This window comes from Cetorhinus maximus, chromosome 7 (genome assembly GCF_964194155.1).
Source record: "Cetorhinus maximus chromosome 7, sCetMax3.hap1.1, whole genome shotgun sequence".
In the NCBI taxonomy this organism is placed as follows: domain Eukaryota; kingdom Metazoa; phylum Chordata; class Chondrichthyes; order Lamniformes; family Cetorhinidae; genus Cetorhinus; species Cetorhinus maximus.
Window position 1 is genome coordinate 24,431,355 of NC_135885.1, and position 123,774 is coordinate 24,555,128.

The 123,774-nt window shown below is 44.7% G+C and overlaps 2 protein-coding genes across 6 annotated transcripts in view; one reads left to right on the forward strand and one right to left on the reverse strand.

The window, feature by feature from the left end:
• Positions 1 to 34,751, forward strand: part of LOC144682655 (dicarboxylate carrier UCP2-like) — a 65,778-nt gene extending 31,027 nt beyond the window's left edge. Inside the window, exons 1-8 of one of the 2 annotated variants that reach the window (XM_078545213.1) lie at positions 7,176 to 7,303; positions 7,686 to 7,849; positions 19,187 to 19,411; positions 20,200 to 20,407; positions 22,138 to 22,335; positions 28,280 to 28,381; positions 33,326 to 33,506; positions 34,064 to 34,751. In XM_078545213.1, coding sequence (XP_078401339.1) covers positions 19,286 to 19,411; positions 20,200 to 20,407; positions 22,138 to 22,335; positions 28,280 to 28,381; positions 33,326 to 33,506; positions 34,064 to 34,163 — 915 coding nt within the window. In that variant the 5' untranslated portion in view covers positions 7,176 to 7,303; positions 7,686 to 7,849; positions 19,187 to 19,285 and the 3' untranslated portion in view covers positions 34,164 to 34,751. Of the gene's footprint in view, positions 1 to 7,175; positions 7,304 to 7,685; positions 7,850 to 19,186; positions 19,412 to 20,199; positions 20,408 to 22,137; positions 22,336 to 28,279; positions 28,382 to 33,325; positions 33,507 to 34,063 lie in introns of those variants that run through there. The other variant, XM_078545212.1, reaches the window with a different exon arrangement.
• A 9,931-nt stretch (positions 34,752 to 44,682) lies between these two features.
• dnajb13 (DnaJ heat shock protein family (Hsp40) member B13) lies at positions 44,683 to 108,144 on the reverse strand. 4 transcript variants are annotated; one of them, XR_013577082.1, is made up of 9 exons: positions 107,977 to 108,136; positions 97,200 to 97,303; positions 91,587 to 91,748; positions 77,324 to 77,478; positions 74,985 to 75,098; positions 68,903 to 69,016; positions 53,684 to 53,760; positions 52,398 to 52,535; positions 45,065 to 45,148 (listed from the first exon to the last, which is right to left on the reverse strand). XR_013577082.1 is itself a non-coding variant. In XM_078545226.1 (8 exons), exons 1-8 carry the CDS (start codon positions 108,042 to 108,044, stop codon positions 44,995 to 44,997), a joined length of 948 nt encoding a protein of 315 aa, XP_078401352.1. In that variant the 5' UTR covers positions 108,045 to 108,144; the 3' UTR covers positions 44,683 to 44,994. The 4 variants fall into 4 exon arrangements, 3 of the variants coding, with proteins under 3 accessions (XP_078401352.1, XP_078401354.1, XP_078401353.1); XM_078545226.1 differs by lacking the exon at positions 52,398 to 52,535 and having other exon boundaries at positions 44,683 to 45,148; positions 107,977 to 108,144; XM_078545228.1 differs by lacking the exons at positions 52,398 to 52,535; positions 91,587 to 91,748 and having other exon boundaries at positions 44,683 to 45,148.
• Positions 108,145 to 123,774: the final 15,630 nt, after the last annotated feature.

Consider the following 123,774-nt stretch of genomic DNA (forward strand, 5'->3'; position numbering starts at 1 on the left):
GGGATGTTGTCAGGGCCCCATAGCCTTTGCTGTATCCAGTGCCTTGAGTCATTTTTGACATCATGTGGAGTGAAACGAATTGGCATCTGTAATGCTGGGGACCCCAGGAGGAGGCTGCGATAGACCATCCAGTTTGCACTTCTGGCTGAAGATGGTTGCAAATGTTTCAGCCTTGCCTTTTACACTGACACGCTGAGGATTATAAAAGATAGAGGTGTATGTGGAGCCTCTTCTGGTTAGTTGTTTATGTATCCACCACCATTCATGACTGGATGTGGCAGGACTTCAGAGCTTTGATCTGATCTGTTGGCTGAGAGATCACTTAACTCTGCAACATGTTACTTCTGTTGCTTGGTAGAGTGAGGAATATGCTGGGCCATGAGGTTACAGATTGTGGGTGCATACAGTTCTGCTGCTACTGATGGCCCATAGTGCCTCATGGATGTCCAGTTTTGAGCTGCTGGATCTGTTCTGAGTCTATCCCATTTACCACAGTTGTAGTAGCACACATCATGATGGAAGATGTTCTCAATGTGAAGCTGGGACTTTGTCTTCACAAGGACTGTGTGGTAGTCACATCTTCCAATACTGTTCTAGACAGATGCACCTGTGACAGATAAATTGGTGAGGGCAAGATTGAATATGTTTTTCTCTCTTGTTGGTTCTTTCACCATCTGCTGCAGGTCCAATCTGAATGATATGTTCTTCAGGATTTGGCCAGCTTGGTCAATAGTTGTGCTACCAATACTCTTGGAGATAGCTGTTGAAGTCCTCTACCCAGAGGACATTGTATGCCCTTGCCATCCTCCAAGTGGTATTCAACATGGAGAAGAATTGAGGAAGGGTGTAAGGTTGTATCAGTGGTGAAAATGGATAAGGGGTGACTTGAACCACACATAAGGGAAAGGGGAATAGAAAGAGATGGGGAGCAGGTTGGGAAGAGGTAATTACAGTGAGAAGAGGCTTGCCTTAAACACCGGCGTAGACCTGTTGAGCTGAATGGCCTGTTTCTGTGCTATGGCCTGCATTGGCTTAAGTGCTGACAGTACCTCAATTTTAAAATGCTCATACTGGTTTTCAAATCTTTCCAAAGTCTTAACCCTCCCTATCTCAGTAATCTCATCCAACCCTATAACCCCACAAGATCTCTGTGCTTCTCCAATTCTGGCTTCTTGTAGATCCCCAATTTTAATCATTCCACCATTGGTTGCCATTTCTTCAGCAGCCTTGTGCCCAAGCTTTGTAATTCCCTCCCTAACCCTCTTTGCCTCTCTACCCGTCTTCCCTGCTCCATGACACTCCTTAAAACTGACCTTTTTGGTCACGTGATCCATATCACCTCTCATGGCTCAATGTCAAACTTTGTTTGATAACGCTTTTGTGAAGTGCCTCAAGACTTTTTGCTCTGTTAAAGACACCTTATAAATGCAAGTTGTTTACTCTTTATAATGTAGTATTTGTTGTAGATTTCAATTTAATAGGTGATGGTTACATTGCAACAATTTCATATTGCCCATCTATTAAATCTCCTCAACCCCCTCCCACGGCACCTTCCCATGCAATCGCAGAAGTTGCAACACCTGCCCCTTTACTTCCCCCCTCCTCACCGTCCAAGGGCCCAAACACTCCTTTCAAGTGAAGCAGCATTTCACTTGCACTTCCCTCAATTTAGTCTACTGCGTTCGCTGCTCCCAATGGGTTTCCTCTACATTGGAGAGACGAAATGCAGACTGGGTGACCGCTTTGCAGAACACCTTTGGTCTGTCCACAAGCATTACCCAGACCTCCCTGTCGCTTGCCATTTCAACACTCCACCCTGCTCTCATGCTCACATATCTGTCCTTGGCCTGCTGCAATGTTCCAGTGAAGCTCAATGCAAACTGGAGGAACAGCACCTCATCTTCCGACTAGGCACTTTACAGCCTTCCAGACTGAATATTGAGTTCAACAACTTTAAATCTTAAACTCTTTCTTTCATCCCCATCCCGTTTCCAATCCCCCCTTTTTCCAATAATTTATATAGATTTTTCGTTTCCCACCTATTTTCATTATTTTTAAATGTATTTCCATCCATTGTTTTATCTCTACCTTTTAACCTATTTCCATCCATCCCCCCACCCCACCCCCACTAGGGCTATCTGTACCTTGCTCGTCCTGCTTTCTACCCTTAAAGTCACCATTAGCACATTCCTTAGCTAATATCACGACCGTCAGCACCTCTTTGTTCTTTTGTCTATGACATCTTTTGGTTATCTCCACCTATCACTGGCCCTCTATCCAGCTCTACCTGTCCCCCCCACCTTAAACCAGTTTATATTTTGCCTCTTTTCTATTTTTCCTTAGTTCTGTTGAAGAGTCATACAGACTCGAAACGTTAACTGTGCTCCTCTCCGCAGATGCTGTCAGACCTGCTGAGTTTTTCCAGGTATTTTTGTTTTTGTTACGGATTTCCAGCATCCGCAGTTTTTTTGCTTCCACCTCTCCCCCTCCCTTCTTCCGCCCCTTCCCCCTCCCTTCTTCCGCCCGCTCCCCCTCCCTTCTTCTGCCCCCTCCCCCTTCCCCTCCCCCCCTCCCCCTCCCCTCCCCTCCCCCTCCCTTCTTCTGCCCCCTCCCCCTCCCTTCTTCCGCCCCTCCCTTATTCCACCCCTCCCGCCTTCTTCCACCCCTCCCCCCTTCTTCTGCCTGCCCCCTCCCTTCTTCCGCCCCCTCCCCCTCCCCTCTTCCACCCCCTCCCCTCCCCTTCCACCCCCTCCCCTCCCCTCTTCCACCCCCTCCCCTCCCCTCTTCCACCCCCTCCCCACCCCTCTTCCACCCCCTCCCCTCCCCTCTTCCACCCCCTCCACTCCCCTCCCTCTTCCACGCCCTCCCCTCCCCTCCCTCTTCCACCCCAACCCCCCCTGCCTCACCCTCCCTCCCCTCCTCACCCCCTCCCCTCCCTCACCCCCCTCCCCTCCCTCCCCCCCACCCCCTTCCCCTCCCCCTCCCCTCCCCCCTCTTCCCTCCCCTCCCCCTCTTCCACCCCCTCCACCCCCTCCCCTCCCCTCTTCCCTCCCCTCCCACTCCCCCCTCCCCTTCCACCCCCACTCCCCCCTCCCCCACCCCCTCCCCCTCCCTTCTTCCGCCCCCTCCCGTCTTCCACCCCCTCCCCTCTTCCCTCCCCTCCCACTCCTCCCCTCCCCTTCCACCCCCACTCCCCCCTCCCCCACCCGCTCCCCATCCCTTCTTCCCCCCCTCCTGTCTTCCACCCCCTCCCCTCTTCCATCCCCGCCCCTCTTCCATCCCCGCCCCTCTTCCATCCCCGCCCCTCTTCCACCCCCGCCCCTCTTCCACCCCCGCCCCTCTTCCACCCCCGCCCCTCTTCCACCCCCGCCCCTCTTCCACCCCCGCCCCTCTTCCACCCCCGCCCCTCTTCCACCCCCCGCCCCTCTTCCACCCCCGCCCCTCTTCCACCCACTCCCCTCCCTCTTCCACCCCCTCCCCTCCCCTCCCCTCCCTCTTCCACCCACTACCCCACCCCCGTTCCCCCACCCCCCTCCCCCCCTCTTCCACCCCTCTTCCACCCCTCCCCCCCTCTTCTTCCCCTCCCCCTCTTCTTCCCCTCCCCCCCTCTTCTTCCCCTCCCCCCCTCTTCTTCCCCTCCCCCCCTCTTCTTCCCCTCCCCCTCCCCCCCTCTTCTTCCCCTCCCCCCCTCTCTTCCCCTCCCCCCCTCTTCTTCCCCTCCCCCCTCTTCTTCCCCTCCCCCCCTCTTCTTCCCCTCCCCCCTCTTCTTCCCCTCCCCCTCCCCCCCTCTTCTTCCCCTCCCCCTCCCCCCCTCTTCTTCCCCTCCCCCTCCCCCCCTCTTCTTCCCCTCCCCCTCCCCCCCTCCCCTCCCCCTCCCCCCCTCTTCTTCCCCTCCCCCTCCCCCCCTCTTCTCCCTCCCCCTCCCCCCCTCTTCCCCTCCCCCTCCCCCCCTCTTCTTCCCTCCCCCCTCTTCTTCCCCTCCCCCCCTCTTCTTCCCCTCCCCCCTCTTCTTCCCCTCCCCCCCTCTTCTTCCCCTCCCCCCCTCTTCTTCCCCTCCCCCCCTCTCTTCCCCTCCCCCTCCCCCCCTCTTCTCCCCTCCCCCTCCCCCCCTCTTCTTCCCCTCCCCCTCCCCCCCTCTTCTTCCCCTCCCCCTCCCCCCTCTTCTTCCCCTCCCCCTCCCCCCTCTTCTTCCCCTCCCCCCCTCTTCTTCCCCTCCCCCCCTCTTCTTCCCCTCCCCCCCTCTTCTTCCCCTCCCCCTCCCCCCCTCTTCTTCCCCTCCCCCTCCCCCCCTCTTCTCCCCTCCCCCTCCCCCCCTCTTCTTCCCCTCCCCCCCTCTTCTTCCCCTCCCCCCCTCTTCTTCCCCTCCCCCCCTCTTCTTCCCCTCCCCCTCCCCCCCTCTCCTTCCCCTCCCCCCTCTCCTTCCCCTCCCCCCCTCTCCTTCCCCTCCCCCCCTCTCCTTCCCCTCCCCCCCTCTTCTTCCCCTCCCCCCCCTCTTCTTCCCCTCCCCCCCTCTTCTTCCCCTCCCCCCCTCTTCTTCCCCTCCCCCCCTCTTCTTCCCCTCCCCCCCTCTTCTTCCCCTCCCCCCCTCTTCTTCCCCTCCCCCCTCTTCTTCCCCTCCCCCCTCTTCTTCCCCTCCCCCCTCTTCTTCCCCTCCCCCTCCCCCCCTCTTCTTCCCCTCCCCCTCCCCCCTCTTCTTCCCCTCCCCCTCCCCCCCTCTTCTTCCCCTCCCCCCCTCTTCTTCCCCTCCCCCCCTCTTCTTCCCCTCCCCCCCTCTTCTTCCCCTCCCCCTCCCCCCTCTTCTTCTTCCCCTCCCCCTCCCCCCTCTTCTTCCCCTCCCCCCTCTTCTTCCCCTCCCCCCTCTTCTTCCCCTCCCCCCCTCTTCTTCCCCTCCCCCTCCCCCCTCTTCTTCCCCTCCCCCTCCCCCCCTCTTCTTCCCCCCTCCCCCTCCCCCCTCTTCTTCCCCTCCCCCTCCCCCCCTCTTCTTCCCCTCCCCCCCTCTTCTTCCCCTCCCCCCTCTTCTTCCCCTCCCCCCCTCTTCTTCCCCTCCCCCTCCCCCTTCTTCCCCTCCCCCTCCCCCCTTCTTCCCCTCCCCCTCCCCCCTTCTTCCCCTCCCCCTCCCCCCTTCTTCCCCTCCCCCTCCCCCCCTCTTCTTCCCCTCCCCTCCCCCCTCTTCTTCCCCTCCCCCTCCCCCCTCTTCTTCCCCTCCCCCTCCCCCCTCTTCTTCCCCTCCCCCTCCCCCCTCTTCTTCCCCTCCCCCTCCCCCCCTCTTCTTCCCCTCCCCCTCCCCCCTCTCCTTCCCCTCCCCCCTCTCCTTCCCCTCCCCCCTCTCCTTCCCCTCCCCCCTCTCCTTCCCCTCCCCCCCTCTTCTTCCCCTCCCCCTCCCCCCCTCTTCTTCCCCTCCCCCTCCCCCCTCTTCTTCCCCTCCCCCTCCCCCCCTCTTCTTCCCCTCCCCCTCCCCCCCCGCTTCTTCCCCTCCCCCCCCGCTTCTTCCCCTCCCCCTCCCCCCCCGCTTCTTCCCCTCCCCCTCCCCCCCCGCTTCTTCCCCTCCCCCTCCCCCCCCGCTTCTTCCCCTCCCCCTCCCCCCCCGCTTTCTTCCCCTCCCCCTCCCCCCCTCTTCTTCCCTCCCCCTCCCCCCCTCTTCTTCCCCTCCCCCTCCCCCCTCTTCTTCCCCTCCCCCTCTCCCCCTCCCCCCTCTTCTTCCCCTCCCCCTCCCCCTCCCCCCTCTTCTCTCCCTCCCCCTCTCCCCCTCCCCCCCTCTTCTCTCCCTCCCCCTCCCCCCCTCTTCTCTCCCTCCCCCTCCCCCCCTCTTCTCTCCCTCCCCCTCCCCCCCTCTTCTCTCCCTCCCCCTCCCCCCCTCTTCTCTCCCTCCCCCTCCCCCCCTCTTCTCTCCCTCCCCCTCCCCCCCCCCCCCCCCTCCCCCCCTCTTCTCTCCCTCCCCCTCCCCCCCCCCCTCTTCTCTCCCTCCCCCTCCCCCCCTCTTCTCTCCCTCCCCCTCCCCCCTCTTCTCTCCCTCCCCCTCCCCCCCTCTTCTCTCCCTCCCCCTCCCCCCCTCTTCTCTCCCTCCCCCTCCCCCCCTCTTCTCTCCCTCCCCCTCCCCCCCTCTTCTCTCCCTCCCCCTCCCCCCCTCTTCTCTCCCTCCCCCTCCCCCCTCTTCTCTCCCTCCCCCTCCCCCCCTCTTCTCTCCCTCCCCCTCCCCCCCTCTTCTCTCCCTCCCCCTCCCCCCCTCTTCTCTCCCTCCCCCTCCCCCCCTCTTCTCTCCCTCCCCCTCCCCCCCTCTTCTCTCCCTCCCCCTCCCCCCTCTTCTCTCCCTCCCCCTCCCCCCCTCTTCTCCCCCTCCCCCCCTCTTCTCCCCCTCCCCCCCTCTTCTCTCCCTCCCCCCCTCTTCTCCCCCTCCCCCCCTCTTCTCTCCCTCCCCCTCCCCCCCTCTTCTCTCCCTCCCCTCCCCCCTCTTCTCTCCCTCCCCCTCCCCCCCTCTTCTCTCCCTCCCCCTCCCCCCCTCTTCTCTCCCTCCCCCTCCCCCCCCTCTTCTCTCCCTCCCCCTCCCCCCTCTTCTCTCCCTCCCCCTCCCCCCCTCTTCTCTCCCTCCCCCCCTCTTCTCTCCCTCCCCCCCTCTTCTCTCCCTCCCCCCTCTTCTCTCCCTCCCCCTCCCCCCCTCTTCTCTCCCTCCCCCTCCCCCCCTCTTCTCTCCCTCCCCCTCCCCCCCTCTTCTCTCCCTCCCCCTCCCCCCCTCTTCTCTCCCTCCCCCTCCCCCCCTCTTCTCTCCCTCCCCCTCCCCCCTCTTCTCTCCCTCCCCCTTCCCTTCTTCCAGCCCCTCCCTCCCCTCCCCGATTTCTGATGTTACCCTGAAGTCAAACATTTGCATCGACACAATAGACAGATGTTTGTTTTGTAATAGGGTTTATGATGATGATGATGATGATGATGACAAACTGGCAAAACAAAAAATGAAAAGGCGCCACTCAAAAAATACAACCTTTGCTACCGAGATAAGGGAGTGGGGGGGAATAAAAAATTGTCCTTTTTTTGTTAATTTGTTAGGTGCGCCTTGCCCAGTGCGCGCTAATGCTCCTGGTGGGAGAGAGATGCGGGGAGGCCAGCCCCACCTCTGTCCCCGCACGTCAGTGAGGGCGGCCCTGACGCTGTCTATTTAAAGGTCTTGGAGCCGGCAGCCCAGTGTCGGGAACCGGGCTAGGGGGCCAGAGTTACCGCCGGAGAGAACATCCCTGACTCTGCACAGTCTGCACACAGCGGCCAGCAAATACATTGTTACCTCCTAGGAAAAGGATTCACTTAAAGTTATCAGGTAATGTTTCGCTGGTATAAATTCAGGCAGCTGCGAATCTCAAACATTTTTTTCAACTTGCTTAAAGACTTTGTTAATTTTTTTTTAAATTAAAGAATGGCTGGCAAGGCGACTCCTGTCTGGTGTAGTGATATTCGCCTTTTTTATGTTTTACAAGCTCTAGTTAAATTGAAACCAAAATATATGGGATTATATTTTGCAGTAATTTCTTTTTAAAAGGTGTATTTGCTGCTTCCATTAGCGCTTTCGAAACCAGTAGAATTTTGACAGATTGGGTATTTATTTAACTGGGCATTGAGTTTAGTTCATCCATGTTCAGCCTGTCCTGGGTTGCACCGAGTAACGGCTGTGGGCTTAACTGTTTTATCCTCTCTCGTTTCAGAACCTGTATTATGATCATTCGGCGTTTCATTTCTGGACTTTCTATGGAACAGCGGCAGAGCCAAAGCTTAGTTAAAAAGAACTTCAACGAGCGGGATACTTTTAGAGAATCCTGATCGTCCCCTCCCCTTGTTAACTGCCCTGGCACACTGGATCTGACAACAGGTACCTCCAGGCCATTTACTGTCTCCACAAAGGGGCTTCCAGCCTTTGTTTAATTGCTGTTTAGCGTTTAGAACATTTCGTGTGTGAAATTGTAGGGACATCAATCCCTCGTCACTCCTGGTTGAGTTTCATTGAGTTCCTCCTCTGACTCCTTTTAACCCGTTACCCTCCTACAGGTCTTGAGGGGCCGCAGGGTATTGCCTAACCTCTTTTGGCAGTTGGAACAAAATGTGCGGATAGATAGGTTTTTGTTTTTTAGCAGAATGTATTCCAAGATTTAAGATTATTAGAAACGCACCAAGGGGGTACTGTGGCCAGAGATGGAAACTGTTGCTGTGTAATCCAACCAAGAGTCTCAGCATCATTGTATTCAACTGTCATTTGAATGACCCTGAATGTTAGGCCTTCACTAACCTCCCATTCCATGCAGCTATCAAATATTCTTCATTGCTCCCTGACACCAGGCCTGAATGACTTTTTTAAAAAACTGAGTTGCACATAAGTCCTATTTGCTTATGGTTGTGTTTAGTTTGAAATTGTGCTCTAGATCCTTGGGGGAAGCTATTTTAGTGGTCATGATACAGGACCCGTCCTCAGTTGGAATAACATTCTAACAATGGCAAATGTGAGTGTCTGCTGTGTCTTCAGTTGGCAACACTCTCTTCCCATGTACTCAGATTCCAGGTTCAAGTCCTACTCCAGGACCTGAGGGCGACACTCTTGTGCAGTTCTGAGGGAGTGCTGCATTGCTGGGGTGCCGTGTTTTGGAGGAGACGTTTGCCTGCTCATGTGGATGTAAAAGATTCCATAGCACACTTTTGAAGAAGGGCTGAGGGGTTATCTCTGGTTTTGTGGCTAATATTTATCCCTCCAGCCATATCACAAATAAAACAAGATTGTCTAGCCATCACCACTGCAGTTTGTGGTACCTTGCTGTGCACAAATGGGTTGTTGCGTTTCCTAATTTGCAATAGTAACACCACTTCAAAAGTACTTCATTGGCTGTAAAGTGCTTTGGGATGTCATAAGAACAAAAGAAATAGAAACAGAAATAGACCATTCGGCCCCTCGAGCCTGCTCCACTGTTCAATAAGATCCTGGCTGATCCACTTGTTTTGATTTCCACATTACCATCTACCCCCGATAACCTTTGATTCCCTTGCCTAACAAGAATCTATCTACCTCTGCTGTAAAAATATTCAATGACCCCACTTCCACCACTTTCTGAGGCAGAGAGTTCCAAAGTTGCACAGCCCTCAGAGAAAAAATTTCTCCTCATCTCTGTTCTAAAAGGGTGACACTTAATCTTAAAACAGTGCCCCCTAGGTCTGGACTCATCAAGGAGAAACATCCTTTCCATGTCCACCTTGTCAAGGCTGTTCAGGATCTTGTATACTTCAATCAAATCACCCTTCACTCTTCTAAACTCCAGTGGAAACAAGCCCAGTCTGTCCATCCTTTCCTCATAAGACATCCCACCCATTCCAGGTATCAGTCTAGTCAACCTCCTTTGAACCGCCTCCAATGCATTCACATCCTTCCTTAAATAAGGAGACCAAAACTGCACATAGTATTTCAGGTGCAGTCTCACCAATGTCGTGGCAGATGCTATATAAATGAGTCTTTTTTTCCCCCCCAAATTTATCATTGTCTAGTGCCATGCCGAGCAGCATAAGAGGCTATGGCCTTCCAAACTTTCCAATCATAGCAACAGACGATAGAAACGGGAGTAGGCCATTCCACTTGTCGAGCCAGCTCTGCCATTCAATTAGATCATGGCTGATCATCTACCTCAGTGCCACTTCCCTGCATCAACCTTGCTGGAGTTCCGGTTAAGCCAGTCTTTAATGTTGTACAGTCCGGATCCACCTGCAGTTCATAGTCATCTGTACCAAGTGAGGTGTTGACACACGTGCCAATGCCATTCACGCTTTGTGTTTTAGTGACATCTTGCTGGGGGCAGAGAAAGCTGAGGATGAGATGTTGCATGCAGAAGGTGAGAATATGGAGAACACAACGTGATTCAGGAAGGAATTGGTGAAGAAGTTCAGGAAATGGGAGAGACGTGGTCCAGGGTCAAACACAGTGGAGTGGAATCCTCAGTTGAAGACCTATCAGCCTGCTCTGCCTCCTATATTTGAACCTCCATAAACTTGAGGCTGTCCAAAACCTTGCTACCCATGTCCTAACTTATACAAAACCTGTTCACTCATCGCCCCTGCTAACTAACATTGGCTCCTGGTTAAGCAATGCCTTGATTTTTTTTTAAAAACATTTTCACCCCTGTTTTGAAATCTCTCCATGGTTGCTTCCACCCCTATCTCTGTAATTTCCTCCAGCCCCACAAAATCTAAATTTCTAAAATCTAATTATGGTCTTTTAAGCACCTCTGATTTTAATCACTCCACCATTGGTAGCCATGAATTCAGCTGCCAAGGCTTTAAGATCTAGAATTCCCTCTCTACCCCTCTTTCCTCCTTTTTAAGATGCTTATTAAAACCTATCCCGTTGACCAAGCTTTTGGTCATTTTAAAATCTTTTTTGACTTGGTGTCAAATGTTGTGTAATGCTCCTGTGGAATGTTTTGGGACATTTTGTTGTGTCAAATGTGCTATATAAAGTTGTTGTTTGCAGCTTTGTTGTGGAAAGTGAAATCATTAGAACAGGTGCAATGGGGAAACTGGGAATGGAGTAGCTGTCTTTCAGGAACCTGGGTAGGAAGAAGTGTAATCAAGGTAGCTGAGGGAATCATTTGACTTGTAGCTACTAAATTTGATAACTCGTAGGCCCACAGGGAAACATTAGGGAGAAAAAAATGGCCACATAATGACTTGCATTGTTGTTTAAAACTTGGCCACAACAGGAACGGTATTGTTGTAAACAACAAACTGCTTCTTCATGGAAGTGAACTTGACACCCCTATCTGCCCTGTGATTGACAGACTGCTAATACCATCTGAAGTGGTCCAGCTAGCTACTTGGTTGCAAATACAATAAATTAAGAAATGGGCAATATTGCCCACATATTGAGGAAAATAAATTAAAATGACTATGGAAGCCAGAGCTGTGTGGAAAAATAAATAAATAAATAGATTTAAAAGCAGCTGAATTTTGGAAAATTTGAAGTTCCTGTCAAGACGAACGCTAAAGCTGAATTTGCAGTGGTCAGTTAATGTCACTGCTGTCAGTACTCGTAGTTTTGCCCTTAAGTTTGTTTCAGCTGGGCTTGCCATGTAGCCTTACTTGAATTACGACGAAGGAAACCAAAATGCTGTTGAATTTTGTTGAAACATAAAGGTTTGGGGTGGGGGTGGGGTGGGGGGGGTGGATTTCCTGTATTGCTGCTTTTTATTTTTCCTGCTGTTGAAATGGCTTCTCCGTGCTCTTTCTCTAGTTTCTCTCCTATCTCCCTTCATGTCCTTTCTAGGCTCAGTGTGTGTCTGTGTGCATCATTGTAATGTATCAATGGAGCAAAGGGATAGTGGCCGCTTGATCATATTTCTACCTTGATTTAACATAGCATTATCTTCCTGGTGTTTTTTGTGCATGCAACAATCATGCAATTTACAGAATATTTTTCTGTAACCCAGCCCTGGCTATAGTTACAAGATCGGCTGTTTTATTAACAGGAAATTGCTACCTTGAAGTGCCCATGGCTTTTTTACCACACTGGATTTTAGCATACAAACAAAGTATTGAATGTCCTGTTTTGCAAGAGATTTTATCGTGGCCTCAAGTTGTTTTGTTTCTTTTATCTACTGCTATAAATGTTCTATGACAAAGTGGAGGCAGTTATTTGTCTTGCTGTATGGGTTTCACAGTGAAGCAGATGTTACTTGTGTTTCAGTCCAGCCCTAGCAACAGAATCAACCAATTATATTCCAGCCCTTCCATTATTCATCATCCTTTTCTGTCCCTGAGGCAATCAGATCCTGTTTATTGCAGTATCTGGTGGTGGTAGATTACCTTTTTATCTTCTTCACGCCTGCAATTTCGAGGCCTTGAATGTGGTTTAGAACTAACGAGAACAAACATGTTTTTCTTGTTGAGAAACACAAGTGGGAACCGGAAACAAAGACATTTTGGCAATATACAGCAGGTCAATCAATGGCTGCAGTGTTAACACTGCCGCTAGAACCCTCTTCAGGTCTGGGAACTGAGGCATCAGCGTTTTTATAGGAAAGTACATTTTCAAATAAATCAAAAGAACAGGCAAACAGCCAAGATGCTGGCAAACTCGTCTTATTTTGGGGCTAGGTAGTGTAGGGGGGAATGGGACAGTGCTTGTTTGGGGAATCAAAAACCTAGGATTCTGCAGACTCTGGTCTCAATTGAAACGCTTGAAAACCAGATAAGTGGATGAGCCCACTAGGGCTATCTGTACCTTTTATTATCACATTCCTTAGATAATATCACCAGCTTCAACATCTCTTTGTCCTTTTGGTTATCTCCTCCTATCACTAGCCCTCTATCCATCTCTACTTGTCCCACCCCCACCCCCCCTTAAACCAGCTTATATTTCACCTCTTTTCTATTTTTCCTTAGTTCTGTTGAAGAGTCATACGGACTCGAAACATTAACTGTGTTCCTCTCCGCAGATGCTGTCAGACCTGCTGAGTTATTCCAGGTGTTTTTGTTTTTGAAGTGGATGGGCTAGTCTTGCAGAAGAACAACAGGTTCAATATCCTTTCTTTTCTCCCCCAGTAGAACTTTGTCTAGATGAAAGGTCTGGATCAAAACAACAAACCATTGCATATCTTCCTGTAAAGCTTAAGATATAGATTAAGGCCTGAAGTTACAAAATTCTATATTCAAATTGAAGACTGCAAAACACCCTGGAGAAAGATGAGTTCATGTTCTTGAACAAAAACAAAAATAGCTGGAAAACTCAGCAGGTCTGACAGCATCTGTGGTGAGGAAGACAGAGTTAACGTTTCGAGTCCGAATGACTCTTCAGCAGAACTAACTCATCAGAAATTGGCTCATGTTCTTGAAGGTTGGTTGCAGTGCTGTGTTGGAGGCCAAAAATGGAGAACCCCGAGTGACAATGGGAGGTGGAGTTTGAATGGCAAGTCACAGCAGGGTCATGGTTATGGCTTGTACTTGCTTTCCTTCTTTTCCCACCGGTTTCTGCATTTGATCAGTTATCTTCTGCCATATCTGTCCCTACCCATTCTGCCATCACTCTTCTGTCTGCATTGATGAACCCATGCTCCCTGCAGCATGCAACTTTGTAAATCCCCCTTGCCAAGAGTGTTTCCGATCTGGTTTCCATATTTTTGGTCTCCCAAATTGTGCCACCAAGTGCAATACATGTTTCACGAACTGTATCTCTTTTACTTTGCCTTTGTCTGATTGTTACTTACTTGTCCTTTTTGTCTATAATACCCTTCTATTCCTTCACTAACAATTGATATAAAAAGATAGTTTCAATTTCCCGCTTCCCTTTTAAGCAGGAAACTGGTCACTTGACTATCTTTTTGTGATTGGAGTATCTGTTAATTTCTACCTTCCCAATTTTCCAATTCTAGTTACTGAAGAAACTGGCTTATTTAGAGGAACAGATCCACAGACATTAGTCATCTCCAATAATTCACCCGTAACCCGTTGTTCTTGCATGCTTCTTCATTGAGAGTGTTGGCAAACTATTCAACTGTGGAGGCAGTTGTAGTGGGTGTTGCCTTTTTAACCAAGGTCCACATTCCACTTCTTGACCAGGGTCTCAGTAGTGTACTGGAGGACTGTGGCACAACCTGACCGATTGGTTTTTAACTGCCATACCCCTCTGGCCAATTATTGCAGGCCAACTATTCCTCAGGTTAATTTTGCACAGAGGAGAAGTTAACTGGGTTCTCTGTCTGGTACTGATGTAGATCAAATACTGGAACAATATAAAAGTGGATACTATAGCTCTTAATAATAGATCCATATCATGTGTTCTAATCAGAAATTTTGCATTTCAGTATACAGTATCCTATAGCTTGTTATCACACTGAGAACAATGCCTGTGTTTTGTGTTTTGACAGGCCATCTATTGCTCACTCACAAGGACTTGCCTGGCTTTGCATGTAAACATTTTTGCTACAAAACAGATTCCTTGTGAAATGCAGATTAATGAGCCCCAGGGAAAGCTTTGTTAATGATGTGCTTACACCAGGTCTTGTGCAGCTGGTAGCAAATCCAAAGTCAATTTTCTGCATTTGTTAGGGCTGGTAGCTGGGAAACTTCTTTAAACCGAATGGTCCTAGTTACTGACATTAGCAAATGTCACCAGCAGCGCGGGGCCTGTGTGCTGGAAGCAGTGGGGGGAATTAGCCCAGTTCTCATGCAATATTTGAAAATGGCTATAAAGGAATATTTTTACTTCACCTTTTTAACTGGAAACTCGAAATGAAATGGCCATCTGTTGGAGGTTAGTTAATGAAATCTAACATCCTGCACTGAACTAAATACTGTATAACAGTCCTCTGAACCATACTGGAAATGCATCTCTGATAAGTCAGCATCCATGGAGGGAGCAGATAAGTTTTTAACTTGGAGTGAAAACCCTTCTTTTAAACTGAAATATGAAGGAGACCAACATATTTGATGCAATTTTTAAAAAAGGGAAATAAACAAAGAGCACTCAAACCCAGAAAGCTATTTGTTGACAAGGTCTAACAGATTGCCTCAGCCAAATAATGAACAAAATTATGGAAAAGAAATGGCTAAGGAACTGGGTGGTCTGAGGAAATGAAGAAAATAGGGAGGAAAGAAGAAGAGAAGTGCAGAATTAAGATCAGTTTGAGACTGGTAGTTGTAAGAGGAGATGTGGGGTTGATTAGGGACCCAAAAAAATCCAAGGTGTGGAGGAAGAGGGTATGGTTGACGTGCTAAATGAATATTTTACATCTGTCTTTAACGAGGAAGCTGATGCTGCCAAAGTCATGGTGAAAGAGGAGGTAGTTAAGGCACTGGTTAGGCTAAAATTGTTAAGGAGGATGTATTAGGCCAGGACCAGATGGGATGCCTCCCAAGAATGCTGAAGGAACAAAAGGGTGGCCATTTGAGAAGGTTCTGGCCATAATCTTCCAATACAGAGGACTGGAGCATAGCAAATGTTGCACCTTTCATCAAAAGATCTAAAGATAAACCCAGCACCTAAAGACCCTTGGTGGTGGGAAAAATTTTAGTGGAATATTTAAGACAAAAATCAATAGTCACTCGAACAAATGTGGATTAGTTAAAGAAGGCCAGCATGGATTTGTTAAAGGCAAATGTTTAACTAACTTGATTTGAGTTTTTTGAGGCAACAGTGTTGATGAGGGAAATGTGGTTGATGCGGTGTACATAAGCTTCCAAAAGGCATTTGATAAAACGCCACACAACAGGCTTGTCAGCAGAGTTGAAGCCTCTGGAATAAAAGGGTCAGTGGCAGCATGGTTCCAAATCGACTGAGTGACACAAAAGAGTAGTGGTGAACAATCGTTTATCAGAGGACCGTATACAGTCAGGTTCCCCAAGGGTCCGTACTACAACCCCTGCCTTTCTTGATCCATGTTAATGACCTTGACCTGAACGTACAGAACAATTTCAAAATTTGCAGATTATTAAATTAACTAAATTCAAAAAATGCAAATGGTTTCCTGCCCTCCTCCTGAAGCTAATGTGAGGGTTGGCCCTCCTATATTGATTCAAGTACTCCCTTTCCCCCCCCCCCCTCCCATAAACAATATGCAAACCTCACTACTTGGAAAAACATTTAGGTCCTCACATGCACAAACTATGTAAAATTTGCTCTCTTTAATTTTGTCTGTTCTTTGCCCCTTTCCTTCACTTCCTGTTTGGGTGTTGGTGAGCAGTCTCGTTACACTACGCTATATGGACACATCTCCCCAATTATGCTGGACTTCAGAAGTGCATCAAAGGAACTTAGACACCCCGTGATATACTGTGTCAGCGGAGGAGTTGGTTCCTTTTCTGCAGTTATGTTTTGTGTGTGTTTGACCAATAACCAAAGTTTCCGGCTTGTCACCCATTACATCAACTTGACTAACCCATTACTTCAGCTGAATTACAGTCAGCAGTCTGTGGCAGATCTGAAAATGAGCCTAGTAACCATGTAAATCGCTTGTTTTAAAGGGAAGTGCCTCATACCTCTTGGGCCTTATGACCACAAAGGAAACTGACAAAAAGAGTCAGCAGATGCTAAATTAAATTTGGTTATTGTTTCAAAAATTATAATGTGAGAGAAATGTAACTATAAATTAATGGTATTTAATGTTTAAAATTCCCGCATACCCTTTTGAAAATGAAAATCAGAAATCCTCGGTGTCAACCTGGCACTCCCCAGTTATTATAGTCCTTGTACTTGTTTTTCTCTCTCCTCTTCCTCCCTGATGATGAGGATGACGTGATTTCAGTATTGGTAAACCAGATTATCCTACTTTCTTCACATCAGCTAAATCCGAGCCCAAGTTTAGTACCTGCACAAACCAGTTGTACAAAATTTTATGTCACTGCATAACCCTTGTTAGTCAAGGTATACTACTTGTTTTTGTGCACTTCTTGGTGGGGGAGGGAGATTTAACACTCTCTTGTAGCGAAGAGACCCTTTGACCTTCTATACGGAAGTCAAATACAGGATATCTACCTCATCGTTATTCCAATTCAGTACAGAAGAAACATTTCCACAACTTGTTTTCTAATTTACTTTCCCCACCACCATTAACTGAAATATCTTCAAGTTGTTGAAAAGATGTTTTTTTTTTTTATTCAGTCATGGGATGTGGATGTCACTGGCTAGACCAGCATTTATTGCCCATCCCTAATTGCCCTTGTTCTGAGGACATTTAAGAGTCAATCACATTGCTTTGGGTCTGGAATCACACATAGGCCAGACCAGGTAAGGACAGCAGATTTCCTTCCCTAAAGGACATTTTTTACGACAATCAGCAATGGATTCGTGGTCATCATCAGACTTTTAATTCCAGATTTTCATTGAATTCAGATTTGGCCATCTGCCATGGCAGGATTCAAACCCTGGCCCCCAGAGCATTACCCTGGTCTCTGGATTACTAGCTCAGTGACAATACCACTATGCCACTTCTTGATGTGAATGGTTGCTGGTTTTTCAGACTGAAGTGAGGTATTCAATGGTGTTGCCCAGGGTTCAATAACAGGACCATTTCTGTTTTCAATTATGCATTAATGACTTGGGCTTGGGAGTGGACGGCATGGGTTTTGAAATTTGTGGATGATATGAAACTTGGAAGTGTAGTAAACAATGAGAAAGATGGGAATAGCCTTCTAGAGGGAATAGACAGGCTGGTGGGATGGATGTGCATCTGACAGATGACGTACACAGAAAAGTGTGAGGCGATGCATTTTAATAGACAATACAAGTTAAATGATACAATTTCAAGGGGTTGCAAGAACAGAGAGACCTGGGATTGTTTGTGTACAAATCTTTGAAAGTGGTAGGACAGCTTAAAAAAGCAGTTAAAGCCTACGAGATTCTGGGCTTTATAAACAGTCAAAGACAAAAGCCAGCAAGTATGATTAAACCTAATGTCAAAGTAGCCGTTTGACCCTAGCAGGAACATTGTCTAATTCTAGGTATGGTACTTCAGAAAGGATGTGAAGGCTTTGGAGGAGAGATTTACTAGAATATTTTCAGGGGTGAGGGTTACACGGATAGACTGGAGAAGCTGGAGGAGTTCTGCATGGAGCAGAGAGAATTTATGATCCTCCTTCTTAAGATACCATACCCTAAGAGAGCATTGGCAACCATGGATTTCCATTGGATTGGTCCATGGTTGTGTTTGGCAAAGTACTTCAGTGGTTTGCTGTTGCCTTCTGCAGCATAGCTAACCAGGAAACTTTCCCGCTGTTAGTGCCTGCCATCAGGCCTGTTGGAAAGATTTACAGGCTGATGATCAACCTGTTTAGTGACATTATGAATGCACCTTCCCTGGTCATCAAATCCTGAAGTGGGACTTGAACCCAGAGCTTCTGAAGTAGGGACACTACCACTGCACCACAAGACGTTCATGACTTGCGTGAAGTCATAAACCAGTAAATAAAGAGAAACCAGTTTCCAAAGGATGAAGGTTTCATAACTAAGGGATACACATTTGAAGTGATTTGCAAAAGAACTGGAGGCAACATGAGGAAAAATTTTATACAGCAATGAGTGGTTAGCATTTGGCCAACACTACCTGCTGGCTGTGCTGGAAATGGATTCAATAGTACTTTTCAAAAGGGATTTGGATAAATGCAAAAAGTTACAGGAATATGGGGAAATAGCCAGGGAGTACAACCTGCTGGATTGCTCTTTGAAAGAGCTGGTGTGTAGATTGGGCTAATTGGCTTCCTTCTATGCTGCACTATTCTACAATGATGAATGTTTGTTGCAACGACCAACACTAAACATAACTAACTTAAGTTAATTGACAGTAATTCTGATCTAAAATGCTGATGGCGTCCTAGCAGCTCAATGGTTTTAACTTTACAGCCTATTTTTGCAAAGTTGCTTTGCTCAAAATTTTGCTAATTCATTTAAAATTGTTTTATTTTAAAATTTCTCAATTTTAAACATCTGGATCGTTAGAATTCTTTGAGCAGAAATGACCTTTTGAACAAAAATGACTTGACGGAACCAGAGTAGTGTGTTTACTTGCCAACTGAGATCAATATGTCAAAGGCAAAAATGAATTTTCAAAAAAGTTTCCTAATGAAGAAACTTCTAAAAATTGCAATCTTATTTTCTAAAAAATAATCTTGAAGGAAAATCATACACACGCGCATACACACACACTGTTGTTAACTTGGAATTCAGAGTTGGAGCTTCAGTTGCTGGGACTGTCAAGAGCAGGGTTCAAAACTTGCACTTTTTGGCTCAGAGACTTACTCTTAATGCAACTACAATGTAGATGTAGGATACCAGCATGATTGGAAAAAGTATTTCTTTACTGTTTCAGCTTGGCTGCCACTCTTCATCTTGTGTATCTCTGTATATGCCAGAAATGGATGAGTTAGATCATAAGACTCTAAGAGGTTACAAATCTTTCCCAGCATCTCCAACAGAAGAGAATAAATTTGTCTAGAGTTGACTTGCACGCTGCAACAATTTGTATTTCTATTTATACCAGAAGTGGTGCAATACAGACATTTAATCGCAATTCTTTCTAATATTGAGCTTAAACCAAAGTCACTCTGTATTGTAACCAAGCAGCAATTCCTTTGACTCGAGCTGAGGAATTAATTTTAGCCTTACCTCTCCTATCATTGCTTAGCTATCTGATAGGTAATTACAAACTGTAGAAACTAAATTATTGCTTGTTTTTTTTCCCCACAGGCTCGGGCAGAGTCCATTTGTCTTGTTGATCACTAGATTGCAATCCTGCAAGACACAGCAGGACTTTTCAAATCTTTGCTAATCGTAACTTCGCTGAAAATGGTTGGATTCAAACCCACAGACGTTCCTCCAACGGCCACTGTGAAATTTATTGGTGCTGGAACAGCTGCTTGCATAGCTGACCTGTTCACCTTCCCTTTGGACACTGCTAAAGTCAGATTACAGGTAAGATTCCCAGCAATGTCGTAGTACATATGAGCATATCGCTTGGGCCAGCATAGACATTGGCATACCAACTGATTTGGTCTGATACATTGTTGTGAATTCTTCGCTTTCAACCTTCACAGTAACATTTACAGTAAGTTTTACTAACTTGGTTTTCAAGTGTGCCAAAAGTACCGAACACTTCTTGGCAACATTTGCTAGATTGACAAGTTCTCATTGTCTTTAAACACACGTGGGGTTTATTTTGTCCAGATTAAGGAAGAGCAGTTTTATCACTAGTTCTTTGCATTTACATTGCTAAAACCATTATCTCAGCCTCAAATTCTGCCGTCACAAGGGACCCAGTATTAGCAGTATAAATGTGGAGAGCTAACACAGGGGATGCCAGACACCTGTTCTCCCACAAGCTGAACTAAACAAATGCTGTGTAAAAGTGCCTTCTAACTTGCCCACATGTTAACTAATAGCTGGAAATTGTCATTCTAGTAACTGCCAATCTTGTCCTGGCTTGGTGGTTAGTGCTTGTGCTACATTGCCCACTTTGGCCTCTTATCAACATTAAGAAATAGCAAATGATGAAACTTTCTGCTCCTCAAATCTCCTACTTATAATATTTCTATATATGTAATTTTTTTTACAAATAGCAGTTTACAAGTCCCGAGCTGGAATTACCCTGTGATGACCAAGTGCTGGATCTGGGATGCCTAAGTATTAGACTAGTCTACATGTGAGTTGGGCTGAGCCCAAATCACATAAGTGCCTGTTCATCCGATTTTTGTCCTGCACAGATTCAAGGAGAATTCAAGTCTGCTGCAGAAGTGGCCACCGTAAAGTATAAAGGTGTCTTTGGCACCATGGCTACAATGGTCAAGACTGAGGGACCGAGAAGTCTCTACAGTGGTCTGGTAGCTGGTCTCCAACGTCAGATGAGCTTTGCTTCGGTGCGCATTGGACTTTATGATTCTGTGAAACAGTTCTATACCAAAGGGTCTGAACGTAAGTACAGCTTGTAATTAACTAACTAGCAAAATGTCATGTCTTGGTCTGTTTATGCCATTAATGATGGTTAGAATGAAGGATGCTTGACCCCCCAGATAGGGCTGTTTTGTGGATGCTTTTCAATCCAACTTAATTTCTTGGCTATGCCGCTAGATGCAGGATGAGGCTATTAATTTGATTTCAGGGTGAAGAAAAATCACAATCACAAATGCGTCTGCATTCTAAGGTTCTATTAGTCTGGGGAAAGACTAGTTACTGAGCAGTGTAGAATTTATTTTTTACCAATTTAGATTGCACAAAGCTGATCATTTTTGTTTTTATATTAATGCCAGGTACTTGTGCTGTGCCAATTTTCTTGAAGCATTGTACATTGTACAGGCACCACCCAGTGGAAACCTCACCCGATTTTCAATATCTGGTCACTCAGAAGACCTTGTTTTAAACATAAAAACAGGCCTGAGAAGCTAAGCTTCGTGAATCTGTTTGATTTATCTTGTTTGATGACACTAAAGGGCTAGTTGGAATGTAAGCTGTGGGGAGGACACTGAGGGGCTGCAAAGAGAGATAGACAGATTAAGTGAGTGGGCAACATAATGCTAGTTGGAAGATAATATTGGGAGATGAGGTTATTCACTTTGGTTGTGCGAATAGAAAATCGGAACATTTTTTAAAAGGCATGAAACTTGTTGATGTTCAGAGAGACTTGGATGTGCTTGTGGATCTAAGTTAGCATGCAGGTACAGCAAGCAATTAGAAAGGCAAATGGTATGTTGGCCTTTATTGCAAGGGGATTGGCGTACAATAATAAAGAAGTCTTGCTACAGTTGTTCAGGGCTTTGGTGAGACCACACCTGGAATACTATGCAACATTGTTCTCCATATGTAAGGAAGGATCTACTGGCATTGGAGGCAGTTCAGCGAAGGTTCACTTGATTGGTTCCTGGGATGAGGGGATAATGATGAGAGGCTGAGTAAAAGGGCCTATACTCTCTGTAGTTTAGAAGAAAGAGGGGTGGTCTCATTGAAAAATACAAGATTCTGAAGATGCTTGACAGCGTTGACAAGAGATTCCACCCCCCTCCCCCCCAAAACCCCTGGCTGGCAAATCTAAAACATGGGGGCATAGCCTCAGGATAAGGGGTTGATCATTTAGGACTAAGATGAGAAATTACTTCATTCAGAGGGTTTTGAATCTTTGGAATTCTCTACCCCAGAGGGTTTTGGACATTCTATCATTGAAAATATTTTAAGGCTGGGATAGACAGATTTTTGATTTCTTGAAATTGAGGGACATGGGGAATGTGTGGGAAAATGGAGTTGAAGTCCAAAATCAGCCATGAGCATATTGAATGGTGGAACAGGAGCAACTGGCCACATGGTTTACTTCTTGCTCCTATCTGTCGTGTTCTTGTGGGTCAGCAGAGACCAGCGGTGGCAACACCCCACTGACACCAACATGAAGCAGCTTTTTGTCAGTCAGTAATTGGAAATACTAATCAAATAACAGTTAACTGTGGGTACTTGAAGTTAGATATGAGAATTTAAAAAGACGAAGAAACTTTTTGGTATCTCCAATTGGTCTACGTGTGTTTAGCATGACAGATTTGTCGTACGCCTCTGTTTTGACTAATTTTTTATTTCAAGGAAATTCCTAAACTATTCGTTTTTTTTGGTTTAAAAAAATAATTTGTATCACCAATTTTTCATAAGTGGTTGAATTCTTTTAGATGTTGGTGTTGGCAGCCGCCTACTTGCTGGTTGCACTACAGGAGCCATGGCTGTGGCCTTTGCCCAACCAACTGATGTGGTGAAAGTAAGGTTTCAAGCACAAGCAAATATATCTAGTCCAAACAGAAGATATAATGGCACCATTGAAGCCTACAAAACCATCGCCAAGGAAGAAGGTATTCGAGGGTTATGGAAAGGTATGTATTTTGCAGGTTCTCATTATATTTGGAGCGGTATATTGTAATAGCTGATACTTTTAACTTTCTGTTAACTGACAGGCTGTCGATGACTTCTTCCAGCTGTCTTCAAGGATGTCATGAAAATATAATTTTCATAATATTATTGTGATTTATTGTAAAAGTAGGCTAATAGTGGGATTTGGATACTTTCTGCGTATGGAGGGGATTTAGTTGAATTGGAGACAGTTGGTCTGGAGATTTTGACTCTTCAAAAGAAGCTAGGTTTGAAATGTCAAATACATAAACATGGCTGAGGTCTTAGAATGTAAGGTGGTGAGAATTTGCATTTTTAGATAAATCAGGGCAGTTTGAATGTCAGAGATGGTAGGATGTTTACTCCTAGCCAGAGAAGCTAGGCCAAGCAGTGTGTTTATTTTTCCCAAAGGTTACTGACAATATTAGCACCATGGAAAGATTTACATGATGAGAAAGGTAAAGTTCCAAAGGCATATGGGAATAATGGAATTTACATATTAAAAAGGGAGAAACGTATAAAGGAAAATGAGGCTGTGTGTCAGGGAAGGCATTGTAAGATATCTCAAGTGTGAGAAGCCTCCAATATTTGTGCATTAAGCCTGCTGTCTACAGAAACTGAAGCTGGGAAAAGCCACTTTGAATTCTACTGTCCAGGGTATTGTGTTGACTTGCCTGGACCTGTTTAAAATCTTTCTTTTTAATTGTTGCCTTAATGGGGGTGTAATTGGAAGCCCAATTTAATTAGGGGTTTTAGGAGTTATTATAGTAATTTGTAGACCTGTGTGCATTAAATCTTTTTTTTTGCTAATAAATATTTAATTTCATTTTTTTAAAAAAACAATCTCAAGTCTATCTTGGTAGACTTATCACTCCTGAATTCAGGACACAAATCTCAAAATAATAAATACAAATTGCAAAACGGCTGTGATAACATGATCAAGTTTCCCTCATGGATTTAATCTGCCTGGCACACATCACCTGCCATGCCATAACAAGGAAAATTCGTTTAATGATTCAGAAACTAGGGACTAGAATGTTGTTCCTGAGTACGGAACCTGCTGCTGGGGTGGGAACCTGGAAACAATGGCAGCGGGACCCTGAGGGAGATTTTGGAGGAGGGTGAAGATTTCACAGACTGTCCCCAGGAGCCCCGTCCACGTAAGGGTGGCAGACGAGTTCCATTATGTTAGAGGGGGGACACAGGGTGAGGAATTAAATGTGGCATTGCTGGTCCTTTGGTCTGTTGCTGGGAGGCTGCCTTCATCCATCAGCCAGGCTCTAGCCTTGGGGGGTAACCCACCTGCCTTAAAAAAATTCCTGACAGCTTCTGAATGTCCTTTTTTAATAGGCACTTTTTTTTTAATTGGCTACTCGCCTATGGAGCATAGGTAGCTGTCAGCACCCTCCCCTCCCACTCTCCTCCAAGCAGTTTACATGAAAATACACTGGAGGGAGGGACAAGCTGGCAGACTGTCCCAGTGTCCTGCCTGACTCTGGCCCTGCCGCCTCAGCCCAATGAAAATTCTGCCCTAGGCGGCACAAATTAAAAATCAGCAGTTTCATTTTTCAGACTTGGAATTTGATTTGATGATTTGCTCAATTAGCTTGGAAGGTTCATAGAACCATAAAGTTGCGGTGCAGAAAGAGGCCATTCAGCCCGTCATGTCTGCGCTGGCCAAAGGGAGAGAAAAAAAGGAACCAGCCGCTCATTTTAATCCCACTTTCCAGCATCTGGCCCATAGCCTTGCAGGTTACAGCACTTCAGATGCTGATCCAGGTACCTTTTTTAAATGAGTTGAGTGGTTCAGCCTCAACCACCAACTTAGGCAGTGAATTCCAGACTCCTCCACCCTCTGGGTGAAAACACTTTTCCTCATGTGTCCTCTAATCCTGCAATCTATGAGCCCTGGACCACCCTCATCAATCCTCCTTGTTACTTCCTCTCAAAATTCTATTAAGATAGTTTCTTATTATCTTCCCCCAACAAAACCACGCTGACCATCCCTGAACAACCCATGCCTTTCCAAGTGACCATTTATCCTGTGTCTCAGAATTGTTTCCATACCAATAATTTGCATACCTCTGAAGTCAGACTGACTGGTGTATAATTTTCTGGCCTATCCCTCGCATCCTATTCAAATAATGGTATAATGTTCACAGACCTCCAATCCTCTGGGATCTTGCCTGTATCTAGTGAGGATTGGAAAATGATCCTCAAAGCATCTGCTATTTCTTCCCTGGCTTCTTTCAACAGCCTGGGATACAATCCACCTGGCCCTGATGATTTGTCCACCTTCAAGGATGCCAGTCCCTTCAGTACTTCCTCTCTCACTGCTATTGTATCTAATGTTTCACACTCCCCTTTAACTTGAATGTCTGCATCATCCCTCTCCTTAGTGAAGACAGACAAAGTACTCATTGAGTATCCTGCCCACATCTTCTGCATCCACCCACAAGTTACCATGTACATCTCTGATAGGCCCTATGTTTTCCGTAGTTATCCTCTTGCTCTTAATGTACTGGTAAAACATCTTAGGATTTTCTTTGATTTTACTTGCCAATATTTTTTTCATATCCTCTTTGCTTTTCTATTTTCCATTTTTACTTCACCCCTGTACTTTCTATACTCCTCTAGGCTTTCTATAGTATTAAGTCTTTTGTGACTGTCATAAGCTTTCTTTTTCTGCTTTATCTTGGTGTGTATGCTTCTGGATAACCAGGGGACTCTAGATTTGGCAGTACCACCCTCTTTCTTTGTGGGGACATGTTTACACTGTGCCCATTAGAATCTCACCTTTGAATGCCTCCCACTGATTTGACAGTTTTTCCTTCTAAATAGCTGTATTCAGCCCTCTCGCCAGCTCACCTCTCAGCTTTGTAAAACTTGTCTTCCCCCAATTTAGAATTTTTACTCCTGTTCTGTCTTTGTCCTTTTCCATAATAATGCTAAATCTAACTATGGTCATCCACAAACATTCACTCCCTCCATCACTGACACAAGATGCACTGCAGGAATTCACCAAGGCTCCTCTGACAGCACCTTCCAAATCCTCGATCATACCATCTAGAAGGACAAGGGCAGCAGATAGATGGGAACACCACCACCTGGAAGTTCCCCTCCAAGTCACTCACCATCCTGACTTGGAAATATATCGCCTTTCCTTCACTGTCGCTGGGTCAAAATCCTGGAACTCCCTTCCCAACAGCACAGTGGGTGTACCTACATACACCACATGGACTGCAGTGCTTCAAGAAGGCAGCTCATCACCACCTTCTCAAGGGAAACTAGGGATGGGCAATAAATGCTGGCCCAGCCAGTGAAGCCTACATCTCGTGAATGAATCCAAAATGGTCCCCCACTGCTACTTCGTCCACTTGCCCAGCTTCATTTCCTGAGACTAAATCTAGAATTGCACCCCCTCTTGTTGGGCTTACGTGCTGGTTAAAAAAGTTCTCTTGAATGCAGTTCAAGAATTTTGCGCCCTCTATGCCCTTCACACTGTTCATATCCCAATTGATATTTGGGTAGTTGAAGTCCCCAACTATTACTGCCCTATTGTTTCTGCACTCCGAAATCTGTCTACATATTTGCTCTTCTAACTCCCTTCCACTATTTGGGGGTCTATAGCACACTCCTAGTAATGTCGCTGCACCTTTTTTTAAATTCTGAGCTCAACCCATATGGCATCTCTTGATGCTTCATTTAGTATATCATCCCTCCTCATGGCTGTAATTGATTTCTTTAACCAATAAAGCTATATCCCCCTCCCTATCCTGTATGAAAACTTTATGCAGGGATATTGAGCTGCCATTTTTGCCCCTCCTTAAGTCACGTTCCTGTTCTAGCAATGATATCATGCTGTAATGTGTCTGTGCCCTCAGCTCATTGGCTTTATTTACTATGCTCCTTGCACTTATATACCTTATTAACACTGCCAAAGTTCTGTGCTGTACACTTTTTTAACCTATGCTGCTTCTATCTTTCAGAGTCACTCACTAACTCTCCATCTCCTGTTCCCTGCTCTGAATTTTCCTTTTGGTTCCCATTCCCCCTGCCAACCTAGTTTAAACTCACTCCCCCGCCACCACAACAGCACTAGCAAATCTCCCTGTGAGGATATTCGTCCTAGTCCTGTTCAGGTGTAGACTGTGCAGGTCCCACCTTCCCCAGAACCAGTCCCAATGCCCCATAAATCTGATGCCCTCCCTCCTACACCAGCTTTCCAGCCACGTGTTTAATCACTTCATTCTCCTATTTCTATACTTGCTTGCAAGTGGGACTGGGAGTAATCATGGGATTACTGCTTTAGAGGTCCTGCTTTTCCATCTCTTTCCTAGCTCCCTAAAGTCTGCTTTCAGGACCACCTCCCCTTTCCTACCTAAGTCATTGGTGCCAACGTGGACCACGGTCTCTGGCTGATCACCCTCCCCCAGAAGAATGACCTGCAGCTGCTCCATGACACCCTTGACCCTGGCACCAGGAAGGCAACATACTACCCTGGAGTCACTTCTACGGCCACAGAAACGTCTGTCTGTTCCCCTAGCTAATGAGTGCCCTATCACTACTGCTCTTCCCCTCTTCTTTCTCCCCTCCTGTACAGCAGAGCTGCCTGTGGTGCCACAAACCTGGGTCTGACTGCACTCCTCCAAGGAACTAACAGGTATCCCTCACAGGTATCCAAAATGGAAAACTGATTGGTGAGCGGGACCCCAGGGGACTCCTGCACAACCTGCCTAATTTTCTTGGACTGTCTGGTCCCTTTCTGCCTCCAGGCTCCTAAGCTGCAGTGTGACCACCTCTCTGGACATGCCATCCATGTAGTGCTCAGCCTCACAGATGCGCCACAGTGACTCCAGCCGCTGCTCGAGCCCTGAAGCCTGGAGCTCAAGGTTCTGCAGCTGGTGACACTTCCTGCACATGTGGTCATCTAGGACACTGGTAGTGTCCACAACTTCCCACATATTACAAGACACGCATTCTGCATGAATGAGCTGTCCTGCCATGGCTTCAATTTACTTCCCTTGCACAAGTTAACTTTATTTTACTTATGCAACTTTATTCTACCTGGCCTCGACTCAACTTTATTTCCCTATTGCTGTTTGTGTTTCTTACTTGAATGTAAGTAGCCCTTTCTTTTTAAAAAGAATATGCTTTTCTAATTCTCAGCTACTTGATGACACTCTGTAACAGCAGTTTCTCACCAACTAATGAACTTGTGTTGCTCCAGTGATGTTGAGTGCTAGGTGCTGCTGACTGCCTGTCCCAGGATCCTCCTCTCGCATATTAGGCTTTTTCAGACTATGCTTAGTTGTCTTACTGTGGCCTCTCCTGTCAGCTGTTTTGAATCTTTGGAACTCTTGTAGCAATTGGAGACTTTTTTTTAATATTCATTTGTGAGATGTGGGTGTCGCTGGACCCTTGTTTAGAGGGCATTTTTCTTAAGAATCAACCACATTGCTGTGGGTCTGGAGTCACATGTAGGCCAGACCAGGTGAGGACAGCAGATTTCCCTCCCTAAAGGGTATTGAACCAGATGGGTTTTTATGACAATCAACAATGGTTTCATGGTCATCATTAGGTTTTAATTGCAGATATTTATTGAATTGGATTTGAACCCAGGTCCCCAGAGCATTACCCTGGGTCTCTGGATTTACTGATCTAGTGACAATACCACTACACCACTGTCTCCCCCTGAAGCATGTGAACAATGTTCAGCTAAACATTCATGGACATTCTACTTTTTTCCCCCTAATTACTTTCTGTGCAAATCTGTTAAAATAAGGTAGCTTTTTTTTGTGTTTTGAGGTGGGGGGAGGCTGTGGAGGGAGGGGTAAGAGGCAGGATCTGAATATCTAACATTGTAAATTCTAACTTCTAGATTGATTATGAATATTGTTAAAATCAAGATTATAATTGTTTCTGCAGGGACCATGCCAAATATTGCTCGCAATGCTATTGTGAACTGCACAGAACTCGTTACCTATGATCTGATCAAGGATCTGTTGATGAAGAATGGTCTCTTGAGTGGTAAGTGTTAGAGATTCTCTGATGCTTATGCATTGGAATGTTAGCTACTCTGAGCTTATTGTAGTTTAATAGTGTGGGATTTTCAAATTTGGATTGATGAAGATTAAGCTAGTGTAAAGAATCTACTCAGTTTATCTATTCTGGAAGAAATGAAACTGGAAAACCATGTTCTAAAGTGTGTAACTTGCATTGAAATTGCCTTCTGAAATCTAATGTGATTTTTGCTTGTGAAAAAAACCCAGTGCTATTTCAAATGTATTTCTGCTGCCAAGAATAAGCAGTTGGTTCGATAGCAGTCTCGAGTTGTGCCAGTTGCAATGTGACTGCCAGGTGGGCACATCTATATTTGTGCGAAGTTTTGACAGTGGCTCCTATATCTTAGATCTAGTTCGTACTTTATAATGTGTGAACAAACCAGCCGATCCATCACTCACTCTCACTCCTAATGGGTATTTTATGCATAATATAATCATTAGCATAACTGGCATTGTTACTAGTGGAAATATGGTTATAAAGAAATCAATTTATGCAGGAATCTTTTTTTTCTCTTTGACAATTTATACGGGAACTAATAACAAATGGCTAGCTAAGGAAGTTAAGGATGGTGAAAGAAAAGACTGAAAAGATTAGTGGTAGGTCAGATGATTGGGAAAATTTTAGAAACCAGCAAAGGATGACTTAGAATTAGAATGAGAATAAACTAGCAAATATAAAAATAGACTAAGAACTTCTACAGGTATGTAAAAGGATAAAGTAGCTAAAGTAAATGTTCATCCCTTAGAGGAGACGACTGGGGAATTAATATTGGGAAACAAGGAAATGACTGAGACTCTGAACAAGTATTTTGTATCTATCCTCATAGCAGAAGGCGCTGAAAGCATCCCAAGAATAATAGAAAGGAAGGGAGAGGACTTATAACTATCACTAGAGGGAAAAAATTCTAGGAAAACTAATGGGACTAAAGGCTGACAAGAGCCTTAGACCTAATGGCCTGCATCCTAGGGTCTGAACGGAAGTAGCTGTAGAGTTGGTGGGCGAGTAGGCTGTAGTCTTCCAAAATTCCCTGGATTCTGGAAAGGTCCCACGGATTGGAAAGATAATTGGCAAGGTGTGCTGCACTGAGGAGTGCTGCACAGGAGAATGTTGGGCAAGTTAAATGTGGGGTTTGGCATTCGAAAGTGTCTTGCCACTCACCTGTTATGCCCTCTTGAGATCCTGGATCCTCTTGGTGCACAGTTTCCAGGTTGGAGGGAGCACACTCCTCCTGCTGACTTCCTTGACCACTTCCATCCACACCTGCCTGGATCTCCAAATAAGAGTGAGAGCCAGGGAGCAGCCTTTCCAGGCCTCATCTCCGATCCTGTAGTTGATTCAGTCTCAAAGTCTAAGTCCAGTTGACCTATTCTAACCCATGCAGGTGTTTTTGATTAGAAATCCTTCCTTTAATAGATCCAGTGCATCAACCCATCCACCTCACCCTCGCTTTTGAATCAGAGGGTTGTGGGTTCATGTCCCACTCCCGGAAACCAAGAACTGTGATTGTACTTGAAAAGAGTTGCAATCTGTGACTGTTGATAACTCGAAACAGTATCCCATCCACCTTCCCTGATTAGTTGGGATGTCACGGCTCAGAATCCGCTGCAGGTGTCAACAGTCCCTGCTGAAACAGCAGGACCATGGTGGTAAAATCCTGCTCCTTTCTGTTTATGCCTCACCCTGAAGTCTCATTGTCTGTCAAATTTGAGGTGAATTCTGTGTGGGTGGAGAGGGGGGTGCTGATGGTAAGGAAACGAGGACAGTTTTTGCTCTTGTGTGTCAAGAATTGGTACACCATGCAGTCAAAGTTACTAGCCTGACTGAAATGCTTTCCCCTAGATGTGGAAACTCTCAACACCTATATTGGACAGAATTTAAAGTCTAACCCCGAGGCGAGTTCAGAGGTGTGGGCCATATGATCGGATGGTAGAGTGGGGGTGGAGATCCAACCTCCCTCCAATGAAGTCCGGGAAGAAAAGGTTTGCGGGTGGCCTTCCCACCTGGAGGCCAATTAAGGCTGTTGAGTATTCAACCAGCGGTGGGCGGGGTACCCTACATCTGAGGAGGCTGCTCAGCCCTGTCGGCTTTGCCACCAGCCTACTGGGGGAATCCTTCATTCATGGGCACTCTGCCAGATTGAGGGACCTGACATTGAGAAGGTGGGAGCTGCAGGAAGCTATCCGCTTCTCGGTCCTTGCTTCCAATCCCCTCCTGTGACTCCTATCCTGCCCACGCTTGCCTCTATTTGGGGATCCATCAGTGGTTCTCATTGTAGGCCCCACTGTAGTACTAGCAGAAATGTCTCCAGATTTCCAGGCAAAATTACAGTTTACATCCTTCCTGTCCTCACGAAACTTCAGTGGGTTTTAGCCAAGAGACTTCGTATGATTCCCATCCTCCTTTCAATTCCATCCATTCTCTGTCTCTGCCTCTTTCTCCCATTTACACCCTCTGGTCTTGCTGATGGTAGCATTCAACTTATTCAGTGCTTCACTATCAGTTGTCACTGCCATCAAACTCAGTGGGAAAGATTTTCAGGGCCCGTCAAAATCTGGAGCGGTGGACAGGACACATACCAGATTCCCAATCCTGTTCCCAGCATTGGCTGAGGACCCAGTTGGACTACCAGCCTCAACTTAAGGGAGGCCAGTTGGCCTCCAGTTTCCCAATGCAAGGGGAGCAGTTCAGCTGCCAAGAGGCAGGCACTCAGTGGCTGGCCAGGGGGGCCAGTGCTCCAGGAAGGCCGACAATACAGACCTTCCCAGCCTACATGGATGTGGGTGCAGCTAAAGGCCACCCAGTTGGGGTTTCCCCCAACCATATTGATGGCCTGACTGCCTTTTCTGTTTTTAAATATATATTTTTTAAGAAGTTGAGGGATTTTTCCATGTGGAATTTTGTGCCCTCCCCTGTGGTAAATTTGGTGGGGAGGCATTTAATCAGGTGGGGACCCTGCTGCTTTGCTGCCTCCTCCACAATTTAAGTCCTTGGCAGAAAGGCCTGTGGACAGCCTTCCTGCACTGCTGCCAACTGAGACCCTTAAGTGGGAAATAATACCCAGTTAAGGGCCCCATCCTGCCACCGCTGGTATTAACCCAGCTGTGGGTAGGGGGCTTGCAGGCTCTAGGAGTTGGGTCCCTCCATTCAAAGCTACTCTGCTTGATGGGGGGGACCTGGCATCAGGAAAGGGGGCCCATTTGAGAGCTGCCCCCTTGCTCCTGCTGTTGACCACTCTTCTCTCCCCCCCCCCCCCCCCCCCCTCTCAATGACTCACATCTGGCTTGGAATACAGTGACAATCTTGTGCCTCAGGTGGGTGTTGTACTAGCAGCAACCACTGTCTACCCAGTGGCACTGCTGTTCAGTAGATTGGCTGGCAGCTCTCAGTGGCCGGGACGTCTGCCCTGGGGTTGTTGATACTGGGGTGGGTGGCCTGCCCCTGGCAGCTAAAGTGCCTAAATGGAACAAGATGCAGTGGGCCTCCCTGTGAAGAGGAGACATAGGGCTCTCACTGGTTCTCCAGTTGGTGGCTGAGATCCCCATAGCCTCCACAAGATTCTGCCCATCCTGGCTCCTGTTTCCTGCCCCCAAAGCAAAAAATGCAGCCCAGTGTCTCAGTACGTCCACCATTTCTACCGTAAGAAATCTCTCTTGGAGCCTTCTCTACACGTAACACAAATTTATTTACTGTACACACGTATAACATCCGTATGTGGAAAGATGCTGTTAACGTACACATCCCCTTTCCCTTCCTGTTTGATTGCTGAGATTTACCAGAATTAAATCTTCCCAAAAATAAACATTCTGGCTTCTTGCTCTTATGTTTCAAGCAATCAGTGTCATTGTTTCCTACCAGAATACAGTTACTGCTCATCCAGTGCTGGCGAAATTAGATGCAACCATTTGAAACTTAATTTTGATATTGCCTGTTTCATTTCGTTGTTGCTTAGAAAATTTATAAAATATTTTGTGTGACATTCTATTTCTATCAAATTTGAGATATTGAAAGTTGAGATTGTCATGCAGAATCTAACCATTCAAATAGTTCTGAAGGCTGAGCAATTTGTAATATAGTTCACAGAATCTCACAGTGCAGAAGAGGCCCTTCGGCCTATCGAGTCTGCACCGACAGGTGAGAAACACCTGACCTACCTACCTAATCCCATTTACCAGCACTTGGCCCATAGCCTTGAATGTTATGACGTGCCAAGTGCTCATCCAGGTACTTTTTTAAAGGATGTGAGGAAACCCGCCTACACCACCCTCCCAGGCAGTGCATTCCAGACCATCACCACCGTCTGGGTAGTTGAATTTTTTAAACTAATATACTTTTCCATATGTGACCATTATGGTTTCTGGTTTAAGATATTTGCATCCAGTCTAATTAAATGTTGAGGGAGGTTAATGATATGAAGTTGCTTTATTTGATACTTCCTTGCAGAATAGGCGCATGGGTGCGAAGTACTCCTCCTCTCCCAGTGGCCTGTCTGGCTGTGATACCAAGGGGAGAGCTAATGGGAATGAACTACCTTCCTATAGCTGAAGATGGTGGCTCATTTGGAATAGGGAATGGCCAATGGTGCTGTTTCATTTGGAGTGCTGTGTGATGTGCTAGGGCAACACCAACATTTCTTATTAATAATTAATTAATCTGTCTAATAGGAAATTCTAAAATGTGTTTTTATGGGGCCAGCAAAGCTCTGCCTCTGTAAATTGAGCACCAGATGCCAATTCTCTTCTCAGTTGCTTAGAATAGCTTCTGTTTCTGTTGAATTTTTTTTTAAAAGGTTCCAAAACAAACTTTGAGAGGAATGTTCACATAAAAGGCACTTGACTTTAACAATACATTTTAACTCTGAATTGCTGCAAAAATGTCTTTCAAACCAATGTTTTAATGTCCTCCCTACAGATAACCTTCCATGCCATTTCTCTTCTGCTATTGGTGCTGGATTCTGCACAACCATTATTGCTTCGCCTGTCGATGTAGTGAAGACAAGATACATGAACTCTGCCCCTGGCCAATACAGCAGTGCCTTAAACTGTGCAGTAACCATGTTTACAAAGGAGGGTCTTACAGCCTTCTATAAAGGGTGAGTGCTTATCACTAACGTTTCTAAGGTATTAGAAACACAAATGTTGGCTCATGGTTGCACTTGTTATTGGAGATACCTACATTTTTTTAATTTGGGGAGGTGTATGTTAGCAAGATGAGGATTGAATTGGATGCAAATAGGACACTAGAACTTGTGGGTATGAAAGGCAAAAACAGGGAAGCTATTTGGAAGATCATCAACTATTGGCCCCAGTGGAGGGTGAAAGGAGAGGAGAGTTTGAGAGGATGTTGAAAGAAGTTTGGGCGTCTTTTTGATGTCATTGATTAATTCCACCATATTAAATTTTTTAAAATACAAACTAGTTTAGTATTTAAAGTAAGCAACATTGCATGACTTCAAGATTTCAGCTTAAAATGGATTGGAGTTATTGACATCTAAAATAACCTTCTTAAAATCTTAAGTGTTGTCTGTCTGTATATAGTACAGCTTTTGAATCTAATTTGCTGTGTGCAATTAGTGTAGCAAATATGCTTTGAATGTATACCCATGCATGTTTGTACTATCATCTAAGTGCAATTATTATTTCATTCCAGGTTTATGCCATCGTTTCTACGTCTGGGGTCATGGAACATAGTGATGTTTATTACATATGAACAGCTGAAACGAGCTATGATGGTAGCCAGGCTTTCTTGAGAATCTTCTCTGTAAACAAAAATAATGCTTAGTTTTAGCTGCTGAGTTTGCACAACTTGTATACCAATATAAACTCTTTTTAGTTCCTCCTACCTCTTTCATTAGAATTTTGCATAATTACTCCTAGGTCTTGTAAGACCTTGGGAATGGTTTCAGGTTTTAAATCTTAATGTTCTATTGTTCTGTATAACAGATAGTTTCTTTACTGATATTTCATATCTATCTTTGGCACAATGTAGCCATTGGCGTAAATGGTTGCAGATTTGTTTTACCACGGGCCATACACACACTGATGCAATTGTCTCGACAACATTTTATTTTTCTTCCCCAATAAATTTTATATGCCAGCAGGAAACAGCCACTCTAAATTTCGTAAATTTATGTTGGAAAATCTATTAGCAGTTGGAAAAATTCACTCTGGAATTAAAGTACCACACAGGAAGAACCATGGCTCCACTTTGAAGTAATGTGCTTGACTTTATAACTTTTTTTTTTAATAGTACTTTGCTGTTCTATCTAAAAATAAAACTTTTTTTTTATTATGTCTCATTGCAGTCTCAAATAATAAAAACTTATTCTCATGGTAAAGTATATGTACTTTTTTTCCCCAGGTTTGTGCTTGTAGCTTATGCATTTGATAACAGCCCATTTTTCAAAGATAATTTTGAAGCTGGTTTCATAATTGAACTGTTTTAAGTTTTTTAGTTATGACCTCATAGCATTGTTGAAAATTGCAGCACAGGAGGCCACTTGGCCCATCTTATCCACGCCAGCAGACAAGAAGCCATTCAGCTAAATGCCACTTTCCAATTCTTGATCTGCAGTTGTGTAGGTTATGGCATTTCGAGTGCATATCCAAGTACATTTTTAAATGTTAGGAGTTTTTCTGCTGCTACCACCCTTTTTGGGCAGTGAGTTTCAGACTCCCAGCATCCTCTGGGTGAAAGAATTATCCTTCAAATACTCTCTAAACCTCTTGTAACAAGATAGGATTAATTGATAATCTCCTAGTGAAGGCACCCCAAGATAGCAGCGATCATAATATGATTGAATTTTACATCCATTTTAAGGGAGAAACGAGTGTGTCCAAGACCAGTATTTTAAACTTAAATAAGGGTAATTATGAAGGCATGAAAGCAGAACTAGCTAAAGTAAACTGGCAAATAAGGTTAAGGGTTATGTCGATAGAAGTTCAGTGACAGACACTTAAAGGGATATTTCAGAAGACACAGCATATATAAATTCCAATGAGAAATAAAAATCCCAAGGAGAGGGCCCACCATCCATGGTTAACTAAGAAAGTTAAAGACAGTATCACACTTAAAGAAAAAGCATATAACTACACAAAAACAAATGGCAGGTCAGAAGATTTGGAAAGAATATATAAAGAACAGCAAAGAATGACAAAAAGATTAATAAGGAGGGAAAAACTAGAGTATGAGAGAAAGCTAGGCAGTAACATAAATACGGATAGTAAGAGTTTCTCTAGATATTTAAATAAGAGTTAACGAAGTGAGCGTTGGTCCTATAGTGTGTGTGTGTGTGTCTGGTAAATCAGGAAATGGAAGGGAGGGAGGGACTCTGGGAAAATTACAATCACCAGGGAAGTGGTATTGAGCAAATCATTAGGGCTGACAAAGCTCCAGGTCCAGATGGACTTCACTGCAAGATCTTGAAAGAAGTGGCTAGTGAAATAGTTGATGCACTGGTTTCAATTTTCCAAAATTCCCTAGATTCGGGGAAGCTTCCATTAGATTGGAAAATAGCAAATATAACTCCTTTATTCAAAAAGGGAGACCGAAAACAGGAAACTATAGGCCAGTTAGCCTAACATCTGTCATAGGGGTAAATGGTTATATTATAACAGGGCACTTAAGAAAACTCAAGGCAATCAGACAAAGTCAACATGGTTTTGTAAAACGGAAATCCTGTTCAATCTATTTATTGGAGTTCTTTGAAGGAGTCATTGACAGGGTGGATGTGGAGAGGATGTTTCCTCTTGTGGGAGAATCAAGAACTAGGAGTCTGTTTAAAAATAAGGGGTTGCTGTGGCTGAAAGGGGAACTGGTGGATGTACCATACTTAAGATTTCCAGAAGACATTTGCTAAAATGTCACATCAAAGGTTATTACAGAAAATAAAAGCTCATGATGTAGGGGTAACAGATTGGCTAGCTAACAGGAATCAGAGAGTTGACATAAATGGGTCATTTTCTGGTTGGCAGGATGTAACAAGTGGTGTGCTACAGGGATTAGTGCTGGGGCCTCAACTTTTTACGATTTCTATAAATGACTAGAAGGGACCGAAGGAATGGTTGCTAAATTTGCTGACAACGCAAAGATGGGTAGGAAAGTAAATTGTGAAGAGGATGTAAGGAGGCTACAAAGTGACATAGGTAGGTTAAATGAGTGGGCAAAGATCTGGCAAATGGAGTATAATATGGGCAAATGTGAAATTGTTCATTTTAGCAGGAAGAATAAAAAAGCTTATTACCTAAATAGTGAGAGATTGAGGAGTTCTGATTCAGAGGGATCTGGGAGTCCTAATGCATGAATCTCAAAAGGTTAGTATGTAGGTATAGTAGGTAATTAGGAAAGCTAATAGAATGTTATCATTTATTGTGAGGGGAACTGAATACCAAAGTAGGGAGGTTATGCTTCAGTTGTACAGGGCATTGTTCAGACCACCTCTGGAGTATTATGTACAATACTGGTCTCCTTATTTAAAGAAAGATGTAAGGAGAAAGTTTACTAGACTAATACCAGGAATGGGTGGGTTGTCTTATGAGGAAAGGCTGGACAAGTTAGGCTTGTATCCACTGGAGTTTAGAAAAGTAAGAGGTGACTTGATTGAAACCTTATAAGATCCTGAAGGGTCTTGACAAGGTGGATTTGGAGAGGATGTTTCCTCTTGTGGGAGAATCGAGAACTAGGAGTCTGTTTAAAAATAAGGGGTTGCTCATTTAAGACAGATGAGAATTTTTTTCTGAGGATTGAGAGTCTTTGGAACTCTTCCTCAAAAGGCAGAAGCAGAGTCTTTGAATACCTTTAAGGCAGAGCTAGAAAGATTCTTGATTAACAAGGGGGTGAAAAGTTATCAGGGGTAGGCAGGAGTGGGGTTGAGGTCACATTCAGATCATCCATGATCTTATTGAATGGCAGAACAGGCTCGAGGGGCCAAGTGGCCTACTCATTCTCCTAATTCATATGAAAATCTAATGTCCTGATTATGCATCTCTCAACCAAGGGAATAGAGTAGGGCTTTCATATATTCTCCATCTGGACTCCTCCATAATTTTATATGCTTCAATTAGGTCTCTCCAAGTCTCTTCTGTTCCAGAGTAAACAACCATAGCCTATCCAATCTTTCTTCACAACTAAAATTCTCCAGTCCAGGCAACATCCTTGTAAATCTGTGGAGAGAGACACAGAGTTAAAGTTTCAAGTCAAATATGACTCTTGATGTTGCCAGACCTGCTGAGTATGTTCAGTATTTTTTCTTTCGGATGTCCAACATCCACAGTATTTTGCTTTTATCCTTGTAAATTTCCTCTGTGCCCTCGCTTGTGCAATCACATCTTTCCTATAGTGCAGCTGACTAGAACTGCATGCAGTAGGCCGGCTATGGCCTAACTAGTATTTTATACAGTTCCAGCATAACCTCACTACTCCTATATAAGGAGGAGGTATTAGGTAGGCTGTCTACACTTAAAAGTCAGTAAAGCATTGGACTGGATGAAATCTAAGGATAATGAGGGAAGTGAGAGTGGAAATTGCAGCGACTTGAGGTGGTGCTTGAGGACTGAAGAATTGCAAATATTACACCCTTGTTCAAAAAAAAGGTGTAAAGATAAGCCCAGTAACTATAGGCCAGTCAGTTTAACTTTAGTGGCAGAGAAACTTCTAGAAACAATTTAAGACAATTATTGGTCATGTGGACAAATGTGGGTTAATTATGAAAAGTTAGCACAGATTTATTGAGGGGGGAAATAGTGTTGAACTAGCTTGGAGTTTTTTGAAAAGATAACACAGAGGTTTGTTGAGGACAATGATGTTACTGTGGTGTATGTGGACTTCAAAGGCATTTGATACAGTACCACACAACAGACTTGAGAGCAAAGTCATAAAGAAGTTGGTGGAATGGGCAGAGAGGTGGCAGATGAACTTCAATGCGGAGAAATGTGAAGTGATTCATTCTGGTAGGAAGACTATGTAGAGACAATATAAAATAAAGCATAATTCTAAAGGGGGTGCAGGAATTTCACCCCTCTCCTAATATTACCCAGTTCTGTTGAAGGGTCATGAGGACTCGAAACGTCAACTCTTTTCTTCTCCGCCGATGCTGCCAGACCTGCTGAGTTTTTCCAGGTAATTCTGTTTTTGTTTTGGCCCTGAGTGTATGTGTTTGTAAGTTATTGAAGGTAGCAGGACAGGTTGAGAACACGGCTAATAGAGCGCAAAGTATCCTAGGCTTTATTAATAGGGGCATAAAGTACAAGAGCAAGGAGGTTATGTTGAACTTGTATAATACATTAGTTCGCCCTCAGCTGGAGTATTGCGCCAGTTCTGGGTGCCATACTTTAGGAAAGATGCGAAAGCATTGGAGACAGTATAGAAAAGATTCATGAAAATGGTTCCAGGGATGAGGGAGTTAAGTTATGAAGACAGGGAAAAAATGTTCCCACTTGTGAAAGGATTGAGAATGGGAAGGCACAGATTTAAAGTAATTGGCAAAAGAAGCAAAAGCAACATGAGGAAAACCTTTTTTCATGCAATGAATGGTTAAGATCTGGAATACACTGCCTTAGAGTGTGGTGGAGGCAGGTTCACTCAAGGCATTCAAAAGGGAAATAGGCAATCACTGAAAAGGAAGAACATACACGGTACGGGGAACAGGGCAGTAGGTGAATTAATCACTCAATGAGCTGGTGCAGACTTGATGGGCCGAATGGTGGCCTCCTGCACAGTAACAATTCTGTGATAATCTATGCCTCGGCTATTAAAGGCAAGTATTCTGTACGCGGCTTTGATTATACCTGTCCTGCCACCTCAGGAATCTGTGGACATGCACTCCAAGGTCTTTTTGTTCCTCTACACTTCTCAGCATCCTACAATTTATTGTGTTTTCCCTTGCATTGTTTGCCTTTGCCGAACACATTACCTCACATTTGTCTGGATTGAACTCCATTGATATCCCTCATGCTGGCAGTTGTATTTTGGCTATGGCCTGTCATGTGTTTTCCTTCAGATTTCAGCAACCTTTTTTTGTCTATGTGGTCTTATTTCTAATTAGCACTGAGACCTTTGACAATAAATTGGCATATGGAGTAGCAAATCCCTATGAATATTTTGGCTGAGTTTGCTGAGAACATAACAGTCGCTTTGTAATACAGAACTTGAGCATTGCTGAAAAAGAGACATACTGTCCCAAGTTTTTCGACTTGCACACAAGACAGAGTTGCAAGAATACCAAATCTCAAAGGGAACAACAATTTATACTGTATGAGAAAAGGGTGCTGCTGTGCAGCTAACCGACAGGCTTTTATTTAAATTCAAAGCAGGCAGGTTGACTCTGGTCAAGGCATTGCCATGGGGAATGAACCAAGAAATGGTTGTCCCTCAAGCTATTGTTTAGTTGAAAAAGGTACTATTTAGATTATACTCATGTTTTTTCTTTCAAAGTGCATCACTTTTACACTTATCTGCATTAAATTATATCTGACAAGTCTCTTTCCATTTCACTAGTCTGTCTATGTCCTGAAGTCTGCTGCTATCATGCTAACCCTTTACTAGGTCACCAAGTATTTATATGGTTCACAAACCTAGAGCTATACACAAGTCCAGGTCATTAATATATAATAAAAAAAGCAATGATTCTAATACCGTGGGAAGAGACTCCACTGCGTACTTCACTCCAGTCAAAAATAAAATCCACTCACCAATGCTATCAGTGATATGCATTTATGGAGCATCTTTAATACAGAGAAAAATGTCTCCAGGTGTTTCACAGAGCCATTCTCAAACAAAAATTGATGCTGTACAAAAGAAAGATATATTCTTAGGCTGAGTTCCTAGTAGCTCGGTCAAAGAGGGGCAACTTAGAGGAGAGGTTGAGAGGAAATTCCAGAGTGTCAGGATTGGTGAAGGAAGGGTGGGATGCACAAGAGGCCAGAGGAGTAGTGAGTTTTGGGGAACAGAGAGATCCATTGTAAGGCTGGAGGAGATGGGGAGGGATGATGCCATGAAAGAATCTATACACGAGATTGAAAATTTTAACTTGGAGGTAGTGGTGGCATGGGAGCCAATGTAGGTCAACAAAGACTGAGGTGTCCAGAAGTGACAAAGACAAGGAGTGTTTCAGTCGTGGATAAGATGAAGTAGGCAATGTTATTGCAGTCAAAGTAGGAGAAGGAGGAACGCCTTTTGATGGAGGGGATATGGAGTTGAAGTTCAAATTAGATCAAATAGGGCTTCAAGATTTCAAACCATCTGATTCAGCAAGAAGCAAGTGTCAAGGAAGGGTATGGAATTGGGAGCAATTGGTATTGAATTTTTGGAGGGACTTCCTGCAGCAGAATGTCCAAAGCTTGGCTGCTGAATTGAGCTGTTCTGCCTCCCAAACATTTTTCAGCCTAAAGAGATTTACATCATTAAGGGTCACTGGGGATCATCAGCAGCTGACTAAAGCAGCAATAAACTAGTGAGGCAAGATCTGCCTTTTGGGGTGCAGGCATAGCCCTTATTAAATAATGAAATCAATGGGTTAAGATGACTTGATGCAGGTTCCATTTAAAAGTCTGGCAATAACATGATAGAACAAACCAATCATTCAGCACAAAAACAGAATTACCTGGAAAAACTCAGCAGGTCTGGCAGCATTGGCAGAGAAGAAAAAGAGTTGACGTTTTGAGTCCTCATGACCCTTCAACAGAACTGAGTAATATTAGGAGAGGGGTGAAATATAAGCTGGTTTAAGGGGGGGGGGAGGGGGGGGGGGGGAGGTGGTTGTAGGGACAAGCAAGCAGTGATAGGAGCAGATAATCAAAAGATGTCACAGACAAAGGAACAAAGAGGTGTTGAAGGTGGTGATATTATCTAAACGAATGTGCTACATTCTTAATTAGTGGGGGTGGGGTGGAAAGACTAACAGGGCATTAAAGGTATAGATTTAAAAATAATGGAAATAGGGGGGAAAAGAAAAATCTATATAAATTGTTGGAAAAAACAAAAGGTGGGGGGGAAGAAACGGAAAGGGGGTGGGGATGGGGGAGGGAATTCAAGGTCTAAAGTTGTTGAATTCAATATTCAGTCCAGAAGGCTGTAAAGTGCCTAGTCAGAAGATGAGGTGCTGTTCCTCCAGTTTGCATTGGGCTTCACTAGAACAATGCAGCAAGCCAAGGACCGACATGTGGGCATGAGAGCAGGGTGGAGTGTTAAAATGGCAAGCGACAGGGAGGTTTGGGTCTTTCTTGCGGACAGACCGCAGATGTTCTGCAAAGCGGTCGCCCAGTTTACGTTTGGTCTCTCCAATGTAGAGGAGACCACATTGGGAACAACGAATGCAGTAGACTAAGTTAGGGGAAATGCAAGTGAAATGCTGCTTCATTTGAAAGGAGTGTTTGGCTCCTTGGACGGTGAGGAGAGAGGAAGTGAAGGGGCAGGTGTTGCATCTTTTGCGTGGGCATGGGGAGGTGCCATAGGTGGGGGTTGAGGAGTAGGGGGTGATAGAGGAGTGGACCAGGGTGTCCCAGAGGGAGCGATCCCTACGGAATGCCGCCGGGGGGGTGAAGGGAAGATGTGTTTGGTGGTGGCATCATGTTGGAGTTGGCGGAAATGGCGGAGGATGATCCTTTGAATGCGGAGGCTGGTGGGGTGATAAGTGAGGACAAGGGGGACCCTATCATGTTTCTGGGAGGGAGGAGAAGGCGTGAGGGCGGATGCGCGGGAGATGGGCCGGACACGGTTGAGGGCCCTGTCAACTACCGTGGGTGGAAAACCTCGGTTAAGGAAGAAGGAAGACATGTCAGAGGAACTGTTTTTGAAGGTAGCATCATCAGAACAGATGCGACGGAGGTGAAGGAACTGAGAGAATGGGATGGAGTCCTTACAGGAAACGGGGTGTGAGGAGCTGTAGTCGAGGTAGCTGTGGGAGTCGGTAGGCTTGTAATGGATATTGGTGGACAGTCTATCACCAGAAATTGAGACAGAGAGGTCAAGGAACGGAAGGGAAGTGTCAGAGATGGACCATGTGAAAATGATGGAGGGGTGGAGATTGGAAGCAAAATTAATAAATTTTTCCAGGTCCCGACGAGAGCATGAAGCAGCACCAAAGTAATCATCGATGTACCGGAGAAAGAGTTGTGGGATGGGGCCGGAGTAGGACTGGAACAAGGAATGTTCCACATACCCCATAAAGAGACAGGCATAGCTGGGGCCCATGCAGGTACCCATAGCCACACCTTTTATTTGGAGGAAGTGAGACAAGTTTAAGGAGAAATTGTTCAGTGTTAGAACAAGTTCAGCCAGACGGAGGAGAGTAGTGGTGGATGGGGATTGTTCGGGCCTCTGTTCAAGGAAGAAGCTGAGGGCCCTCAGACCATCCTGGTGGGGGATGGAGGTGTAGAGGGATTGGACGTCCATGGTGAAGAGGAAGCGATTGGGGCCAGGGAACTGGAAATTGTTGATGTGACATAAGGTGTCAGAGGAATCACGGATGTAGGTGGGAAGGGACTGGACAAGGGGAGAGAGAAGGGAGTCAAGATAACGAGAAATGAGTTCCGTGGGGCAGGAACAGGCTGACACGATCGGTCTGCCGGGACAGTTCTGTTTGTGGATTTTGGATAGGAGGTAGAAGCGGGCCGTCCGAGGTTGGGCGACTATCAGGCTGGAAGCTGTGGGAGGAAGATCTCCAGAGGAGATAAAGTCAGTGACAGTCCTGGATACAATGGCTTGATGTTCAGTGGTGGGGTCATGGTCCAGGGAGAGGTAGGAGGAAGTGTCTGCGAGTTGACGCTCAGCCTCCGCGACGTAGAGGTCAGTCATTCAATCATTCAGCACCTGTTTTGCATGGACACTGAGTTCCACTATTTTCAAGGTTATCTGCAATCTATGCAAATGGTGCTGAGTAATTTCATTATTAGTCCCAAATCAAATAAAACACAATGTTAAACAGGAGATAACATTTCTCATAATATTTTTAAAAATAGAACATTTACGTATGTTTATTGTTCGATACTGTCACAGTGCATGGAATGAATTGGAATGAACTTATGGCGGAGGAGATAGTGGGTATATATTTGCATCTATTATTCTGTCCATAGCAATGGAAAATATCAAAAGTGCCATTTCTAAACCCATGAATAACAAATACCTCGCTGGTGAGAACATCCTTACTGAAGAAAAAAAGATAAATAAGTTAAAGTCAAAAAATTTGTTCCTACAAATCCTCTGAAAAGGATAATTCTGTATCTGTTAGAGTCTCTTTGCCCTTTTTCTCTTTTTGTGATACTGCGAGCAATCAACTAAAAATTCCACTCCCAAAAGAGTGCTCAAAGGACCCATGAATGAAGAAGTCAGGAAATGATGGTTCATTTTGAATCTACTCCCATTTGATCTTTTGGGATTCCCACTGAAATACAGAGGAAGTTAATGCAAAAAAATAAAGTTTGCTAAATTTATTTGTGCTCCCTCATAATTAACTGGTATTTTAGTCAGCATATGCCACGCCATAATAGCTGTGGCTATTATGGACTGGACATAGAAACTGTGCACTTGGAGCATTAACACCATAATTAGGAAAGCTGTCAAAATAGCCAGGGTTACACTTATGTCATGAAAATCTAGACCAGTTTGCCTATTCAAGTCTTTTTTAAAAAAAATAATTCTCACGATACAGACTTGCTCAAGTAAAAAGTCAAAACAGATGAATACCCGGAATTTTGCTGAGGATTGGCAGGTGATTGGCAAAATCCCAGTAGGAAGGACATAAAAATAGCCTATTTCCAGAATTTCCCTGATCTTACACAGAAATTACAGTGGGAGATTGGGAGAGTCAATGGAAATTCTTATTAAATTCCTTTTATTTCAAATGACCTGTGGCGTATGTTCAGCATTTTCTGCTTTAATATAGATTTTCAGTATTCACAACAACAACAACTTATATAGTGCCTTTAACATAATGGAACCTCCCAAGGCGCTTCACAGGAACATTATGAAACAAAGTATGACACCGACCCATGTAAGCAGCTATTAGGTCAGATGATCAAAAGCCTGGTCAAAGAGGTAGGCTTTAAGGAGTGTCTTAAAGGAGGAAAGTGAGGTAGAGAGGCAGAGAAGTGTAGGGAGGGTTTTGTGGAGATTGAGACCTAAGCAGCTGAAAGGGCAGAGCAACTAAAATCAAGGATGAACAAGAGGCCAGAATTAGAGGAGTGCAGATATTTTAGAGGATTGTGGGGTTGGAGATTACAGAGATAGGAAGGGGCCAGGCCATGGTGCGATTTGAAAACAAGGATGAGAATTTTAAATTCACAATTTTTATTTTCAGTTCGAAAATAAATGTCTGTTTATTTGTGTAAAAGTTATTTTGCTCCTCCCAGTCAAAGGCTATAATTAGTCTGATTTAGTTACAATAAGGCTGACCATAATTCATGAACTCTTATAGGAAATGTAACACACAATAATCAAGTACAAGAAGTTTGCTTCAGCAATCTCTATTTATAAACACACACTTTAATTTATGTTGCAAATAGATTAATGCATTATAAATCAATACAGATGGGTACATTCAAAGTCCTGATTTTTAATAACTGTCTTTCTTATTGCCATTGTTGACTTCATACTTGTAATGCTCGAATAATCAGCTTCTTCTTTGATGTTGTGAGCTTTTCTGGAAATTGAATGTTAAACTGGATCACAAGGTTTCCTTTTTGTAATGGATTCTTGGATAAGGGCATTCCTTCTCCGGGGACTACTTTAGTGTATTTAGGGCTAGGGAAAAAAAATAGTAGGAATTACGAGGAATCAGGGCACTCCGCCTAGATAGAAGAAAGAGGAAAGAAAAACTTGCATTTATGTAGCACCTTCTACAATCTCAAGATGCTCCAAAGCACTTTACATCTAATGAAGTACTTCTGAAGTATAGTCACTATTGTAATATATCTGGTAGCCAATTAGTGCACAGCAAGGTCCCACAAAAACAATGCAATAATAACTACATAATGGGTAGAATTTTCCCCCCATTGGGGGGGTTGTGCGGGGGCGGGCGCAGACCTGATCGGCGCCCCCGATCGGGTCCAGGCTGCCATTTTAAGTGGGCAGGCCAATTAAGGCCCGTCTGGCGTGACGCGCACCCATAAGCGCCGTGCGCTCCCTGTGTGGGTGTGTGCGGGGGAGTGGGGGTTCCCTGAGTCGGGAGTGCACTCTTCTGCGCATGCGTGCGAAAGAGCGTAGAAATCTCCCTGAGGCACAGAAGTACCTCAGGGAGATTAGTGTAAAATTTTAACAGTTCAACAAAGTGTTGAAAAAATTTTTATGACATGTCCCCTCATGTGATACTGCCACATGAGCTGGGACATGTGCATTCATTTCAATAAAGATTTTTGAGAAAATTTAAAATCATTTATGAAACCTCATCCTGCCCGTGGATGAGGTTCCATGAAAAATGCGAAGGCCGCCTGGGCTCTTCGCCTGCCCGCCAACATTGAGGTTGGATGGGCAGCTCTGTTAATTATTTTAATGGTTAGTTAAATGGCCTTAATAGACCTTTGACAGTTCGGCAGGCACGCAGCTGACTCGGCTGCGTGCCCACCGAACTGAAAATTTAAATGAAGCGCAGTGATGCCGAGATGTACACCCGATGTCACCCCGCGTCATTTTACGCCTCAGCAAGCGGGCCCCGCCCCTGCTCGCCGAGCCGAAGATTCTCCCCAATGTGTTCTTTTTGTGATGTTGGTTGAGGGAAAAATATTGGCCGAGGCATGAAAGGGCAGGAAAAAGATAATTTCTCTCTGCTTTCAAAAAGAAGCTCTCAAGTTTCTAGTTTGACTGAGTATAGCAAGTGGACCAATATTAATCTAAATCAAAGAATCAGTAACACAAACCTAGGACTAAATGTCTCATACTTGAATGTATTTTCGACATGCAATGGAAAATGCTGAAATTGAGTAACAGCCTTTATGATTTATGGTAAAAATTAACATTTTAAAAAATTATTTACTCATTGAACTCCGAACTACCTTTCCCTGCATTCCCAGTATTTTTACCCAAATAAGGATCATGGATAATTATTTAATATTTTAAATATTAGACATCTTAGTTTGGATTTTTTGCTCCCGAGGTGGGTGTGCAGAGTTGGGAAATCACTCAGCTCACCGCACCAGGCTCAAGAAAAAGTCCCCCGAATGGTGGGATCTTCGTTCTGGGACCGGAGGGGGGCACGGTGGTTACAGGATAGATTCAGGTCTGCCACCTCCAGACGTAGATGAGAGGCAGCCACCAGGGCTGCCAGGTGCCAAGGCGGGCTGGTTAAAAGGCCTCAGTTCTCTGGGACTTCATCCCAGTTGTTTTGTTAAATATTAGGCCCTCTGGGCCTCACCCCCTCAAGCCTCCCCCCCCCGCCCACCTCCCATGTCTAAACTGCCAACTCATGCCCTCCATTCACCCCATTGCCCCTTATAGCTCCATGCAAACTTATGAACCCTCACCCACCCGATGACCTTTATAGCCCCTATGCCAACAGTACCAACTCATGCCAACTTATGAACCCCCACTGACCCCTCCATGGCTCCTCATAGCCCTGTGTTAACTCAGGACATCCCAGGCTCCACCCTCTGCCCTTACACTTTCCATGCCAGCTCATCCTGCATCAACATAGGCAAACCTCAGGAGCCATGCTGAGATGAAATAAAGTTCTAAATATCTATTACAGGCTTCACTATATTAAAAGAAACACTTTCATTCATGAAAGCCCATTTAATACATTTAAATCCCCTCAAGTACTTAATCCCTAATAAAAGCAAATATTTGTACTCAACCCTGCATCAAAGACCGTTCATCCTCTAATAACCTCTTGGAGCTGTCAATCAAACAGTGAATTTACAGTCCCTACTGTGATAATGCCAGGTTGTGGAAGCAGTCAAGCAGTAATAATATTATAATGATAGCACCTAGAGTTATGTCAACAAACAGTTATTGAAACTGGAAGCACAGTTTTGTTTCAACTCAAAGACACAGGCAGACTGACAAAATCTCAGCTGTAGTACTTAAGACTTGGAGTGCCACATCCATATCCAAGCTGTTCCAGTAGAGCTACAATACTAGCGTCTACCTCAAGATGTAGAAAATTGTCTAGGTATATCCTGTCCACAAATATGGCCAATTATCCCCCCAGTTTACTCTCAATCAAGAGCAAATTGATGAATGTTGTAGACAGTGGTATCAAATGCCACTAATTCAGCAACCTTTTCACTTATGCTTAGTTTGGGCTCTGCCAGCACCACTCAGCTCCTGACCGGAAAACTCTCCACTTGGTGTGAGTCATACCTAGCACAGAGGAAGATGTTTGTGTTTTTTGTAGGCCAATTATTTCAAACCCAGGACTTCACTGCAGGATTTCTTAAAGGTAGTGTCCTAGGCCCAACCACCTTCAGCTGCTTCAATGACCTTCTCTTCATCATAAGGTCGGAAGTGGGGATGTTTGCAGATAATTACACAGTGTTCTTTACCATTTGCAATTCCTCACATACTGAAGAAGTCCGTGCCCTTATGCAGCAAGTCCTGGACAACATTCAGGCTGGGCTCATAAGTGGCAAGTAACATACATGCCTCACAAGTGCTAGGCAATAACCATTTCTAACAAGGGAGAATCTAACCATCTTCCTTTGATATTCAACGGCACTACTATCATGGAATCTCCCACAGTCGACATCATGCGGGTTACCATAAACCAGAAACTTAACTGGACCAACCTTACAAATGTTGTCGCTACAACAGCAGCTCAGAAGCTGAGGATTCTGTGGAGAGTAATTCACCTCCTAACTTTTCAAAGCCTGTTCACCATCTACAAGGCTCAAGTCAAAAGTGTAATGGAATACTCTCCACTTGCCTGGATGACTGAAGCTCCAACTAGATTCAAGAAGCTCAACACCAACTAGGACAAAGCAGCCCGCTTGATCGGCCCTCCTGTCCATTACACTAAACATTCACTCCCTCCACCACCGATGCACCATGACAGCAGTTTGTACCACCTATAAGATGCACTGCAGCAACTTGCCAAGTCTCCTCCAACAGCACCTTCCAAACCCCTGACCTCTACCATCTAGAAAAACAAGGGCAACAGATGCATGTGAACACCACCATCTGCAAGTTCCCCTCCAAATCACACAGATCCACCTGACTTGGTACTATATTGCCATTCCTTCACTGTCGCTGGGTCAAAATCCTGGAACTCTCTCCCTAACAGCACATGGGCTGCAGTTGTTAAAGAGAGCAGCTAACCACCACCTCTTCAAGGGCAATTAGGCACAGGCAATAATTGCTGGTTTTGCCAGCGATGCTCAGATCCTATGAACGAAAAGAAACTCTTGCCTATGAGACAGAGGATCATAAACTTAAGCTCCACTCCTGCCTCTGATGGTTATACAATTTCAAAATCAACACTCTGTGAAAACTGAGGCACCATTCCATAAGTCTCCACTGCAAACTTGCCACTTTTATCTCTTAGCAGCTGTCCCTACCTTCACAATCTTATTCATACATTGTACTTATAAAGATCCTTATATGTTTTTTATATTGTTTGCTAATATTTTCTCACGCTCTTTCTTAGCCTTTCTACCCATCCTATTTGCGTAGTTTCTATATTCTTTACATCTTTCCTAGTTTTCTTTTTATTATCAACTCTGTAAGCAGTAATTGTTTCCCTTTCTAAATTTCAAATTTGATGGTGTCTTTCTTCAGCATTAGAGTCCCAGCCTTTGAAATACTTAATTCCTTTCTTTAATGAAATATATTTGATTTGATTTGAACCCTTTACATTTCCTGTTTCAATACGTCTCATTGCTGACTTACAATTCTGTTTGTCAGTATTTTCTTCCATTTAAGTTGAGTCAAATCCCTTTTAATTTAAGGAAGTAGACACAGATAGGGATATGGTATTGGACAATCAAGAAATGCAAATATTCTAAACAATTTCTGTATGCTGGTATTCATGGAAGAAGCAGTTGACTCTCTCCCAGCGAGAAAATGGGGAGGAAATCTTAAGGACAATTAAAATTACTCAGACAGTGGCATACAAAATTGGTTATTTGCTTGCTGTGATTCTGACAGAATTGGGAAAAAATTGGAGAGAAGGGAATTTAACACCTATCTTTTAAAAAAAAGCAAGAAGACTGTGCTGAAATTTACAGCCTGGTGAGTCTGACAACTATGGGTTAATATGTTAGAGATTTTCCTGACGAAAGGTATGCTGAGGGGCGAGATGAAGGCTGCTAATATAAACAACTTTATAGAGTCATAGAGGTCTACAGCACAGAAAAAGGTCCTTCAGCCCATCGAGTCTGTGCCAGTCAAACAAGTATCTAACTATTCTAATCCTATTTTCCAGCACTAGGCCCATAGCCTTGTATGCCATGGCATCGCAAGTGCACATCCAAATACTTCTTAAATGTTAAGAGGGTTTCTGCTTCTACCACCATTTCAGGCAGTGAGTTCCAGATTCCCACCACCCTCTGGGTGAAAAAATTATTCCTCACATCCCCTCTAAACCTCCTGCCCCTTACCTTAAATCTATGCCCCCTGGTTATTGATCCCTCCACCAAGGGGAAAAGTTCCTTCCTGTCTAACCTATCTATGACCCTCATAATTTTATACGCCTCAATCATGCCCCCCCCTTAATCTCCTCTGCTTCAGGGGAAATAACCCCAGTCTATCCGATCTCTCCTCATAACTAAGACTCTCCAGCCCAGGCAACATTCTGGTAAATCTCCTCTGCACTCTCTCTAGTGCAATCACATGCTTCCTAAAATGCGGAGTCCAGAACTGCACGCAATACTCTAGCTGTGGCCTAACCTGCGTTTTATACAGTTCCAGCATAACCTCCCTGCTCTTATATTCTATGCCTCGGCTAATAAAAGCAAGTATCCCATATGCCTTCTTAACCATCTTATCTACCTGTCCCGCTACCTTAAGGAGCCGGTGGACATGCACACCAAGGTCCCTCTGATCCTCGGTACATCCCAGGGTCCTACCATTCACCGTGCCTTGTTTGTCCTGCCCCAGTGCATCACCTCACACTTATCCGATTTAAATTCCATTTGCCACTGATCAGCCCATCTGACCAGCCCGTCTATATCCTCCTGTAACCTAAGACTATCCTCCTCACTATTTACCACCCCACCAATTTTCGTGTCATCCGCGAACTTACTGATCAACCCTCCTACATTCAAGTCTCAATTGTTTGTATATACCACAAACAGCAAGGAACCCAACACCGATCCCTGTGGAACCCCACTGGACACAGGCATCCAGTCACAAAAACACCCCTTGACCATCACCCTTTGCTTCCTGCCACTCAGCCAATTCTGGATCCAATTTGCCAAATTGCCTTGGATCCCATATGCTCTTACCTTCGCTATCAGTCGCCCATGCAGGACCTTATCAAAAGCCTTGCTGAAGTCCAAGTAGACTATGTCAAGTGCATTGCCCTCATCTACACACCTGGTCACCTCTTCGAAAATTTCAATCAAATTGGTCAGACATAACCTCATCTTAATAAAACCACGCTGACTGCCCTTGATTAATCCCTACCTCTCCAAGTGTAGATTAATTCTGTCCCTCAGAATTGCTTCCAATAGTTTACCCACCACTGAGGTTAGACTGACTGGCCTATATTTCCCTGGTTTATCCCTTCCTCCCTTCTTGAATAATGGTACCACATTGGCTGCCCTCCAGTTCTCTGGCACCTCTCCAGTGGCCAGAGAGGTATTGAAAATTATTGCCAGCACCCCTGCTATCTCCCCCCTTGCCTCACTCAACAGCTTGGGATACATTTCATCTAGGCCTGGAGATTTATCTACTTTTAAACCTGCCAGACCATTTAGAACCTCCTCCCTTTCTATGCTGATTTCTTTAATTACATCAAAGTCCTTCTGCCTGATTTCCATACCCACGTTGTCCCTCTTACTTGTGAACACCGACATATTCATTTAGAACCCTACCTATGTCTTCCGGCTCCACACACAAATTACCACTATGGTCCTTAATGGGCCCTACTCTTTCCCTAGTTATCCTCTTACTCTTAATGTACTTGTAAAATAACTTTGGATTTTCCTTTATTTTACCTGTCAATGTTTTCTCATGCTCCCTTTTTGCTCTCCTAATTTCATTTTTAAGTTCTCCCCTAGACATTATATACTACCCTTGGCCTTCCATTGTTTTAAGCCCTTGGTATCTGCCATAAGCCTCCCTTTTTCTCTTTATATTTATATCCTGTATATCCCTCGACATCCAGGATTCCCTGGATTTGTTCGTCCCATCCTTTGTCTTTACTGGAATACGTTGGCCCTGTACTCTCCCTATTTCCTTCTTTATAAGGATGTTTTGTAAGTATTGTTATGGTCTTGGTAGAGACCAGTATTGTGTTTTTTTTTAGAATCCAAAAACCCAGGTATTTACTAAAAGAATGAAGCCACAAGGTTAACTCAAAAGAACTTTACTACACAAAAATCAAAGAACATGAATGCTAATGACTACACTCTATTTTATATGGATATTATGGCCAGAATTTTATGTGTTGCAGGCGAACGTCCCAACGTTATCGCGTCCTTGCATGATATCTCGCTCAGCAGGCTCGCGCAGCAATCGGAAGTGCGCCCACAGACAATTAAGCAGGCAATTAAGCCCATTAAGGAGGCAGTTGAAAGCTATTTCTCGTGGCCTGTCCACTTTTATGGTTGGCAGACGGGCCAATCGGCCAGACGGCCTTTACATTTTTGTTCAAGCCTCGATCCAGGACGGGATGAAATCTCCGTGGGGAAACAAAAGAGAGATATCTGGGAACTGCTTTTTTTAATGAGGTATGCTTTCAGGTGCTTGATTATGCTGCATGGACATATTTTGCAGCACTTCTGTTGTTTTGTTTATTCCGTGAATGTCTGCAGCTCCCTGGGGTAGCTGTCTGCCCTCAGCGAACTCAGTGGAAGTGCTCACCAGCGCTTGTGGTGACATCAGCGCCCACCCTCACCGGCAGTGCTGAGCTTTTCTCAGCATGTGTTTCACGCTGGCTGGCCGTTAATTGGGGGCCGATCGTGATCAGGGGCCCATTTCCTGTCCGCACCCAGGCCTGCCAATCATGTGTGCCCGACGAGCGAAAAATTCAGGCCTAAAAGTATAATGAACACAGAGGCTGGTACTTTAGATTGAACTTCTTAATCCAACTTTTCTTCTTCCACCCGTTTGGCATTTAACCCTAATTATCTCAAGTCAGATACTTCTCAGAAATTGGAAGATTAACCACTTGGTCTGAAATACTGTTGCAAAGATTTGTCTCAGGGCTGTGATTTCTTGGGCCTTCTGCTTACTTCCAGTAAGTCTGTTCCTTCAACCCACAGTTGTAGGCTTCCAGTTCAATGCAGACATTGTTAGCATCTTAAGCGTAGCTACCTCGGGTCAGAACTCTCTTGGTTCTAATGTTCTGTACCTCTGGAGTCATACAAGACCCTCTCTCTTTCCTCAGCTTGGCTATTCCAGAAATCCAACTCAGTGTTAGTAAAGTCCATCAGTCAACCAGGTTTTTAAAACACTTTTAGCCAACACACAGAAATTTAACTGAATCCTGCTTGAATGTAATCTTCCCTCTAGCCATCTAGAGCTAAACTAACCCAAACTGCTTGAACACAGAACCACACTCAAGGACCTACTCACCCCTATATTAACTGCTTGTTGATGTTTTTTTCTATGTTTATCTCCCAGGCAGCTTGGTCATTGGAAGCAAGCTGTTTTTTTTTAACCAGAACTCTTTCAAAGAAACCTAGATCCTAAAGGGACCATCATCCCAACATAAAACATAGGGTATTATTTTCAAAAGGACATGGGCCATCACAATATGAAAATCACTGAAGGATACAGGTAATGAACTGTACATTCTGATTTAGAAATCTGTAGCTGAGCAGATAACACAAATAGTATTTTCCAATCTGGTGCATTCTTAGGTTCCCCTGATGAATACAAATATATTGCAACTAGCCACATAGAAGAGGCACTACAACTTTCCTCTGTATTCCTGAGCCAAGGATGGAGAAAAATAGCCATGATTACTGCTCTTGATTGCTACGACAATGGCCTCAGCAGCTAAATGTATGTGTCCGTGTGTGTAGATGTGGGGAGAATGTAGGACTGGGTTCAACTGTCACATCCCTAAGACTCACAATGTAGGTTCACACCTGAAAAATAGCCACTTAGCTGTGTGTAAAAAGCTTTTGAACTTCTTCCCACAATAAAACGGCATAAAAATAGTTTGAGAATACTTACTGGACAATGTAATTGATTGGGATACTGAGAAATCTGCCATCGAGTGTCTCAATTTCCACGGTATGACCTGTTAGGGCCTGAAATCCAAATAACCATTAAATATTAAAACATGAATTGTACAAAATTTTTAAAACTGTGAACAAATATTCTTCAACTTCAGATATTTTTTGACAGTTTGATAAATTTCTGTTTCTTTCACTCATGTCAGAGTATAGTTCCATGGCTACTGACAAACACCAGAGAGTGAAAGCCCTTGTAGTTGACATAGTTGATTGCTTGTCGGCATGGGGATCTAAGCACCATGCGAGTGCAGTCGATGGTACCCTGCACCTGTGGAAAACCTGAGATCTGCACAAATCCCAGCGCTCTTGCTTCCTGGCTCTCCTGATCCTGGGTGAAATGCACAAAGTTATGTGCCTTTGTGAAGATGGTGTCCGTGACCTCCTGGATACACTTGTGCGTGGAGGCTTGTGAGATCCTGCACAGGTCACCTGTGGAGTCCTGAAAGGAGCCACTGGTGTAAAAATTGAGCACCATAGTCACTTTCACAGCCACTGGTAATGGATGCCCTCCATGTCTCCGAGGCGCCAAATCCTGCAACATGTGACCGACCAGTTCCTCAGACATGCGCAGTCTTCAGCGGCACTGTTTCTCAGTAATCTGCAGGAATGACAGGCACCTACTATAGACCCTGGGTCTAGCGAGGTGCCCATGAGTGACGGCTCGCTGTGGATTTTCAGCTGCATGCGCAGGAGATCCTGCTGCCCCTTCATCTTGAGGGAGGTGCTCCTCCCTTTGCCAAGCCAGGCGCCTCCGCTGTTCTCTCCTTCTCTGCTCCCTGTAAGCCATGAGTCATACCGCTAAATCACCATGCTACATGATCCTGATGTTCTCCTTCTGCAGGATCAAAGAGAGAGAATGTGGGTTAGCATGGGTGTATTAAGAACCTTTCTTGGTTAAGTCTGAAGGTCCCTTCATGCATGCAGGAGAGTGCTGGCCACCACTTGGATGGCCAGTGTGTAGTGCGCTCATTGGCTGTTCAAAACCACCTGCACCCAACTCCACTTCGCCATTCTGAAGTCATGCCGAAGTGGACGGTAAATTTGACGCGGGGGAATGATTCCAGCAAGCAGGGCTTATAATTAGATACAAATGTATTAAAATGATGTTCCTGATATGCAGCAGCAGGAAATGTGACGCGCCATGACAGGTGAAGTGGACAATTGCAAACTGGTTTTATGATGCCATAAGGCTGTTTTTTGACCTCCTTGCCATATCGTCCCCTCTCCTGACACCAACGGGGCCGGAAAATTCCCGCCAAAGTGTCGATGTGATCCTATAAAGGATTTCCAATATGGTAACCATCTGGAACATTTTCTAGTTATGATGGGTTATTTTACCTAAAATAATTGCCTGAGTAATTATAGTCAGATTATTATTGTATTACTCTTCTAAAGTTCCCTATTACAAATATGACAACCATGCATAGCATGCTCTTTTACATGGAAACATAGAAAATAGGAGCAGGAGTAGGCCATTCAACCCTTCGAGCCTGCTCCGCCATTCATTATGATCATGGCTGATTATCCAACTCAATAGCCTGCTCCCGCTTTTTCCCCATATCCTTTGATCCCTTTCACCCCAAGAGCTATATCTAACTCTTTCTTGAAAACATACAATGTTTTTGTCTCAACTACTTTCTGTGGTAGCGAACTCCACAGGCTCACCACTCTCTGGGTGAAGTGATTTCTCCTCATCTCAGTCCTAAATGGTCCACCCCATATCCTCAGACTATGACCCCTGGTTCTGGACTCCCCCACCATTGGGAACATCCTTCCTGCATCTACCCTGTCTAGTCCTGTTAGAATTTTATAGGTTTCTATGAGACTCCCCTCATTCTTCTGAGCTCCAGCAAATATAATCCTAACCGACTCAATCTCTCCTCATATGTCAGTCCCGCCATCCCAGGAATCAGTCTGGTAAACCTTCGCTGCACTCCCTTTATAGCAAGAACATCCTTCCTCAGATAAGGAGACCAAAACTACACACAATATTCCAGGTGTGGTCTCACCAAGGCCCTGTATAATTGCAGCAAGACATCCCTGCTCCTGGACTCGAATCCTTTCGCTATGAAGGCCAACATAACAATTGCCTTCTTTACCACCTGCATGCTTACCTTCAGCAACTGATGTACGAGGACACCCAGGTCTCGTTGCACATTCTCCTCTCTCAATTTATAGCCATTCAGATAATAATCTGCCTTCCTGTTTTTGCTACCAAAGTGGATAACCTCACATTTATCCACATTATACTGTATCTGCCAGGCATTTGCCCACTCATTCAGCTTGTCCAAATCACACTGAAGCATCTCTGCATGCTCCTCACAGCTCACCCTCCCACCCATCTTTGAGTCATCTGCAAATATGGAGATATTACATTTAGTTCCCTCATCTAAATCATTAATATATTGCGAATAGCTGGGGTCCCAGCACCGAACCCTGCGGTACCCCACTAGTCACTGCCTGCCATTCGGAAAAGGACCCGTTTATTCCTACTCTTTGTTTCCTGTCTGCCAAACAGTTTTCTATCCATCTCAATACACTACCCCAATCCCATGCGCTTTAATTTTACACGCTAATCTCTTATGTGGGGCATTGTCGAAAGCCTTCTGAAAGTCCAAATAAACCACATCCACTGGCTCCCCCTCATCAACTCTACTAGTTATATCCTCAAAAAATTCCAGTAGATTTGTCAAGCGTGATTTCCCTTTTGTAAATCCATGCTGACTCTGTCCGATTCTGCCACTGGCAGAGGAGGAGATGGAGGAGCTGAATGTCTCCTCCGATGAGGATGACATCGACATGGTTGAGGGTGAGGAGATCCTCAAAGGAGAGATGATGGCGATGAGGCCATTGCACTGGCCAGACGAGGCAGGCGCGTTTGGGAGGCTCTCATTGCTTCTAGATTCATGGGGGATGATGACAACATGTAGTGAGGAGACACCATAGATTCTCAATATTGCATCTGTGAACGTTTGACTCCTGTTTGGCTGATGGCAGAATGCTTGCGCTCTGTGAGCAGGGTCATATTATGGAGATGCAGCAGGGAAACTTTAACTTATCCTGATCCTATGGCATCCTTCGTGAGCTGAACCCTTCAGCACCACACTGTCACCGAATACAGATGCTGATGGGATGGGGGGGCCAGTCACATCTCAAAAGTGCTGGGAGCAGACAGAGAGAATGAGCAAATTCTGTGCCGCCAGTCCAGGACATTCTGGCAGCAATGATAAGCCCCATCAAGGTGCAGGCATGGCTAATGTGTCCAGTGACTTTGAAGGCGCACCATGCTGGGAAGGTTGCACAAAGCACAGGGAAGAGGCCCTGGTCGGAGACACCCACAGGGACCAAGGCTACAGGGACCAACGTTTCAAATCTGAGTGACAGGAACACTGCTCATCAGAACAAGGAACCATTCTTGAAAGTTTACGTTCAACAGAGAACATTATGTACAAGTGATCAACACCCATGCCCAGGCTGCAGCAATTACATCTCCTCGATTTCTCTCACCTGTGGATCGTTTCCTGCTCATTGTTGTTTCAGTTGGAGCCAGAGACTGAGGAGAGGAGGTTGCTCTGCCTGTGTGCTCCTGTCTGCTGAACTACTTCTGGATTCCTCCTGTTTTGGACTGCCTGTTTGCCTCCAGAAGCCTTTTGTATTTTCAACAATTTCATCATCCACCATTGCCTGGGGGAGTTGGAGCCTGGAGGGCCTTCTGTGGGGCCAACAGAGGGAAGGAGAGAGAGGGAGAGGAAGAGCTGCTGCTGCTGCTGTTGTTGCTACAGGACAGGGAGGCCAGGACTGTGTAATAATCATCCTAGGTGGGTGTCTGAACTTTTTATTTGTTCAGGTGGGGGCTGAAAAAGAACTGTTTTGCAGGAGGAGGGCAGAAGACTGCCTGGAGACTTGGGGGAGGAAAAGGGTGTGTGTGCGTGCCTGTGTAAAGTCTTGCCACCACCCTTCCCCCCCATTTTCCATCACTGCTTCAGGCTAGGCCTAAGCCCAGGAAGCTGGTGCTGCCTGGTGAAGAGGAACAGGCCTCACTCCTGTGTTCCAGGCAGAACCGGCTGCTGGGTGAAGACATCGCCCACCCCCTACCGAAAGATCATCAAGGCTCCTACCCACCGTCCATTCTTCAATCAAGACACCCACCTACACCTTCCCCTTTCCCTCCTGTGCCTCCCTGTCCTCTACCCCTCTCCCTCCTCTCTATTTACCATCTGAGGGGGAGATTAATCCACCTTTCTCCCCCTCTACCTCGAGGAGGAGATTTAAATTTTTTAAAAAACTTATTAAGACCTATATTTCTTGGGGTGGGTGTGGCTCAGCCCCTGTGGCTCAGCCCCTATGGCTGCCTTACATGCCTGTGGCCGGGCCTTCAAGAGCAAATGTGAAGGCGGTATTGTCACTGGTGGCGGGGCCCCCCAGAAAAACCTAAGCAGGGGCAGCTTCTTCTGCGGCTCCTGCTGCTCCTGCGGCCCCGTCACCTTTCCACCTCCTCACCAAGGCCTTGGGGGTGAAGAGCTACGCTCACCCCGAGATGATGATTGAGGCGTGTGTAAGGGCTATGGCTGGGGTCGTCGGCCCCTCAGTCATAGTCGCCGCCTCAAAAATGTATGGCAAAGCTATCTTTGTTCTGAGGTCCGAGCGGGCGGTGCACCTGGCCCTGGAAAAGGAGCTCCCTGTGGGCTTTCTGGCGGTGGACCCCCTTGAGGCCATCACCCAGAGGCTTATAATATCAAATGTCCCGCCCTTTGTTACCAATGGGCTCCTCCTCCCCCACCTGGAAGATCAGGTCCTGGGTTGCGCCGATCCCGCCTGGCCTCAAGGATGCGGCCCTCTGCCATGTGTACTCCTTCCGGCACCAGGTTTTCGTCCGCTTGGCCCGGGAGGAGTGCCTAGAGGGGGCCTTTTCAGTAAGTTTCGAAGGGACCACCTACCGGGTCTTTTGGACCACGGATGGTGTGCGGTGACATGCCGGTAAGGAGGTGGGGCATGTGCGGAAGAAATGCCCCGCCTCCAAGGCCGCCAACACCAACCAAGCGGCCGTGGCTCGCACCATCGCTCCTCCCCCCGCCACTACTCCATCTCCCTTCCCGCAAGGGGAGGTGTCGCCGGCAGCCACCGCCATCTCGGCTGCCGGTGAGGCGGGGGAGGGAGCACCCCCGCGCCGTAAGAAGGCGCAGAGGAAGACTCGCAACCTGGGAGCGGCCCCCGAGACTCCCCAGATCTCCCAATCTACCCAGGACCACCAGCCCCCTGAAGACACTGGCTCGGGGGGAATAACAACATCCGGCTCCGGCGTCGTCTCCGCCAGTGCTCCCGGGCCCGTGTGCGCCTCGACGCCACATGCTGGACCCGGCGTCGTCCCTGCGCGGGTTCCCAGGGCCGGCGGGGGTGAGACTCGCGACCCCGAGCCGGTAGAACAACCCAAACCCCAGAGGGTGGGGCGTCTGGGAAGGCTGGACGAGGTGAAGGGGGCCTCGCAAATGGAGTTCTCCCCAGCCTACCCCGGAAGAGATGTCAGGAGGAGGAGGGTGACACCCCGGCTGAAGAGGTTGAGTGTGTCCCCTCCCCCGGTGAAGAGGTGGTGGCGTCTCTACCCTGTAACTCCTCGCTCTGCCCTCTGGGAGAAACCCAAACCCTCATCCCGACTGTCCCCCCATCACCTTGCTGCAGTCCCCTGAGCAGGGCCCCTTGGGGGTCGCGGAGGGTACCTCCATTGAGGAGGTGCCCCTCACAGACCCATTAAATACCCCCGAGATATCATCTGGCCCGTTGGGAGACTCCAGCACCCCATTTTTAATATTAACAACCGGGTCATTGGGTGGCGGTGGCGAAGAAGGCCTTCCTGCTCCCTCCCATCCTTTAGCAACTGGCGTCCTTGTTTTAGGGCAGGAGCTTCTCCTGAGCTCGCCGAACGACCCGGTGCCTGGGGGGGAGCGGGTATCCGAAATGCCGCCACCCTCTGACCCAAAACCCACAGCGGAGACCAGAGAGGACACCTCTGGCTTTGATCCTGGGGGTGGGATCGAGATGGAGGTGGAGCCGACTGGCAGCTCCGAACCACCCCACCGTACTCAATACGGGGCAGGGGTTGGAAGCTGGAGGCGACGACCTGGAGGAGGATGGAGTTTCGGTGGTGAGCACCAGGGACAAGTTAGAGTCGTTGTCGGGTGAGGTGGTGGTTCCCCTGGTGCGCCCCGCTGACTCTCCCCTCATCCCTGTACGGGAACTCCAGGATTTTTTTAGCAAGCAATCGCGGTCGCTGAGTCAGAGTTCAGTTGGCCATGGACCGGTGGTATTCTTTTCCACTGGTGTTCTGGTCCACTCGCGAGGCCCTCAAGGCCCCCGAGTTGGACAGGAACGCCCAGCGGAGGGTCCATACGTTTCTCGCCGGGCTCCTGAAGGAGAGGAAGGCTTAAAAGTCCTCTCCTTTTATTCAGGTGAAGGTTGCACATACTTCTGACAATGAAGACAACTATAGCTAGCCTCAACATCAATGGCAGCAGGGACGCACAGCGCAGGTTCCAGAATTTCTCAGTCCTCCGGGGCGGGAAGTATGCAGTGTGCTTCCTGCAGGAAACCCATACTGTTCCAGAGACAAAGCCACGTGACTGCTGGAGTGGCGAGGTGGGGTCTACATGAGTCACCTAGCCTCCAATTCTGGCGGGATGGCTATCTTGTTGGCCCCACAGCCAGAGATCTTGGGGATCAAGGAGCCGGTGCCAGGCCAGTTGCTGCACCTTACTGTGTGCCTGGGGGGCGCGGCGCTTCACTTTGTGAATGTGTACGCTCCCCTGGGCACACAGCAGCAAGCGAGCTTCCTTGAGGAAGTGTCCACTCATTTTGGCTCTATCGACGCGGGCGAGTGCATCATCCTCAGGGGGGATTTCAACTGCACCCTCGGAGCCTGGGACCATCACGGTACCCAGCACCGCACGTCAGATGTAAGTAAGTTGCGGGACCTGGTCAGGTCCTTCGATTTGGTGGATGCCTGGCGAAATCTCCATCCTGACTCCAGCGTTTTCACTTTTGTGTCACCTGAAGTCGGAGCGTCCAGACTCGACCGCCTTTACGTTTCGAGGGCGTATGTGTCCTGCATTCCGTCGGCTTCTGTGCAGTGGGTGTCGTTTTGCGCTCGGACTGGGTCCGCATACCTGCTGCTGGAGGACGAGCAGTTCCTGGACTCGTTTAGTCGTTTCTGGGCCGGCTGGAGAAGGAAGCGGGGAGGCTTCCCCTCCTTGAGGCTTTGGTGGGATGTGGGCAAGACTCACGTCCGTGTTTTCTGTCAGAAGTACGCGAGGGGGTCGACAAAGAGGCGGAAATGCAGGGTCGAGGAGTTGAAGAAGGAGGTGCTCAACCTGGAGGCACGTCTCCATCAGCCCGATGCGGACCCGGCCCTGCGGTCAGTGTACGATGAAAAGGGCGCACTGCGGGACCTGCAACTTGTCGGGTCCCGGGGCGTGTTCATGAGGTCACGGATCCGGTTTCTCACGGACCTGGACCGCAGCTCCCCCTTCTTCTACTTGCTGGAAAAAAGGCAATGGGTCGGTCAGCAGCTCCTTACGCTGCTGGCCGACGACGGATCCCTCGTCTCGGATCTGGAGGGCATCAGGGCCATTGCCAGAACCTACTATACTGCTCTGTTCTCTCCGGATCCATCCAGCGAGGATGCTCGCAGAGTTTTGTGGGAGGACCTGCCGCAGGTTGGCCTGGAGGGCGCCGGAAAGCTTGACTCTCCTATAAGTCTGGGGGAGCTGACCGGCGCCCTCAACCGTCTCTCAAGAGGCAAATCCCCAGGGCTGGACGGGCTGACTGTGGAGTTCTTCAGGCTGTTCTGGGACGTCCTGGGGCGTCCTGGGGAGCGACTTCGTGGGGGTCCTGAGGGAGAATATCGCTACCGGGGAGATGCCCCTTTCATGGCGCAGGGCCGTGATTGCCCTGCTGCCTAAGAAGAGGGATCTCTGCCTCCTTAAAAACTGGCGCCCGGTCTCCCTCCTCAGCATGGATTATAAAATTTTTGCCAGGGCCATGGCTTCTCGCCTTGGCACCGTGCTGGACCACATGATCCACCCTGACCAGTCCTACACCGTCCCGGACCGCACAATTTTTGACAACATCCATCTGGTCCGGGACATTATTCATTATTCCCAGAGGGTTGGTCTGTCGAGCGCCTTCCTGTCCCTTGATCAGGAGAAGGCGTTCGACAGGGTGGATCACGAATATTTATTCGGAACTCTGCGAGCATTCGGGTTCGGGATGCATTTTGTCGTCCGGATCCGACTTCTGTACACTGCCGCAGAGTGTCTAGGTAAGGTTAACGGGTCCCTGACGGTGCCCCTTCGCTTTGGGAGAGGGGTATGTCAGGGCTGCCCCTTGTCTGGCCAGTTGTATTCTATTTGCGTGGAGCCTTTCCTGCGCCTCTTGCAGAGGAGATTGTCGGGATTGGTTCTGCGCGGGACGGGCATCGGGGTGGTCCTTTCGGCTTACGCTGATGACGTGTTCCTTATGTTTAGTGACCCGGCTGACCTGCGGAGGATGCACGAGTGCCAAGATGTCTACTCTGCTGCGTCTTCTGCAAGGATCAACTGGGATAAATGTTTTGGACTCCTGGTTGGCCCATGGCAGATGGATCCCCTACCCGAGGAGCTCAGGCCTTTCACCTGGAGCAGGACCAGTCTCCTCTACCTGGGGGTCCATCTCTGCCCTGCTGAGGAATCCTGGCCAGCGAATTGGCAGGAACTAAAGACGAAAGTCACCGGTCTCCTGCGGCGCTGGTCAGGACTGCTCAGAGTGCTGTCTTACCGGGGTTGAGTTCTGGTCATAAACCAGCTGATTGCCGCCATGTTGTGGTACCAGCTGGTCAATTTGACCTCTCCCCCGGACTTTGTCACAAAAATCCAGAGAATGCTCGTCGACTTCTTCTGGGACAAAAGATTGCACTGGGTCGCTGGTGAGGTTCTGAGTCTCCCGCTTAGGGAGGGCGGTCAGGCGCTGGTGTGCCTTCGCACCCAGGTGGCGACTTTCCGCCTTCAGGCCCTGCAGCGATACCTTTACGTTGAGCCTTCTCTGAGATGGTGTGCCCTGGCGATGTATTTCTTCCGCCAGGTGCATAGCCTGAATTATGACGTGCAGCTCCTGTTTATAAACCTGAGGAGCCTTCGTGGCTCCTTGCAGGCATCGCCTGTCTTTTACGAGGACCTGATCAAAGTCTGGAACGTGGTCGCCTCGCGACGCAGCTCTTCCCCGTCAGGAGTAGCGGCCATCGTCAGAGAGCCGCTGCTCAGGAATCCGCCCCTCCGTCCTTTTCAGTGGCTGGTGGAGAGGAGGGCTGTGGCTGCCGGGGTGACCAGGATCGGGGACGTGCTGGGTGGCGGAGGAGTGAGCTGGATGCTTCTGCAGGAGTTGGCGCATCGTGCATCCGTGGGCGTCCGGCTCGTAGCCGATGCCATATGGGTGCCGAAGGGCCCCTGGCTGACTCAAGGAGAAGGGGAAGCTGGAGTAAGATCAAACTACCCCGCACCCTCCTTGCGTTGACACTGTTGGAGGCCAACTATGGTGCCAGTGATGGAGTTCAACCCGCGCAGCAGTGCAGGACCGATGTCCTACACCAAGTTCTCCATGGTGGCTGCCATCCTACCAATGTTGACCTCAGTGCGTTGGCATGCCAGCACTATCACCTCAGAATGATAGCTGACAGACTCCTCCACTGTGCTTTACTATCTGAGGAGTGCAGTGGACATCCTTTCCTGATGTTCCCAAGCAAGGGACTGCAGAACTGGGGAACTGACTCACAGCATGCTTGTATGCTGGATGCTGCACTGCTGGATGTCCACTTGGTTGAGCACCGCCGACACCACTCAGCACAGGAACGGTCCAGATTGTCATCGGCCAGCTCTATTTTGAATCTATTTTCAAAGTCCGTGAGGACCTTGATTTCAGGCATTCCTCCACCAGTCTGCAACCTCTCCCTTTTGTTGTGTACCAGCTTGTCCTGCATGAAGACAGATGGAGAGAGTGCCATGCCAGATGAGAAGGATGCACCTGGCATGTGTGGGTGCTGAGTTGTGCCACGGATGGAATGAGGACATGATCCGCAGGGCAGATGATGATGTGTGAGAGAGTGAATGGTGATGTCCCTTGAACTGGCAGTGAGTGAGATCCCTTTGGGTTTGTAAGTGTGAGAGTTGAGAGTGATGAGAGGAGCGACTTACCCTGGGGAAACAGAGGAGATCATTCATCCTCTTTTGCAGGCCGTTGGTGCTGGCCACCGCTGCCCAAGCAGGATTGGTCATCTTGCCTGTGGACCTTCTCCCAGAGCTGGAGTACAGGACATTGCGGCAGGCCTCCACTCCGTCCAGCATGCGCTCAAGGGAGGTGTTGCTAAATCTGGGGGCAGCATGTTTCGTCCCTTTGGCAGCCATCAGTTCCCAACAGCTTCCTATCCCTTGAAGAGTGCTAGCTCTGTGCAGGGGTGGCCTTTAAATATGCTGTTCTGTTTACTGAAGGCCTGAGGTGATGGCAGGGCGGGCGAATCAGAGGATGCCCCAGCAGCAACCCAGAGTGCTTCCGGGGAATGCAAATTGAATGAGGCAGGAATGGGACGATACAGTGTGAAAACCCATTATTGTGGCCAGCGGGTGAAACATCCCTTTTCAGATTGACCAGCAGCTCTTGAGGGCAGGACTTCCTTTCCCTGAGGGACGGAAGTCCCACACAAGTCTCGTTAAGGCCACCCCCAGTGTATTATTGCTGCGGGGCAGCGTTTTTAAAGTCAGTTGATTTGCAACAGACTTTTCTACCAGGGGTGCGATCAATATGCCCCCCTACACTCCCCGCACCGGTAAAATTCAACCCACGAGTTCAAATTCACCACAGAAGCTGGAGGATTTTAAATTTAATTAATTAATAAATCTGAAATAAAATAATGATCATGAAACTACTGGATTGTTGTAGAAATTTCCATCTGGTTCACTGATGTCCTTCAGGGGATGATATCTGCTATCCTTACGTGGTCTGGCCGATATGTGACTCCAGACCCATTTAAATGTGGTTGACTCTGAACTGCCCTCTGAAATGGCCTAGCAAGCCACTCAGTGTAGGTCGCTCACCACCGCCTGCTCAAGGGCAATTTGGGTGGGAAGTGATCAAGGGAAGCATCAAGAGGTTTTTCATCCGCAAAGGCACCCAGAAAGCTAGAAAGGAACAGAGGGAAATGTCCCGACTCCAGGAAAAGATGCAGAATCTGCTCCGGCTGCAGTCGATGGGGGTCGATGTCAAGGAGGAGCTCCAAGAGGTGAAGGGCCAGCAAGCCTCGCACTTTGCCTTGGAGGCCTCCAAGATCATCTTCCGTTCCAGAGTCCGCTCCGTGGAGCAGGATGAGACGTGCTCACGTTTCTTCTTCCAAAAGGTACACAGAGAGCGCTCTGTGATCAGCAGCCTGAAGGAAGAAGACGGCTCAGTAAAGTCATCACGGTCCGACATTCTGAGGATCAGCAAATCCTTTTATGCCGGACTGTATGACGGGAAGCCCACGGACAGCACGGCCTCCCAGTCCTTCCTGTCCTCTATCACGGAGGTCTTAGACCACAGTACGCGGGAGAGCCTAGACAAACCGCTAACTCCTGACGAACTGACTAAGGCCCTCGAGTCCTTCGAGAAGAGTAAAACCCCCGGAAGCGACGGCCTACCGGCGGAGTTGTATTCGGCTCTGTGGGACTTGATTGGCCCAGACCTGCTAGAAGTGTACGAGAGTATGCTCCTGGCCGGCAGCATGTCAGAATCCATGAGGAAAGGCATCATCACCCTCATCTACAAGCACAAGGGGGAAAGGGAGGAAATTAGAAATTGGCGACCCATTTCACTGTTGAATGTGGACTATAAGATTCTGTCCAAGGTCATCGCCAACCGGGTCAAATCCGCTCTGGAATTGGTGATTCACCCTGACCAGACCTGCTCTGTGCCAGGCAGGAAGATCTCTGACAGCCTGGCGCTGCTCAGGGATACGATTGCCTATGTACAGGACAGGGGTGTGGATACCTGCCTCATCAGCTTGGATCAGGAGAAGGCCTTTGACAGAATATCGCACACCTACATGGGGGATGTGCTCTCCAAAATGGGCTTTGGGGAGGGAATTCGAAATTGGATCCAACTGCTCTACACTAACATCAGTAGCGCAGTCTCAATCAATGGGTGGGAAACAGATAGCTTTCCGATTAAATCTGGAGTCAGGCAGGGCTGTCCTCTCTCGCCTGTCCTTTTCGTGTGCTGCATAGAACCCTTTGCCGAGTCCATCAGGAAGGATCCGGGCATAAGAGGAGTGACGATCCCAGGCAGTGGAGGCACTCAGGTAAAAGCCTCCCTGTACATGGACGACGTCGCCGTTTTCTGCTCGGATCCCCTGTCGGTGCGCAGACTGATGCACGTCTGCGACCAGTTCGAACTGGCCTCGGGAGCCAAGGTAAATCGTGGGAAGAGCGAGGCCATGTTCTTTGGGAACTGGGCTGACCGATCCTTTGTCCCCTTCACTGTCAGGGCTGACGGCCTGAAGGTGCTGGGGATATGGTTCGGAGGGACCGGGGCATGCGTTAGAAACTGGAAGGAGCGAGTGGCTATGGTGAAAAGGAAACTGGGCATGTGGGAGCGACGCTCCCTCTCCATTGCGGGTAAGAACCTGGTCATCAGGTGTGAGGTACTCTCGCTGTTGCTGTACGTGGCGCAGGTCTGGCCCATTCCACACTCCTGCGCGATGGCGATCACTCGAGCCATCTTCCGCTTTATCTGGAGGTCGAAAATGGATCGTGTCTGCAGGGACGCGATGTACAAGCCTCTAGATAAAGGGGGAAAAAACGTGCCCAACATCGCCCTCATACTGATGGCCACCTTTGTGTGTGGCTGCATCAAGCGGTGCGTAGACCCTCAGTACGCAAACACCAAGTGTCACTACGTGCTGAGGTTCTACCTGTCCCCGGCGTTGCGAAGGATGGGTCTGGCCACGCTGCCGCGGAACGCTCCAAGTAGTTGGACCGTGCCGTACCACCTGTCCCTGGTGGAAAAATTTATGCAGAAAAACACCTTTGACCACAAGTCCATCAGGCAGTGGTCAGCACGTAACGTCCTAGAGGCCCTGAGGGAAAAGGAGAGGGTGGACCCTGTGGGATGGTTCCCCGAGCAGACTGTCAAAGTCATTTGGCAGAATGCCTCATCGCCAGAACTTTCCAACAAGCACCAAGACGTAGCTTGGCTGGTGGTGAGAAAGGCCCTCCCCGTCAGATCCTTCCTACACGCCAGGAGTCTCACCCCCTCTGCACGTTGCCCTCGAGGTGGCTGTGGTGGGGAAGAGACCGTTGTTCACCTCCTTGTGGATTGTGCCTTTGCAAAGAAAGTCTGGAGAGAGATGCAGTGGTTGCTGTCGAGGTTCATCCCGAGCAGTTCTGTGACACAGGACTCTGTGCTCTACGGGCTGTTCCCAGGGACACACACCGAGACAAACATTGACTGCAGCTGGAGGATCATCAACTCGGTGAAAGACGCGCTTTGGTCTGCCCGAAACTTGTTGGTCTTCCAGCACAAAGAGTTGTCCCCGACCGATTGTTGCGGACTGGCACAATCCAAAGTCCAGGACTACGTGCTGAGGGACGCACTAAAGCTTGGGGCAGCTGCCGCAAAGGCGCAATGGGGAAGGGTCGCTGTCTAAGACCTCTCTACCACAGCGCACCGAGAGACTGGGAACTGTTTAGAGCCCCTCGGGCTGTACAGATCAAAATGAAAGGCTGTAAATGATTGTAATATTGTTTGTACTGATGCACCTGGTGATACATTTTGTAAAAGTTTAACCTGGATTGTACCCTTGTAATGTTGTTTTTGAAATGGTTTTGAATGTGATTGAAGATTTTTTATGAATAAAGTATATTTTTACAAAAAAAAAAAAAAAAAATTTGGGATGGGCAATAAATATGGGTCTTGCCAGCAATGCTTACATATAAGAACGAATAAAAAAACCTCTAATAATACATCTGAAATGAAATATAATTTATGTAATTTTTGCTTAAACAGCATATGTTATGTATAATGCCACCAGCAAACTTGTGGACTGCTTCCCCAGTGCTTTCATTAAGATCATTCGTAAAGATGGTAAGAAGCTATAGAGCTGACATGAATTCCTGCAGGACTGCACTGGCACCTACACAGGCGTTCTACCATTAAAAACTGCCCTCCGTCTATGAGAATCCAATCAATTTGTTATCCAGTGGAAGAATTGCTTGCTGATCCCACAAAATGCAGACTTACTTCCTTTTTGTGTGACAATTTAGATTTTTAAAAATCATTTTCGGGAAGTAACCACTGTTGGCAAAGTTGATGCCAAGTTGTCCTGAGAAAATGGTGGTAAATCATCTTCATCTGGCTTTCTAAGCCACTTGGGAGTCAACCACGTTAATGAGATTGAACTCACATACAAACCTGACCACGTAAGGATATGAGTGAACTAGTTCGGTTTTTACAATAATATTGTCGCTTCATGGTCATTTTTTACTAGTACTTAAACTTTTTTATTTCCAAGTTTTTAAAAAATTGAATTCAAATTTTAATACTATCATGGTGGGATTTGAACTCACATCCTCTGGATTATTAATTCAACCCTCTGGAGTTGAATAACAGAACCACTGCACTAGTGCACAATTAATCCATGCCAGCAAATTTGTTACCCCTTCAAAACATTTGATCAAGTTGACAAGATGAGGCCTCCTTTTCCAAAAGTCTAAAACTAAAATTAAACAGATGTGCCTATGGTTTCCTGGTTCTGTTAGTGTTTTTATTTAACTAATTCTATTTTTAGACCATTCTTTACTCTTAAACAGTTGTTTCACCTCTACTTAGCATCATTTTCAGTAGTAAGAACTGATGTAAAGGTACAATTTGAAATCTTAGCCATGTCTTGGGACTCCACACAAATCTTCCCTGCAGAATACCCAGTGGACCTAAATCCTTTAAAAATTACCTTTAGAATAATGCTGTTGACACATATTGACTGAGACTAAGGAGTACTTATTGAAGTCATCTGAAAAATCATATCCAGCAAGAGAAAAACGTGTTCTATTCTCCGGTCCTAATGCAGGCTCTGAATTGACATTGCAATCTGCCTGAACATTACACATACCTTTGCCAAGGAAATTGGAGCACAGAAAATTAGATCATTTTCTTCTCGACAGAACCATTGATGTGGTTTCTCTTTCACAACAAATATAATGTCTGATGGAATATTATTTGGACCCTGCATAAATCAAAAGTAATAAATCTAATTTAACCAGTACAAAAAGTGGTTAAAATTTAATAATGTTTCATAATTTCATAGTCATAACCATGCTTCAACTTTAAGAACAACGTATGAATCTTTGATCAGCAGTTTTAATGATAAGGTTCACTGAAATTCATATTGGTATATTTTATTTTGTCAAATCACCTGCTTAGAAGGAAATAATGGTCTCTTGGGCAAGGGGTCAATAGCCTTGAAGTCTGATTATGCCAAAAAACAGGAGCATAACGGTCAGGACTTGCACTCCATGTGGCTGTCAGTGTTATTCCCAGAAGCACATAATATTCATGATGAAAGCTCGTTATAATGAATCAGGTGTGCAGGCTATCATTGGTTGCATTCCTATTGGGTGGAGGTGGAATGTGACACCACTTAAAGGCAACTAATCCTATTAAAGGGGTGTAAAAACAGAAAATGCTGCAAATACTCAGCAGGTCTGGCAGCATTTGTGGAGAGGGAAATGGAGTTAATGTTTCAGGTCGTGATCTTTCATCAGAACCTTGGCAAATCAGTGGCGACTGGCAACCCTGGAGGAAACATAGTGGGGCGTTTCTTCACACTTAATCCTCCTTTCTCCTTCTTACTTTTATTTTACCCTATACTTTGTGCACGGCAAAACGCAGATTCTTTAATCTGACACTTCACTCTGTGCTCTCCTTCGTATGAAAAACTAACCCTGTCCTTATTTCAGGTGTTGAAGATGTGAAAATACCTTTGCCCCTTCAGGAAAAGGAGGCCGGCCTTCCTGATGATGAGCATGACTCAATCTCACTTTACAGGGATCAATTTAGATATTAACACCATATCTACTTTAGAGATTAGGCTAGAGGGTAAGTCATCATGTGCTGAATCACCAAGCTTAAGGGATGGGATCGCATAACAGCTCAGCTGCAGAGGACTCAGATGCTGACTGTGAGGTCCCAGACTATCGAAGAAGAAATGGGCATTTACCGGGAAATGCTAGTTGCATTGTGGAGCCTGCCATTGAGCTACACGCCATGTCAGAGTATGGAGGAGACCAGCTCCAACTTGTGTTACAGCTTCTTGCAGAACATAATTCTGTCCACCATGGACTAAGCAGTCAATTCCTTCAAAAAGACAGTGGTATCCACTGTCATGGACCCTCTCCTGACATCTCTTGCAGCTGCCAGGGAGATCAGGCAATTGCCATCTTGATTTTAGGGGCCATTTGAGATTCCAGAGTATGATATCACTACAGTACTCAGCCACAGGAGTACTGATGCACAGTTCCAAGTGAGTGCACCTTGGTTCCATGGGAGAGGCACTTGTTCTCAGAATGACAGCATGCCTCCAATTCTCTGCCATCCACTACACTAGTGCCCTTGGTGCCACAGAATGAGGTGAGCAAAAGTGCCCCAACCCACGCCGAGATGCTGCAATCTGCAGCCCTCAAGATCCAGAGCAACTTGAGAACGTCCACCATATCCATTTGAAGGGTTGTTAATGAAAGCTCAGCAACCTTCTACCGCCTATACTGTCAATTTGGAAATACACTTCATAGGGGAACTAGGATAGGTAATCAAGCACACATGATAGGCATTGAATAAGGATGATTCATAATTATTTCTGTTAAATGCTAGATACAAAGAAATTGAGTTGTTTCATCAGTTGATTTTTTATTCTGGATTTGGTTAGATGTTTATATTTGTAGTGAAGTGAGGGCAAAACCTATAAAGCTGGACTAAAGGAAGGTAATTGCATCATGGTAGTAAGGACAGTACTAAAGATTGGGGAACTATTGATGTATTGGGGATGGGATGGATGATTTAGGTAAAGTGGTCTTCGATGAGCTGCTCTTTCAGAGTTCTAACAGCTAGAGGTACTGGTGGTCAATGTCTCTCCTGGTCTCCTTGATGATTCTCCTCTTGTTGCCCAGGTGGTGGTATGGACAGGCCTTTTTTTTCTATTCTTTCACGATGTGGCTGCTGCTGGCTAGGACAGAATTTGTTGCCCATCCCTAATTGCTCGAGAAGGTGGTGAGCCACCTTCTTGAATCGCTGCAGTCCATGTGGTGTAGGTACACCCACAGTGCTGTTAGGAAGGGAGTTCCAGGATTTTGACCCTGCAACAGCAAAGAAATGGTGATATAGTTCCAAATTAGGATGCTATGTGGCTTCGAGAGGAATTTGCAGGTGGTGGTGGTGGTGGTCCCATACATCTGCTGGCTTCTAGGTGGTAAAGGTTTTGGTTTTGGAACGTGCTGTCTTCATAATGATAAAGTTATGGATCATGGATCACCCACAAATAGGGATACCTATTCAGGGCTGTGCTGCAAAGCTGTTCCTGAACATTCCAGGCAGCGGAAGTATTGTTTGAGCATGTAATTGTTTGTTCAATGATGTTAATGGTGGCGGTTTGGCTCTCATTTTAGCCCGGTTACAGCTCTTCCCAGGTTGCTGGCAGGACTCATAAACCATGTCTACAGGTGATAATCTTTATCATTCAGTAGCCAACCTGTAAAATGACAGCCTGAGTGAAATAAAGGCGGGACGTAGGACATAAGAAATAGGAACAGGAGTAGACATTTGGCCCCTTGTGCCTGCTCTGCCATTGAATAAGATCATGACCTTGTGTTTTGATTTCCATATTCCCATCTAACCCCAATAACCTTTGATTCCCTTGCCTAACGAGAATCTATCCACCTCTGCCTTAAAAATATTCAATGACCCCGCCTCCACCACCTTCTGAGGCAGAGAGTTCCGAAGTCACACAACGCTCAGAAAAAATTTCTCCTCATTTCTGTCCTAAAAGGGCGACCCCTAATTTTAAAACAGTGTCCCCTAGTTCTGGACTCACCCACAAGACGAAACATCCTTTCAACATCTACCTTGTCAAGGCCACTCAAGATCTTGTATACTTCAATCAAATCACCCCTCACTCTTCTAAACTCCAGTAGAAGGACTGGCCCATGGTGACTGTATCATGGCTGCTGCTAGGCACAGCCCTGCAAGATGCGCTGCTTGTGGTCACAAACCAGATGGATGTTGAGGGAGTGGGATTCTTTCGAATGGTAAAAATGCCAGGTTGGTTTGGGGAGCACGCAAGGCAATGAAGGTGTAGTCTATGGTGCCTTGTACCCTGGCGAAGACTTCGATGCAGGCAATTCCTGCAGCTTTCTTGCCTATTTTGCTGTATTCATGGGGAAAATAATGTAGCTTTTCTTCCTGATGTAGAGAGCCTTGGCGACTTTCTTACTACAGCGGTACACAGAAAATTTGAGATGTCATTAATATCACCTACCACAACCTGAAGTAAGCTTGTGGTATAAACATTGAGGGCTACAATGGCAAGGTGCGGGAAGGAGAGGGGAGGAAAGGTGAGGAAAGATAAGGGAAGGAGAGGAAAAATAAGCAACATGCTAAATTCATAAAAAATTGTAATTTAACATGACTCAGCACAAGAAATAACCATGAGTTGCTGCAGTTCATTACAGCTAGCACATATCAGATGAATATGAATGTCAGGTAACACAAAACTCAAACACATGACAGGCTAGGCGAGTGCGTACTAACGATGAATATCAAGTAGAATCTGAAGATTAGTAGTCAAGGCAGATGTAGCTGGCTTCACAGTTAGCAACCACTTGAATACACAGTTTTAGAAATTGATGCACTCCCCTCAAGGCTGAAAAAAACACTCCGTCCACTTTGACTGCATTGTCATCTGGTTGTGACAAATTAGAAATTAATAAACTATGATAGAAGAGATTAAGTTAAACAAAGCTTATGAGTAGATATTTAAAATATAAATAAGCAGTTTAATCTTAAAAGTCTAAAAACATTTAAGATACAAATTTAGGTAGATTATATCTGGTCCTGGCTAGAATGCTTATGAATCCTGTAACCAATATTGAATGCATAGTATAAAATCACAGAGGGCAGCATAGAGTTGCCAGTATGATGTGTCTTTGTGTTAAATATTTTGCAATGAACGTGACATCTTTTATTCAGCCTCTTTTTGTTCTTAAAGTGGTTTAGGAATTGCAGGCAAACGACAAAAACAAAAATTTCAGAAATGGGCTATCTGGGCCCTATACATTAAAGACAATGATAAATTCAATTTTTCATATCCTTAGTGCAGAAAACATCCCAATTTACAGTGGGGGAGAAATAAACTATTGTTAAGCTATGGTGGAAGAACTAGAAGATGTGATTAAAAGCTTGATTGAAAATATGGGTTTTGAAGAGATTTTTAAAGGTTAAGAGAAATAGAGAGGCCAAAAGGCTTAGGGAGAATTTCTAGGGAATAAATTCAAGCCACCAATGGTAGAACAGAGGGAAGGAGACTGAATATAAGGCGGCCAGGGCCTGAAGGATGCTCGAGGCTAGAGAATAGTGGAGGAGGTTGTGGATGTAGGATGGAGTGAAGCAATGGAGAAATTTAAAATAAGGAAAATAGTCAATGTACTGGGGGCAGCATGTGCAGATCGTAGAGGAGGGATAATAGGTGAGTGGAACTTATTGGAGAAAAGGCTATGGGTAGCTAAATTGTAATAATTAAATTAACAGAAAATGGAGGATGGGAAGCAAGAAAACGTTGAAGTAAGTGATTCTAGAGGGACCAAAGTGTGGATAAGAGTTTAATTGAGGCTGAAATGAATGCTGTTTGGAGGTGGAAGCAGTCTTGCTGATGGATAGGGATTAGTGTTTGCAGCTCAGGACAGAATCAAACAGAATGCCAAGGCTTTGAGCTAATCTGGGGAGTAAATTTTCACCTATTCGGAGCTGTGATATTGGACTGACAGTATTAAGGGATTGGGAAATCAAGGGAACGTGGACAGGTGAAACTTGGTGTTATCACATAAATTTGGAAGGGACCTAATGCTTGTGGATCATGTCCCTGAAGGGCAGCATGCACATGAGGAAGAAGGAGAACCAAGAGTAGATCCTTGGAGGACTCGAGAGTTGATTGTGTGTGGGTGTGGACAGAAACCATTTTTAAAAATGCTTTTACTTTTAAAATTTTGTTTTCAGGGTTCACTAAAACTGTGCAAAATCTGCAGTAGTAGGTACCAGTGGCAGAAACAAGCCAGGAGACAGCTCACCAGAGGGCAAGATCCTCTCCTACCTCTTCTGAAGATGACAGAGGTAAAGGCTTCAGGGGCCCAGCAATGAAAAGGAAACTGCTTGCTTCGCACAAGCAGTTATATCAGGTATTGGAAGGTTTGCCAAGGAAATTCACCACCATGGCTGTAAATCTGGAGAGTTCTCTTCCAGCCTGCATGGAGTCAACTCCCAGAACATCGATACTCTGCATTCTACCTTGGTGGAACTAAACACATCCAGGAACACTGCAGCTGGGTTGTCACAACACAAGACAATGGCCTGGTTGAAGCTCAAATGGCTGGCAAGAAAAATCTGAGTTCTAAAAGCAGATGTCTACCACTTTATGCAGTCAATCCCAGGACACTGATGGATTAAATATTCAGGGCTTTAATTGTGTCATTCATCATTTGCAGTCTGCTCACCTGTAAAACAATGAAAGTGCTGAACCAAAGCCCCATGGGAATAGCAGTAACAGTGGGAGTGGAAATTCTTGACCTCCAACTGCATGTCTGCTTTCTCACCACCCCCTCAATCAATAACAACCAAAAAAATCATAGGACGGGGCACTTTGAGGTCCTGGTATGTGGATCATTAAAATATCAAGAACAGATACAAAAAATGATCAAAAAGGCTAATGGAATGCTGACTTTATATCCACAGGATTAGAATTCAAAGAGGGAGAACTCATGGTTCAGCTATACAAAGCCTTGGTTAGACCACTCCAAAAGTATTATGAGCAGTTCTGGGCACCACACCTTCAGAAGGATGTAACAGCCTTGGGGGGAGTGCAGCATAGATTTAACAGGATGATATCTGATTTCCAAGGACTAAATTAAGAGGAGAGATTACACAAACTGTACCTGGTCTCCTTCATTTGGGAATGTGATTTTGGTTCCTGGTTTCCAGCCTTGTTTAACTTGAATGGTCAGGATCTTATCCTTAATGCTTGAAGTGTGACCATCTTCATTCATAATCTGATTAAAAGATAACGAAATAAAAGAATTGTCATTAAACATTTTATACTATAGTTAGTTAGACTCATTAGATCTATTCTCCTGCAGATTTCCAATCCCAATCTGTGTAATAAAATAAAAATACAACTATAATAATCATAGTAGCTCATTGAAATAATAGTATCATACACTGCGTGAGATTTTGATCTTCTTCATGCATCCATGAGATTAACAAAATAACATTGTGAGCCTAATTTTTCGCTCTGGAGTCAGGGGCACAAAGTTGGAAAACTTCCCAACTCTGCAAACCCAATTTAGGAGAAGTGCACCAAATATTCTAATTTCGTTCAGGGGGGTGGCATTAACAGGTGTTGGGCCCACTGTCCATGGGGCTGCTGAAAGCAGACTATGAGAAAGGTTCGCCTCAGTAAGAAAAATAATAAAACAAAAAAACTCTCTAGCCCTCATCCTGCACCCACCCACCCACTCCTCTTGCCCAATCCATGCCAACTCATGCCCCCCATCCATTCCCCTTTGGCCCCTCATGTCCTCCATGCTAACCTATGCCCCTCTACCCACCCCCATTGCCTTCATACCTTCCATGCCAACCTATGCCCCATATACCCACACTCCCATGGCCCTTTATAGCCACATGCCAACTTAGTGGCATTCATGCCAATCCATGCCCCCCACCCATCACCCTTTGCTTTTACAACCTCCATGCCAACTCATCCAGTATTCACATGGGCAGACCTCAGGGATCATGCTGAGATGAAATAAAATAAAGTTCTAAGTGTCTATTGTAGATTTTATAACCACTTGGAACTCTCAATCAAATTGTGAACTGACAGGCACCCCACTGTAATAATGATAGGTAGCAGAATCAGTCATGCAGCTCTAATCCTATAATGTAAGCCCTCAGGGCTTATGTCAACAGACGGTGTGAAATTTCAAGAAGTGATATCTTTTAAACTGCAGATTGTTTTTTTTAAAATCAAAGGGCAGGAGGTTTAAATGCCTCGATAGCTTGACAGTTCCTCGGAGCTTATCCCATTTTTACGCACATTCATGTCTGCTCTTACAAATCTCAAAGAGCATCTTACCTCTCTTAAAGGACACTTTATCTTTCCCAAAGGGCACCCTACCTCCCCCAAAGGGGTCCCTGGACCTCTCCAAAAGGGTACCCTACCTCTCCAAACAACTCTGGCAGCTTTAGACCTTCACCTCAAAGGTCTAAAGCCCACAAGTTGAGTTTGACATCCCACCAATGAAAATTGGATCTGTTTGAACGTAGCTGCACTTTGCAACGTGCAACTCCCTCCATGAACCAGGGATGTGCAAACTACAACCCGCACCTGTTCCTCACCCCCGGCAAAAATGGTGAGTGCCGGGTTCAGCAGCAGGACTTCCGGAATCGGGGCTCCAGTACCATTTCAGCTAAGCTAGAGACCCTTTCCATTCCCACGAAAATTCAGGCCTGTAATCAATTCAGTCATAAATTTAACCTTGCCCTTAAAAGTTAAATTCATCTTTTTTCAGGCCAATATAAAATATAATGTTGGCTTTGGAGGATGTAGCAAATGTCATAGATTTTTTTTGTTGGCTTTCTGCTTACCAAGAGGCTGGAGATATAGGCACTGGTGATGCTCACATGTTAAAAGCTGACTGAAATGTCTGATCTCCACCAGGCTGCGAATGGCAAGCTGCTATTAACTCTTAGAGAGGACATGAAAAATGCCCTGAGTTTTAAATCCTGATTCCAATCTGTGCTGGGAAGTACATAGCTAAGACCAGGAACTTGGTCTGTTGATAATCAGATCCATGTACCTCTGTCCTACTACTCCATGGCAAAGATGAATGGAGAGAACTAATGCGTGCCACCATCACATGTAATAACTCTATCTCTTTAAAAAATATTTTAGTTTCAGGTAATAAAAATCCTCCGAGTGGTAATAACTTAATATCCACATTATCATTTCTCCTTCAGTAGCCATAAAAAAAGAACCCTCCTCACCCAACGATTCAGTAAACCACCTATTGCAATACTAAGTCATACATGCCAGAAGGTCTGAAGTTGAACTTCAGATCAGTTCTGAGTTAGTTTATCTCAGTCAGACAGTACTTAGAGCGCTATAGTTCAACTCACTGGATCCATTCTCCTGCAGATTTTCAATCTCAACCTGTGTAATAAGATAAAAATACAACTATAATATTCATAGCAGTTCATTGAAATAATAGTACCATACCCTGCGTGAGATTTTGATCTTCTTCAAGCATCCATGATACAAGTCTTCTAAAGACAAATGCAGCTCCTTTTCGATAGGGGGATCTTGTTTCTTAACTCCTCGCCCTCGTAGCCCTCCAAATCCCAGGCTTATCTCTTCTTTTGCATCAAAAAAATCTGCAGAGTAAAGGGTGGTGATCTTCAGTAATGGGCAACTGTGGCTGTGCACTGTATGTATTCATCACACTTTTGTGCATTTCTTTTTGAGACAGTTTCTGGCTAAATTCACTTCACCTTTCAATTGCCTGTAAAAATAATCCAGCTTGCCACATAGTTCTTTGTATTATTTAAAGTCGTCTCACGCTGTAAGTAAAACATGGACACTATAAGATAGATTTTGTAGCCAGTGGTCTGGGCTCTGTCAATGGGATTCAGATGTGTGAAAAACAGGAAACTGTTGTTCAGTCATCTTGCTACTGTTCACTGGAATACACCCAGACCTTGCCAGATACTTTTCATACCCTCGAACAGTGAGGTATGAATTTTCACTATGGCGGAGAGCCTCACTGTCGTTGCAAAAATGGAGGACGTGCTCGGAAATCTGAGGTCTGATCTCTGAGCATGGCACTGACTGTTTACGCAGGGGAGGGAATGGGCCTGGGTTGGGATTAGCATGTGTCCTTGTGCAAAATCAATTCATTTAAGGTCCTCCTATATCACAGTTACCATCAGCCAGTCCCTGGTGAACAACTTCTAAGTAAAGAACCTTTTACAATGATGCCACAATTACTCAGGGAATGCCCATCCCACAAGGGAGAGAATGAACATCAATGAGTTTGACCCAGTTACATTAAAATAGCAGAAACCCTCACCATCATAACCATGGGCCTCAATTTATTTCAAACACACATGGTAAGAAGTCCTTACAACCTGGACCCCTCACATAAATGCCAGTGCCTTTAAATAAGGCGCCAAAGCAGCCACCTGGTCCATAATTAAACCATGCCCACAATGCTGAGAGTGACATGACTTAAAATTTTACACCCTCTACAATGCTAATAGGATTGTATATGCCAGCAAATATGCAGATAGGGCATATTGCGCAGTATGAGCCCACAACTGTGCAGCAACAGCTCTTTGAAAAACTTGTGCACCATTCATTCTGGCCAATTGCCCAGTTTCTGAGGTGGGCGACCTATGCAACATTCCAGACTTCCATAAACCTCTGCTTCCCTCACAAGGCACATCCTCTGCCATTTGGAATGCAAATGCTGCCAAAGTCATGTGCACAACAGACAAGCAATATTCCCTGAAGCATACATGGCCTGTCGAGCTGCAATGCTTACATCTAGGTCAATGTGTGACATTGCCATGTAGTACCTTGCTCCCAGCATGCATGCTTCAGATGCACCTGCTGCCCAGCTTCTATTTGTGGAGTGTGATCATCAAGCCTCTCTTAAAGTCAAATTTGGATGGACAATGAAAGATACATGGAGCATCTCAGCACTTAAGCCTTTGAACACTGGATTCTTGCTCCTGATGACTTCACCTTGAGATGGACCTCAGCATGTTGCCTTTGTTGTCACTGGTAAGAATGTCCTACATAATGTTACCATTCTTTTTGAGTTCTGCAGTGTACAAACACGCCAAGTCATCTACAGATGTATGCAAATATATTCAAAAAGTGCTCAAATGTGATATATACAATTTGAAAAGTGTAACCACAGTAAACCCATTAGTGCTCTAGGTGAGACGGCACCCTGTGCTCATGCACACTCCTATGAAGTGCCCTTTGTTGCCTCAGAGGAGGTTGAGGCAGGGCTGCATACTTCTCGGTCTATAAGACAATGAGAAACACGATGGCCGGCTTCATCGTGCAGGCACCCATTGGGGACCTCCTTCTGACTGCAGCCTCTGCATCTCTACATGGACAGTCGTGATTACTGGCACACGTAGAACAGACGAAGGCGCTGGCGGAGGGGCTGGTGAGGTGGAAGGAGATGAGGGTCCTAAGAAATCCCGCACTTTCACCTTCCTCAGTTACCTCCACAGCCCTGGTTTGATAGGGCTGGGTGCTGGTGCAAAGCAGTCAACACAGTGGCTGCTGGAATGGGCAACAGTGCAACCGTCCTGTTAAGGGTATGCAGCTCCTGATGTGTTCCATGGATGTCAGACTTATGCTGAGCATACTGATCCAGGCTACCAATGGAGGCTTGCATCCTTTCCTAGCCAAGATGCAGCTCTTGGATCCACTCCGAGAGCTGCTGCATGTTTCTCTCCATGAAGTAGCCAATCATTCACGGCCGGAGCTCATGCAGTTGAGCCCCTGGGACAATGTGGAGCTTATGACGGTGATGGACTCATCCATTCAGAGTCCTAGAGCTCCCACGGCCTCGGGGAACTCCACCATATCTCCACACATCTGCTGCTGATTGTCCAAATACTGTACCCAAAAGGTGACTCCTGAGGCTCCATGTTCTTGCCCACTGCAGCATCATCATAACTTTCCTCCCTTTTCCAAGGGGGACTATGCACAGATGTCTCTGACTCTGACACCTCCTCCTCCACTCTGGTGTGGTGCCCTTCACCCTGTGCCACAGACTCTACTTATGTGCTACATCCCTCCTGAGTGCTGGTATCTGAATTGGCAGAGTGTGGGCTAGTCAGATGTGACGCTGCCTCCTTGGACATCTCTTCCTCCTCTTAATGCCCGAAAGATGATCTGGCCCGGTGGAGGGGTGGGGGGCAGTGGGTGAGGGACTAGGGCTGAGACCTGTGTGAGACACAAAAGGAGTTATATAGGTATGGCTCTGGTGCATACCACTGCCGTTAACCATGTTTACACTGCCCATATGATGCAGCTCCATCTTTGAACTCCCCCTCATGCTGACATCCCCTTGCGCTCAGCAAAGCGACATCATGACCTCTACCATTACCACTATGTGCCAAGGTGATCTTAACATCGCCTTTATCACCTGCTACCAGCGATTCACCATCACCAACACACAGATGTTCAGGCGCCCTGACAATCTCCATGGCCATCTGTTCAACTGAGCAAATTGGTCTCAGCCAGGCTGACCAACCCCCAGTCCAGGCCATCTCCTTAGTGTTCTTCACCCTTTTCGATTGCAACGATAACATGATTTCATGTTAGCCTGGTATATAGTGCATGCAGTGATATTTTCCTTCACTGTGTCTGTGCATCACAGTGCTCATTCACATCTGTTCTGTGCACCCCTACATGAGCAGCTTATTCATACAAGCCTCAATGCTGAAGCAGAGGTATGTGCCAGGTCTGCACATTAGCTGCAGCACGCAGAAGTGACTGTGCGGATGAGCGAAGCTACTCACCTTGCCAGGACTCAGCAGGTCATTGAACCTTTTCTGGCACTGAATCCATGAGTACAGATGGTCTCCTGTTGTATTCACTGCAGTCGCAAGTTGAATCCAAGCCTACTTTGTTGTTGTAGGTGCATTACGCCAGCCTGTATGGTAGAGGACTGCTCTCCTCTTCTGGACCTCTTCCACCAAAACTTGAAGGTCCTGGTCAGAAAAGTGGGGAGCAGCTGGACCCATCCTTCCCTGCATCTCCTCTGTGTGACATTCTATCAATAAAAATGTAAGGTGAAAAGGTTCATGAGCCATTCAGATTGCAATGCTCTCATTCACTTTTGTGTGCTTACATGCACTAACCATTTTCACCATATCATCAATGATTATTGTTAAGGTGTGGTGGAGAAAATGGCTCTGCACAAATGCTTGGTTATATGTATGTGGCGGCTGTGACTCCAAGGTAGCATGCTGTGCTCTGCGATCACTGGCAGTCCTGCTGGTTTACTCCCTTTTAGTCACACTGTTATGTCATGACAGTTTGCAGATGAGGGTGGCCTGGTCAAGGGTCAGCTGTGTGGGCGCATCCTGATAGATGGGTGGCAAGAGGGCAAGTGGATGGGATAATGGCCATGGAAATGTTCATCAATCATTCACTGGGTCTTGGCAGCTAACTGCATGACTGCATATTACCTGTACCAGATAGCAGTGGCAGGGCGATGCCATCTCCAAAGCTGTGTCTTGGGAATCCACTCCACACTTTAATGCTTCATTAGAGTATACTTTGACTAGGCAGCAACAATGACAAATCTCCCACAGGGAAAGCCCATGAAGTCGGGCTCGCGGAGCCAGGAATTCTGCAGACTCTGCCCACTTGACATGCAGATGAAAATCGAGGCCTGAGTGTCTGGTCACAAGTGGATTATAAACTGGGAGCTCTCTCTAATATTTAAAGAGGCTTGACCCCAGAAGATTTGTTAAGGTCAGTCGTGCATGACCTGGGTGGCCACAGTGATGTTCCTGTCACCTCCATGTTCATGTTAGAAAATGTTCAATTCTAAGTGTTCGCATTATGTTCAATATTAATATTTCCAGAGTCTATACTTCAAGGTACCAAACAAATTGTTTATAAATGGCACTTTTAAAATATCAGACCTTCTGGCTGAGAATTTCCCTTTGGCTGCTGTATCACTGAAAGCATGGTGGGACAGAATTTCTGCCTCTCTGACAGGTGTGAATTTACTGAAGTGGAACATTTTTTTTACTGGGCTCCCAATGGATTATCTCCCTGCACTGCACTTTCATTTTTAATCGTTCTCCATCATCCCTGGCAATGCTGGGTGTCTACTATACACTTCTGACAATTCAAAGTCATTTTTAAGCACTTAAAAAACTTAATTATCCAATGATTTGAATCAAGCAATTTAAATAACACAGCAAAACATCAATTTAGTGCTTTAAAAAATTGAATTGTCAGACAGGTTGAGTTAAGAGGAGTATTGGCATTCCATGCATTCAATGCTGCTATGGTAGTAAGGACAGAAAATGCAATGTATGACACCACTCTGCCATTACCATCTATTTTTCGTGTTTCCAACATCCAGCAGGGGCAATGCATGGAAATGGGCAGAGACCAGGTGAGGCAAGTCAAGTCCACACCCGTGTCATCCACTCATCCTGTCATATAACTAGAAATGTTAACTAACTCCATGACAAATTCTGGAAGTATTTATTATTTGAGGCTGTAGCAACTGTTTTATTTTTGAGCCTAATATCATGTTATGGGAATTTTCAACACAGAAATTAACTTTTAAAAATCATCCATAATTCAGCACTAAATTGGCCATTTCACTTCAGTGAAGCAACAAGAATAGCTGGAATGGGAAACAGAGACATTGGGCAGAATTTTGCCCTCATCGGGCAGGCGGGCCCAGTTGGGCCCCGACCGCAATTTCAGGCTGGCTGACCAAATAATGGCCAGCCAGCATGAAACGTGTGCTGCAACGCTCAGCGTAGGGACAGGAGGAGTGTGAGCACTGACGTTTGCGCAGGTGCGCGCAGTAAAAGCTCCTTGAGGAACAGAGCTGTCTCAGGGAGCTGAAGATTTTCATCAATAAAAATAGAGATTTTTAAAATAATGAAAACATGCCCCTCATGTGACTCTGTCACATGAGCAGGGACATTTTAAATATGAATGTAAAAAGTTTTTATTCTTTTTTTTTAAATCACTGGTTGAAACCTCATCCCGTCTCTGGATGAGGTTTTGCCAAAAATGCAAAGGCCGCTTGGCCTTTTCACCTGCCCATCAACCAAACGGTTGGACGGGCAACAAAAAATTCCAATCAATTAGTTGATTAAGTGCCTTAATAGGCCGCTTGATTGTCAGCAGGGGTGCTGCTGACTCCCACGCAGGCCCGCTAACCGAAATGTCGCGCAAGTGCGCGATGACATCGGGAACACTTGCCCAATGTCATTGTGCGTCATTTTACGCTCAAGCTTGTTCGGGCGCATGCTGCACGCCAAGCAAAAAATTCTAGCCATTGGCAGAATTTAATTCAGGCAACCGGGGTCCAGCCCGCCACCTGGAGAGCCACCGAGAGCCCCGCACCATGTTCTTTGAGGAAGTCCCACTATATTAAGTGCTAGTCAAGCACTTAAGTGACCGGCAGCCTGCCTTCTCCGGAATCAAGGATGCTGAGATCAGAAATCCTGCCCCAAGGACTGCCGGTCACTTATAGGCCGGCAACTCATTGCCGTTAACTTCACTGCAGGAGCAGTGGTAGCTGTGGGCAATGCACCCAAGATCAATGAGGGACCCAGGCTACACGTGAGTGAGGGCGGGATGAGGATCACGAGGAAGGGATCACTGGCTGGGTGGGGGTGCAGGGGGGTGGGAAGTAAGGGCAGGGGAGTGGCTCTAAGCAGTATAGAATAGAATAGAAAAGCAGTATATTACTTAAATGGAGAGAGATTTCAGAGCTTGGTGGTACATAGGGATCTGGATGTCCTGTTGCACGAATCACAAAGTTAACATGCGGGTACAGCAAGTGATTAGGATGGCAAATGGAACGTTGGCATTTATTGTGAGGGGAATGGAATAACGAAGCAGGGAAGTTTTACTGCAGCTGTACAGGGCCTTGGTGAGAGCACAACTGGAGTACGGTGACTAGTTCTGGTCCCCTAGTTGAAACAGGATGTAATTGCATTAGAAGCAGTTCAGAGAAGGCTCACTCGACTCATTCCTGAGATGAAGGGCTTGTCTAATGAAGAAAGTTTGAATAAGTTGGGTCTATACCCACTGGAGTTTAGAAGAATGAGAGGTAATCTTATTGAAACATGTAAAATCCTGGGGGGACTTGATTAGGGTGGACACCAGTAGGATGTTTCCTCCTGTGAGGGAGACTAGAACTAGAGGACATAGCTTAAGAATAAGAGGTCTCCCTTAAGATGGAGATGTGGAATTTTTTTCTCTCAGGAGGTCGTTAGTCTGTGGAATTCTCTTCCACAGTAAGCAGTGGAGGCTGGGTCACTGAATTTATTTAAGACAGAGTTGGATAGATTTTTGATAGATAAGGGAGTCAAGGGTTTTGGGGGTTAACAGGAGAGTGGAGTTGAGACCACTACTAGATCAGCCATGATCTTACTGGCAGAGGAAGCTCGAAGGGCTCAATGGCTTACTCCTGCGCCTAAGTCCTTTGTTCTTATGTTCCTTTCCAATGCAGGGTCCTTCCATCAGGCGCTAAGTGCCTGACAATGAGAGACCTCCCCCGGGAGCCCGTAAGCAAACCCAACAGCTTGGCGACTACCTGCTTGGCGACTACCTCACCTGCTACTCGTTGAATACCAGCCAAGGTGAGATGAGGCCCTTAAGTGGGCAATAATTAGGCTTAATCAGACTCAATTAGGGCAGAGGTAGGAAAGCAGTGGAGTTCCCACCCAGCACCATGAAGCCCGATTGAATGTCCCCGGCCTCCAAACTTGCCTGAGGGGAGGGCATTAAATTCCACCTACTGACACTGGAGCAGAGGGAGGCTTTGTGAAGTTGAGGTTAAACACACTGATGGGGCAGAGTAAAGGGAACTTTACTTTTGTCCGTGACATACTAACCTGAAATCAAAAGTGAAAAAAAATTCTTAACACTGACAATCCTCATTGCAACAAATTGAAAAAAAAATATACGCCTGAAAAGTCTTTCAGCTGTTGGAAGAATTATTTAATGTCATTGTATCACCCAGGGAGACATGACACTTTGAGTAGAACTGGCATGTTACCTACTATGGTTTCCATCAGCATTGGTGCAGCAAAGATCTGCACCCTTTTTGTTCCTGGATTCCAATTCTAAATGGCCAATTATCAAATTATATCACCAGAGTGCATGGCAGCACACAGCTGGCAAGGTGACACATTAATGGATAGCATTTACCTTGGATTGGCATCTAACAACAACTTCTATTTATATAACACTTCTAATGTAAAAACACTTTATGGCACTTTACAGAGGGGAGAAAATGGATGCCGAGGGATGGTGGAAGGGTCAGCTTGGTTTTGAGAGCTTTGCAAAGATAGAGCAGAATTTATAACGCATTGGACAATGATAGTTTCAGTCTTCCCAAACATCAGCTGGAGGAAGTGTTACTTTATCCACACCTTGATGACAGGGGAGGTTGTCAATCTGAAACTGAATCGATTCCAGATAAAAAGCTGGTGAAGAATAGCATTGCAGGTCATAAGAATATTGACTATCGATTTCTGTATAAAACTATTTCTCAGCTGATTGGGCAATCTTACAAATAGAATCCAACTGGATAGAGCTAAATGATGTAAGTTGTTATGTCAATGTACTAGAGTTCCACGTGACTGCCTTTCAGAACCAAGAAGAAATATCAGGTACCTTTATCATTTTGTAGGCTTTCCCTTTTGTGTAGCGACTGAGTGGGTTGCATAGATATATAGCACAAATTGTACATGGTCATGGACAAGAGATGTTTTACAGGTCAAATGCTATTTTTTATTCCATACTTAAAAAGTAAATTGCCATATTTCCTCCCTTCAGAACTGCATCCAGTACTTCATTTTCACATGGTCCATCTCTGACACTTCTCTTCCCTTCCTTGACCTCTCTGTCTCAATTTCTGATGATAGACTGTCCACCAATATCCATTACAAGCCTACCGACTCCCACAGCTACCTCGACTACAGCTCCTCACACCCCGTTTCCTGTAAGGACTCCATCCCATTCTCTCAGTTCCTTCGCCTCCGTCGCATCTGTTCTGATGACGCTACCTTCAAAAACAGCTCCTCTGACATGTCTTCCTTCTTCCTTAACCGAGGTTTTCCACCCACGGTCGTTGACAGGGCCCTCAACCGTGTCCGGCCCATATCCCGCGCATCCTCCCTCACACCTTCTCATCCCTCCCAGAAACATGATAGGGTCCCCCTTGTCCTCACTTATCACCCCACCAGCCTCCGCATTCAAAGGATCATCCTCCGCCATTTCCGCCAACTCCAGCATGATGCCACCACCAAACACATCTTCCCTTCACCCACCCTGGCGGCATTCCGTAGGGATCGTTCCCTCCGGGACACCCTGGTCCACTCCTCCATCACCCCCTACTCCTCAACCCCCACCTATGGCACCTCCCCATGCCCACGCAGAAGATGCAACACCTGCCCCTTCACTTCCTCTCTCCTCACCGTCCAAGGGCCCAAACACTCCTTTCAAGTGAAGCAGCATTTCACTTGCATTTCCCCTAACTTAGTCTACTGCATTCGTTGCTCCCAATGCGGTCTCCTCTACATTGGAGAGACCAAACGCAAACTGGGCGACCGCTTTGCAGAACACCTGCGGTCTGTCCGCAAGAAAGACCCAAACCTCCCTGTCGCTTGCCATTTTAACACTCCACCCTGTTCTCTTGCCCACATGTCTGTCCTTGGCTTGCTGCATTGTTCCAGTGAAGCCCAACGCAAACTGGAGGAACAGCACCTCATCTTCCGACTAGGCACTTTACAGCCTTCCGGGCTGAATATTGAATTCAACAACTTTAGATCTTAAACTCCACCTCCCCCCATCCCCACCCCGTTTCTTCCCCCTCCCCTTTTTTTTCAATAATTTATATAGATTCTTCTTCTCCCACCTATTTCCATTATTTTTAAATCTACAACTAATACTTTGTTAGTCTTTCCACCCCACCCCCACTAGAGCTGTACCTTGAGTATCCTGCCATCTATTCTTAATTAGCACTTTTCTTAGATAATATCACCACCTTCAACACCTCTTTGATCCTTTTGTCTGTGACATCTTTTGATTATCTGCTCCTATCACTGCTTGCTTATCCCTACAACCACCCCACCCTCAACTTCTCTCTCCCCCCGCCCCCACCTTAGACCAGCTTATATTTCACCTCTCTCCTAACTATACTTCAGTTCTGCCGAAGGGTCATGAGGACTCGAAACGTCAACTGTTTTCTTCTCCGCCGATGCTGCCAGACCTGCTGAGTTTTTCCAGGTAATTCTGTTTTTGTTTTGGATTTCCAGCATCCGCAGTAGCTTTTAGCTTTTTGTTTTTATCCAGTACTTGGCTAAATATTTATTCTTCATACGTGGTCTAAGCCTAAGTGTCAGCAGGGCTGAGTTCAACCTCTGCCTCTTCCTATAGACATTTTCAGACTGGATGTCTGATTTTTTTATCTCTCTATCTAGCTCAGGGAATAAAAATCAAAGGATAAAAATAGGATGGAAGAATACAGAAAAATTAAATACTGAAAACAACTAAAAATTAAATTCAGTACAATGGACACTCATTTTAAGTACTCACAGTACTTATTAATGCTGTAGATGGCAATGTGATAGGCCTTTTCAATGTTAAAGATGTCACTTTGTAATACATTATTGCTGCTATTTTGTAGCGAATTTATCGCCCTGTAGTTGCACAATCTGGCTACTGGGTTTCCACAAATTGCTCAAAATATTATTTATCTGCCATTTTGTCTCAGTAACTGAAGTTTCTAATGTTCCAAAATAAGGTTTAAAAATGCAAAATGACCAAATTAAATGTTTGACAGAAACAGGATTAAATTTATTGACTGAATTGTCTTTTGTTGCTTGTAATGTATTGAATAAAGTTCTTATCGAGACCATGGTAAATAGACGAGTATGGAAAGGGATAATCAGGGTAGCAATTGACATGCTTGATGAGGGAATCTGCTAGCTTAACATTACTAGAATTTGTTTTTCAAAAGTGTAAATTTTGAATTTTATTAGTCAAACATAATAATCCAATACTTAAGACACACTTATGCATTATTTTTCAGCAAAATCTAGCCATCTGAATGACACATGCAATAATTAATGCGCAATTCGACCAGCAACTTGTGGCAAGGTAGAGATATCCTGTGACTTGTGAATCACCACTAGTTGCTGGACAATTTGCCATGCTCTGCCATTAGCTTCAGAAAAATGGCATCTCTTAACCTCTCCATTGTTTTTATGTAGTTGTAGTATTTGCACATTAATTACTCATCAAACTCATCACAGGAAGTCATGTCTAGTAATTAATACTGTAAGTACCCTTTTAATCACAATAAGTTTTAATGATGCCTATCAATCTATCTTTCCCAGAAAGTAAACAATTATAAGTATGAAGTCTCATTCTTTCAGATTGTGAATTGTTTTAGATTTTAAAATTGTTAATTTTTTTAAGTCTCTTTTTTTCCCTCTTAATCCAATCTACCCTTACCTCTATTTATCTTTCAGTACTTGATCTTGCATTGAATGCATCTACTCTATTTTACCCTCCTCAATTTTTTTTCTTAATCCTCAAATTTCTTGGTTAAGGAGATGCACAGTTTATTCCATTGTTCACCATGGTCTCAGGTACTCTAATGCAGTTATCAGCTCTTTGCAACTTCTAGCAACTCTGTCAGCACAGGTTTTTAAACCCAAATATCTAATGTAAGTCTAACTAATCGGACACATCACAAGATGCCCCCACTCCAGGAAATTCCGGCCTAATGTGTTGAATTAACTCACTAACGTATAGTTAATATTTTGCAGATGTGTTTAACAGCATAGTTTAAACATGTTTTCTGAGTGAGTGACAGAATAATGAAGTGAAATCTGTGGTTAGAAGCTTGAATGTTGGTGTTGTAAAAAAACAAGTAAGGTATTATTTTATTATTGAACACAAAATAAGGTGGGTAGACTTGGAAGGTGATAGATTCTTAAAAATGAATAGTGATCAGATCCATGTGGTTGCACAATAGTTGAAAATAGGATGGACGTTCCCTTTGATATGGTAATTGATACTTCCTAATATAAATTTAAGTTGCATACCAGGGTGCTACTTCAGCAAAAGTGAGCAGTTCTTTAAACAAGATTTACTTTTCTTCATGTAATAAAGTTTAGATAGAGCTTGGAAGACAAAGGAAGTTGCTGCTACAGCAGGATGCTGAGTGTCATGCATAATGATTAAAAAAGTGGTATAACAGAGAGGGCCATGTCCCAGGATAACAATGGTATCCTGTTAAGAGTCATAATGAGCTCTATTGAGATTTTCTTTTTTATTCATTCACGGGATGTGGGCTTCGCTGGCTGGGCCAGCATTTATTGCCCATCCCTAGTTGCCCCTGAGAAGGTGGTAGTGAGCTGCCTTCTTGAACTGCTGCAGTCCAGGTGATGTAGGTACATCCCTGTGCGGAATGTTCATGCTTTGCTGGTATACATGAAGTGTATCACGAGTAAAGGTTAAAGTGTTTTTTAAAATATGTATATATTTAGTTGACAGGCCTGAACTAAATGATATTTAAAGACACAGTGTATGATTATCTAACTGTATCCATTTACCATTGTAAATTGCCATGTCAACACTTCATATTCCATTTAGTTGTGTTAGCCATCACAATATAGTTATAGCCTCTGGCTACTAGATGGCTCCATGAAGCCAGTTTCTGATGTGCTTCTCCCTTCAGCTATGACACCAGTTTGCCAATAAAAAATGTAAACAACTGTCCATGAACAACACCTTAGGCAAATTAACAGTATAACTTAAAAGTAGACCTAGGCTCAGTAGTACCATTCCCGCTTCTGAGTCAGAAGGCCATAAATTCCACTTCCTCTCCAGAGACCCAACCACATAATCTAGGTTGACACTTCAGTGTAGTGCTGAGGGAGTGATTCATTTTCAGAGGGCTGTCTTACGAAAGATACTAAACTGAGGCCCACCTGCCCTCTTGGGTGAACATAAATGATCCCAAATTCAGCTAAGACAGTCATAAGGATGCTCCAATTTGCTACTGCATCACCAGGAATGGGGAGGTTAGAGGGGAAAATTAACTAATATTCCTGCTTCTGCTTTGCTGAGAAATTTCTGCTGGAAAGTTAGGAGTATTATCTCAGCTGTGAGGTATCCATAGTCGATTAGTCATGCAAGTTTCGCTTTTATTTTATGCAATACCCAGGCTTGCTCAGAAATAGCCACAGTTTGAGTAAGGCATCACAGTGAAAGTCATGTTAAGAGTCACTGATTTCAGGAAGTAGAAGATAAATTAAGTAATGCTTTGTATAATTGATATTGATGTTTACTTTTATATCAGCAGACAAATATGACGAAATTTTTAAATCTATATTCTAAAGAAAAACTTGCATTTACATAGCACCTTTCATGATCACAGGACTATTTCAAAGAAGAGTAGGGGAGTTATCCCTTGTATCCTGACCAATATTTATCCCTCAATCAACATCGCCAAAAGAGATCTTCCGGTCATTACCACATTGCTGCTTATGGGATCTTACTGTGTGCAAATTAGCTGCTGTATTTCATACATTACAACAGTGACAGTTAACTGTCCACATAAGCACCTCAAAAGGCCGAAGGGCGGGCGGGCTGCCTGACACTTTATCCGCGCCCCCGTAATTTGGGGGACAGGTCAAGGGGGAGGTGGGTTTTATGTGCACCACCCACCCCCACCATAAAATTCACCCCTGTGTCTGCTGTCAACACACATCATAGGAATTTAGGTGCATTCAGCTCCTTGAGTTTGTTCTGCTATTCAATTAGATCTTGGCAGATCTTTAGCCCAACTCCTTTACCCAATCTATGTTCAATACCACTTGATACCCTTATGCAACCAAAATCTATCGATCTTAGTCTTAAACATTTCAATTGACCCAGCCTTTTGGGAATGAGTTCCAGATTTCCATTCCACTTGTGTGAAAAAGTCCTTCCTGATTTCACTTCTAAATGCCTAGGTTTAACTTTAAGATATTGCCCTCTTGTTCTGGATTTCCCCACCAGAGGAAATAGTTTATTTGTATCGACCTTATTAAGCCCTATAATCATTTTAAACACCTCAATTAAATCATCCCTCAACCTTATAAGCTCAAGGAAATACAAGGTAGGCTTAAACGACCTGTCCTCATAATTTAGAAGTATATCACAGGAATGCTGTCAATGAGTGGGAAAATCTACCATTATAAATATTTTACGGTGCTTGGTATCTAGCCTTTGACAGTCAAAATGGTAGAATACAAGTCAAGAGATCAAACTCTGTCCAGAGCAAAGTTTGAATACTGCATGCAGTTCTGGTTGCTGAGATACAATGAAGTCATTCAAGCACTAGAGGCAGCCACGAGTGTCAAGGTTTGAGTTATGAGGAAACACTGGATAAGCATATCTTTACTTTCAAAAACAAAGTATGAATCTACCCAAATGCTACCAGATGAGACGTTCTGAGGTCATGAACAGTGCAATATAAAAAACTTCTTTCTTTGCATGAAACAGGATATATTCTGGCATCAATTGATGGCATGTATTTTTACAAACTGCCACTGACTGGCATACATTTCTGGCTGGCATTTGCTGACAAACAGTTTATTCATGATCCAGTAGATAATGCACAATGTCATCCCTGTGTTAATATTACTTCTCACAGTGTTATTTTGAAATCTAACGGAAATACCTGCAAATGGATTATCTCCACCAAAGAAATCCCTGAAGATTTTGTGGGCATTTCCATGAAAAGTATATCCAGATGTCCAAGCACCAGTTTCATCGAATTCCATGGGAACACCTCCTTTCAATCCCTCCATACCAAATTTATCATAAGTTGCTTTCTTTCTTACTGAAAAAATAAGATTACATATTTCTCACACTTAAGTTTAGAAATTCAGATAATATTAAAATGCTTAATCCCACTAAATCCCACTAAAATTACAATAAAATTATTTGGAAGAACCAATAAGATACTCTATATGAAAGATTGGCAAAGAGTTATTTATTTAGGAACATATTCTGATGTTTCTACCAATGTATTATACAATTTTTAAAATTCATTTATGGGATGTAGGCTTTGCTGGTTAGGCCAGCATTTATTGCCCATCCCTAATTGTTCTTGAGAAGGTGGTGGTGAGCTGCCTCTTGAACCGCTGCACACCCACAGTGCTGTTAGGGAGTGAGTTCCATAATTTTGACCCAGCGACAGTGAAGGAACGGCGATATATTTCCAAGTCAGGATGGTGAGTGGCTTGGAGGGAAACTCCCAGGTGGTGATGTTCCCATGATATCTGCAGCCCTTGTCCTTCTAGATGGTTGCGGTCGTGGATTTGGAAGGTGCTGCCTAAGGACCCTTAGTGAGCTCTTGCACTGCATCTTGTAGATGGTACACACTGCTGCCACTGTTCGTCGGTGGTGGAGTGAATGTTTGTGGATGGACTGCCAATCAAGGGGGCTGCTTTGTCCTGGACAGTGTCCAGGTTCCCGAGAGTTGCTGGAGCTGCACTCATCCAGGTAAATGGAGAGTATTCCATCACACTCTTGACTTGTGCTTTGTAGACAGTGGACAGGTTCTGGGGAGTCAGGAGGTAAGTTACTCGCCACAGGATTCCTAGCCGCTGACCTGCTCTTGTAGCCACAGTATTTAAGTGGCTAGTGCAGTTCAGCTTCTGGTCAATGGTAACCCCCAAGATGCTGATATAATACTTGCAGCTATCAAGGTTATTGTTTGCCAAAGGCTGAATTTAGGCATCAAGTAGGATACTTCAGAATTTCATATTTCAGAAGATGGTATATCCAAACCAGGTTGCAGTGGGTCCAAAAATTACAAACAAGTTATGAGTATAACAAAAATGTTTTTTTGCCCAAATGTATTTATTCACAGGATGTGGGCATCACTGGCTAGGCCAGAACTTATTGCCCATCAGAACTGCAGCAATCCATGTGGTATAGGTACACCCACAGTGCTGATGGGAAAGGAGTTCTGGGATTTTGACCCAGCAACAGTGAAGAAATGGCGATAGAGTTCCAAGTCAGGATGGAGTTTGGTGTGCAGGGGAGCTTGCAGGTGGTGGTGGTGGTGTTCCCATGCATCTATTGCCCTTGTCCTTCTAGGTGGTAGAGGTTGTGGGTTTGGAAGGTGCTGTTCAAGGAGCCTTGGTGAGTTGCTGCAGTGCATCTTGTAGATGGTACACACTGCAGCCTCTGTGCACCAGTGGTAATGGGAGTGAATGTTTAAGGTAATGAATGGGATGCCAATCAAGCAGCCTGCTTTGTCCTGGGCTGTGTCAAGCTTCTTGAGTATTAATGGAGCTGCACTCATCCAGGCAAGTGGAGAGTATTCCATCACACTCCTGGCTTGTGCCCTGGACAGGCTTTGGGGAGTCAGAAGATGAGTTACTCGCTGCAGTATTCCCAGCCTCTAACTTGCTCTTGTAGCCACAGTATTTATATGGCTGGTACAGTTCAGTTTCTGGTCAATGGTAACCCCATAGGATTTTGATAGTTGGGTATTCAGCAATGGTAATGCCGATGAAAGTCATGGAGAGATAGTTAGATTCTCTCTTGTTGGAGATGCTGATTGCTTGGCACTTGTGTGGCGCAAATGTTACTTGCTACTTATTAGCCCAAGCCTGAATATTTTCTGGGTCTTGCTACATATGGGCATGGACTGCTTCAATATCTGAGGAGTTGTGAATGGTGCTGAACGTTGTGCAATCATTAGCGAACATCACCACTTCTGACCTTATGATGGAGGGAAGATCATTGATGAAGCAGCTGAAGATGGTTGGGCCTAGAACACTACCCTGAGGAACTTGTACAGTGATGTCCCACAATCGAGATGGTTCACCTCCAACAACCACAACCATTGTCCTTTGTGCTAGGTATGATTCCAGCAACTGGAGAGTTTTCCCCATGATTCCAATTTTGCTAGGTCTCCTTGATGCTGCACTCGGTCAAATGCTACCTTGATGTCCAGGGCAGTCACTCTCACCTCACATCTTGAGTTCAATTCTTTTGTCCATATGTGGACCAAGGCTGTAATGAGGTCAGGAGCTGAGGTGACCTTGGCAGAACCCAAACTGAGCATCAGTTAGCAGGTTATTGCTGAGTCAGTGCCACTTGATAGCACTGTCGACAACTCCTTCCATCACTTTTCTGACGATTGAGAGTAGACTGATGGGGCGGTAATTGGTTGGGTTGGATTTGTCCTGCTTTTTATGGACAGGACAAACCTGGGCAATTTTCCACATTGCTGGGTAGATCCCAGTGTTGTACCTGTACTGGAACAGCTTGGCTCAGGGCATGGCTACTTCTGGAGCACAAGTACTATTGCTGGAATGTTATCAGGGCCCATAGCCTTTGCAGTATCCAGTGCCTTCAGTCATTTATAGATATCACATGAAATGAATCAAATTGGCTAAAGGCTGACATCTGTGATGCTGGGGACCTCGGGAGCAGGCTGAGATGGATCATCCACTCGGCTCTTTTGGCTGAAGATGGTTGCAAATGCTTCAGCCTTTTGCACTGATGTGTTGGGCTCCCCTCATCAGTGAGAATGGGGATGTTTGTAGAGCTTCCTCCGCTGGTTAGTTGTTTACTTGTCCACCAGCATTCATGACTGGATGTGACAACTGCAGAGTTCAGATCTGATCCGTTGGCTGTGGGAATCACTTAGCTCTGTCTATCACATGCTGCTTCTGTTGTTTGGCATACAAGTAGTCCTGTGCTATAGCTTCACCAGGTTGACACCTCATTTTCAGATATGCCTGGTGCTGCTCCTAGCATGCCCTCCTGCACTCTTCATTAAACCTGGCTTGATCAGGTTGATGAGAAGGATTCCTTGCTTCTGACCTGCTCTTGTAGCCACAATATTTATATGGCTAGTCCAGTTCAACTTCTGGTTGATGGTAACCCCAAGGATGTTGACAGTGGGGGATTAAGCAATTGCAATGCCATTGAATGTAAAGGGGCAATGGTTATATTCTCTCTTGTTGGAGATAGTCATTGCCTGGCACTTGTGTGGCACGAATGTTACTTGCCACTTGTCAGTCCAAGCCTGGATATTGTCCAGGTCTTGCTGCATTTGAACAAGGACTGTTTCAGCATCTAAGGAGTTGCGAATGGTGCTGAACATTGTGCAATCATCAGCGAACATCCCCACTTCTGACCTTACAATGGAAGAAAGGTCATTGATGAAGCAGCTGAAGATGGTTGGGCCTAGGGCACGATCCTGAGGAACTCCTGCAGTGATGTCCTGGAACTGAGATGTTTGACCTCCAATAACCCAACCATCTTCCTTTGTGTTCGGTATGACTCCAACCAGCGGAAATTTTTCCTTCCGGTTCCCATTGACTCCAGTTTTGCTGGGCTCCTTGATGCCACACTTGGTCAAATGCTACCTTGATGTCAAGGCCAGTCACTCTCAACTCACCTCTGGAGTTCAGGTCTTTTGTCCTTGTTTAAACCAAGGCTGAAATGAGGTCAGGAGCTGCGGCCCTGGCAGAACCCAAACTGAGCGTCAGTGAGCAGGTTATTGCTAAGCAAGTGCCACTTGATAGCATTGTTGATAGCACTTTACTGAAGTTGGAGAGTAGACTGATGGGGTGCTAATTGGCTGGATTGGATTTGTCCTGCTTTTTCTGTACAGGACATACCTGGGCAATTTTTCACATAGCCAGGTAGATGCCAGTGTTGTAGCTGTACTGGAACAGCTTGGCTAGGCACGCAGCAGGTTCTGGAGCACAAGTCTTCATTACTATTGCCAGAATATTGTCAGAGCCCATAGCCTTTGCAGTATGCAATGCCTTCAGCCGTTTCTTGATATCACGTGGAGAGAATTTAATTGGCTGAAGATTGGCATCTGTGATGCTGGGGACCTCTGGAAGAGGTCGAGATGGATCATCCACTCGGCACTTCTGGCTGAAGATTGTTGCGAATGCTTCATCCTTCTCTTTTGCACTAATGTGCTGGGCTCCTCCATTGAGGATGGGGGTATTTGTGGAGTCTCCTCCTCCAGTGAATTGCTTAATTGTCCACCAGCATTCATGACTGGATGTGGCAGGAATGCAGAGCTTAGATCTGATCCGTTGGTTGTGGAGTTGCTTAGCTCTGTCTATCACTTGCTGCTTATGCTGTTTGGCACACAAGTACTCCTGTGTTGTAGCTTCATCAGGTTGACACCTCATTTTTAGATATGTCTGGTGCTGCTCCTGGCATGTCCTCCTGCACTCCTTATTGAACCAGGGTTGATCCCCTGGCTTGGTGGAAATGGTAGAGTGGAGGATATGTCAGGCTATGAGGTTACAGATTGTGGTTGAGTACAATTCTGCTGCTGTTGATGGCCCACAGCACCTCATGGATGCCCAGTCTTGAGTTGCTGGATCTGTTCGAAATCTATCCCATTTAGCACAGTGGTAGTGCCATACAACACGATGAAAGGTATCCTCAATATGAAGACGGGACTTCGTCTACACAAGGACTGTGTGGTGGTCACTCCTGCTGATACTATAATGGACGGATGCATCTGTGGCAGGCAGGTTGGTGAGGATGAGATCAAGTATGTTTTTCCCTCTTGTTGGTTCCCTCACCACCTGCCGCAGAACAAGTCTAGCAGCTATGTCCTTTAGGACTCAGCCAGTGGTGGTGCTACCGACCCACTCTTGGTGATGGACATTGAAGACCCGAACCAGAGTACATTCTGTGGCCGTGCCACTCGCAGTGCTTCCTCCAAGTGGTGTTCAACATGGAGGGGCACTAATTCATCAGCTGAGGGTGGGACAGTACATGATAATCAGCAGTAGGTTTCCTTCCCATGTGTGACCTGATACCATGAGATTTCATGAGGGCTGGTATTGACGTTGAGGTCTCCTGAGGCAACTCCCTCCCAAAGCAACTCCCTCCCAACTGTATACCACTGTGCCGCCACCCACCGCCAGTGGGGCAGGGCATACCCAGGAATGGTGGTGTCTCGGACATGATCTGTAAGGTTTGATTCCCTGAGTGTGACTATGTTAGGCTGTTGCTTGACAAGTCTATGAGGCAGCTCTCCCAATTTTGGAACAAGCCCCCAGTTGTTAGTAAGGTCGACAGGGTTGGATTTGCCATTGTTGTTTCCGGTGCCTCAGTCGATGCTGGGTGGATTTTTAGTGGTTTGATACAACTGACTGGCTTGCTAGGTGAAGACAGCAGATTTCCCATCGGGTCCCCAGAGGTATTTGTCTTGTTTTAGCTGATCATGAAATATATCTATGTTTTACCCACTTTTACAGCTCCAAATTATAAAGATTGCAATACTCACAATCACTTAGAACATCATAAGCCTCTGCAATTTGTAGAAACTTGTCCTCTGCACATCGATCTGTACTTTTGTTTGGATGGTACTTTAGAGCCAATTTACGATACCTACAATGGCAGATATACATCCTCAGTAAAATGCAATAAGATTATTCCCCCTTTCCATTTATTTCCCTGATGGTTTAATGAAAATATGCACCCACTCCCATACATGCCGCCTTACAGAACTCACAAAGGCTAATACCCAGCTTCCAAAAATCTGGCACGATTTCAAAAACTGTAACAACTTAAATTACAACTGTAAAGACTGGAATAAAAACAGAAAATGCAGGAAATACACAGCAGGTCCCTGGCAGCATCTGTGGAGAGAGAGAAACAGAGTTAACATTTCAGGTTGATGCTCCTTTGTAGCTAAGGCCACTGCTTCAAGGTGACTAAATGTGTTTAATTCCTTTTTATTACATTGGATCTCCGATTTTTTAAATCAGTGTTTTGTGATCACGTTTATAGAGTCATAGAAGCCTACAGCACAGGAAAAGTCCCTTCGGCCCACTGAGTCTGCGCCGGTCAAACAAGTGCCTAACTATTCTAATCCCATTTTCCAGCACTAAGCTCATAGCCTTGTATGCCATGGCATCGCAAATGCACATCCAAATACTTCTTAAATGTTATGAGGGTGTCTGCCTCTACCATCCTTTCAGGCAGTGAGTTCCAGATTCCCACCTTCTTCCTCACATCCCCTCTAAACCTCCTGCCCCTTACTTTAAATCTATGCCCCCTGATTATTGATCCCTCCACCAAGGGGAAAAGTTCCTTCCTGTCTACCCTATCTATGACCCTCATAATTTTATACACCTCAATCATGTCCCCCCTCAATCTCCTCTGCTCCAGGGAAAATAACCCCAGTCTATCCAATCTCTCCTCATAACTAAAACTCTCCAGCCCAGGCAACATCCTGGCAAATCTCCTCTGCACTCTCTAGTGCAATCACATCCTTCCTATAATGCGGATTCCAGAACTGCACACAATACTCTAGCTGTAGCCTAACCAGTGTTTTATACAATTCCAGCATCACCTCCCTGCTCTTATACTTTATGCCTGGGCTAATAAAGGCAAATATCCCATATGCCTTCTTAACCACCTTATCTATCTGTCCCGCTACCATAAGGGGCTGGTGGACATGCACACCAAGTTCCCTCTGATCCTTGGTACTTCCCAGGGTTCTACCATTCATCGTGTATTTCCATGCCTTGTTTGTCCTGCCCCAGTGCATCACCTCACACTTATCGAGATTAAATTCCATTTGCCACTGATCAGCCCATCTGGCCAGCCCGTTTATATCCTCCTGTAATCTAAGACTATCCTCCTCACTATTTACCACTCCACCAATTTTCGTGTCATTCACGAACTAACTGATCAACCCTCCTACATTCAAGTCTCAATCGTTTATATTTACCACAAACAGCAAGGGACCCAACACCGATCCCTGTGGAACCCCACTGGACACAGGCGTCCAGTCACAAAAACACCCCTCGACCATCACCCTCTGCTTCCTGCCATTCAGCCAATTCTGGATCCAATTTGCCAAATTGCCTTGGATCCCATGGGCTCTTACCTTCGTTATCAGTCTCCCATGCGGGAACTTATCAAAAGCCTTGCTGAAGTCCAAGTAGACTATGTCAAATGCATTGCCCTTATCTACACACCTGGTCACCTCTTCGAAAAATTCAATCAAATTGGTCAGACATGACTTCCCTTTAACAAAACCACGCTGACTGTCCTTGATTAATTCCTGCCTCTCCAAGTGTAGATTAATTCTGTCCCTCAGAATTGCTTCCAATAGCTTACCCACCACAGAGGTTAGACTGACTGGCCTGTAGTTCCCTGGTTTATCCCTTCCTCCCTTCTTGAACAACAATACCACATTGGCTGTCCTCCAGTCCTCTGGCACCTCTCCTGTGGCCAGAGAGGTATTGAAAATTATTGCCAGCACCCCTGCTATCTCCTTCCTTGCCTCACTCAACAGCCTGGGATAAATTTCATCCGGGCCTGGAGATTTATCTATTTTTAAGCCTGCCAGATCACTTAGAACCTCCTCCCTTTCTATGCTAATTTCTTTAATTATATCACAGTCCTTCTGCCTGATTTCCATACCCACGTTGTCCCTCTCACTTGTGAACGCCGACACAAAGTATTCATTTAGAACTCTGCCTACGTCTTCCGGCTCCACACATAAATTACCACTATGGTCCTTAATGGGCCCTACTCTTTCCCTAGTTATCCTCTTACTCTTAATGTACTTGTAAATTAACTTTGGATTTTCCTTTATTTTACCTGCCAATTTTTTTCATGCCCCCCTTTTGCTCTCCTAATTTCCTTTTTAAGTTCCCCCCTACACATTCTATACTCCTCAAGGGCTTCTGCTGTTTTGAGGCCTCGGTATCTGCCACAAGCCTCCCTTTTTCTCTTTATCCAATCCTGTATATCCTTTGATATCCAGGGTTCCCTGGGTTTGTTGGTCCCATCCTTTGTCTTTACTGGAATATTTTGGCCCTGTGCTCTCCCTATTTCCTTCTTGAATGAGTCCCACTGCTTTGTCGCAGATTTACCTAAAAGTAGCTGCTCCCAGTCCACTCTGGCCAAATCATATCTGGTCTTATTAAAAATCAGCCTTCCCCCAATTTAGAACTCTGATTTCTGGCCCATCCTTGTCCTTTTCCATAACAACCTTGAATCTAACGGAGTTATGATCACTACCTGTAATTTGCTCCCCCACTGATACCTCTACCATTTGCCCGGCTTCATTCCCTAAAATTAAGTCCAGGACTGCCCCCTCTCTTGTAGGGCCTTCTATGCGCTGGCTTAAAAAGCTCTCCTGGATGCATTTTAAGAATTCCGCTCCCTCCAAACCTATCACACTAGGACTAACCCAGTTAATGTTGGGGAAGTTGAAATCCCCCACTATTGCTACCCTATTATTTTTACACTTCTCTGAAATTTGCCTACATATCTGCTCTTCTATTTCTCTCTGATTGTTTGGGGGCCTATAATACACTCATGATTCCATTTATTTGCTATGAAAGGTTGTGGCATATAAAAAGTAGAAGTTACAATGAGGATACAATGGGACACAAGCTTATCATGGCTTAAGCTGCAACTGTACCCCACATTTCATTAGATGAATTGTAGAGGAAAACAAAATATGAAGTACACAAAAATGTGTTTGAAGTCGATTTAGGCATTTCTGAATGGGAATATGAACATTAAAAGTGCAAAACTGAATTTCTAGAGGGGTCTGGCAACAGGGTTGTTAGGTAATTTTGTTTCTTGATACTTGTTTGGTGCATTTTCCAGCATTTTGAAGTCTACTGTGATTCTGCATTTGAAACCAAAAATAATTGTGGGAGGCATGCTACATCCTCAGGTGAATAGGCTCACAAGCGATACGAAAAGGAGTGCAATTCAGAAATGCCCAGAATGGGCAATTTAGCACTGTTCCTCACAATGCCGTTTATAAAGACAATTTTTTCCACTGTCACTCATTTTATTCATTACATCCTCACATTGACCATCAGCTAAACTATATCCCAATTAAAGCCAATATTTGACTGTGTATTCACACAGCTTCTATTTTCTTCATAAGTGCTGCAAAAGGTCACTATGCCAAAACCTTATGTAAGTGAGGCTCCCCTAAACCTTACAACAACTTGCATTTATATAGCGCCTTTTGCATAATAAAATGTCTCAAGGCACATTACAAGTGTTATCAAAGAAAATTTGACACTGAGCCAAATAAGATCAGACCAAAAGCTTGGCCAAAGAGGTAGGTTTTTAAGAGGCATGTTAAAGAGAAAAGAGAGATAGAGAGGCAGACAGATTTAAGGAAGGCATTCCAAAATTTAGGGCCCTGGTGGAGTAATTCAAATCAGGAATGCTCAAGAGATCAGAATTGGCAGAGTGTCTAGGTCTTGGAGGGCTGTAAGGCTGGAGGAGATCACAGAGAGGGAGGGGCGAAGCCAAGGAGGGGTTTGAAAACAGATCTGTAATTTAGTATAGCGCCACAACTTGCACTATGGATTCCTTGAGAGCAAGATACAACCTGCTCCTTTCTGATTGCTCTTGTTGATCCCTAAAGCATCCGCATGCAGATGTCATGACAACTCAGAGCACTACTTCAACAGCTGCTGATACCTCTGCGCATGTGCACCAACAACCACTGCAGCAATTTGAGATAAATTTGAGCCTCAATTGCTAGTAGTATTAAAAGTATTGATTTTCGCCAACACCATTTATATATGAACATGCTGACAGTTGGCATGTATACATGATTATTGAACACAATACTAGATGCAGCTAATTCCATTTGCTAGACTCACCACACTATCAGCTTGTATTAATTAGTTATCAAACAAATCTGCCTCTGTAGCAAAATAAATGTAAGTTAGAAATGCCATGTTAGGGGAAAGTAGAGAGCTGGAGGATGGGCTCCTAAACAATTTTCCAACAAATTCAGCCCAAATTAGAAAAGTGTAATATTTTTAAACAAGTAGCTATACTTGGATTTAACTGAGAAGCGCCAGGAATAAGGAACATTTAAGGCCAATATAATAAAGTAATATAAATAATCCAAAGTAGAATAAAGTTAACATAAGGGAAGTAGAATAAAGACATGGCAGGGCAGCTCAGTCGAGTGGAATGCATGTCCTGTAACATGTGCGAAGTCATGGACGCTACCGGTGTCCTAGACAATCAAATGTACAGTAAGTATCACCAGCTGCAGAAGCTTGAGCTCCGGGTTTCAGAGCTCGAGCCGCGGCTGGCGTCACTGTGGCGCATCTGCGAGCTACGTGGATAGCACATTCAGAGAGGTGGTCACACCGCAGCTTAAGGGCCTGTAGGCAGAGAGGGAATGGGTGACCACCAGGCAGTCCAAGAGAAGTAGACAGGTAATGCAAGAGTCCCCTGGGGTCCCACTCACAAATCGGTTTTCCGTTTTGGAAGCTGGTGAGAGTGCTGGTTCTTCAGAGGAGTGCAGTCAGAGCCAAGTTTGTGGCACCATGAGTGGCTCGGCTATACAGGAGGGAAGGAAGAAGAAAGAAAGAGCAATAGTGATAGGGCAACTCATTGGTTTGGGGAGCAGAAAGACGTTCCTGTGGCTGTAGTCGTGACTCCAGGATGGTATATTGCCAGGGTCAAGGATGTCACAGAGCGGCTGCAGGACATTCTTCTGGGGGAGGGTGATCAGCCAGAGATTGTGGCCCATATTGGTACCAATGACTTAGGTAGGAAGGGGGATCTGGTCCTGCAATCAGAATTTAAGCAGCTAGGTCGAAAATTAGCAAGCAGGATGTCAAATGTAGTAATCTCTGGATTACTCCCAGTGCCACGTGCCAGTGAGTACAGAAATAGAGGATAAGGCATATGAATGCATGGCTGGAAAGATGATGCAGGAGGGAAGGCTTTAGATTCCTGGGACACTGGGACTGGCTCTGGGGGAGATGGCACCAGTACAAGCCTGATGGGTTGCACCAGAGCAGAGCCGGGACTGAGTTCCTTGCGGGATGTTTTGCTAGTGTTGTTGGGAGGGCTTTAAGTTAACTCAGCAGGGGTGTGGGAATCAAGAGAAAATATTAGGGAGGAATACCAGGGTACCCAAAATATTGGGTGGGACAGATAGCACTAGTATGGAGAATAATAAGTTAATAGGTGAAGTCGGGGTGAGGGAGAAAGTAACAAAATCTAAATCAGGGTTACTATGCATGTGTGTGAATGCACGGAGTATAATAAATAAGATTGGGGAGTTACAGGCACAGATTGCCATGTGGAAATATGATGTTGTGGCGATAACAGAGACCTGACTCATGGAAGGGCAGATTTGGGTGTTAAATATTCCCAGGTACAAGGTGTTCAGAAAAGATAGGAAAGGAAGGAAAGGAGGAGGGGTGGCGGTATTGGTTAAGGAGAGCATTGCAGTGCTAGAGAAAGAGGAGGTCCCAGAGGGTTCAAGGACAGAATCAATTTGGCTAGAGCTAAGGAACAAAAAAGGGGCAATTACAAAAGGAAGTAGAAGGGCAAATCTGCAGAGAAATTTGCAGAGAGATGCAAGCATTATAGGATAGTTATAATGGGTGACTTTAAATACCCAAATGTAGACTGGGTCAGTGGTAGTGCAAAGGACGGAGAGGGGAAAAAGTTCCTAGATTGTGTTCAGGAAAATTTTCTACAGCAGTATGTGTCCAATCCAACAAGAAAATATGCACAAAAACAAAAATACCTGGAAAAACTCAGCAGATCTGACAGCATCTGCGGAGAGGGATACAGTTGATGTTTCGAGTCCGTATGACCCTACATCAGAACTAAGACATAGAAATGAGATGAAATATAAGCTGGTAGAAAGGGGTGGGACAGGAGAGCTCGATAGGGGGCTAGTGATAGGTGGAGGCCAAGAAGAGACTGCCAAAGATGTTATGGACAAAAGGACAAAGGGGTGTTGATGGTGGTGATATTATCTAAAGGATGTGCTAATGGGGACATTAAGGGAAGCAAGCTACTGACAGATGGCCCTAGCGCAGGTGGGGAAAGTACGCACTGTTGGAAATTCTTGGAAATAAGGTGGGCCAAATAAATTAAGTGCCAGTGCGGGAACATTTAGGAGACGGTAATCATTGTATTGTACGTTTTAGGGTGTGATAGAAAAGGACGATAGGCAATCCAAAGTAAGAATAATTAACTGAACGAGAGCCAATGTCAATGGGGCAAGAACGGAGCTGGGCCAGAGAGACTGGAACGAAAGATTGCTGGAAAGAACTGCAGCTGAACAATGGGCTACCTTCAAAAAGAATTGGTTCGGGCACAGTCAAGGTATGTTCCATCGAAAGAGAAAGGTAGGGCAAACAAATCCAGAGCTCCATGGATGAAAAAGGGGATAGAAATTAAGATAAAGAAGAAAATGTGTGCTTATGACAGGTGTCAGGTAGAAAATACAATTGAGAACTAAGAGGAATACAGAAGGTTCAGAGGGGAGGTGAAAAAGCATATTAGAGAAGTAAAGAGGGATTATGAGAAATGTCTGCCAACCAACATAACGGGAAATCCCAAAGTCTTCTATAGGCATATAAATAGTGAAAAGATGGTAAAAGGAAGAATAGGGCCAATTAGGGACCTAAAAAGGTATTTACACATGGACGAAGGTTAAGGTATTACACATGGCTGAGGTATTAAATGAATACTTTATATCCGTCTTTACCAAGGAGGTAGATGCTATCCAGGCCTTGGTGACAGATGAGGAAACTCTGTCGTTAGAAGGGTTCAAAATCGATAAGGAGGAAGTGTAGAATAGACTATCGGTACTTAAAGTTGACAAGGCACCAGGACCGGATGAGATGCATCCAAGGATATTGAAGGAAGTGAGAGTAGGAATTGCAGGGGCTCTGGCCATAACTTTTCAGTCTTCCCTAGACTCAGGGGAGATGCTAGAGGACTGGAGATTTGCAAACATTACGCCCTTGTTCAAAAAAGGTTGTAAGGATAAGCCCTGCAATTACAGACCAGTCTATTAACTTCAGTGATGGGCAAGATTTTAGAAACAATTATTCAGAATAGAATTAGCAATCACATGGAAAAATATGGGTTGATAAGGAAGAGCCAGCATAGATTTCTATAGGGGAAATTATGTTTAACTAACTTGCTTGTGTTTTTTTGAAGAGGTAACTGAAAAGGTCAATGAGAATAATGCTGTTGATGTGATGTACATGGACTTTCAAAAGGCATTTGACACAGTGCCACACAACAGATTAGTAAGAACAGTTATTTCTCATGGAATGAAAGGGGCAGTAGCAATGTGGATACAAAATTGGCTGAAATATAGGAAGCAGAGATTAATGGTCAACAGATATTTTTCGGATTGGGGGAAGGTTTGTAGTGGAATTCCCCAGAGGTCGGTATTGCGACCCTTGCTTTTCCTGATATATATTAATGATCTAGATCTTGGTGTGGAGGGGACAATTTCAAAGTTTGCGAATGATAGGAAGCTTGGGAATGTTGTAAACTGTGAGGAGGACAGCGTAGAACTTCAAAAGGATATAGACAAGTTGGTGGAGTGGGCAGATAGGTGGCAGGTGAAGTTCAATATGGAGAAGTGTGAGGTGATGCATTTTGGTAGGAAGAACATGGACAGACAATCTAAAATAAGGCGTGAAATTTTGAAGGAGGTGCAGGAGCAGAAAGACCTGGGTGTATATGTGCATAGATCATTGAAGGTGGCAGGACTGGTGGAGAGAGCAGGCAATAAAGCATATAGCATCCCGAACTTTATCAATAGGGGCATAGAGTACAAGTGCAAGGGGGTTATGCTGAATTTATATAAGACACTTGTAAGACCTCAGCTGGAGTATTGTGTACAGTTCTGGGTGCCACATTATAGGAAAGATGTGAACGCATTGGAGAGATTGCAGAAGAGGTTCACAAGATGGTACCAGGGATGAGAAACTTCAGTTATGCAGATAGACTGTTCTCCTTGGAGAGAAGAAGGCTGAGAGGAGATTTGATAGAGATGTTCAAAATTATGAGGGGGCTGGACAGAGTTGATAGGGAGAAGCTGTTCCTGCTCATAAAAGGATCAAGAACGGGGACGGCACAGATTTAAAGTTTTTTGTATAAGAAGCAAACGTGACGTGAGAAAAAACTTTTTCACACAACGAGTGGTTCGGGTCTGGAATGCACTGCCTGGAAGTGTGGTAGAGGCAGGTTCAATTGAGGCATTCAAGAGGACATTAGATGGTTTTTTGAATAGAAACATTGTGCAGCGGTACAAGAAGAAGGCAGGGCAACGGCATTATGTCACAATGCTCATTTGGAGAGCCGTTGCAGACATGATGGGCTGAATGGCCTCCTTCTGCGCCATTGAAATTCTGTGATTCTGAGAGTTACACAGGAGGGATGGAAAAAGTGTCTAGATTTTCACTTGAACTACAGTCACTTTCAAGCAACAAGGGAGAAAATTAAAATGGACAGAATTGACTCTTTCATAATGCAATTCATGAAGAAAAGTTTTACTAAATTTATCAAAAAATGTTCACATTAAAAATTTACACAAGTGATGTGGCATCGTAATGCATAAACCACAGAATGGTAGGAAATTGAACTGTAGCCTCAAATTGATGCACTTTCCTCTTTTTGCTAATTTTGCATTTTTTTCATCTTTATGGTTAACATAACAATGACATAGCATCATAAAGTGTAGATCACAAAAATCTGCAATATTTTAGGGGGTACAGAGGGGGATGTCCCTCACCTCTAATCTCACCCTCCAGCACCTCAATATAAGCAGCTCTACTTCCAGTTGAGTTGAGTTATTGAATATCAATCAGTACCGTGAGCAATTCTGGGTGCCACACCTTAGGAAAGACAAATTGGCCTTGGAGGAAGTGCAGCATGGATTTACTAAAATTATATCTGGATTCCAAGGGTTAAGCTATAAGGAGATATTACAAAAACAAGGGTTGTATTCCATGGGATTTAGAAGGTTAAAGGTTGAATTTATATAATTAATGAATGGTTACAGCATAAAAGGAGGCCATACAGCCTGTCATGTCCGTGTAAGCTCTCTATAAGTGCAAATCAGCTAGTCTGACTCCCTTTCTCTTTCCATGTAGCCCTGCATTTTTTTCTCCTCAGGTTCTTATGCAATTCCCTTTTGAAAGTCATGACTGAATCTGCCTCCACCACACTCTCAGGTAGTGCATTCCAGATCCTAGCCACATGTTGCATAACAATGTTTTTCCTCATGTCACTTTTGATTCTTTTGCACTCACCTTAAATCAGTGCCCTTTGGTCCTTCATCCTTCTGCCAATGGGAACAGATTCCATCCATTTTGTCTAGTCCCTTCATGATTTTGAACACCTCTATGAAATCTCCTGTCAACCTTCTCTTCTCCAAGGAGAACAGACCCAGCTTCTCCAAGCTATCTACATAATTAGTCCTTCAACCCTGGAAACATTTTTGCAAATCTTTTCTCCACCCACTCTAAAGCCTTCACATTCTTGCTGAAGTGTGATGTCCAGAATTGGGACACAAAACACCAGTTGAGGCTGAACCAGTGTTTAATAAAGGTTCATCATAATTTCCTTGCTTTCATACTTTCTGCCTCTATTTATAAAACCTAGGATCCCATATTTCATTTTAACCACTTTCTCAACCTGCCTTACGACATTTGATCGAAGTTTCAAGACAGTAAGAGAAACAGATAGGAGATAAACTATTTCCGCTGGCTGGGGAGTCTAGGACTACACCTACATCTACACAGCCTAAAAGTTACAGCCAGAACTTTCAGGAATGAAATTAGGAAAGACTTCTACACACAAAGGATATTATAAATTTGGAACTTTCTAAAGGCAATTGATAATTTGTAAAATTTAAATCTGACATTGAAATCTGACATTAAATTTTTGGTTGCCATGGGTATTAAGGGATATGGGGCAAAGCAACAACACAACTTCCAGGCCTCACCAAATACAACAGGAGATCCAAATATTTCAATATTGAAAGGGAAAAGAATTTCGATTTTAACTCCAGGAAAATCAAAACTTAAAAGGCACTGATTGTGTTTTAAGAAAGGAGGAATGCAATAGGATGCAAAGCGTTTGGCAAGCTTTCTGGTTAGTTTTGAAAATGAGCAGGCAAATCAGCCCTGACCTTAGTGAATGGAGGAACAGGTTTGAGGGGCGAAATGACCTACCCTCTGTTCCTTAGTGCCTGGTAAGAACAAATAAAAATCACTCACGCTTTCTTAATATCCGCGTCCGTTGCATTCCTAATGATGCCCAGGATATTGTAGTAATCCTGACCCATCTTCTGCTCAGAAGGTTCACACTATATTAAACTTAAAGGATGCTTGCTCGCTTCACTTCTCCACTGCACTCTCTTCCCCACGGCAGACCTCCGTTGCTCTGGCAACCTCTTGGCCCGTAAAATGGCGGCGGCGACTGTGATCGCCATGGTTACCGGCGCACGGTCTTCTGGGAACTGTAGGTTTTGTGGCGATTATTTTGAGCAAAGCAGTTTTCTGGTAAAAACAGTTATCCGTCTATTTGAAATTACTTAATATATTTTGAATTATTTTTTTTAACGCGTTTTGCACAAAAAATAAAGCCAGTATGCTTTATTATTTTGGTAATGTTAAAACACACCTTTTATTTTTTCACAGAATGTGTGTTGCTGGATGGGCCGGCATTTATTGCCCATCCCTAATTGCCCTTGAAAAGGTGATGGTGAGCTGCTTTCTTGAACCACTGAAGTCCATGTGGTATAGGTATACACACTGCTGTTACAGAGGGAGTTCCAGGATTTTGACCCAGCAACAGTGAAGGAACGGCAATATAGTTCCAAGTCAGGATGGTGTGTGACTTGGAGGGAAACTTGCAGGTTGCATGCATCTGCTGCCCTTGTCCTCCTAGGTGGTAGAGCTTGCGAGTTTGCAAGGTGCTATCGAAGGAGCCTTGGTGAGTTGCTGCAGTGCATCTTTGTATGGGATACACTGTTGCCAGTGTGCATCAGTGCTGGAGGGAGTGAATGTTTAAATGAATGGGATGCCAACCAATTTCCTGAATGGTATCGAGCTTTTTGAGTGTTGTTGGAGCTTCACTCGTCTAGGCAAGTGGAGAATATTCCATCACACTCCTGAGTTGTACCTTGTGGATGGTGGACAGGCTTTGAGAAGTCAGGAGGTGAGTTATTCACTGCAAAATTCCCAGCCTCTGACCTGCTATTGTAGCCACAGTATTTATATGTCTGGTCCAGTTCAGTTTCTGGTCAATGGTGACCTCCAGGATGTTGATAGTGGGGGATTCAACAATCGTAATGCCATTGAATGTCAAGGGAAGATGGTTAGATTCTCTCTTGTTGGAGATGGTCATTGCCTGGCTCAAAAAGGACAACAAAAAGGTTTGCCAAACACTTTGCATCCTGATGCATTCCCCTTTCTTACAACAAAAACAGTGCCTTTTAAGTTTTGGTTTCCCTGGAGTTAAAGTTAAATTTCTGGTCCAGTTTCAATATTGACATATTTGGATCTCCTGTTGCATTGGTCAGGATTAATTGAAGTTATCTTGTTGGTCTGAGAGATGTGTTCACAGCCAGTGACTTTATTTTTGACTAGATCTTGCCAATTTCCTTACCTACTAGCAGTTAGACAAATATAAAAATGAATTTATTTATTCCCCTCAACTATGACAGTTACAATATTGGTGTTATGTTTTTTTGTTCCCAAAAGTTTAAAATAATCACACTTTTAGACTCAAAATTCTGGAGCTTTGAGTATATTTCCTACAGTTCTCCATGAGACTGGTGGACTGATATTATTGTTGCATCTGATTGCAGTGCAGTGGTAAATGTGGCACCATGGAGTTATATTTGCATAACAATTAGTTCCTAACTCTTTACGAATAATATAATAGCATAACATCCCTCTTTCTTTAAAAAAACAAAAAATGCCTCTATATCAATATAACTGTTTCAATCATTAACCTTTTTCAAAACTAAAGAAGATTAACAATCAACTTTTGTAAATAAACTCAAAACCTTAAGACTTTTTTATAGTTTGTTTTTTTTAAATCAAAGAACATCATTCACAGTTTCGCTTGGGTAGTAAAATGTTGTGCCTCTTCTTCTGAGCTAAAAGCAGCACGCTGCAGTTGGTCTTTGGCCTGGCAGTACCTCTCATCAACCTCTGTGCTATGATTCTCCAGCTTATGTTTCTCTTCCAACCACTCTGTGTCTGTCTTCCACTAATTTTTCAGTGCCCTGCTGCGCAAGCTCTGCTGGCTTCTTGCATTTCATTGTTCCTCTTTCAAAATCTCCAGCATCTCTCGCAGTTTGTTATTGGTCTCCAGTAAATCATTCTCTGACTGTGATATAGTATTAAGCCGCATCTGCAGTTCACAAATTTGCTGTCTGAACTCAACAATGTCATTATTTTCTTTTTCAAGTTCTTCTATTTTAAGCATGTGCTTTGAAGCTTTGACTAGAATTTCAGGATCTCCCTGTCGGATGCCTTCTCTGCTAACTATACAGCTTGCAGTTTCTCTTCCATATGCTCGCCTCGATATGTCCTGCTCAGCCTTCAGTCATTTCAGGTCAGTGACTTTATTCTCTAGTTCTAACTTTTCATTATGGAATGCTGTAAGTTTCTAGAAATCTTCTTCTTTAACTGCCTGAACTTTGCAAATTAGCTGTCTTTCCTTTTATGTCAGGAACTATTTGTATCTTTCTATATTGACCTTGAGAATTTCAATATCTGACTGCAACTTGCCTGGATGAGCAAGTTCCAACAACATTCAAGAAGCTTGACACTAACCAGGACGAAGCAGCCCACTTGCTTGGCACCCCTCCACAAACCGACACACAGTAGCAGCAGTGTGTACCATCTACAAAGTGCACTGCAGGAACTCACCAAGGCTCCTTAGGCAGCACCTTCCAAACCCACGACTGCTACCATCTACAAGGACAAGGGCAGCAGATGATGGGAACACCACCACCTGGAAGTTCCCCTCCAAGCCACTCACCATCCTGATTTGGAAATATATCGCCATTCCTTCACTGTCACTGGGTCAAAATCCTGGAACTCCCTCCTAAGAGCACTATGGGTGTGCCTACACCACATGGAATGAAGTGGTTCAAGAAGGCAGATCATCACCACCTTATCATTAGGGATGGGCAATAAATACTGGCCTAACCAACAACATCCAAATCCCATGAATGAATTTAAAAGAAAATTAGCTTTGCATGTTCTCTCATAACGATGGAATTTACCCAATCTGTAGGCTCTGTGATTCTGGCAATCACTTTCTTGCTTCTGTTTGGAGGCGCTTTTGCACATTACCTTCAGCCCTCAGTGCCGCCTCCTTCATCCCACAGTTTACTGTGATAAACTGCAGCTCTTTGCAATTACTCAACTCCAAGATAGCAAGACCACATGTTTCCGTGACCTAGAACATACAGTTAACATCTTTTCCTTTGTGTGTCTTGCTGATTTGTGTTATACTTAACTGTTAAATCTCAGTTCCCCCGTATGTTGTTAGCATGACATTGCTTAGTTTCGGAGCTTAACTTGGGCAACCCTTTTGTTTCAAATTTTCAGGAAAGATCTTCTGGTATAGTCTGTGCTCCAGTATCAATCTTCGGCTTCAGATGTAAGGTTATGGGCTTATTTCTCACCCTCTTCCTATTCTGAATAGCTGTGTGAATTTATTTTCTCTGGCAACTGTTGCATCCATTTCATGCAGTTGTATGGTTCCAATCTTTTTTTTCAATTCGTTCATGGGATGTGAGCATCGCTGGCTAGGCCAGCATTTATTGCCCATCCATAATTGCTGTTAAGAAGGTGATGGTGAGCTGCCTTCTTGAACCGCTGCAGTCCATGTGGTGCAGTTACACCCACAGTGCTGTTAGGAAGGGAGTTCCAGGATTTTGACCCAGTGGCAGTGAAGGAACAGTGAAATATTTCCAAATCAGGATGGTGAGTGGACGCCGATTGTGTTCTCAAACTAATCGTCATCTTCCAGAGTATAGGTGTTTTAGTTTATTTTCCTTCTTATTCGCATTGTTGATCTGCCTCTGATAACTCCTTTACCATCATCTTTTTTTTTGTCCACATCTTTTCCCAGTGATTGGGCTTTCCACAAACTCTGCAGTTTGATCCATGTGTGCAATATTTCCTTGTGTCTGTGAACTTATGTGGTTACCCACATCTCTTGCAAATCTTTCTCTCTGTTTGGTGTGCTTTCTCTTGTTTCTGTATCACCGCATAAACCCAGCTGTCTTTCTCTTGACTTAACTGAGGCCTATCCATTTGGAAAATCAGCATCTTCATCTGTCTACTCATGGCTTCATGTGCTCTGGCAGTGTCTACAGCCCTGCAATATTGTGAGCTCGTTCTTTCCGATCAAATCTTTTTGTATTTCAAGGCGTGCAGAACCCCAAATGAGCTGATTTATCAGCCTTCTGTTTTCTTGCATTTACATTTTCTGGTTGCGTTTTAAAATCCTGTTAAGGAAATTGTCAGCAGGATCACCTGGTTCCTGCCTCAGGCTTTGAAACTCACATTGGTGGATCAGATGATTTGATTTTGGCTGGAGATGTGTGCTGAATCTTTCAAAATTTTATCTGGGTTTTTACTGATGTCCTCACTCATCTTTTCTCTTCTGGCCCTTTGCTCTTCACTAGTAACTTTTTACAAAGCTATTGAATGTCAGTCTGCACTTTTGTTTAAACTTCACAAATGCCTTTACGACATCATCAGCATCCCAATTCATTTTGGGCTGTAGCTGTGCATTCATTGCTGAGGTGGTGGCCATTTCAATTTTGAACAATTCACTCAGTTTTTCTGTCTCTGGCAATAATCCAAGTTGATTTTTCTCAATCCAATTCAACATTAAATCTGTTTAAATTGTTTGGATCTTACTCACAGACACTGCTGTTAGCATGTTATGTCTCCTAGTTCCCAGAAGTTTGAAATAATCACACTTCTAGATTCAAAATTCTGGAGCTTCATCGAATGTATTTCTTGCAGCTTTCCATGTGGCTGGTGGACTGATACATTGTTGCTCGGTACCTGATTGCAATGCAGCAATAAATGTGGCACCCTGGATGTACATTTGTATAACAATCAGTTGCTAATATGTTTTTGGAGTTGATTTGTTCTCCATCTTTTAAGGCAGACATTTAGTTAAAATATCACTGTTCAAATGAGCCTGTTGGCTGTGTGGAACTACTTATAGAAAGAGAGGGAATCAAAGCAGACAATGGTTGCTGTAGGAGGGTAAAATGTGGCTTTGCAAAATAGATATAGCTACAGCTCATCATCCACAGCCCAGATATGGACCATAAACTATTGTTTTAACACCTTTGTTCTAATGGTGAAAATGGTGGTGATGTTCTGGACAAAATAACTTCTTGCAGACTGCCTAACCACTTTCGAAATATCAACAATCACATCAAAGAAAACTTTGGTCTTTTTATTAAAGAGATATCATAAAGTGTAGCTGGAAGATACAAACGGAATAAAATAATTCTCAAATAGAAAACTTCAGCAATTATCTTTCATAGTTTATGTTAAAGAAGTTCATAAATGTCTTTTTACCTGTATGCAAGTGGGGATGTTAGCTGATGATTGCACAATGTTCAGCACCATTTGTGACTCCTCAGATACTGAAGCTGTCCATGTCCAAATGCAGCAAGACCTGGACAATATCCAGGCTTAGGCTGACAAGTGGAAAGCAACATTCGTGCCAGGCAATGACCATCTTCAACAAAAGAGAATTTAACCATCGCCCCCTTTACATTCAATGGCATTACCATCACTGAATCCCCAACTATCAACATCCTGGGGATTACCATTGACCAGAAACTGAATTGGACTAGCCATATAAATACTGTGGCTACAAGAGCAGGTCAGAGGCTATGAATCCTGTGGCAAGTAACTCACCTCCTGACTCCCCAAAGCCTGTCCACAAGATACAAGTCAGGAGTATGATGGAATACTCTCCACTTGCCTGGATGAATGCAGCTCCAACAACACTCAAGAAGCTTGACACTATCCAGGACAAAGCAGCCCGCTTGATTGGCACCTCATCCACAAACATTCACTTCCTCCACTGCCGATGCACAGTGGCTGCAGTGTGTACCATCTACAAGATGCACTGCAAGAACTCACCAAACCTTCTTAGATAGTACCTTCCAAACCCACACCTGCTATCATTTAGAAGGACAAGGGCAGCAGACACATGGGAACACCACCACCTGGATGTTCCCCTCCAAACCACTCACCATCTTGACTTGGAAATATATTGCCGTTCCTTCCCTGTAACTGGGTCAAAATCCAGGATCTCCCTTTCAACAGCCATGTGGGTGTACCTACACCACATAGACTGCAGCGGTTCAAGAAGGAAGCTCACCACCTCCTTCTCAAGGGCAATTAGGTGTGGGCAATAAATGCTGGCCTAGCCAGCAACGCCTACATCCCATGAATGAAAAAAAATCTAATTGGATCACTTTGCTTTCTCATGTTCTCATACCTCATTCTTGTAACATTTATTTGTGTAGAGAGAACCTATCAAAACAGGGAAAGGAGGACAGCACTGTGAATAAGAACAATCTTGTTGGGACAGATGTGCACATCCATTTTGGATGCGTGGATAGCAATTAAATACAACAACCTTGTTCATAGCTGGTTCAACAAAGCCCAAGGATAGAATCTGGGACTCTGTAGTCTGTATGCTTCATCCACTATTTCCCTCTTACACTGAAACTTCCTCTCCTGTACCTTCTTACTGTATCCAAAGCCTCTTTAAAACTCCATGACCATGCTTTCACTAGCTCTCCTTTTTCTTCATGCTCAGTCCACGTTTCTGTACAGTGCTCCAAGATGTCATTCTCTATGTTAGGAATGCCATTACAAAGGCCTATTTTTAGAACATTACTTGGCTTATCACCGGATGAACTCTTGGAGCATAAGGGGAAGCTTCCCTGTTTATAAATATACCAATACAGAATGCTGGAAACACTCAGCAGGTCAGGCAGCATCTGTGGAAAGAGGAACAGAGTTAATGTTACTGTACATGAAGAAAGGTTATTGACCTGAAATGTTAATGCTGTTTCTCCCTCCACAGATGCTGCCTGACGTGCTGAGTATTCCAGCATTCCCCATTTTTCCTTTGTTCAAATTTCCAGTATCTGCACTGTTCTGCTTTTATATAGATATAGCAAATTGCACACCCTTGTCAAAATTGCTTTTGAAATCATCTGACAAAATCAGCCAGGCACTTTTGCAAATTATCTGTGATACTGATGGATTTCCTACAACGCAGAATGACTATTTTCTTGTGCAACAGTCCTTTCTCTCACACATACACAGTGTCTGTATGTATACTGTCATATCAAAGAATTTGCACTGAATATGTATCAGCAGATGTCTTGACAAATGGACTTGTGGTTACAGATCCGGTCAGCAGCTATATTTTTTTAACAAGTTATAAGTAGAATATTCCCACCTTCAAATTAAGGAGTGAGTTGCTTATAAAGAATACACAGTGGGTGTGAAAAATGGAGCTGGTTCAGAAAGTCTAAATGGTTTAAGTTGTTTTTCTTAATAAGTAAAAATTGACACACAACAAATGGTAATCAAGATTTAAAGAACATGTAGTTTTATTTTAATTAGAAAGATTTTGTACAATCATTATTTCTTTAGGGAAAAGTGCTGTAATTACCATGCAGTAACTAATGAAACATTGCTCCCTAGATGCTGAATGATAAGATGTTTAAAACATCATAATATTTAAGGCAGAGTGTGTTGTAAACCATGCCTACCTTCTTCCATAGTTTGCATGTGTGGCCCCTCGATTTAGATCCCTCAGCTGTTGGTCAATTTCTATTTACCCTGTCCCATTCTCCCATTATTGTTTTTTTAAAAACTATCATATTGCCCATAATCTGTTTTGTTCTAATTAAATAAAAGTGTCCAGTTTCTCAAATCTTTCTTTGTATTTGCATTGCTTCATACCAGGCAAGCATTCAAGAAAGGAGCAAGAGAGAAAACAGGGAACTACAGGCCAGTTAGCCTAACATCAGACCTTAGGAGTGGGTGGAAAAGCTGGAATCTATTATTAAGGAAGTGTTAACAATGTACCTAGAAAATCGTGGCATGACCAGACAGAGCCAACATGGTTTCGAGAAAGAGAATGTTTGATAAATTTATTAGAGTTTTTTGAGGATATAACTAATAGAGCAGATAAAGGGGAGCCAGTAGTATACTTGGATTTTCAAAAGACCATTCAAAAAGGTACCATTCAAAAGTTTAATACACAATATAACAGCTCATGGTGTTGGGGGTAATATATTAGCATGAATGGAGGATTGGTTAATGAACAGAAAGCAGAGGGTAGGGATAAACAAGGCATTTTCAAGTGGACAGGCTGTAACTAGTGGAATGCCACAGGGCTCAGTGCTGGGGCCTTAGCTATTTACAATCTATATTAATGACTTAGATGAAGAGGTCGAGAGTAACGTATCCAAATTTCCTGACAATACAAAGCTAGGTGGGAATGTTAGCTGTGAGGAGGGCACAAAGAGGCTGCAAAGAGATATAGACAAGTTAAGTGAGTGGGAAACAAGGTGGCAGATGGAGATGCAGTGGGGAAGAATGAAGTTAATCAGTTTGATAGTAAGTTAGCAGCTGTGAAACTTCTAAATACTGATGTTCAGATAGATTTTGGTATACTCATCCAAGTAACACAGAATGTTGGCATGCAAATACAGCAAGCAATAAGAAGGCAGATAGCACGTTGGCCTTTATTGCAAGGAGATTGAAGTACAAAAATAAGGAAGTCTTGCTACAATTGTATAGGGCTTTAGTTTTTTTTATTATTCATTCATGGGATGTGGATGTCGCTGGCGACACCAGCATTTATTGCCCTTCCCTAATTGCCCTTGAGAAGGTGGTGGTGAGCTGCATTCTTGAACCGCTACAGTCCATGTAGTATAGGTACACCCACTGTGCTGTTAGGGAGGGAGTTCCAGGATTTTGACCCAGCGACAGTGAACGAACGGCAATATATTTCCAAGTCAGGATGGTGAGTGGTTTGGAGGGGAACATCTAGGTGGTGGTGTTCCCATGCATCTGCTGCCCTTGTCCTTCCAGGTGGTGGATGTCACAGGTTTGGAAGGTGCTGTCGAAGGTGCCTCGGTGAGTTGCTGCAGTGCATCTTGTATATGGTATAAACTGCTGCCAATGTGTGTCAGGGGTGGAGGGAGTGAATGTTTGTGGATGTGGTGCCAATCAAGCAGGTTGTTTTGCCCTGGATGGTGTTGAGCTTCTTGAGTGTTGTTGCAGTGCACTCATCCAGGCAAGTAGAGAGTATTCCATCACACTTCTGACGTGCCTTGTATATGGTGGACAGGCTTTGGGGAGTCAGGAAGTGAGTTACTTGCCACAGGATTCCTAGCCTCTGACCTGCTCTTGTAGCCACAGTATTTACATGGCTAGTCCAGTTCTGTTTCTGGCCAATGGTAACCCCCAGCATGTGGATAATTGGGGATTCAGTGATGGGAATGCCATTGAATGTCAAGGGGCGATGATTAGATTCCCTCTTGGTTGGAGATGCTCATTGCCTGGGACTTATGTGGCGCAGATATTACTTGCCGATTGTCAGCCCAAGCGTGGATATTGTCCAGGTCTTTTTCTAGCGATACTTCATCTAGAATACATAGTTTTGATCTCCATACTTCAGAAAAGTTATACTTGCACTGGAGGAATGTTTGTATATTGGTTTCCAGGATGAGAAGGTTGTATGAGGATGAGAGGCTATGTAAATTGGTCTATACTGTCTGGAGTTTAGAAGAATGAGAGGTAATCTAATCTAATACAAGATTCTGAAGGGGATTGACAGGTTAGACAGAGAGACTGGTTCCCCTTAATAGGGAATCTAGAACATGGGGACACAGTCTCAGCATAAGGGATCATCATTTAGGACTGAGATGAGGCAACATTTATTCACTCGGAGGGTTATGATTCTTTAAAATTGTCTACCCCAGAGGGTTGTGGATGTTCCATCATTGAGTATATTCAAGGCTGAAATAGAAAGATTTTTGATCTCTCGGGGATCAAGGAATATGGGAGTGGGCAGAAAAGTGGAGTTTGAGATCAAAGACCAATCATGATCCTATTGAATGGTGGAGCAGGCTTGAGGGCAGTATGGTCTACTCCTGCTTCTATTTTTTATATCCTTATGGTGAATCTTTGTTATTCATTCTCTGAAGTCTCAATTAACAAATTAATTTCAATACAGATAAGTGTGAGATGGTGCATTTTGGTATGAAGAATAAGGCCACATTCTCCTTTAAAATAGAAGTCAAATGGGGCAAATGGGCAAATGGGATCTAGGAATACAATATACAAATTGTAGAGTCATGGCAGATTTATATGGCCATAAAAAAGCAAAACATGAGTTAATTTCTAGAGAAACAGAAATTTGAAGTACTGTGCACCATTCTGGTCTCCGTGTTATGAAAAAGGATATAGAAACCCTGCTGAAAGTACAAAAAATATCTACAGGGATGACATCAGAACTGAAAGGTTTTAACATCAGGCAAGATCTTTAGAAAAGACAATGCTGAGGGGTGACTTGATAGAGCTCTTTGAAGATTACAAAAGGATTTGGTAGGGTAGACATGGAGACGATCTTTTCACTTGTGGGGGAGACCAAAATTAGGAGCCATAGATTTAAGGTAGTCACTAATAAGTTCAATGGGGAATTCAGACAGTGGTTAGAATTACTACCACATAGTTTGGGCAAATAGCATAAGTGCATTTAAGAGGAAGCTAGATCAGCGTGAGGGTGAAAGGTATAGAAAGATACACATTGATAGCATCAGATGAAGTAGGACCAGGAAGGAGGCTCATATGGGGCATAAACACTGCATTACAAATTATCTACCGCACAGAAATAGGCCAGTCAGCCAGTGTCTATGCTCCACACAAGCCTCCTTCCACTCTTTATCTAACACCATCAGTATATTCGTCTCCTTTCTCCCTCATGTCATTATCTAGCTTTAATGATGCTTGGCTACAGTACCTGAGAAAACAAAATGGGAAAAAGGTTTGAAAGACTGAGAAAAAACTCAACAGAAGCCTCCTCATCTTTACAGTTGTCACTAGCAAATCTGGACAGCCTCCACCACATTGGCAAAATGCTAATATGAGTACTAACCCAGCAGAGTTTAAGTGAAAAAATTGATTTTTATATGCATATTAAATAAATTTTTTAAAATTTAAAAGCTTATATAGCTCTTTCATGACCACCTGATGTCTCAAAGTGCTGTAAAAGTCAATGAATTACTTTTGAGGTGTAGCCATTGTTGTAATGTACAAAACACAGCAGCCAATTTGCACACAGCAAACTCCGCAATGTGACAATGACCAGATGATGTTTTTGTGATGTTGATTGAAGGATAAACAGGACACCAGAGAAAGCACCCCAGCTCTTCTTCGAAATAGTGTTATGGGATCTTTTGCATCCACCCGAGCAGGCAGATGGGCCCTCAGTTTAACATCTCATCCAAAAGATGGCACCTTCAAAAGTGTAGAACTCACTTGAGTATTGCACTTGAGTGTCAGCCTATATTTTTTGTAATTAAGTCCTGGAGTGTGTTAGGAAGGTGTAATTTCATGATTCATATGTTTTAGAAATATTACCTATAGTTTTGGGAATTGAATTTTGAACTGTAAGTGGAAAAAATCTCAGTTTGAGAAACTGGTAAACAAAGCCTAGTGTAATTACAATTCAAAGGATGGTTCATGTTTACTTAAAGGATTAGAGCTAGAGGTGTGAAAACAGTAAACAATAGGTGGAAAAACGCAGCAGGTCTGGCAGCATCGGCGGAGAAGAGCACAATTGACGTTTCGAGTCCTCATGACCCTTCAACAGAACTAAGTAAAAATAAGAAAGGGGTGAAACATAAGCTGGTTGAAGGGGAGTGGGGTTGTTGGGACAAGCAGCCGGAGATAACCAAAAGATGTCACAGACAAAAGGACAAAGAGGTGTTGAAGGTGGTGATATTATCTAAAGGAATGTGCTAATTAAGAGTAGAAAGCAGGACAGACAAGGTACAGATAGCTTTAGTGGGGGTGGGGTGAAGGAATACTAAAAGGGATAAAAGGTAGAGATAAACAATGGGTGGAAATACATTTAAAAATAATGGAAATCGGTGGGAAAAGAAAAATCTATATAAATTATTGGAAAAAACGAAGAGGGGGAAGAAAAGGAAAGGGGGTGGGAATGGAGGAGAGAGTTCAAGATCTAAAATTGTTGAACTCAATATTCAGTCCAGAAGGCTGTAAAATGCCTAGTCGGAAGATGAGGTGCTGTTCCTCCAGTTTGCGTTGAGCTTCACTGGAACAATGCAGCAAGCCAAGGACAGACATGTGGGCATGAGAGCAGGGTGGAGTGTTGAAATGGCAAGGAGGTCTGGGTCATGCTTGCGGACAGACTGAAGGTGTTCTGCAAAGTGGTCACCCAGTCTGCGTTTGGTCTCTCCAATGTAGAGGAAACCGCATTGGGAGCAACGAATGGAGAAGACTAAGTTGAGGGAAGTGCAAGTGAAATGCTGCTTCACTTGAAAGGAGTGTTTGGGCCCTTGGACGGTGAGGAGAGAGGAAGTGAAGGGGCAGGTGTTGCATCTTCTGTCGTTGCATGGGAAGGTGCCGTGGGGGGGGGGGGGGTTGAGGAGTAGGGGGTGATGGAGGAGTGGACCAGGGTGTCACGGAGGAAACGATCCCTATGGAATGCCACCGGGGGGGTGAAGGGAAGATGCGTTTGGTGGTGGCATCATGCTGGAGTTGGCGGAAATGGCGGAGTGTTCCTCCCAATGCGGTTTCCTCTACATTGGAGAGACCAAACGCAGACTGGGTGACCACTTTGCAGAACACCTACGGTCTGTCCGCAAGCATTACCCAGACCTCCCTGTCGCTTGCCATTTCAACACTCCACCCTGCTCTCATGCCCACATGTCTGTCCTTGGCTTGCTGCATTGTTCCAGTGAAGCTCAACGCAAACTGGAGGAACAGCACCTCATCTTCCGACTAGGCACTTTACAGCCTTCTGGACTGAATATTGAGTTCAACAATTTTAGATCTTGAACTCTCTCCTCCATCCCCACCCCCATTCCGTTTCTTTCCCCTCCTTTTTGTTTTTTCCAATAATTTATATAGATTTTTCTTTTCCCACCTATTTCCATTATTTTTAAATATATTTCCACCCATTGTTTATCTCTAACTTTTAGCCCTTTTATTATTCCTTCACCCCACCCCCACTAAAGCTATCTGTACCTGTCTGTCCTGCTTTCTACTCTTAATTAGCACATTCCTTTAGATAATATCACCACCTTCAACACCTCTTTGTCCTTTTGTCTGTGACATCTTTTGGTTATCTCCACCTATTACTGGCTGCTTGTCCCAACAACCGCCATCCCGTCCCCCCCCCTTTTTAACCAGCTTATATTTCACTCCTTTCCCATTTTTACTTAGGTCTGTTGGAGGGTCATGAGAACTCGAAACGTCAACTGTGCTCTTCTCCGCTGATGCTGCCAGACCTGCTGAGTTTTTCCAGGTATTTCTGTTTGTTTTTGTTTTGGATTTCCAGCATCCGCAGCTTTTTGCTTTTAAACAATAGGTGGCCCTTTTCTGAGTCTTGAAAGACAAGATGTCTGCAGTTGTCTTCATAAGGGGTTTAAATTGTTTATGTGAGTCCCAGATCAAAAAGGTTTGAAAACGAGGGGAGATCTTACTCTTCAGACCAAAGGACAAGTTTAGGAATTTAAGATACTTAGTTCAAATCTGGGACATCCCAGGTGTACCACATTGTCATCGGGATTGGTTGCAAGGGCAGTACCCTTTTTTGTTTGCTTTATCTATGTATTTTCTTATAGAAAATTTGGAAGACTGTAAGATGGCAGTTCTGTATCTGCTAGCAGCCAGAACAAGGAGCATAGAGACCATTAGAAACTAGGGGTGTTCCCAAGTCACTAAGCAGTAAGTTCATTCTGAGCAATAGCTCCACTTGTAAGTCCAAATTCATGAGGAAGTAAAATTGTCAGAGCTGCCTGGTAAAGGTAATGGAAGAGATCAACAGTGGAATCCTTCAGAGAGCTCACTCTGGAAATCTAAGGGCCAGACTGGGAAACTGAGGAGAATCAAAGTGAAGTCCTGAGAGCTGTGGCATACCTTGGTTTGGTCCCAGAAGTAAAAGAACCCTCAACATCCTAGAAAGTGTAGGGGAACTCTTGGGTTGAATTAAAAACAAAATGGGAAATGTTCTGTTAAGACTTTCAGGATTAAAGAAAACGAGTTTACTGAATATAATGTTCAATTAATAGTGCCAATGTATAGTGGCAGCAGTGTGTACCATCTACAAGATGCACTTCAGGAACTCACCAAGCCTCCTTAGACAGCATCTTCCAAACCCATGACCGCTACCATCTAGAAGGACAAGGGCAGCAGACACATGGGAACACCACCTGGAAGTTCCCCTCCAAGCCACTCACCATCCTGACTTGGAAATATATCACTGTTCCTTCACTGTCACTGAGTCAAAATCCTGGAACTCCCTCCCTAACAGCATTATGGGTGTACCTACACCACATGGACTGCAGTGGTTCAGGAAGGCAGCTCACCACCACCTTCTCAAGGGTAATTAGGGATGGGCAATAAATGCTGACCTAGCCAGCAGCACCCACATCCCATACAGAAAAAATATTTGTTTAATTCTTGTAAAATTTTTCTTTAGAACGTGAATCCTTGTGGATACTTCTTTCAGTTAATAAATAGGAGTTAAAATTTTAAAAGTTAATGGTCTCCCTCTACATCATAACAGGTGGAACTTAAACCTACAACTTTGACTCAGAAATGAGAGTAATGCTCATTGAGCCAAGGTTACCTCATTAGTTAGAGGGCATTTGTAGTATTGTATGCACTTTTGGATGCTCCATTATAGAAGTGATATTAGAACCAAAGAAAAAGTGCAACAAAGTTTCATTAGGATTATGCCAAATATGTGACAATATAACTGAGTCAGATAATGAAAGATTTAAACTGTTTTTACTGGAAGAAAAGGTTGAGATGGGGTGGGAGGGAATATCTCATGTTTGTTTGGAGGTGCTCAATACAAAAAAAACATGTAAATTTATTTCTGTTCACTGCTTTCTTAAAGGATTGTGTTTGTATGTATGAGGGAAGTTACACTAATATTTAGTGTGCAGTATAGGTACCAGTTTCAAACTGCAGCTCACCTCATGTTACTTCTATTAGGACAATATTGATTTAATTCCTCATACAATGTGTGCAAATTTGCCACAAGGAGAGCCATTATCTGTTCTGGCGGTCCTAACAGGAGGCACTCTGCTAGACAAATCACTGCCTCAAAATTAGTATCACCGATAAGAAAAGCATTTTTATGATAAAGGTCTTGAATTCTTTTGTTTACATATTCAAACCCATATCAAAGCACTTATGGCACAAAACTACATCAAAAATGAGGTTGTAAACTGCAAAATTTCTCTGCTTGTAACACTTCTTTAGTTTGGTCTCACAATGTTGTTTATATCATACAGTTAAGTATTGTATTGCTATTTAAGTCATATTTTCTTTTATATTAATTTGGTCTGAAATATATGATCTGTAGTGTGGCACTTTTCTACCTTTAGGAACAGACTAGAGCTATTTTCAGTATAACCCGATGGTAAAAGGATATTTGTTAGATCAGAGGTACACCACATCCCATTCACCACATACACAAAATTAAGTTTCAATTCACTGGAGGCATAGGTCAACATACGGAAATTGCATTTTTGCCACAAGCACAAGTAGCATTTAGAGTTGGTTCAAATTGTAACAAGTACTCTTGATGTTTCTCTTTCTCCTCCCCAACCAAATTTTCTCTTCTTGCTGAGGTGGTATCTTTTTCCTTTGGTTGAGTGAATGATTGATTTCCGCACCCAACAACTAACAAATGTACACGTTTTACTCTAGATCAAC

Coding starts and splice junctions, on each gene's coding strand:
- dnajb13 (XM_078545226.1), bottom strand. CDS start 108,044: ATGGGTCAGGATTACTACAATATCCTGGGCATCATTAGGAATGCAACG. Junction 77,479..91,586: donor TGGAGATAATCCATTTGCAG/GTATTTCCGTTA, acceptor TTTACTCTGCAG/ATTTTTTTGATGCAAAAGAA. Junction 45,149..53,683: donor CCAATCAATTACATTGTCCA/GTAAGTATTCTC, acceptor TTTTTTCCCTAG/CCCTAAATACACTAAAGTAG.